The sequence below is a fragment of the Euprymna scolopes genome, chromosome 5, assembly GCF_053919585.1.
Source record: "Euprymna scolopes isolate OS-2025 chromosome 5, ASM5391958v1, whole genome shotgun sequence".
NCBI lineage: Eukaryota > Metazoa > Mollusca > Cephalopoda > Sepiida > Sepiolidae > Euprymna > Euprymna scolopes.
This window is the reverse complement of record NC_136486.1, coordinates 93,556,425-93,700,603: the sequence shown is the minus strand read 5'-3', so window position 1 is coordinate 93,700,603 and position 144,179 is coordinate 93,556,425.

Genomic DNA, 144,179 nt, shown 5'->3' with positions numbered 1-144,179 from the left:
AGATTTCGTATATATTATTATAGAGATAATGTTCTAAGAGTTTTTATATATTATAAAGTTGCGATTTCAAAAATAATATATATATATATATATATATATATATATATATATATATATATAATTTGGGTGCATTAGCTTGAATCAAATCCGAAATAAAAACTTATGAATATATATATATATATAATTTCATATATATTTTCATAGTGTTTTCATATATATATATATATATATATATATATATATATATATATATATATATATATATATATATAACTTGTGTTCCTTCAGCCAAAATCGAAACCGAAACCGATACCAAAACTTATGAAGAATTCTTGATAAAATTATACATAAAAATAGATGACTTAAATGCCATCAGCTATAATCGAAACCGAAACAAAAACTTATGAAGAAATCTTTGTAAAATAATTTATGACAAGAAATGGAAGTGCATTACAATTAAACGACCCGGATGTAAGCGTGACACAGAAAATAACACACACGCTATTGTATTAATATATAGATCAATCCATGCACTGAATTTTGGAGGTTTCGTTTTAGGAGTTCCAATTTGGACAAGATAATTTTAGGACGAAAAAAACATTTACTCATTTTTAGGTTCATAATTAAATGTGAGAAAGCGAAAGAAATGGTAGCTGATAAACATAACGTAATAAATTCGAAAGCATAAATTGCAAAAATAGATATTTTATATGTGTTTAAAATGGAAGTTTACATAAGTATGTAAACGTATAATGTTGGTTGATATTTTAGCGTTTTTCCAGGATAAAAAAGGTGCATATGTTGGGATGTGAGAGAAGGCTGATTAAATCATGTAAGAGCCTTGAGTAGGCACTGGTGAAAAACTCAGATTAATATTTTCCACTTCAATTACACACATCATATTTCTTAAACATTTATTTTAAAAATAATGTTCATTTAACGCGTATGATTTTCTTTGTATACATGTACAATGAGAAATGTTATAAGCGTTAAAATGTATAAGTTTATGTTTTTAATCATCGTAGATCATCTCTGAGGACGTATAATATAGCACTTAATCACTGTCTGACTTTTTATCTTGGCCGTTTTTGGAAACACTTTTTATATGTAGAATCGTTTGTTCCAGGAAAACCATTTCGATTGAACCCAAAACAAACTCTATAATTCGTCCAAAAAATATTTTTTAAAATTAGGTGGATTACTGAGCAAATCTGATTGCGCAGAAACAAGTTTAAGTGTTTTTATCTTAGACGCACAAAAGTATTATTGACACATATGAGCTGGTGCCCCAAACACTAGTTTTTCTTTTTAATGTTCCATACTGTACCAAGCTCCAGCCACGGTCTCATTCGGGTAAAGTTGAATACATGCGCTTGTTTTACATCTATGGAAATTTCTCCGAAAAACTTACTGCATTTGTGACCCCTTACTGTGAATACCCTAACAAAGTTGACTAAAAGCAAATTCACACCCCTTAAGTGCATCATTCTGGAAAACCGTATAATCTAATGGCTTATTCTGTGGTTCCCCTCGTACTCCTTATTTTGCCACCTATACTAGCATGCAAAAATCTAAATATAATATAAATAACAATTACTTCTTGCTCAACTCACTCTCTCTCTCCTAAGGATGTCCCCCCAAAATCGTTTTCTTAGTTTCAGTGGCAATGCTGCCTGTTTGAATTAAATGAAAATAGATGTAAATTAGAAATGTTTATTGGCCTAAATCTAAAGCATATAGATTTTTTTACGTTTTGCGAATGCATTTCTCCAAACAAAACCAAATTGCACGATTTTATTCCAAATGAAATGGTTTTATGTTTTAATGAGTGACAACCTAGGACCAAAATTTCCCTCTAGGATACTTGTCAATTTGATCGCCAGGCGAAGGGTGATAAATTAGGAAGATCGGTAACAATCAATTGTAACAAATGAACAAAATCGTATTATCTAAATAGACGAGTCAATAAGAATTTGTTATAATTGATCTTGAACACTATCATGTTGTAATTAGCTGAAAAGAAGTTACTATGTATCCTGTTCCAAAAATAGATTGTTCTAGAAAGAAATCTTACACACGAATAGAAAAGAAAGAAAGGTAAATTATTTAAAGTGGTTGCAGATAATGACTGCAACATTTTTCTGTGTTCAATAAGCTGCAAGAGAGAGACGTTAGAAAATCGCGTGAGCTCATTTCTGAAGCAGAAGAATGATCTACATTTTTTCAGCGATTATGCCAACGGGTTTGGTGTAAGTTTTTCGAGGTTTTCTGTGGTGAATAACGAAAATATCAATAAAATTGGATATTTAAATAAAACATTCTTTCTTGTAAAATAAATGTGATTCATAGTCGGTAAATAGAGATGTCTTAGAATAGCATAGAAATATCTTTAACTAATACTAGAATATTGTTCAAGACAGAATCGCCGAAAAGTAGTATTTGCACATTTTAGAAACCCCAACAATATGACTTTTTTTCTCTCGTTAAAAGAACAAAATAATTGCTTCTAAAAATTCCGGTACAAGTCATATGATTTTTTTAAAGAAGACATTTTTGTTAAGTTTTTCACTTCTTGCTGGTGGCACTAACCCCGAAAAATCAGTCCCCCGCCAGTGGAAAGAGAAAGTATACATCCGATATTATTCACGGCTGTTGTAAAACCTGATAGCGACATGGTTACCTAGTTGGATCGAATTTTGAATAGAAGGAACTTGGTTGCATTTTTGAAAACATTTCGAGTTCATTTTTTAAAATTTTACTAACACAAATGAGTTCAAGCTTTTTCTATTCAGACTTATAAATATTTTAGTTAAAAATAAACTTTATTTGAAATTATTTGTTTCACTTATTCAAATAAAATCAACTCTAAACATCATCTTAAGAAAATGAATTTTACGATATCACCGAAAACGTAATGGCATAAATCTAATATATAAAAGGCTATATGTCTGTCTGTCTGCCTTCATATTTTCAGTCTCTATTGCCTCCGAAATTAAAAGACGCAGAGCGGCGCTAGGGCCCTCAGATGATTATATATTTTACGTAGCGTTCTTTTATAGGTGGTTAACCGGTTAAAAGAGGTTAAAATTGAAAAGATCGTTATACATTTTGCACATTTATCTTAGTTTATTTTTCATCAATTCATATACGATTCACGTTGGTACAGTGGTAACGTCACCAACTTTCAATGCTACAATTTTGCTTTCGGTTTCGACTCTAGCTGATGATACCCAAATCCTTATTTTTTAAAAAACTTTTGAAATCACGAGTCTATAATAATATATACGAAATCTCGACAAATTAATATATCATATTTAAGCGTATTTTACAACCGGGCAAAGCCAGGCGCTCCACCCTGCTAGTAAAAAATAATTTAAAAAAGCACCTAGTATAATTTTACTTCTAACAAATCATAGGATCAGAGGAATATATTGTGTACAAGTTATATGATCGTAAAAATAACAGTATATTATTTTGCCGATGTCTGGGACGACTTTGAGGTTTCAAATTGAAGTAAAGTTGCTGATCAAAAACAAAATATATATATATATATATATATACAATAAGAACGCTTAAAAAATAAAGAAAAACCTCAAATGTAAATGTTAGCCTGAAAATCGAGTGAACTATTTTGAACTTAAGTTGTAGAAAAATGTTTAGAAAAATCTTCTCTTCGCCAAATGTTTACTTTATTATTTATGAAATAATGGTAATATAAATGAGTTACGAGTTGCTGCATTGATATTCAGTTATACTCTTGGTTAGTATCGCTAGTGTTTGAAAAATGATGTATTAATCATATACAACATATAGGGGCTATACATCAGCGATTAACTTAGTTTAAACAAATTTTGACAAAGATTACATTTAATGCATGTCAAGAATATCTTTATCTGCAAACAAAAGCGTTATAAAAGAACAGGTAGTAAATTTGATGTAGAGATTAGAAGTCAACCCTCGTTAACAAAACGAACCGAACGATGACGAATTATGATTGACATCACGTTTGTTGAACGAGAGAAAATGAGTTTTTATATCAGTTTCTCTCGAAAAGCAATGTTACCCAAATGCGACAATAATATACAATAATCTAAGGCGAACGTTACTTCGATGTCTGTCCGTCTGCTTCACTCATTTCTTAAGTTAGGAATTTATATTAAGCCCTAAGAAATTAGCTAAGATAACATTAGTCTCTCTCTACCAAGTTCATTTTCTCTAAATACAAGCTGGAGAAAAACTCGGCGAACGTCTGTCTTGGGAACTACTTTTTCATGGAAAGATCTGAAAGTCACGGTGTAAAAAATAAGACTAAACAGAAACGAGAAGAAAGAACCCACGTATAAAACACTATATGTACGTAGATATAATATTTTATTAATGAAAACATAATGCTGCTGAACTTGTCCATTTAAAGGACTATGATTCGCTCGGGTAGCACTTGTAGAACGCACTAGACAATTAAATAGGCAGACAATATGTATTATTTTGAGATGTGTATACATGTAACGTCCTTTGAAAATTAATTAAAGGAATAATTATGGATAGTCATCACACAGTGTTTTGAATTAGAGCAGACATTAGAGCGGCGCCTTTAAATTGTGACACTCGGGTTTTGGGATTAAGGGCTGCCCTACCGACTATGTGTTATCAGACACATGATAAGGGAGACGCAGATTGATAAATAAATAATAGATCATGCTCGCTCAAGTATGGACCAAAGCAATCAGTGAACAATAAAACACAGGTACCCTATCTTAGAATAAACTTAGAACTTTAAAATATTCTTAAACTTCATAAAAAACAAGCATATACATATGTGTGTGTACGCCTGTGTTTATATATATATATATATATATATGTATATATGTAAACATATATATATACATATATATACACATATATATACACATATATATATGTCCGTGTGTATACGCCTCTGTAGAGTTATGTATATATATATATATATATATATATATATATATATATATATATACACACATATATATATATAGAGAGAGAGATAGAGAGAGAGATACGTATATATAGATACATACATATATATGTATAGAGAGAGAGAAAGAGGGAGATACGTATATATATACAGCATAATCACATTGGCACACCGACTCTCACCAGATCACCGAAGTTAAGCAACGTTGAGCCTTGCTAGTACCAGATGGGGTGAACATTTTGGAATTCAAGGCGCAGTATGTGTTTCTCATCGCCCTAAACCTCCCCTAGCCACTGGTATTCAACAATGTCGACTTAGGAGAGGTTTGGTTTGATATTGCGCAACTCTTGCCCTTATAATTTCACGCGCAGGCACCCTTACAGTGGATATCCATTTCTCAGTATATATATATATATATATATATATATATATATATATATATGTGTGTGTGTGTGTGTGTGTGTGTGTGTGTGTGTGTGTGTCTATGCTCCTATTAATCCCCTTTTCTTTTGTGGGTATTGATATTCATATTAAAAACCCTCTTTTCTATGTATTTATGTATTTATTTGCTTCCCCACGAAAGCAAATTAGGCACAAGGCCGTTTTTAATGTGGGGTAAAAACCAGCTCCCCTAAAAGTAGGCAAAAAGGGGGCACTCTTGTTGCCAAAAATAATAATTGTCCTAGTATAGACGGTTTCCCCTCCATTGACTGGTACAAATTATCTTAAGTGCAGCATCTGCAGAACAGATGGTATTTATTTGCTTCCCCACCGAGCAAATTAGGCACAAGGCCAATTTTTAATGTGAGGAGTGAAGGGAGGGGGAAGGTAAAAAGGGGGCCAGCTCCCGAGAGGTGGGAAATGGGAGCTGGTTAGAGGTCAAGTATGTGGGGTTGCCCTCACATCTGGTCTTTGCTTGCAGCATCTGCAGAACAGATACTACACTTTGATCCCGGCCCGAAGGCCAAGAACAACAGAAAAAATGCAAGCCTCTTTTCTATGTATTTAAACATTTATTTAAGAAGAAAAATCACAAATTTTACAGAATTTTAGGGTTAAAATTATATAAAACAGGCAACTAATTCTTTTTAAATGTGGCATGAGGCCAGAAAGGGTGTGGGGGGAAGATGGGTGTCGGGGGTCGTCCACTTGTCTATTCCCTATCACTAGTTGCAATCACCACAATACCGCATTCACTCTAGGAGTTGGATCTACTTAAAGTCCCAGATGACAATATGTACAATTTTTTTTTTTTTTTTAAACAATAAAATTATATACAATGGCTTTTCCTTTTTCTTTATAAATAAAATATATAATGACTTTATATTTACAATGAAATAATGACAGAATGGAAATTGTGATTTGTATGATATATGCGGATGAAATTGTGATGTGTATGATATATGCGGATGATGGGCGGGGATAATGAGAGCCTTAAAACACCCCAAAATAAAGAAAAATAACAGTAATAAAAAATAAATGAACCAAATAAAACGTTAAACGGTGAATTTGTTAGTACGGACCTACCCTTACCTATTTAATTTTGAAATGCTTCCTGTTTTCCGGTATCGGCCGAAAACAAGGGAGCACTTCCTAAGAGGGAGTGGGCACAGCTACGGACAAAATAAAGGGGGGGGGGAAGGGATATTCGGTGACCTCCAAGAAAAATAACATCGGGACGGGTTTGGACTAAAATAAATTATCAGGACTGGGCTTCTTTGGAGGTATCCTAACACCTAAAAATAAAAATTGGGGACATGGGACTCATTTATACCAACTAGCTAAGGGACTGATCCACTACGGGATTATCTTGATCTGGTCTGGGGGTTGCTTTTACGGTCGGCGTGTGCCATGCCTAGGCAGGGAACACGTACTCAAGCCTGTTTCGTACAAACGCACATAAACTAGCGGTGTGAATCCACCTCCTACTAAACTGTGAGCGAGATAACCTCCTTCTATCGCATCTGATTTTGATTTTAAGTTGGTGTTTAAAATACAAAATCAGATCCCGATGAGAAGGCGGCTCCCCCCCACGCCCTATCTCTATGCGTGAAACCCACGCTACCAGTCTAGCTACGGCCAAGGTCGCTAGGAACACCATTCGTTCCTCCCTAGGCCACAAGGGGTCTGCGTTGTAGACAACGGATGCTAAATCCAGGATCGTCACCTGATCGGGGACGATGCGAGCCGTGACCTCACTGACATACTCCCAGAATTCACGGAGCTTGGAGCAAGTATAAAAAGCATGTTCTACGGTTTCTAAGCTATCTTCGTCGCACCGTGGACAAAAGGGACTAAATACCATACCAATTCTAAACAATATGTCATTGAGGGGTAGAGCGTTTCTAACCAATCGCCAGGTCAGGGAAAATTCGGAATTGTTAAGGTATCCCCGGCCTGGCGCCCAATTCCACAGAGAGCCAACCTCCCCCTCCGACAGATGCAGCCGCTCCCCAAGCGGGTCCGAAGCGGTCCCCACCACTAATCCCCGATATAATGCCCTTCTAGGCTGTGCAAGGTCCAAGGACTCTGGCATCGCTCTAAGCGCATTTCGGCATTCGTTGAAGAATCTTGATTGCCCTCTCGGCCTTCTTTGGCATTCAATTAAATGATTGGGGATAAGGTCGGGAAAAGCTGCACCGACCGCGGGACCCCAATCAGACTCCTCAATCAGAGTTCTACCCAGGAACGGCAACCATTCGGCATTTTTGTGGCTAGCCAGGTCAGGCATCCCCAGGCCCCCATCTTCAAGACGTTGAGTGCAGACCTGTCTACGGACAAGCAGCCGTCGCTCATTCTACAACAGTAAGAAGAGCGCACGCGTTAATGCCGCCATGCGGACCGCAGGCAGAGGAAGTACAGCCAATCGATAAAGGATCAGCGGAAACACATAAGTGGCGCATGCCTCCGCCCTACCTTTAAGGGACAATCCCCTTCGAAGCCAAATCCTCACAGACGCTTCGACCTTGCTCTGTACTTCCGACCAGTTCTTATCTAGACATAGACCGGGTCCAAACCAAACACCCAGAATACGGACCGGGCCATCCGTCCAGACAAATGCGCCAGGCAAAGCATTCGAGCCCCGCCAAGCGGCCAACCTCAGGCCAACGGATTTGCTGAGATTGACTACGGCCCTGTAACTTGTTCATAACTCTTGAGAGCCTTAATCACCGTAATAATATCAACGACGCTCGAAACAAATACGGTGACATCATCGGCAAACGCGGAAACCCTGGCTCGCGCACCGCCAGGAAGAGCAATTCCGCGCAGGGCCGGTCCAGCCACCCTGGTCCTCACTTTCCTAAGGAATGGTTCCAGCGCGAGGACATACAGCAAGGGCGACAACGGACACCCCTGTCGCACCGACCGAGAAACCGCGAACGGCGCCGACCGCACCCCGTTGACCTGCACAACTGCCGTCAGCCGAGCGTACAAAATGGAAATCCATCTGCAGAAGCCGGATCCAAATCCGGCGGTCTCTAAAACAGCCATCAGGAAACGATGATCCACCCTATCAAACGCCTTGGACTGATCCAAATTAATCAGCGCGGCTTCAGTGTCGTCTTCTAAATTTTCTATGACTGTACGTATCAAATGCAAATTATTTTGAATTGATTTTCCCTTCACAGCGTAATTCTGATCCGGTTCGACCAAGTCAGCGATAACAATCTGCAAACGATTCGCCAGCACTCGGGCCAGGATTTTTAAATCCGTATTCAGCAACGTGATTGGCCTAAAATCATCTATCCCCCCAACATGTGTGTCGTTCTTCTTCAGAAGTGTGACCACTCCTTTGGTAACCTGACTCGGGATAGATCCCGTGTCAAACCAGTGGTTAAACACACCCGTCAGAATCGGAACAAACATGTGCGACATCCTCAAGTAAAGTTCGTAGGGTAGTCCATCCAGTCCTGGTGATCTGTTATAGGCGACCTGCTTCATAGCAGCTATGACCTCACACTCTGTAACCCGACCATCGCAACCAGCCGCTCGGGCCGCCTCCAGGCGGGGCGAGCCAGCCAAATAGTTGCCAAACTCCTGGACGCGGAGCCTGGACAGCTGCGCAAAGAGATCTTCAAAGTGCACTCGAAACCGCTCGCAAATCCCCCGAGCCGACACTAAGGAGTCCCCTTCCGGGCTCTGAATTTTACGAATGTAGTTATCCGATTTGCGCCCGAGCGAATAGACTCGTTCGGCTTTGTCAACATCCACAGCTTCGTTGGGCATCTTTTTAATTCTAGCCCTAACTACCTGGCCCTGATATCGCTCGCTAGCCAAACGACTCGGGTCCGCCTTAGCTAAACCTATTTCTAGGGAATCCCCCCCAGACACCGCCCGGGATAGTCTATCCTCTAGACGCTTCTCTGCCTTGGCCCTATCTAGCGCGAGGCGTTGGCCATATTTGACAGAGAAGTCTCTAATGCTAGATGATGCGTGTACCCACCACTTACTCCCGGTAACCGCCCCCACTAATCCCTTCTGTATGTGTTTAGTTAGCCTTTCCCGAAAGTCACCTATCTCCAGTAGGGAGGTATTTAACTTCCAGTACCCAGCTAACTTGGGGTTGCTATCTAAGTCTAACCTGGCCACAAGTAGTTTGTGGTCAAAGTTGCCTAACCAGTGGAACGTGGGACAAGATATGTATTCTATGTTGCCTCTTCTAACTAACAACCGATCCAAGTAAGTACTTGAAGCGGAAGGCCTGCTAGAGAGCCACGTCCACGTCTCCCGCCCCGGGTGATTCACCCGATACCTGTCTACCAGATCGCATCTAGCCATCAGGTCCGACAGACTGGTTTCACACCCATCCGTCCCGCTAGTCCCGCCCACCTTATCTGCCCTGGGGTCAAGGATGGCATTCCAATCACCCACTAGTATAAACCGTTCCGAACCCCCGAGAAACACCTCCAACCGCCGGAAAAAGGAAACCCGCTCCCGTACGCAATTGGGCGCATACACCACGACGACTCGAAACGCTCTATTTGCCACGGCAACATCGGGCACGATCAGTCTACCATCAGTATCCGCGTGAACAACGCTAACCGTTGCAGAAAGGGTGCGCCTAACTAACAAAGAAACCCCCCTACTTTGACTATCACCGTATGTTGAAAAGACATCATAATGCCCCTCCAGCACCCGATGATCGTCAACGCAATCGTAGTGAGTCTCCTGTAACGCAGCCACATCTATATTCATCGACATGAGGTCCCTCAGTACCCTAGCGGCTTTGCTTCGGCACCTCATGCCCCTAACGTTCAAACTACACAAGCTCAAGGACGTGGTCATTGTGTCTAGATATCCGCAACCACCGACCTAAAGTCTTTGCTAGAAAGGGTGCCGCAGGACTGGGCGAGGTTGCCCGAAAGCAACTCGGACGTTACTCGTCCGTCTCGCGCAATACCTCCGACATCCAGGGGAAACGTTAATTTAAGGGCCCTATACAAACAAGGGTGGACGTAAATAGGAACCCTACCTTCGCATCTCGGCTCCAGCTGATTGAGGGAGTCATGCCTCTCTTCCACCAACTTTAAATCTGGAATCGCCCCCCTGGCGTCGTCGATCATATTCCACATGGCCTTCGTGCATCTAGTTTTTGTATGGCGCACAAAGGTCATGACTAGGGGGGCGTCTGGGAAGTTTTTAGGGTTGGTAATACTTTTCCCGTCGATTATTTTCATTTCTCTAAGCGGCTTAATTAGACCCCTATGGCGCTGCGTTATATACGTGTCAGCGTGAAGGGGGTCTACTTCGCAAATCCGGTCTCCAGGAAGGTAGGGGAGCTTTTTCGTCTTTTCACTCCTTACAGGAGATACAGAGGCGGCTCTTCTACCGCTGTTGGTTTTTGTCGCCGGCTTCTCCCGGGACAACGAGCGGGCACCGGTTGGGGGGGGGGGGGTATCGAAAAGGGATGGGGATTTTGGTTCAGCCGATGGGGTTAGGGTAGGGGTTTTGGGTGGCTGCACCGTAGAGACAGTCTTCTCTACATTCATAGGGGACGGGGAACGGGACCCTGCCTCCTTGTTTTTTCTCGCCTTCTTTTTAGTTTCCTTTTTCGGCACTTGGTACTCTACCACAGTAGCCGTTTCCTTATCGTGCTCCCCTTCTGAGTCAGACGAGGAGACCGGATGCATTCTTTTCTGGCCGCTAACAACTTCTTTAGTGGTAACGTTGGTGGAAGAGACCGTTGACGACACTGTGGGAACCGGCCGACCTTGTACCTCAGGGGGCTGCTCTCTTGTGGAGGGGGTCTTGGTGGTTCTGCCATTCTTCTTTACCACTGTAGTCCAGCCGTCCGACGTTGTTACTTCTTTGCCCCCTCCGGTTAGCTTCTCAGGGGCTGCTGGTACCACTGCCGCCGGTTTTGCTACTACTACTACTGTCTGCGGGTTTCTTTTCGGATATTCCCGTGCCATATGGCCCTGCTGTTGGCAATTCCAACAGTGGGGCCTGCGACCTTCTACTATAATGCTCATCGACCATATGTCGCCCCTGAGCATGGGGGGATGTTTTGTAATCCTTCCTTGTCAACACGCATTTTTAGGTTGTAGTCCCCTACCATAAGGTTACGGGACCACGGACAGGAATGACGGACTCTACGTCCCCATATTGACTCATAAAGGCCCCTAATTGCTCAGGGCTGAGAATACAGGGGACTCCCAAAATAGACGCGTTCGTCCGCGTCTTACTTAAATATTCCGGCTTAAGTCGAATATGTCGCCACATGTGTTCCGATTTTAATATATTGACGGCGTCTTCTTCTTTGGGCAGTAGTAAATCCCACACTGCATAGCTTCTACGGCAGATATAGGTTGCGGGCATATTTAATTCCCCCAGAATTTTCGCCATGTCGTCTTTCGGCACACCGGGTAACGCTCGTTTCTTTGTGTCTATGGAGACTAACGATATTGTGTCTATGGAGACTAACGATATTATTCTCTTCTTCTTCCATAGTTTTCGGTTCTACTCTAATAACATTACCGTCGGTCAAATCCTTGTATTTTGTATCGAATAACCGGCGGTAATCCCCGGGAGTTATTTGCGACTGGGGGCCCCATTCTTTGACCACTGCCGCCGCGGCCGTCTGCGGTGTTGATATTATCGTCAGTGACACTGTTAACGGCGGTGATTTCTGTCCCGGGGGAATAATAGAGCCGGACGAGTCTATTGTTTGTGAACTCCCTGGCAACGTCGGCCACTCTCCTGGTTTCTCCTTTGGGGACGACGGTTTAGGGGTCAGTGCCGGTTCTTTTGTGGCTGTGGTACTAGCTGCCCCATTCTTTTTTTCAGTCTGAGCGGCCCCCTTTCTTTCTCGTTGACGCGACTTTCTCGCTTGTCGTAGCAGCGGTCGCCGCGTGTTGCATTCATCTGCGCTACTGTCGCTGCTACTAAATTCTAAGTCGGCTTGCCTCGCGGCGTTCAACTGTTCATCTAGAAGCGTTAACATATTAATAGCCTCTTCCCTGTCGTCCGGCAACCCGTTCGAAAACGTCTGCTCCGACTCGGTGTTCCTCAATATTGAGATATCTCCAGAGGTTGCTGGTTTAATTCCCGACCCTAGGGGGTCCGTTCTCCTATGGGCGGGAGGGCTGACAGTTAAAGCCCTCTTCCTCTGGTGATTCCACCGAGTCGGAACACCTCTTTCAGCTGGCCTAAATCTACTGCTACTACTATTACTGCCGGGAACAGCAGTACGACTAGTTACGTGAGAGTCGCTGCCTAACGCAAACGATTCCCCTAGATTAGCGGTGCGGGGGACAACACCGAGTTTTGTGCGGGGGTCAACACTAATCCATCCTAGTGGTTTGTCTACTGGGCCTGAACCGGCGGGCGTGTGGGGACACGAACGCCAGAACCCGGGTTAGGCAGGGGGGCGGAACCCGGACCACGTGGCGGTAGAATTTTTCCAAGGCCTAATCCGGTGCTCAGAGGTGGCCGAAGCCCCCTCTGGGAACCGGACCCCGGGCTAGACATGTCTGCACTGGAGCCCGGACCAGCTACCCTCCTCCTCTGCGTCTTCTTCCCGGTTAGCCTGGCTGAAGCTTCCGTTGGATATGACTTCGAACAACCACCTCAGACGCAGACCGGTCGAGTCGGGAAAAGAGACAACCCGCCCAACAGGGACCGGCAGCCGGTCTTTGGACAGCAGCAAACAGAAAAGACAGCCGAACTCAACGCCTTTTTCTATTTATTTAAATATAAAATATAATTTTCTCATATATGAGTTGTGGAATTGCATTCATTAGCAAAATCCAGCTAAGTTGCATATTCTTTTAAACATTCATTTTAATTAATTCCCTATTAGTTTTTTTCGGTTTTCTAATGGGATAATCATCTTTTGTTAACTATTACGTGTAATTATATTCATGCAGATATTCTACATGATTTATACTTGCATACTATTTACGTAAAATGTTTATAGTAACACAAAATTGTTTCCATATATATTTATGTATACGTATATATTTTTGTTTAACATATTTTGCTTACCAAACTCCTCCTAGAGTTTTTGGACTACAGACATGAAACTTCATATATAAGGTATTTGAATCCATGCAAAAATTTATATTTGGGTTTTAGCACGGAAAAATCGATGCAAAAGTGTAAAAATTTAAAAAAAAATGGAATTTGCCAGGTGAAGGTCGAACGCCGGCATTACAAATGCATAACGTAGTAGCGATTGGTTCATGTTTTAATTTTTAGCCTTGCAGTAAGCGTGTTTTCATAGCCAAGTCATTTACGGCAGAGGCAAAATAAATCGTGATCTGAACGTTTGTGTTTCGATTCTCGGTGGTGGTGCATAAGTCTTTTTTTATATACTTTTTAACTCATTACTATATATTACATCCAATCTATCTATCTTTATCGATCTATATCTATATATCTATAGAAGTGAACGTGTCTGTGTGTGTCTGTGTCTGTATCTGTATGTGTGTGTGTACATTTCCTGACGCAATAACTCTGTCAATTTTAAGTCTACAGACTTGAAATTTGATATACAGGGTACTGAGATTTAACAAAATCCTTGTGCTCCGTTGTCGGCCAGAAATTTGGCTGATAAGGGGTCAAAGTTCAACGATTTGACCTTTGAGAACTCTACCAAACTCCTCCGACAATTTTGGGTATAAACACTTGAAATATTAGAGTATAGGTTACTAGGACATGGATCTAACTTAATAACTTGATTTGAGCCCAAAACAATAAAATGTTAAGGGGTCATAATAGGAGTCAAAGTTAAAAAAAATTACCGCTTTCCTGTTTTTTTTTTGTTGTTGTTTTTGTTTTTGTTTGCCTCAACATACACCTCCAAACACTCGGGCAACGCCGGGCTGAAATGCTAATATATATATATATATATATATATATATATATATATATATATATATATATATATATATATATATATATATGTGTGTGTGTGTGTGTGTGTGTGTGTGTGTGTACTTATATGTATATTTATATACACCTTATACCATCGACGCAGCGATTCTCGTTAGACTATCAAGTTAAGCAACATTGAGTTTGATTAGTATAAGATGGTTCTCTGTTTGGGAATACCAATCGCTGTATGTAGTAGTGCCTTCAATTATAGAGAGACTACAACGGATAGTCAAAACGCGACTTTCGGTTCTTGAACTAAAGCACACACAAATACGCACACACACGCACACACTTCGTTTCATCTTAACAAGAGGAAGTTTATACCAATATTTGTGAAATATTTTACCCGAGATAGTTTGACGGTCAAAGATTCTGTAATAAATTACCTGATATTGAAGGGGGAAACTTTATTTATTGGACGTGGACAGTGCTGAGGACATAATCAATGAGAGCGCGTCAAAACAAATGTTAAGAGAATAAATTTAATATATTATTTTTTCTCCAAGTCTCTTTTTTTATCGGTCTGATATATATTGACAGGACACTTGATGGGTTTCCCGTGATTATTCTCGGCAAATTAAACAGAGAAAGATTGATGACAACGACTGGGGCTTGCATGAACAGTAACATAGATTGGTATAGAATAAATAGATCATTCCCTCTGACAGACCAAGCTACTAGCCACAAAGAACATAAGTAGCCACTATAATATTACTTCAGAACAAACTTTCCACTTGAACATATTTCTTAACTTATTATACTTAGCATATTTAACAGCGTTGCCTTTGTATTGAGATGTTAACATACGTAATAAATCTCGGCAAATGAATGAATCCACTTGTGTCGACAATTTATGGTTGAATAGTACAAACTTAAAATTAATTTACAATCTTTTAATGCTCAAATCACACTGAAAATGTATTTGATTATGTTTCCCATAGAATTACTTCCTACTTCCTTGCAGGGTGTATAGTTTAATATATGTTATTTTTTGTGAAATCAACCTCCCGGGAATTACCTCATAATTTGTGGGTGAGGGGTTGCGATGAGTATATACAATTTCTTTCTTATACAAATCTCTGAGGCATTATGGACTTTATTTTTAGGGTATGCTATATATTTTCATTCTATTTCCACCTCAAACAAGGAATATTACTACTTGAAACCTGTTACAGGAAAAAAAGGTGTTCGCTTTCCGTGTAAATAAGAAGAACATTAGATAAGTGAAAATAAGATTAGGATAAGCCGAGACTCGAACCTTGTAAGCAAGGTTAAGAAGTAGAATGTTAGAAATCGGGATGTTAAAAAGGCCTATTGTTGAATTCTATTATAAATAGTTAGATACTAGCATTTCAGCCCGGCGTTGCCCGGGTATTGGGGGGGGTGTATGTTGAGCAAATAAAAAGAAAAAGTGGTCAGTTTTTTTTTAACTTTTACCCCTATTATGACTCCTTAATATTTATTGGTTTGGACTAAAATCAAGTTATTAAGTTAGATCTATGTCCAAGCAACCTATATCTAAAACTTCAAGTGTTTAGACCAAAAATTTTCGGAAGAGTTTGGTAGAGTTCTAAAATCGTTGAACTTTGTCAAATCGTTGAACTTTGACCCCTTAACAGCCAAATTCCTTGCCGAAAACGGATTAGACAGATTTTTCCAAACCTCAATACCCTATATACAAAATTCTATAGACTGAAAATTTTCAGAATTATTGCGTAAGGAAATGTACACAGACAGATACACACAAAGACACTTTCACTTTCATAGATATACTAGCATGTCAGCCCGGCGTTGCCCGGGTGTTTGGAGGTGTATGTTGAGCAAAAAAAGCGGTCATTTTTTTATCTTTGACCCTTATTATAAACCCTTAACATTTATTGTTTTGGGCTTAAATCAAGTTATTAAGTTTAATCCATGTTCACGGAACTCTTAACTAAAATTTAAAGTGTTTATACCCCAAATTGTCGGAGAAATTTGGTAGAGTTCTCAAAGGTCAAATCGTTGAACTTTGCCCCCTTAACAGCTAAAATTTTGTCCGAAAACCGATCACAAAGATTTCCCCAAATCTCAGTACCCTGTATATCAAATTTCGAGTCTGTAAACATAAAATTGCCAGAGTTATTTCGTAGGGAAATGTACACACGCACAGAGACACACATACACAAACACATACGCACAGACATGTTCATTTTATAGATATATATATAGATAGACTAAACAAAGTATATATGTATACATAAATATATATGGAAACAATTGTATGTTTACTGTAAGCTTTTTACGCAAATATTATGCAAGAATAAATCATGTAGAATATTTGCATGAATATAATTACACGTAATAGTAAACTAAAGATGATCATTCCATAAGAAAGCCGAACCAACGTATAGTGAATTAATTAAAATGAATGTTTAAAAGAATATGCAAATTAGCTAGATCTTTTGCTAAGGAATGCAATTCCAGAACCCATATATAAGAGGATTGCATTTTCTTTTTAAATAAATAGAAAACCAGGTTTTTAATATGAATATCAATATACACAAAAGAAAAACGAATTCATAAGAGTATAGATTGTTTATATCGTATAAAGAATTGATTGTTCTTTCTTTTAAAAAAACTCAATATAAAAAGATGCCAGCTAAAAAGAATGAACAATACAATTTAAAAATGTATTGTTAAAAATAGGTTAGTTTGGAATTCTTTGTTGTCAAAAGTGTGTTTGGAAAAAAGTGTGCGTAGTCACGTGAATTGGTCAGGTTTTGGAAACACACTTCTGACGTCATAGAAAAAGGGAGATTCTCAATATAGGAGCTAGAGTTAGTCAGATCAGGGCAGTAGTTGAGGCGGGACAGTTGAGTCTGCTAGTAAGCAGAGATCAGGAGAGTCAGTCAGTTGGCAGAAAGTGGGCAGATGACCATTTGGAATCGAAGGGAAGAGGAATTATCTATGTAGATCCCGAATTTGAATTCCTGATGCCATCAGCATTCGACCAATCCAATGAATAAAGAATCATCTTTGTGTTTTTGAAAACTGTTGTCATGTGTCATCTTTTAACACCCAAATGTAATGTGTTAAACATCTTATTATGAACATTGCGTAACCCTTCCAAGAATATGTATCTTCCCTCCTCTCTATATGTGTTATAAGAAATATAAGAACTGTGCATCTATCACCCTCTCGCATCGCTAATATATGAAAACCCAAGCAGAACAGCACTGTAATATGTATACGTGTCTCTCTCTGTTTCTCCCTCATCATCATCATCATTCGTGTATCATATGGCCCCAATATGAATCCCGCGTCATCCCTTTAATATGCACCCCTATACAACAAACGTAAGGGGCTTACTATTACTGTATAACATGAGAGTGTGGGAAGTTTAGCAGTGAGAAGTCAGTTCACATTTCATTCAAACTCCACCAGGTTATTACAGTCAGGTAAGCAGAAAATAGTGACGAAATTCCGAACTTTATAAGCCTGGGGGGAAGAAGCTGCTATAGTAGAAAAATTTCCGGCATCTTGAGACCTTAACAATAAAGGAGTTGTGGTTTGCAGTTGTTTGGTTAGTCAGATTTATGTACACAGATGAGACATAATTGCTCTAATTCAATGGAGCACATTCTATTACATTACTTGTAAACAGGCAACATAACCGGGATGGGATCGTAGTTAGAGCTTAGCTTATAGTTAGATTTCAAACTCATTTTGGAATGCTACCTAAAAGTTAAAGAGTAGTGATATATGCTTCAGTTCATATGTTGCTACAATACTCTATACATGAGCGAAGTGTGATTTTTAAATGTATCGGATACTCTATGGTGTGAGTAATGTTCTAGAAAGATAACAATTTTATAAAAAGCGTGCGTTATCTAACGGTGTAGTTAACGGTTTATTTAACGGGCTATTGTTCTCAGATCCCTTAATGTCTATTTAACGACTCGTGACTCATCTCATGGTGTTAGTGCGTTTGTGTCAGAACATATAATGCACGTAACATAACGACCTACCTGATCTGCTGCTGTTTTTTTGGGATTCGTCAACCGTCTTTGTGGGAGTGGAACCTGTTTAAAGGAAGTGCTTCAAGAAAGGGACCCGACACGAATGAGTGTTTTTATATATTTTTATTCACTCCTCGTGCATCTCGTCACAGAAGAACTGGAGTGAATAGCTTGGTGGTTCTCTTCCCCTCCCTCATAGCAAAAACATTTTTAGCCCACCTGTTTTTCCCTGCCTTTAAAAAACAACTCACTAAACCTAACACAGCTTATTCAAACCGAAACACTTGACATGCCACGTCCTTTCCCAATTCGGATACTTTCGATGCAAAGTAACCGTTCAACCAAGTTTTATACATGTCACAACATCACACTTTGACCCTTTCTGCAACTACATGCTCGCTCAACCTATTGTTTCCCACGATTCAATCTCGCTTACTTACTCCTCTAGGAAAATAGATAAATAGATAGATAGATAGTTAGATTTCTACCTGGCTTTTCCTAGCGTTTACTTAACAAGGGTGAGGCCATTTTTTTAGCAGATTCACAATTTCCTCAATTGTTTCAAACAGCAAAAATATCCGGATTCCAACTATAATATTTGTGCTACCCGAAGATCAATCATTGACAACAGATACGGATGCAAACTTACATATACACAGTTTTGTTTTATATATATATATATATATATATATATATATATATATATATATATATATATATATAATATAATATAAAGCTGAACGTCTGTGTGTGTCTGGTCACGAATAGACTCCTATATAGTTGGCTATTATAGAAAACTGATCACATAATAATAGAAGATGTATCGAGATACAGGAATGGGTATTTTGATCTAGCATAATTATGATTCATTAAAATTATGGGGTCTCCGTACCCTCCTGATCCACAAAGTATGGAAATAAAAAATTTAAAAATTTAAAAAAAGTTTACAAGTGTTTTTGATACATAAGAATACTTTGATGGGTATGTTTTAACTTAAATAGGGATGTTATAAAAAAATTGTAGAGTCTGCGTTCGCGCCTGGCCTCCATAGAATGAAAATAGGCACACACTTTAATAAAGACTTTTCATGTCTATATAATCTGATAATTATGTTTCAGTTTGAAGAAATAAAGTATAATAAAAGTATGGGGTGTTCGTTCGCGCCTGACCTCCAGAAAATGGAAATATGTCACAAAGTTTAACAAGGTTTTTTAATATAGATCCACAAACTATTGTGATAAGTGTTTCAGTGTAAACAGTTATGGTATGACAAATTATGGGGTTTATTTATTTTATTTTTATTTTCACCGTATTTTGCTTGGGTTTTGATACCTCCAAATTCGAATCTATCTTTACAACCCTTCCTCTTCATAATCTATTATACTTTCATAAATCAGAGTCCATTTTCTGTAGGCTGTTTTTTGAACCCAGTCAACGATGTGTATTTTTGCTAGTATATATATATATATATATATATATATATATATATATATATATATATATATATATATATATATATATATATGAATATCATGATAATTAGGCAATTTTGTTACTTACCAACGGAGCTATGTCGGGTTTCAAATATAAAACATATATATATATATATATATATATATATATATATATATATATATTATTATTATTATTATTATTATTATTATTATAACATAAAAATACTTGTTTATTTACCGGCTAATTTGAATACATATTGGCTGTGTGTCTAGACACGCGTATGTACATTACATAACATCGTTAAAAGAGAGTACCATTTTTTCTAGCTTTTCACAGAAACGGTAAAAAAACTATTAGTTCGTGTCAATCATAATAGAATACATAAATAACTGATTAATAGGGCCAGGACAACAGCATATTCTTTTATTGTTTTGACTCTCGAATGTGTATCCGTTGACATCTTATATGTTTTTATATTGAGTGATATGGTTCTCGGTTGATTAATTCTTTCTAACTGTGTCAAATATATACTCGAGAGTCCAAACAATGAACAGAATATTTTATTATCATAGCCCTACTGATGAAATAGACACCCGAAATTTTCCGTTTATTATAAATTAGAATTAATTATTAAATTTAAACAGATTTGCGTTAACAAATAACGTAACTATATTTTAAAATGTATTTTGTGTTATCAAAATATATAAGATTATATCTTTTAGACAGTAAACGTTGATCAGCTCATAATTAATATAAAATTCGAAAAATAAATATACAACATACGACTAATTATATAAAACCAATTAGTAAAAAAGTATTCTGAGGCCGTACCTTCACTCGTTTTAGAACCAATGTTGTATGTTTGCTTGATCTTACGATATATCTGTTCTGATTATTTAATGTAAAATAATCATATTTTTCTTAACAGATTTTAATATCTATAAATATTTATGGATTTTTTTATTCATACCAGTTTTCACACAGATGATTCACTACTTATAAAGGCAAACATCTACTCAAGGAAAAAGGTTGGTGGCATTGTCAGTTAGACAATGAACGTAGTTATAGGAGAATTCATAACAAGATAAGAAATGTAAAATATGTAACACTAGCATGGGTGCCGGCTATGCCCGGGTATTTGGATGTGTGTGGTGAGAAACAAAATGGTAGTAGGAAGGCAGTCGCGAACCCGTACCGCGAAGAAGGAAAAGAACGGCGAAAAAACCTAACGTTTTTGTAGCTACGACCACCGCTATACCGGAAGTGACGTAGGTTTTAATTAAGCTTAGACAATCGAAAGGAGAGAATGACTTTCAAAACTATCGGCGTAAAAAGCGATCCCCCCTGTAGAAAAGTGGCCAGTAAAGGTGAAGATATTAATGTTTTTAAAAAATGTTCCGATATTTGTCGTCTGAAAGGTCGAACTTCAAAACGATACTGATCTTGTAAAAATCCGTCGCTTCTGTCGAAAGTTTTAGGCAGACATGCAAACATACATACATACATGTATGCATGCATACATACATACATACATTTATATATTTGTACCTAAAGATTTTCGACCAAAACCGATTAAAAATCTGGCCCTATTTCTTAATACTCTTTATGTAAAATTTCAAATGTTTAGACCAGAAATTGTCTGAGTAATTTAGTAGAGACCGCAGAGGTCATTTTTTTTAATTTGATCCATTAAAATTAACCTTTATTGTTTTCGACTCAAATCAAGTTATTAGGTTAGATCCATGTCCAAGGAATCTATATCTAAAATTTCAAGTGTTTAGACACAAATTGTCGCAGGAGTATGGTAGAGTTCTTAAAGGTCAAATCGTTGAAATTTTACCCCTTAACAGCTAAATTTCCGGCCGAAAACGGATTAGAAAGATGTTCCCAAATCTCAGTACTCTGTAAATCAAATTTCGAGTATGTAGACTAAAAATTGACAGAGGTATTGCGTAGGGAAATTTAGACACACAGATACTTTCACTTTTATAGATATACTAGCATTTCAGCCCGGCGTTGCCCAGCTTTTTGGATGTATATGTTGGGCATAAAAAGCGGTCAATTTTTTTAACTTTGACCCCTATTATGAGCTCTTACTATTTATTGTTTTAGGCTCAAATTAAGTTATTAAGTTAGATTCATGCCCAAGTAACATATATCTAATATTTCAAATGTTTATACTCAAAATTGTCGGAGGAATTTGGTAGAGTTCTCAAAGGTAAAATCGTTGAACTTTGATACCTTAACAGCCAAATATTTGGCCGAACACGGATTAGAAAGATTTTACCAAATCTCTGTATCCTTTATATCAAATTTCGAGTCTGTAAACTGAAAATTAACAGATATTTTGCGAAGAAAAATGTACACAGACAGACACATACACACAGACACTTTCACTTTTATAAATTAAACAAAAATATATACATATACATAAATATATATGGAAACAATTGTGTGTTTACTGTAAACTTTTTACGCAAATATTATACAAGTATAAATCATGTAGAATATCTGCATGAATATAATTACACGTTATAGTTAACTAAAGATGATCATCGCATAAGAAAACCGAAAAAAAACTAATAAGGAATTAATTAAAATGAATGTTTAAAAGAATATGCAAATTAGCAAGATCTTTTGATAGTTAATGCAATTCCAGAACCCATATATAAGAAAATTGTATTTTCTTTTCAAATAGATATAAAAGAAGCTTGTCTTCTTTCTCTTGTTCTTGGCCTTCGGTCCGGGATCAAGGTGTAGTATCTGTTCTGCAGATGCTGCACTAAAGGTAATTTCTCCCGGTCAATGGAGGGGGAAGCTTATATACTGGGGCAATTATTCTCTTTGGTCCCAACTAGAGTGTCCCTTTTCCCTTTTTTTCGGGGAGCTGTTTTAACCCCACATTATAAACGACCCAGTGTCACATTTTGCTTTGGTAGGAAAGCAAATAAATACTAATAGAAAAGAGGGGGTTTAATATGAATATCAATACACACAACAGAAAAAGGAATTTATAGGAGTATAGATAGATTAAACTAGAAGGAAACCATGGTTTTCTTCTAGTTTAATATTACATATTAGCGAAGAAATACCGTGGAAAACTGCTATACAAGTGATAAGTTATTGAAAGCTACAAATGCACGTGTATATTTGAGGATGCTTTGTACTGCCATATCTAAGACTGATTCTAGTCAATGCATTGAGCAAACTCTGTCATGCGCTACAACACAGGAGTAGAATGGACGATGATTACTGGTATGGAATGGACATAGGTATTGTACAAAGAAAGCGCGTGTAATTTTGACCGAAAAGCAAGTCAAATGAACTGAGAATATTATTTTATGCATACCGGTTGGATAAATAAAATATGAAATTAGTTAATACAATGAAATGCATCTGCTTGGCTTTAAAAAATTACATTTGCTTTTACTAATTCACGTAAGTGTATGCATCGAGCTATTTGCGCAATATCAATTTTAAGAATGTTCATTTGGGGCAACGAAAGGTTAATTTCGCTGTTCGTAACATTATTTTTTGTTTGTTTTGTGTATTTTGTTCTATTTATGGTATAGGATAAACTTCGTCGCTGCCATAGAACTGAAATATGTCTTTGCAACCAAAGTAAATCATATTGCTCGAACCGTACCGCGTGAACAGGATATATTAAGCAAATTTAATATTTCTTAGTAATTTCATCTGTCAAAGCTATACTAAACCTGTCCATATTGCGCGTCACACAATTATGTGTGGATCACCATGAGCACTTCGTTGTAAGTTAGTAACTAAGGAGGAAAACATTGTCTCACTTCAACCAAGTCAAGAATTTCAGAGCAAACATAACGAAACTTGTTTAAACGAAGAGAGTGATTTGGATATTAAATAAGACAAAATAAAGCAAACATTTCCAGCCACGTTCTACGCATGCGTCTGGCGAAGACTTCGGATAATTAAATGGCGGATAACAAATATCCACCTACACTGTTTGAATTGTTGATTGTTTCTGTTGAAAGAATTAATTAGAAAATGTTAATAAATTTGCTTCTGTGTTGTGTGTGACAACGACAAAAAACGTGCGTTTTATTAATGAAACACCTTTCCACTCGTAGACGTTTTTTCTTCTTCAAATCGGATAGCATAATACAAATTATTAAATCATTGAGCAAAATAGCTGGAGCATTGATTTTGTGTCACCTTAATGTAAAAATATACAAATCATTCCGCAATTTCCATTTTGTGCTTCATTAGATTTATTACATTCTTACAAAGAAGTGATATCATTATTTTAATATGAATAATGTTTTATTATTTTTTTATGAATAGCGCCCCACACAAGGCTTGAAATCTCTAATACGAATAATCAATTCTTACTTCAAAAAATTAAAAAAAGAACAGAATTGTCATTATGTACGCTATTTTTCTTGGTCGTCACCGTTTAAATTTTAATATTGACAACGATTCAACCGGTATGACCTCGAAGTATTTTTCAGAAATATTGTTAACTTACGATATTTAACTATTTAAATAATACGTTTTAATACTAACATTGTTTTCTAGAAACATATCGGGCGCTTACAGAGGGAACCAAAAGAAGGCTGGCAACATCATAAGTGAATTTTTTTTTTTTTTTTTGTGGAACGAACTAGATTCGAACTTGGAACACCCAGGTCATCAGTAAACAACAGGTGTCCAAAACTTCACTGAAATGTTAAACATCTTTGCGATTTAACTGTTAACAGTTATTTTATTCTCTATTTCGGATATTTTACGAATAATATTTTTAAAATTAATTATGGATAAGTATAGCATTGAACAACGTACGCGAGTTGTGAAATTGTTTAACAAAAATCAGGGGGCAATTTTTTTGACTCAAACAACTTATCGACGGCATTTTCATATAAAAGATAGCCCAAGTCACAACACAAGTCGAAAAAAACCGCAACCCCTGCAAGAATGTTTTTTGATGGTCAAAAATCGGAGGCCTGCAATATAAATGCTGGAGTCCCTCAGGGGTCAATCCTGGGCCCAACTCTCTTCCTCATCTACATCAATTACCTCCCTAAACACATACTTAAATCATTCGTTGACATCTATGCTGATGACACGACCATCTATGGCAACACATCAAAGGCTGTAAATGATGAAGTTCTATCTGATTCTCTCTCCTCTGATCTCGAGCGCGTGGTTCAGTGGGGGAAGATGTGGCTAGTTACCTTTAATGCATCCAAAACCAAACTCCTATCCTTACATCATCAACACTCTGATCCCCAGCTGGCATCAATTGTGATGAATGGCTCTCGTCTGGGTGAGGCCCCGTGTTTTGACAAGCTTCTGGGTTTGACCTTTACTCCTGATCTGAAATGGAACACGTACATCAAGTATGTTGCTAAGGTCGCTGGAAAGATGGTGGGATCCTCCTACCGCTCCAGAAGATATCTCACTACTGATGTAATTCTCTATCTATATAAAAGCCAAGTACGGCCAAGGATGGAATACTGCTGCCATATCTGGGCAGGAGCTGCCAAAAACAGCCTATCATGCCTTGACAGAGTACAAAATAGACTTCGTGGTTTAGTGGGGGATGCCCTTTTTCTACCCTGCAACCCCTCTCCCACAGAAGAGACGTTGCAAGCCTATCCTTGTTTTATCGTTATTTCCATGGCAGGTGCTCGTCTGAACTCCAATCCCTGGTCCCCCCTCGCCAATCTTTCACGAAAAACACCCGTCTAGCTGAATCCACTGTGAAAAATTTCCCCCACTCTATATCTGTGCCTAAATGAAAACGCGGATTTCATAAACAAAGCTTCTTTCTTATAACTGCACGCCTGTTGAACTCTGTTCCGTCTGCCTGCTTCCCTCCGGACTACAACTTGGATGTCTTCAAGTCTAATGTTAACAAATTCCTAATGAACCGCCCCCTTAAGTAAACAATTCATCAAATCTCCTCACTAACGTAATGTACTTGCAATAACCCTTATCCCTGAGTGGCTTCCGGGCCTTGATAAGTGGTGATCTCTGTGTAAAAAAAAAAAAAAAAAAAAAAAAAAGAATCGAAGGAAAACATTAGGAATGAAATAAGGGAGTAAACTTCGTGGCTTAGTGGAGGATGACCTTTTCTCTACCCTGCAACCTCTCTCCCACAGAAGAGACGTTGCGAGCCTATCCTTGTTTTATCGTTATTTTCATGGCAGGTGCTCGTCTGAACTCCAATCTCTGGTCCCCCCTCGCCAATCTTTCACGAAAAACACCCGTCTAGCCGAATCCACTGTGAAAAATTTCCCCCACTCTTTATCTGTGCCTAAATCAAAACGTGGATTCCATGAACAAAGCTTCTTTCTTAGAACTGCACGCCTGTGGAACTCTGTTCCGTCTGCCTGCTTCCCACCGGACAACAACTTGGATGTCTTCAAGTCCAACGTTAACAAATTCCTAATGAACCGCCCCTTAAGTAAACACTTCATCAAATCTCCACACTAACGTAATGTACTTGCAATAACCCTTATCCCTGAGTGGCTTCCGGGCCTTGATAAGTGGTGATCACTGTGTAAAAAAAAAAATCTCGCAATACAGAGATTCTGCAATCAGTCATGAATAATGTTTTGGAAATAGCACAAATATGCGAAGCTGAAAATGGGCAACATTTAAAAGACAACCTTTTTCATAAATAAAGATTGTTTGAATTTTGCATGTTTTTTTTTTTTAAGAAAGAATCCAATGTCTTAGTCAGATTGTGTAAAAATTACAAAAGGATATGAAAAAAAAATGAATTAATTTAAGTTCCAAACCCTTCAGTGACGTTTTGGACACCCTGTATCGCCCAAGCGTTAAATGAAGATATGTCGATGCAGATGTAACAATTATTCCCTATTTGCCATAAACATTGCTCGTTGAATGTGAGTACTAAAAAACAACAGAAAGAAGCGAAAGTTATGACGCTGACAAAAGTAAGCTCAAAGTCCATTTTCTACTATGAGTTGTAGAACGTTATATATTGATAAAATCATTGACGAATCAGAATACTGGAAGTAAACAGTAATGAGTAATAGGTCATGAGATATGAACACCTTAAGAGTCATGGGCGTTTCTTGTTTCACAAAATGTTACGTAAGGATGCAGACACACTAAATGAATTCAAGCTACCAATCAACGATATTTATCTCAATCGAACAGCAGGATGATGTGACACAAGGGTCGGAAAGTAGGATTGAAAGGCCTTAGAATAGGAGCATCCTACAAAATCATGACTGAGCATCCGGGTGGGCATTACCTAGTAGGAGCGCCTCAAGCGATTAGCAATAACCTAACCACTTCTCGAATGGAGAAGGCAAGAACCTGGGAAGGTAGACATCCTAAAACTGCACCGGACCAAGACCATACGTCTGTCAACAGAGCACAGATCATCTCTTGACTTTGGTCCCTAGCAGAGACTGTTTACTTGACCCATAATGGAATATGCCAGAATACGAAATTGTAAATCTCTCTATGTATAAACTTATGGGGTTTTTTCTTGCTCTTACATTCATATAAAAAAACTACATTTTCTATTAGTATTTCTTGGCTTCCCCATGAAAGCAAAATATAACAGAAACTTGGTTCATATGTAGTTTATATGTAGACAAAAATGCCTTAGTATAGAAGGGGTTTTCCTCCATTGAACAAGGACAAATTAATTTGAGTGCAGCATCAGAGCCTGAAGGCCAGATCTACTATTTTCAGATCTAATAAAAATATAAAACATGCAACAAAATAACCTATCTGTAGAATACTGTCGTGCGCATAAAGTATTAGCTTGGTACAAAAATAATTTCGACTTTAATGGTGAATGCTCTGACGGACTGCAAACACTTGTACCTCCCCGACGTAACTACCCCCGACAAACCCGACAAACTACTAAGTCTCATCCCTTTATAGTGGAGATCCCTAGGTGCAAGAAAGTATTTTACTCCAATAGTTTCTTCCCCAGAACTGCGGGTCTTTGGAACTCCCTTCCGGGATTCTGCTTTCCCAACTGCAATGATATGCAGAAGTTCAAGTGTAATGTTAACAAACATCTTTCTACTCTTCTCCCTTCATAATAACCCCGCTAATTAATTCCCTAATAGTAGCCCCCTGCTTCAAAGTGGCACTGTGCCTTGTTTGGGGTGAAAATGTAATAACAAAAAAAATTTTTAAAAATCATATATATATATATATATATATATATATATGTGTGTGTGTGTGTGTGTGTGAAAACGACATTATTTTTGCACCAACCTAACTTTCGTTTTAAATTTCATAACAATCAGAACAGTCGTTTACGTGTCCATAGGTACACGCGTAAAAAAAGCCTTCTATATATTATTGAAGATATATTCTGCTTTTTTTCTTCCATAGTGAGTTTGTATCTTACGCTTTGAAAAAAATTTCGGAACCATGTCGTCCGAATCGCAGGCAAAATTCCAATTCCAACGGTGAGTTCATTAGTTTAAGAAAAAGTCAGTCGCGTACATAATAATAATTTTGTTTCTATATTTTTTAGATGACCGATTATTCATATTATTTGAATTCTTTAAACTACTGCTTTAATTTTGACTGTCATTCTGAGAAGTTTTCGTTCGATAAAGGCTTCGACCTTCTTCAGCGGTATTTTCTCCAACTCGGAAATTGTTCAGTAAAATTTGGGAATCAGCACAGAAATTCGAAGGGAGCCCGTTATTTAATTCACAAGGGTAGCAGAATATCTCTTTCTCTCTATCTCTCTCGTATATATATATATATATATATATATATATATATATATATATATATATATATATATATATACTAGCAAAAGTACCCGGCGTTGATTGGGTTCAAAAACAGCCTACAGAAAATGGACTTTAATTTATGAAAGTATGATAGGTTATGAAAAGGAAGGGTTGTAAAGAGATAGCTGCGAATTTGGGGGTATAAAAGCCAAAGCAAAATATGATGAAAGTAACAATAAAATAGATAAACCCCATAATTTATTATACCATACCTGTTCACACTTAAAAATTTATCACAATATTCTGTGGATCTATAGTAAAAAACCTTGTTAAACTTTGTGACATATTTCCATTCTATGGAGGTCAGGCGCGAACGAACACCCCATAATTTTATTATACCATATTTATTCAAACTGAAATATAATTATCAAAGTATACTTACGCGGATAGATATACAAATACTTTATTAAAGTTTGTGCCCTATTTCCATTCTATGGAGGACAGGCGCCAACGCCGACCACACAATTTTATTATACCATCCCTGTTTAAGTTAAAACATATTTATCAAAGTATTCTTATGTATATCTATATCAAAAACACTTGTAAACGTGTTTTTTTTTTAATTTTTAAATTTATTTCCATACTTTGTGGACCAGGCGCGAACGCAGACCCCACAATTCTTATGTACCACCGTTCTGCCAGATCAAACATACCCATTCCTGTGTCTCGATAAATCTTCTATCATTATATGTAATCAGTTTTTTCAAATAGTCAACAATATAGTAGCCTATTCGTGACCACACACACACACACACACACACACACACACACACACACACACACACACACACACACACACACAGGCATTCAGCTTATATTATATATATATACATATATATATATATATACATACGTATATATATACATACATATATATACATATATATATACATATATACATATATACACATACATATATGCATATATATACATACATATATATATATACATACATATGATGATTGCAACGTCTTGTCAGACGAGTGCCACTCCCTCAATTACTGAAAGTCCATGAGCCCGAAAAATACCTTTTTTTTTTATTCCTGCCAGCGAATTCACACGCTCAAGCAGACATGACATTGAAGACGGTCCTTGGCATACATACATATATATACATATACACACATACATACACATACATACCCATAAACATACACACATGCACACATCCATACATACATACATACACAATACATATAACATATACATACAAACATATACATGCACACATGCACACACATATACATATATATGCATACACATATATACTATCATATACAAATACATACACACATATACATACATATTCACATGCATATACGTACACATGTATGCTACCTACATATACGTACACATACATATATATGCACCTATACGCATACATATATATGCATATATACATATACATATACATACACACAAATATATATATACGTATATACATACAAACAACCATAAATATGTATACACAATAAGTAAATAAAAATATATGCACACATACATATATACATACATATACAAATATGTATACATACACATACATACACTAGTACATATATAAACATACATACATACATAAACACACATATGCATATATAGAATGATGCACCTATACGCATACATATATATGCATATATACATATACATATACATACACACAAATATATATATACGTATATACATACAAACAACCATAAATATGTATACACAATAAGTAAATAAAAATATATGCACACATACATATATACATACATATACAAATATGTATACATACACATACATACACTAGTACATATATAAACATACATACATACATACATAAACACACATATGCATATATAGAATGATGGCAGATCAATTATTACATGCTTCCAGAATTTCAGGGCTACACACATTTTCATACATATATATGATGATTGCAACATCTTGTCAGACGAGTGCCATTCCCTAAATGACTTCCATCGCCACAGGACCATTTTAATAGACAAATGCCTGAGGGAGTATCTATACACAGATGATGTTACAGAGTCTTAGCTTTGTACGACAGCTAAGTCTCTCTCTCGGTTCAAAATGTTGAGATCCAGCAACAAGCAAGAGCAAGATAGCCAGCAACAAGTTAAACTGCAGACCAGCTTAATGCGGGCACTGGTCTCCCGCTTTATGTTTTTATCAGATATTTGCTTCTCCTAGAAAAGTTGCCTTCATTACGGCTTACGGGAGCCCTCTCCACACCAACATACACTTACATACACACACGGTGCTAGTTGGCCGTTGACCCCGAAAAAGGGTTCATTCGCCCTTTGGAAGGTCTTTTTTTTTATCCTTCAGGGAGACTAGCCATCCTCCTCACCAAACAAGTCTGGTGGGGAAACCAGTTTAGTCGCCGGTGACCCGACCATGAGGTAGGTAGTACTTGGTTACATGGTACCAGTAGCATATGACATGACCTGACATACATATATATACATACATATATACATACATACATATATACATACATATATACATACATACATGTATACATATATATATATATGTGTGTGTGTGTGTGTGTGTGTGTGTGTTTAATCATTGTAAATAAAATAGCTATCCAGAGACACGTGTTTGTCGAAGATTGGACGAAAAATCAATCTTGGGTATAATCAGTCGCGTTCATGAACCGTATATATGACAGAACACGCGTCGGTGAATGACTAATTCAAATTAATTAAGTAAATAAAAAAAACGAATATATGTGTGTATGTGTTTATATGTTTTATGCGTGTGTATTTATGTAAATATAAACACGTATATGCATGCATTCGTATAAGTCCCAAAACTGTGGGACAACTAGTACGTTGTAAGAGAGACAGAATATAATTATCGCTAGCAAAGTAACTATAAAACTCTACATATGTCTATACATGTTTATATTACATTATTTGCATATAGACAGAGATAACTTAGAGAACCAATATAAACCAAAATATAAACTTACACTATAGAATAGTTGATAAGCATGGCAACAAATTGATTGAAACAAAGTCACAAATGCACCAATAAAGCTGATATAAAAATTACAGTCGATTTATTCTACTTTATTAGAACTATTTAGAGTTCTGCATGATAAAGCTTGGTTTTTACACAACTCAATATAGTCGTTCGACTTGATTGAAATTTCTTGATTCAGTTTTAATTGTTTTTCTATTCTAATTTCTATTAAATTATTGCTACACTTATTCAGTATTCTAATTGTTAATACATACACACACACACACACACACATATATATATATATATATATATATACATATATATATATGTGGGTCTGTGTGTCTGTGTGTGTATTTATATGTATATGTATATACAAAATATGCAAACTTAACATTGCAGATGCAAGTTATATACCATGGTTAGATTGCCACTGGTAGAAATGTACTGTTTTGAAGATAGGTCTTATATAGCACGTGGCCTTACGAAGGTAATCCCACCAGAAATTTAAAAGTAAATATATAAATACATAAAATATCCTAATTAATGATAGGAGTTATTCTATTTAAAAAAATAGTGTAGAATGAACATTTGAATATTTTTCGTTTTTATCATTTCTGAAAGAGAATTTAATTTTATGCTTGTCTCGTATTTTTAATCAGACTTTACAGATACAAAATAGACAGTCAATTATGGTTAATTTATATAATTACTACTTGAATATATGCATGCGTACTTAGTTACGATCCCGGTTTAAGGCTCCTGGTTGCATATATGCATTAGAGAGCTGTGTTACAATGAAACATTCTGTATATATATATATATATATATATATATATATATAGGTAAGTAGATAGATAGATAGATGAGTATGTATTAGACATTAATATGGAATTTATACTCCTTGAAATATGTATAATCTTTATTTTATTAAGATTTTATGTAAAACATTATATCTTTCTCTATTTTTGATTGAAAAATCATCACTGACCATCTGTAATACTCTTCACGTTTGTCGCCATTCACTCTGGTTCTAAGCAATTAATCCATGCTAATGCCCGCGATGTCCTTTCGTTGTCTGGCATTCTTGTTTTTGGTCTTCCACGTCCGCTTTTACCAGGAGTTGTACGAAAAAGCAAATCTTTTGTTAGGCCGTCTGTCTGGCCACATGTTCCAAAAATCGTAATTTCCCGTCATTGATGTTGTTCAGTAATCAGTACTCATTCGTTTGTATGTTTGTCCACGCAGCTTACGCGAAGAGATTTGCAGTAGCACCACAATTCAAAAGCAGCAATTTTCCCCTTGTTGAATTTCTTCAAGACCCAACATTCTTCTCCGTACGTTGCTATTGAGAATGCCAAAACTTCCAGTTGTTTTGTTGTGCTTATTATTCGGTTGAATACGATCTAAATGTATGTATCTTTTTTGTGCAACCGACATTTTTCCAATACATTAGTCCGATACAATCTTGCAGCCACCCTGCAGCGATGCACTCGATTCAATAGACGATATCTCTACGCGCAAATGTTATTGCTTCCGAGTTAAAAACATATCGAAATTCTATCAGAGTCTGATCTGCGGTTTATTTCTCGGTATCTTGGAAGTCGAAATACAAAGAGTACAACAAACGTTACCGCCGATGGTTATCAATTCTCTTGCATTTAATACAATGAAAAAAAATTGTTACTGGAGAAAACCGGTGTCATTCTTAAAATAATTGCTTACAATTAACTAAACGTTTCTGACATAGGTAGCTATAATTTCTTTTGTTGTTTTTATATCAGATGTGGTGTTTACTTGTAATTTTTCATACATAACAGGTGCCTTCAACGTGTTTCCAGACTATTTTTGTACAGGAATTTCAAATTGTCATAGACTTTTGAAAATTCAATATGTTATTGTTATGCAACTTATTTTAAGACCGACCAATTTTTATGATTTCAAGTCCAAATGAGCAGCTACAATAGGAATTGGAATACATCGTACTAAAGCCTGTTTGTACAGTTGGTGAATTTTAGAAAGGTTATCTGGTAGTGAGAGCACAGAGAACAATATGTGAGAAAATTCTGTTTTTAACTTCGCAAAAATGGCACAAAAATTTATTGAAGCTCTAGACTTGTTTTGGACCATCTTTCAATCAAGCATCAGTTCTGTAACATAATAAGATATTTAAAGAAGGCATATAGTCTTTGAGGTATGATGTGAGGTGTGGGAGGAGTAAGGAAGTCAGAACATCAGAGTTGATTGACCAAATAAATACTTTCATGGATAGGAACCGTCGTTTGTTTATAGAGACAATAAGCGCAGAATTTGATGTCAGTGTGGGAATTGTATGCACAATTATTCTCTAATATCGAAGATTAGCGCGAAGTTTGTCCCTAGGGTGCAGTCCACAACTCCATCCTTGTCACATACTATTTGGCCAAGTTAGGCATCAAGACAGTTCCTTACTTTCTCTATAATTCAGACATAGCTAACTATGATTTAAGCTTAAGGAAAACTTTAGAGACTGTCGTTATTTTATATTTTTTATAACATTTTCATCGCAAACAAGACACATCGCCACTTTGATTTAGGGGGCTACTATCAGGGGCATAAACTACAGGGCTACTATGTAGGGAGCTGGATAACAAGATATCGGTTCACGTTACACTTGAACTTCTGCATGTCAGTACAGTTAGGGAAGCAGGGCTCACGAAGGGAGTTCCAAAGTCTAGCGGTTCTAGGGAAGAAACTACTGGAGTAGTTACATCTAGGGATCTCTACTGTGAAAGGGTGGGATTTAGCTGATTGTCAGGTCAGTCGGGGGTATTTATCTCGAGGGAGTACAAGTGCTTGCAGTTCGTCAGAACATTCTCCGTTAAAATACTTGTAGAACAGGCAGAGGGATGCAACATTTCGTCGATGAGACAGAGGCTGAAGCTTAGATGACAGTTCAGGACCTATCAGGTTGGCGACTCTTTTTTTGACCTTTTCCAGGACTGAGAGCCTAGTAGCAGATACACCAGTCCAAATATGACAACAATACTCCATGCATGGGCGAATGGTGGCCTTATAGAGGTACAAGATACTTTCGGGGGTTAGTAGCTTTCTAGCACGGTAGAGAGAACCCACCTTCTTCGCAGCGGTCCTGGTGCTGTGACGAGGGTCCTTGATACGCTCACAGAAGAGGACGTCCATTGGGCCTTTCAGAAGTTATTGGAATGGTACAAGTTCAGTGCAGCCGGAGGAGATAACTTCAAAGGGGACTAGAGTTCCGTGTGTGTACTAAAACTGTCCATACGAAAAAAGTATGGGAACGTATTGTAGGCACCTCGTACGCTGGATACCTTTAACTTTTAAGATTATATTTAGTATACAATTTAATTTAGAGGAAGTAAAACTATTAGTTTAGCATAAATGTTTTTCTTTTGTATTATAAACACTGTTACAAAAATCAATATTTCTTGTTTATACTATTGAATCAGAAACCAATTATCACTGAAAAAGGCATATTTTAACTCTTTGCTTTTTACAAAATTTTGAATTAAATATGTTTTAATATACTCAATTGATATATTGAAACAAAAACATGAAATTCTATTACAATAAACCGGGAAAATTTACTCAAATTAAAATACGGGCGTAGTTCCAAAAATAAAGCCTTTTATTTTTTAAATAAAATATTGACTCGTCACAGCGACAGAAATGACACTATTAAAACACGCGACCTGTTGTGCTCCGGCATTTATTTTACTGCATAGTCACCAACATTCTCAATGCAATTTTGTCAGAGATGAACGATGGTTGTGTATGGGTGTCTGGAGCACGCTTTTTCATACAATATTCGGTATAAATCCGAAGATTCTAGTGCTGTCAGTAGGTTCCCCGATATTTTTCTAGAAAGATTTATTTCTAGAAAGATACCAGGTACTTAGGAGAGGGGTCACTGAAGGTTGCCAACATCTTAAGTGAAAGTGATTTTTGTGGGACGAGCTGGATTCGAACTTGGGAGATTCAGATCGTCAGTCAGCATCGGTAATCACTGAACCACCCTCATTTCATACATGTAAATGTGATTCTGCGATGATGTTTGATTATTACATAGCATATAAATGTAATAGTGATTTGAATATAAAGGATATAGAAGAAACATAATAGTTGTAAATTTCGATTTTAAATACATTAATTTCAATTACACAACTAGTTGGTGACCTTGGTACCAGTCGAAGATATGTCCTTGACAATTAGTCTGAGAGCTGCATTGTTCGCGCCACACAATGATACGTACTAAATAATTCAGTACCTCAACTTTTAAGCCAGGAGTGTTTTAAGGTTAATATCCTCTTCGATGCAGCGCCGGAACACGTTGAATTGTAGCAACATAGTATGTTGTATATGGAAACAATAATTGCGTTTCTGAATTTTTGAAATGAGGATTTGTTATTTGTATCATTTGGGTTCTTCGGACTACTGTTCTTCTCCAGTGTCATTTTCATGATGTTTCAATTGATTTAATCTCAGACCTTATTCAGGTGTACCTTTTCAAACTGTAAAACTCGGGAATTTTGATGGGATTTCAAACGGAACTCTTTATTTACTTCACGAGTTCAACAACATACACCCGAAGAAAGTCGGAGGTTATATCGAATAACGTTGTGAAAATGAAAGGTTGTCAAGATGATAACAGTAGTCGCTAAAACTCAAATAATAGTAATATAAAAATAAGTTCAAAAATCAAATTTACTATACAAACAAGAAAATGGAATTTACGATTACAACTGAAGATCGAATTGGCATTTTTGTTAGTATACGTGTCAGGATAATGCAGAAGTTGCGATGCATAGTAAATAAACTGATAATATAATTTTTTGGCTCTAAACTTCTATAAAAAAAACAATCAGATTACTAACCACTGCTCTATTCAATAATAACAGATTTCCTGTACGTATGTATTTTCTGTTTGCAGCAATTATTTTACTAACTAATCTAGTCCTTGTAAGAGAATCCTGGAAAAGAAAGTATGAAAATAAAATAAAACAGACTGCTGCTATGTGTCGAACGATACTTGAAATTATACTTTTTAACCGAACGATACTCGAATTTATTCTTGACAATATATGAAATCATCATTAATAACTTGTGTTCTTAAGTGTTTCGTAATGAATACCCGTATTCTTACTATCGCTCGCACTGACAGTCGAACCTTCAATTTTCTCAAGCATGTCAAGTATTACTTAATTTTATTTACAAGTCTAAAGGGGTCTTACTTCTACCCGGCCATTGCTTACGAAAGGAGAGCATGCTACCCCTCTGAATAAAATAAAATGTTCCATTAAAAAGTCCGTGCATATTTCAGAGTTCGGCAGAACTGTTCTTGAGTTCGATAAGAAAAACCGAAAGGCGGTCATAACTCACACATATTGAAACTTTCTACGTACAATACTCCAGGTAAGAACGATAGTTTAATTAATTCAAATAATACTATACTCACTATGTGCTTATGATGACTGTTGGTTGGATAATTTGTTAGTATTGAAGAATTTGTCCACAAAATCTTACACGATGAATTGACAATAAATCAATTTGAAAGGATTAAAAAGTCATAAAAAAATTAGAAAATATTTTTTATAATTGAATCAAATTAAAAAAATATAAAATACCAATGTTCAACATGTGAAAAACACACATACATAGAAATATACATACAAACATACACACATATAATGAATTATTGCAAATAAATGTTTTAGAGAAACATTATTTTCCCCTATTAAATGTGGAAGATGGTAGTGGTGCAGTGGGTACCATTACATACAAATCGTTGGTGGTGTAATATTTGAATCCCAGCTGTTCAATAGGATTGCTATTACTATGGATGTTGACAACTTTAATGTAATTACTCTTGTGAGAATTCAGTGTAAAAACAAAATAAAACGGGAAACTTTGCCTCATTCTGGCAAATAGGTGACATGCTTCATTTAATCGCCTGATCGATGATTGCATAATGTTTAAAACATACGTAAAATTGGATTAAACAGACAATCTGTGGCAAGCTTATATTGATATAGTTGCTATCAGTTTGATCGTTTTTTTTATGTTAAGATATTGAGCAACTTTCGTAAAATCAATAAACAAAAATATACAGATAGCAATGATAAGCTTTTCTGTTCTAACAGTTAGAATAAGTCAATAAGTTACTCAGAAAACTACTGTTGTACACTTCACTTATGATGAAGAAATCTATTAGTTATGCCTGCGATAGTGACAAAAAGAAAGATATTGACGGTATACATGTAACATTGCATAACATATCTTTTCTTCTTAAATGAAAGAAAAAAACGAAAATATGATTGAAGACTACATGTTTAATCCTTTTAAAATCTGCACGTGACATGAATGGTTGACAGCGTTGAACGAAACAAAATCTAAATAAGACGACATACCACACAGCAAGAGAATACAAATAATTTGAAAAATCAATAACTTTGGAGACACTCAGTCAACGCTTTAACTATATCGATTCTTTTTATTGTTCAACAGTGTAAAAACATATGAGGAATATTTGCCCAAAGTAGTTCGACAAGAGAAATAAAGAGAAATAGAGGAAACTATAATGGTAAATATTGCAATTATTTGTCAACACGACAAGGCGCATGACTGGTGTAAGGAATATATGTTAATAAATGATTTGCACACGAGGAAGCCCCGAAAACTAAAAAGACAAAGTGTGGTAATTATGTAGATGGTGATGAGAATCAAGCACTGAAGGGCAAGGAAGAGGCATTTTTATTTGGAAATGATTTGATAGAAACGGATGAACAAAAAAAAGATACTAATGGCTGAAAAACAAGAAGCGATTCCGGCTGAAATGGACAACCGGTTCGATAGTTTTTTACTTGGGAAGTCATTACTTATAAAGGCGTTGGGGCCACTCCATGATAAATATCGTGTTAGGTAGATAGTGAATCAACAGAATTAGTCAGAGTAGAGCTTGGGTATGGTTAAATTATCTAAGAGAACAATTCACTAGGAATTCATTCAAATTAGATTTATAGACGACAATGATATAGTCAGGCGGGAAGCAGGTATACGGTATCGCATTTCATAGACAGGGGATTTATAGGAAAAGAACTGCTGATGGAATGTTGGTATATTTTTAGGCACAGAAAATGAAGTCATTTGGGGTTGTTGCAGCTAGGCGAATATTTGCTGCAACCTTTTTACAAGAAGTGACTATATATTGGAGCCCAGTCAATGACTTATTGTAAAAGTAACGATAGAGCATAGACAGACTTGTACTGTCTCTTCTGTGAAAAAGAACAAGTAGGGCCATTAAAATGTCCTCCCCAACTAAATTCTGTGGGCGGTTCTGTACCCGGTTAAGGAAGAATCGGGCACCTTAGGAGCTCCACACCAGATTTCGCAAGAATACCCCATCTTAGGATGTATTTGATTCTTGTCAAGGGTGAAGATTGCATAAAGAGTATAACACTTTCTGGAGCGGTAGAACAATCCCCAATAATTTTTGCCAATGGATCTGATGGTCTTCCATTTCAGGTCAGAGGTAAAGATCAGTCTCAGACATTTGCCAAAGCAAGGTACATCTTTAAGGCGAGAGCACTTCATTTCAATTGGGGCAAGTTCGGATAGCGTTAGTGGTGACAAGGTAAATGTTAGATTTTTGGATGCATTAAAGGTGACTAGCCATTTCTGCCCCCACTGTAAAACACGATCTAAGTCGGGTCGGAGAAGAAATAAATCCGGAAGTCATTGATCTTTTGTAAGCTTTTGGAGACGATTTATCTAAGAATGTGATTTTGGAAGTCGTTGAAGATCAGAAACAGCGTAAAGCTCAGAATGGATCCCTAAGGCATGCAAGTGTACATACTATGAGCTTCAGATTTCTGCCCATCTACGACGACTTTATAGACCTTTCAGATAGAAATGAATGTATGGTTCATAGAACATTTTCGGCTATTCCCTATTTGGAAATCTTATAGGCCCTTATGTCAGATCTTATCAATTGTTTTAGATATGTCAATAGCCAATGCTCTAGAAGCGAAGCCATCATCAATAAATTTACTGATCCTGTGTAATATTACCGGGACCACATCGGCTGGTACAGGAATATTATCTTATGTCACTAAATAGGTTGTTTTTTTGCTGAAATGATTGACAACTACTCTATTCATGACGGACTCCAACAACTTACTCATGACTAGGGCTATGACAAGAGAATATTCTTTTCATCATTTAGACTCTCGAGTATATATCAGTTAATATCTTATATGTTTTTATATAGAGTGATGTGTTTCTCAATTAATTAACTGTGTCTAACTGCGTCGGATATATACTCGAGAGCCAAAACAATAAAATATTCTCTTTCCATAGCCATACGCATGACGGACTGGAGGCTGATTGGTTTGTACTCAAATGCAGAAGAGCGATTCATCGTATGTTTAAATACTGAGCAGACTGTCAAGGTTTTCCTAAATGTTTGGAAGCAATTTTTCTAAAAGCAACCTTTGAACAACTTTGTTAGTATTGGAACTAGTTTCTGTGCAGTTTTTTTAGTGAAATTATTGCAACCTTGTCAAGGCCAATTGCTTTGATAGAATGAAAGTTTTTTATAACGTTGAAAATACTTCGGATATATATATATATATATATATATATATAGATAGATAGATAGATATATAGATAGATAGATAGATAGATAGATAGATAGATAGATATGTTGTTTTGAGTATTACTAATCCTGGGGGGAATCCAATGAGTAGATGGCGATTACTAGACACGCAGGGTTTAATGCGAAGATTATAGCGAAGAGGATGATTTTATCGGGAATTAAAATAACCATCTAAGGTTCGTTGACGATGGTTGGCGTAAAAGTTACGCATCTGCTCACAACCCTGTTTGTTATGCGCTAAAACTCCTAGAATTCTAGCATCTTCTCGTCTACTTTAGACAACAGTTAGGGCAAAAGATTTTTTCGTGTTTTCTTTAATTATTAGGACTGGTTGATAGCAGTCTTATATGCGGATGTAGTTTCTGGACACCTGTTTCATTTTAAGCAAAAATTGTAACACTATTTCTAATAAAAGGCAACAACGCCCCGTCCCTCTCTGCTGGGCAGTCGGTTCGGTCGGGTACTGGTGAGGTTATTAACACTGTCAAAAGATTCAAGACGTTCGGAATTCTTGTATCTCAGAAACATAACATTTCTAAATATTAAATGGATATTAGAGATAGAAAATATTCAAAATGTTGCCACGATGTTTGCATCCTATTATATATTGATCGAAATAGGAATTTAAAACAAACTCTAGTTTCAGCGATGTTTTAAGAATGCAAACGAAAAGGACACTTGCCATTTCTGTTTTAGATCGGAGCAAGAGAAAGGGCAGATCACGTAAGTAGCTGATAAGAGGCATTTTGTAAAAGAAAATAAAGAAAACAAAAAGAGATTTCAGAAGAAAGAAAGAGAGAGAGAGATTCTTGGAGAGGGAAAGAAGAGAAAAAAACAGTTAAAGAGATAAAAAAGCAACCTCGGATAGCTGGCGGGGGAGGGGGTAGAACGCAGTTTTTTTTCAGAAGCCAAGAGGTGAAAATAATCCTTTGCTACTTGTTTACAGGAAGCATAAATCCGCATCTTCTTCTCCGACCAACTCAAGATATAGATCCCCGTCTTATGAATTCGAAGAATCAGAAAATTAGTTTTACAGTCCCCAACTATAAGAAAGCTATTTGCATTTTGTTTTAAGTTGAAAATCCTGCATCCAAAACATTAGCTTTTTTTCTTAAATCTGAGAGAAAACTTGAATTGTTTAATATTTTCTTTTTGTACGAACTGTATCTGAAATTATTTTATGCGAATAAGTATGTTTGTTAAGGAAAACGATCTACGGTGTTTTCATAAATAATTGACTACCTATTAATTTGGGTGTATCCCAGTTAGTTCCAGATTAACCATAAAACCTAATACTCCAGAGGCAGTCGAGAGAAGCACATATTAGCCGTCACGAGTGCACCTGTAGAAGATGAGTTCAACTACAACGTCTTTAGCTGTATCTTGTTGAACTCAGCAAAGAGTGTCTGGTTATAATTTAAGGAGCCTATCACAAGACGAAGTAAAAATATAGCAGCTGGACTTGGGATTAGTGCACATTGTATTGTCTTTGTGCACGACCTGCCCAAAAAAGGGATTATAATTACAGTACCTTGGTGTAGGAATGTGTGTAACCCCTCCCAGTTGTATTACAAATTAGTGATGTTTATTTACAATTACAGCAGCACGTTCATGTATCTACCAAAATTCGCTATTTGGCTTAAAATAAAAGATGTTGGAGGGTATATAAGTAATGCAAGTGTTTGTATAAAAATGGGTAATATAATAAAGCTAAAGTTTGAGCTCCCAACAAATACGTGTCGTTTTTATTGTATTTTTGCATTCTATTATTTTTTTTAATTTTGACAAAAAACATTTACGGAAAAATGATTACGGAATGATTTTGTAAGCAATTTAGTACGTTTTAGTTAATTTAAGTAAATTTCTGTTTATGTTCAAATAATCAGAAATAGAATGCCAAGTAAAGAATAAGACTGGCCAACGGCAAATTACTTGTCTGCGTTTTTACATCGGATTAAATATGAATCTGATGCGCTATATGCAAACACCACAAAGGTTTTGTTTAAACAGATAAAGTTTTTGAGCTATGCTACCTGTAGGTTTTACGTTTTTGTTTGCATCTATGCATGTGTGGGGCATTTTAAAAGAAGTTGGTGAAGTAAAATCCTATGTGGAATTATTGCATTGATTGGAAATTATTACTTATGACAAGAAATATACAGACCTGATAGTTCCGAGTAATTATGTCGAAAAGTGATCAGTTTGGAGTAATAAAATCGCAAAATCTTTCAAACATTGGTGCTCAGCATACAGGAAATAAGACTGGCCTGTGCAGCAGGAATTGGAGCCTCACAAAAAATATTATACGTCATCAATGACCCTCTGGAGGTCAGAATTAGAATACTCCTCTCACCGCCCATCAAGTCGCTTTAATCAAGCAGTTCACCAAGCCTTTTAGCAAGACTTATAACTGCTGCACGTACTTCTGCTAGACTTTTTTATATTAGCCATGGAGAAGGAGGAATTATGGTACCTTTGACGATCATCAGATCCAGGAGCTCATCAAATATCCAGAGTTGAAAATGTAATAAACGAAGTGGAACTGGAAGCGTTGAAGGTATTTGTTGTGGCAGTGAATAATTTTCTCGGCTACAATAGATCCAGAAACTATAGATGATTTTTCAGCAACAGAGGGACTGCTTTCAAAAACCTCAGTTGCAACATCAACGCCAAAATGCTCTACATATTTTCACATGGAAACCAGTTTCCTGATAACTTGAGTTCAATGAGTGATGAGTAGGGGAAAGAGATTCTACGGAAACTGAAAAAGACGGAGTCCAGGTATAAGGGTCACTGGGACGCAGTTATGCCGGTTGACTACTCCTTGGATCTTAAGAGAAAGTTCCATGTCTCTAGGCATTCCGGGTGCTCGAAGAAATGTAAGTTCAAGTCCTGAAATTTGAACAATAGTGAAGCAACATGAAATTTACGTGTACTTATCTTTATCATTCAGTTCATAGTAATTGATGTTTTCATAAGGCAATTAATATAATAAGGCTAGCTAATAATACAAGGTACTTTTTTATTTTCGCCCCGTTTCTCCTTTTGTTGACTTCTCCAAATAAATGATTGTTTTCTTTATTTTCTATCTGATGCATGTATATGATTTAGCATCGTTTATTTAAAGATATTAACTATTCAATATCCATAAGCATATTGCAATCTCTGGTTTAGTATTATAAGATAGAGTTAATGTACTAAGGTTAAGGAAAATTAAAGGTTATTTGGTTAATTCGTAACTATATATACCTATGAATTATTAGGATTACTCGAACTGCTGTTATAATCATGAGTGTTATTTTTACAACGTTTGTGACCTCCGCTCATTTTCAGGTATATTTTGTAGCACTCAAAAATCTTTCTGTTGACCTCGGAATCTTTATTAAATCCAGTCTCGTTCCGTCAGCCACGCCTTTGTAGACGTCTTACATTATTTTAACTGTATTTTTAGTATCGCTTGCAGTAAGAATTAAACTTTCAGCCAGAAATGTGTCACTTAGACCGGAATTTTAATTAGTACTTTGTTGGTTAAATCACGGGTTCAATTCGAAATTCTGCACAGATTCTTGAGTGCGACAAGATACACCCAAAGAATCTGGAGGGTTACATCGAAATGTTGTGAAGATTAGAATTATAGTCTGAATAATCCAAATAATCCAACTAACTAACATCACCTTAAAAACTCAGAAATATAACATACAGTTCTGATTTATATATATATATATCAATTTCGATATTATTATTATTATTATTATTATAATAATAATAATAATAATAATAATAATTATTATTATTATTATTATTATTATTATTATTATTATTATTATTATTGTAACAAATAAGGTTTCAGTAGAAACAAAGATGTGTGCGTTGATCAGTATTGGAGTTATCCGTAATTATAAAACATAGATGTCTTAAATCTGAAATGCATTTTAATTGCCGTTTGAAAATCGGCCCTCCTAATGGAACGTCATGAAGATCGAATTTTACATACACCGCATGGTATTTCCAATTGTCTATTTACGTATTGGCAAGACCGATCATCACATGAACACAGAGATGTACGCCTATTATTTTATTGATATATCACTTCTCACTAGGGACTATGGTCGAGGCTTTTATTAGAAAACATATGTATATGCGTTATTATTACTTGTCTGTAGTAGTTATCAAGAGAGGCGACAAACTTATTTAGTTTATTAGCTTCGCACTATGAAAAAAGGAAATATCATAAATAAAATATAGCTAAATGAAAAATATGACAAAACTATAATAGCTAAATTTTAGAATAGATGTTGACTTTATTATATAATTGGTATATAAAATGTCGTTTGGTGATGACAACTCTCATCCACCAGGTACCCCGGTTGTGGATAGGAAAAGCGGCCTCTAAATGTAGAGGTTAGCTGCAAATATATTAAATAACAGTCTATAAACAAATCAGTAGTCCCCCTTTGGCAAGGTGTAGCACTCGGCAGCCATCTCTGTCAGGGGCTTGATATAAACTCATCAGGCAGGTAGGCGACAAGGAGGTCCTTCACACAAGTAATGCTGGCCAGCACCCTGCATATCAGGCACATGTTTGCCTCAGTGAATAGTGACATATGAAGTGCGTGGGGCGCGAAGTTGCGCCTCGCGGATCACCTAACCACTTCTTAGCTGGCATTGGCTCAAACATACAACCTAAAATTACAAGTATACTTTAAAGATCAGCTTATATCAATTCTTAAAGCAACCAAATTTGACACAAACAATTGGGAAGTCAATGCAGCAAACAGGGAGAGCTGGAATGAAATCTACGAAAACAACAGAAGACAAAAAGGCGAAACAAAAAGAGCCCAAAGAAACCTGGAGGTCAACCACCTGTTGTGAACTCCCCCTATAATACTTTGTGGCGACTACGGCAACTTCTTCCGCGCACAGCTAGGACTTGTTTCGCACCGTAAGACGTGTCAATGAGCAAAATGTATACTCGTATCCTAGTGCTTACAATGAAGACGACATAAAATTGATAGATTGATAGAGAAAGATGGAGAACGGGAGATACAATTGTTGCATGAAATGAATTCTTAACAGCTACTTTGTACGCTTTAATAATTCAGTATAAGCAGTAACTTCAATTTCTGCTAGACTTAACTAGGAAAATACCTAGCTATGTTTTACTTAGAAGGTGACAGTGGGGCAGTAGTTACTGACGCGATATACTAACCTCCGTGTGCCAGGTTCAAATCCAGTTCGTTTCACAGAAAAATTTTCATTTTGAATGTTAGCAACCTTTACGTGATCCCTCCTATAAATACGCAATATTTTTCTAGAAAGAATTCTGAACAAAACGCTATCGGGAAACGAATGTAAACAATAAAAGCATCTGATTCATAAGAAATAAACAAAAGTAATGTATGCTTTTCTTTACATACATCCATCAATATTACACCGTAAAATCTCATACAAAAAATATTAAATCTGTTACGTAACACATTCATGAACAACAAACATGAATCTATTTGAAAACAAGATTTTATAAATGCAATTATAATAAATCTTTAAAAAATAACGATTACAATAAAAAACGAATTAATTAAAAAATATTTTTCTCTTTTAGTGCATATAAATATTGAATCCACCAGAATGAACTTCAGCTTAGGATGCTACATAGTCGTGCATCTGTATCAGTGAGTAGCGATTAAGTTAGCTAGTATGAATTTAATGCTGTTAACTTATAGGGCATGTCGGGATAACCCGGATCTGCTTAACAGAACGTTTTCAAGGTTCACCGAAAGAGCGATGGCAAGGCAGTGCAAAGGTAAAACACTGTAGACAAAACAGTCAAACGATATGAAAACATGATAACGCCACGTTTTTTTTCCAGCGAGGGAAGTGAATATTGTCAGCCTATATGTTAGAAGCATACAACAAAACGCGCTAAGAATGTAGAAATAATCCAAGCTGAATGTTACCGATGTCTGTCGGTCTGAGCATCACTAATTTCGCAGGATAGAAACACGTTTAAGAAGTAAATGATCTCTCTCTTTCTCTCTCTCTCTCTCTCTCTCTCTCTCTCTCTCTCTCTCTCTACTAATCACATGGTTTCCAATAAATTCTTTAGGAAATCAGCGAACGTCTTTCCTGTCTCTTTTCTTCATAATAAATTTTATTCAACTTTCGACTAGTTAAAGAAGCGAGACAGTCGACCACCACTAGACGACACAGCCATTTATGAAATTCTACGAGAAGAAGCGACTATAAAAAGATATCCCATATGAACAACCGCGCACTTACGTATAAAAAAGACTTTATTTCTTCTTGTGTAGTTAAAACGTAACAATAAAAAATTGTTTCAAAATTAAATTACGAAACGCCACATGACAAATAAGATAGTATTCTTTGAAAATAAAACGCGGAACAAAAATTGAAAATTAAAAAACCCGGGTAATGTTAGGCAATTGATTAATAAAATAATTTGAAGATTATAAATGTAAAGTAGCTTGGATTATTGACTTTCATCGTGCAACTCGCTCTGCAGCAGTTGAGAATGATTTATGCAATAGCCATAACTGAGCATTGCGACGATTTCTTCTGGGCTTATAATGTTTATTATCATAACTCATTATTTTTACAAAGTCATGGAATATCATCTGATTGCAATTGGCATCGTTGCTTTTAATCCGATACACTATCAATGCTATCATGCCCAGTTTCATTTCTCTTGTTTATTAGATTTGTTTAATCTTCGTTTCATAATTTACAACGAGAAACTGCCAGCACGAAATTAATGTTTACTCTATTGCAGCAAAATATTACCCTCTAATAATCTAGAGACAACATTAGAACGTGTCGCAAATAAAGTATCGTTATCATTGTTTGTATTTAATGTTAATACTACCGGGATCCGTGTAACTTCTACAGTCTGAGCTTTCACCTTCTCTACATTGTTTTAGAGACTTTTTTTCCCAAAATATTTGTAAGAGTTTTGGAAATATCTCCCTTATATGGACATCCAGTGGGAATGCAAACCTCGTAAAATAATTGCACCACCCTTGTTCAAGCTTAAATTTCTTCTCTTAATAGTCTAGTTAATGTATTTTTTCTATATATGTGATTACTAGCAAGGCTATTCGACGTTGCTTGAAGCAAAAGTAATCTATTCCTATTAAAAGCTCTATTTTCTTCCACCAGTCTATATTTTTACTCACAATCCGATTTTTCTCTTCCGCCTAGCCCACTTATCTGTAGATATGACCCCTAAATATAATAAATAGAATTGGCATTTTCCTTTCTAATTCGTACATGATAACACTGACCCCCTCCCCCGAGGAAATCCGGCTTAGTTGATCCTTAGAGAATGATTGTAATTTTCTATATTTTAGATCTTCTAATCACAGGCAAGGTTTATGAAGAATATACCAACTTTGTGCGTCCTTGATGTGTAGGTGTCGGAAATACAGACACACATACCCACAGACAACTGCCCTTCATATAATAGAAAAATATGCCTATCCCCAGAACTATTACAGGAATCTGTAACATATGTCTATGCTGAGAACACAAACTAGATGTAATTATTATAACATTTACTGCACAGAATCGATGCTACACTTTGAATGATTTATTCGCAGAAAATGTTTACAAATGCATTAAAACAAAGTAAGCAAAAGGTCACTTTAACCCTTGTCCAAAAGTCAAGAAAGTGTATATTGGTCCAAGTCTCCAGGTCGCGCAACAACGACAATAGATGTGCTCTTTAAAAAATGCATAGCATCATTTTAAAATGTCGTAGACGTTGATGACGTACTATGAACATGAAATAACTTACTGTATTATTACGTCAATATGCTAATGTAGTATATTTATTATGTTAACAAAAATCTTATAATGTGCGCAATCTGAGTTAATTAACGTCTGTTTCATAAGGTGTTATTTATTCATCTATCTATGTAAAACATTAACCACATGAAATATATGCTAAAATATTTCTCGTGCTTACCATTACATCGAAAAGGTTACCTTATTTTTTAATTAGTCGTAACTTGTAACTAAATCACGGTTCCTACGTTTTCCAGTACCGATCTTATTTATACACGCTCTCCCCCCCTCTCTCTCTCTCTCTCTATATATATATATATATATATATATATATATATATACTATCAGTTCAGCCCGGCTTTGCTCGTGCCCTATGTACTGTTCATAACTTTATATGCATATGTATATATTACAAATATTTACTGTGATGCCTTTCTATATAATAGGCTTCCTAAACTACCATAGAGAAAAGTTGGTAGAGACTGTAAATGTCATTTTTTAAACATTATCGCCAATTTTGAACCCTTAACTTTTATAATTTGGGGCACTTATCAAATTAAAATGTTTGATCCATGTCCAAGTAACCTACATCTAAAATTTCAAATGTTTAGATTCAAAATTGGTGGAGGAATTTGGTAGAATCTGCAAAGGAAAACTCTGTCAAGTTTGATCTCTTGGCAGCCAAATTTTCACCCCAAAAGTGATTAAAAAGTTTGCTGCGTGTCTGAATACTCTTTATGTAATATTTCAAATGTTTAGACCCCAAATTGGCCTAATAGTTTGCTAGAGACGGAAAAGGTAAACTCTTTTGAACTTGGAACCCTTGGAAGCCAAATTTTTCAGCAAAAAATGATTTAACAGCTTGCTCTGTCTTAATACACTTTATGTAAAATTTCAAATGTTTAGACCAGACACTGGTTGTGTAATTTGATAGAGAGCGCAGAGGTCATTTTTTTTTTAATTTGGACCCCAATTATAACCCGTTAGCATTTATTGTTTCGGGCCCAAATGAAATTATTAAGTTTGATCCATGTCCAAAGAACCTCTATCTAAAAAGTGTTTAGACCCAAAATGTGTGGTAAAGTCCTCAATCGGTTGTAAAGTCCTCAAGGGTAAAATCGTTGAACTTTGACCCCTTAACAGCCACATTTCTGGCCGAAAACCGATTAAAACGATTTTCCCAAATCTCAATACCCCTTATTTCAAATCTCAAGTTTGTTAATCAAAAATTGATAGAGTTATTGTGTAGTGAAATGCACACAGCCAGACACACAGAAATTTTCACTTTTATAGATATATAGATAGATAGATATGTAGATATATATATATCTATCTTTCCCTACATATTTATTTACTAGGTACATTTAATAAAACATATTTGTCCCTCTTTTCTTTTCGAGACAAATCATAGCATGATGAAAATATACTAAAATTATATTACCACTGTTTAAGGTGATGTGATAATCTTTAGAGTCAATAGAATATATCCTATACCTATATTGATGAAGGGAAACACCGAAAAGACGAGAAGACTGCACAAATATATAGCTTTAGTGGTAATTAATTAACATTTTCCTAGTACAAAATAAAAAAATAAAATATACAAAAGAATTAAAAATAAAATAATTATTTATTAGCAGGGAGACCCGACGTTGCCCGGGATTAAATGATGATCAACGAATATTTCACACTTCTTTATTTTTATTATTATCAAAATCCGTGAAACTGACTGGGACGAAGCTTCACATGGCTCCATGCAGTAACTTAGTCAAAGATATAGGTTATTCTGCATTGCATTCTAGAGAACCTACTGTTTCTTTTATAAAATTATTTTATATAAACTTCTTTCCAGTTAACGAAAAAAACATTCAGAAATGTACAAAAATAAAAAAACAACAACAACAAACAAAAACACCACAAAACAAAAAAAAAACGTAAATATTCAAGTCTTAAAAATTATTTGCAGTTAATGAAAAGAGAATAACAAATTTGCGAGCGGAGTTTGAACCTACAGACCACGTTATGCAAGAAAACAAAAAAAAACAACACGCTATCAATTTACCCACAGTAGAAAGGAATAGTATTACAGTCGGTGTTGATGAAGAAAGACGAAAACAAGTGACAATTTGCAAATCAATAAGTAAATACAGATATGTCTATCTATACATATATTTAATCAATTGTGTGAAGTATAAATGTCTTACTTTTTGGGTATGTTGTATGTGACAGTATTCATTATATTTCGGGAAAAATCGCATTTTCAAATAGTGAATATAACTGATCTATTCAAATCATGTTGGATGGAAGAGGGAAAAAGAATTTGGTATGGCATAAGGGTCTACTTCACAAGATTTCCAGCTACGGTATAACTGGAAATGTTTTCTCAATCATTAAATCATTTCTCTCCGATAGGCTCATAAGAGTAGTGGTAGATGGACAAAAATCGGAAGCCTGCAATATAAATGCTGGGGTCCCTCAGGGGTCAATCCTGGGCCCAACTCTCTTCCTGAACTACATCAATGACCTCCCTAAACACATACTTAAATCATTCGTTGACATCTATGCTGATGACACGACCATCTATAGCAACACATCAAAAGCTGTAAATGACAAAGTTCTCTCTGATTCTCTCTCCTCTGATCTCGAGCGCGCGGTTCAGTGGGGGAAGATGTGGCTAGTTACCTTTAATGCATCCAAAACCAAACTCCTATCCTTACATCATCAACGTTCTGATCCCCATCTGGCATCAATTGTGATGGATGGCTCTCGTCTGGGTGAGGCCCCGTGTTTTGACAAGCTTCTGGGTTTGACCTTTACTCCTGATCTGAAATGGAACACGTACATCAAGTCCGTTGCCAAGGTCGCTGGAAAGATGGTGGGATCCTTCTACCGCTCCAGAAGATATCTCACTACTGATGCAATTCTCTATCTATATAAAAGCCAAGTACGTCCAAGGATGGAATACTGTTGCCATATCTGGGCAGGAGCTGCCAAAAACAGCCTATCATGCATTGACAGAGTACAAAATAGACTTCGTGGCTTAGTGGGGGATGCCCTTTTCTCTACCCTGCAACCCCTCTCTCACAGAAGAGACGTTGCGAGCCTATCCTTGTTTTATCGTTATTTTCATGGCAGGTGCTCGTCTGAACTCCAATCTCTGGTTCCCCCCTCGCCAATCTTTCACGAAAAACACCCGTCTAGCTGAATCCACTGTGAAAAATTTCCCCCACTCTATATCTGTGCCTAAATCAAAACGCGGATTCCATGAACAAAGCTTCTTTCTTAGAAGTGCACGCCTGTGGAACTCTGTTCCGTCTGCCTGCTTCCCTCCGGACTACAACTTTTATGTCTTCAAGTCTAATGTTAACAAATTCCTAATGAACCGCCCCCTTAAGTAAACACTTCATCAAATCTCCACACTTACGTAATGTACTTGCAATAACCCTTATCCCTGAGTGGCTTCCGGGCCTTGATAAGTGGTGATCACTGTGTAGAAAAAAATATATATACTCCTATACATTTGGGGGTTTTGCGTATTGATATTCATATTAAAAACACTTTTATCTATTTATTTTAAAAGGAAATACAATATTGTTATATATATATATATATATATATATATATATATATATATATATATATATATATATAATTAAAATGCAGTTGCTGGCCCTGTCGGTGGAGCATTAGAATACGCTGACTGCCCCCCTGCAGAGGGCAAAAGTCCCTCAATGGGGGTCCTGAATATGACCTTAAACTATATCCAGTGGTGAGACCCCAGCTTGTTGGCTTTGGGGAGTGTGAAGCCACCCTTTAATTACCATTGCTCCCAGGACCACTCTGACCCGAAGTGGTAGTATCTGTTAGGGTCCCAACTATGGGTTGAATAGAAACCGACGTAAAAACAACAAATATATTCTATTAAAAAAAAATTTTCTTCAAAATCTTTGGATTCGGCATTAAATAACCCGAAAAGGGTTGATATGCCGTAAAACAAAAACAACCAACCAACCAAAATACAGTTGCGACTTACTTTAGACTTGGATATTCAGTGCATATTCCAGTGTTCGCCAGAAAGGTACATCTGAAGAAAGTCGGAGGTTACATCGGTCGAAATGTTGTAGAAATAACAGTAGTACAAGTAGTTCTAATGATACGATATATGAATATAATATAATATTAGCGGAGGGCAGGCGTTTGTTTTTGCCCGTCATAAAATACGCCTAAATATGATATTTTAATTTGTCCACATTACGTACATATTATTATAAAGTCGTGATTTCAAAAGAAAAAAAAAGTATTTTGATGCCATCAGCGAGAATTGAAACCGATAAAAAATTGTAGCATGCAAAGCTGGTGACGTTTCCGCTGTACCAATGTGACACACATATGAACTGATTCCAAATTAACTAAGATGAATGTACAAAATGCATTACGATATTTTTTTTAAATTTTGACCCATTCTGGAGTTTTTAAATACTATTTTACTGGTTAAAGACCCATAAAAGACGGTCTATAGAAAATCCCCTTATCTCTCCCTTCTTAACTCCCTTATCGCCATTCTGCGACTTTTAGTGTCGGAAGAGATAAATTTAAAAACATGGAGACAGATAGACAGACAGACAGACAGACAGACAGAAACACTTACACTGCGTATAAAAGAATTAACGAGTTTACATTTTTTAAATGTTTAAAGAAAGTGCTTACAATACTATTCAACTACTCCAGTCTGAAAATAAAAGTATTTAAAGCAGCATTAGCGAAACTTTGGCAGAAGATAGGAATATCTGTTGATTTCAGTGTGTCAAGTTATTAACGAGGTTAATAAAAATCACAGTATACCCATAACTCGTTTATTGAAATAATTTTCAAACATTAAATTAACTAGGAAAATCCTTAGAGCACAATAATTACATAGCAATTTTCTACGCTGACATAATTAGTAGGGGATATGCGATTCTTTTTTTATGAATGACTTGTAAAAGACGTTGGTCTACAGAATTAGTCAAATTTGTGATTTCGTCAACAGTATTTCCTCGCGATCTCTCTTGAAGAGCAGCCTGCAACTCATATTTGCTCGTAAATTGGGGTCCACTTGCATAGAGACGTCGCTTCATGATATTCTAAAGTTTCTCAGTTGGGTTCAAATCTGGTAAATTCGCAGGCTGCGCCAACTTCTGTAGGCCAGAGAACCCCAGTTGCTGCAATTAATCTTTGCTTTTGTTTGCTGCATGCGAGGGAGCATTATCCTGCATGAAAATAAGGGTTCTTCTGAACGTCAACTTTTGCTTCTTCAGCCATGGTTCAAAGTGCTCCTTTAGAAAAGCTCTGTAAGCATTTGACGTCATTTTTACGCCTTCTAGGACTCTCCATGTGCCAACTAAAGTACCTCCGATAATCTCAAATCAAATCATTCTCTCACCAAGACCTTGTTGGCGCCTTAAACGCTGATGACGATGTCGTCCATCTAGGGCCTATCCCTTGCTATAGCCATCTGAGCTATCAAGAGTGACACGTACTTAATCCATGGGCAAAACTTTGGAAAAATCCGTTTTCATGTTGTCATCTGTCCATTTCAATCGGTTTTGTATGTGATGTTGCTTTAAGGGAGGTTTTGTCACAAGCTTAACAGACTTTGCCACTTTTTTTCAGAAGGCGATATCGAGTACTATTTGAGACATTCTTCAATCCGCCTTGGTCAAAGACTTCTCGACTTGTCTGCCAAGGGTTCTTAACAACTTCACGTTTAATTTGGAGTAGAGAACGACGTGAAACAACTCTAGATTTTCCTTTATCAGCTCTCTTACGTATCTCTGTAGAGTTCTTGACAAAGTTCATCACAGTTTGATGGTACGTTCCTATCATTTTCGATATTTCGAGGGTAGTTTTACCTTTTGTTAGCTGTTCTGTAATAGTACTCTTTTCAGAACTACTCAAACCATTTTTACGACTTATTTTATTGACGAAACAAACTGCCTTGTAAATAATCAGCAATTACGATGGCAAGGAGTTTACATTGCGCGGAACAGTACGCGAAGCTCAGCATTGCCAACGTTTCCGAAGCTTTTGATACAAAACTACCGGTAAGTTTCTGAAACTGGTAAAAAATGTTATCTCGTTAATAATTTGACACGCAGTGTAGTCTTTGATTTAGATTTTAATAGTATCTCCTTTTATAAAACTATTTTATGCCGATCGATTGGTGCTTGATATACATGAAAGGTAGGCATTAATGGTTATCATTATCATAGTTTACTATATAGCCAACTGGCGATGCTACTACTGGACAACACAACCCTTTGAATGGAATTCCTGACCGTCAGTATTTTGATATCAGCTCCAGGAACTACCAACAAGATGTAAATAAACTAGATATCAAAGCGCAAAGTTACAGAAAAATATACAGTGAGAGAAAAATATACTTTATTATCAGCTATTCGCAAGAGTAATATGTAGTATCTGTTTTGATACCACACTTCGTTATTTGGATTTTGTGTAGTAAAGAAATAATCTTTCTAGACTAAACAAAATTTTATTTTTATCCAAATTCGGTATGCTCCTTTTTGAGACGCTGAACATTCTTCACATTAAAAAACCTATCTTGTGTTTAATTGCTTTACAGAAGGAACTGCTAGTGTAGAAGACTTTCCGGCAGCTATGAACATCAACAGTGATCGTAGTCGGTAAGTCAGATGTGTTTATGTCAAAGGGGGCACAAGTACTACTAGTTCATCAAAGCACATTTTATTAATTCAAATTATTAATATAAGAGGCACAATAATGCAACATTGCAGTGATACAACGGAGATTGGTTCATGGCCGATAGTTCGGGACCTATTAGATTTCAGACTCTTTTAAAACCCTGTCTAAGAGGAAGGGGCTGGTAGTAGACGCATCAGCACAGATTTTGGAATAGTACTCCATGTATGTGAGAATGGTGACTTTATAAATGTATAGCATACTTCCTATTGAGAGTAATGTTTTAGCACGGTTAAGAGAGCAGCCGCCTTTGCAATATCCTCAATGTATTTGTTCCAACACATGTTACCTGCGAATTTTAGACAGTTTGAACACTGAACTCTCATGCAATATGCTATTTGTCATTACAATCGCTGGTTGAGAATGATTTTTGTAATTGTTCAAGGAAAGAAGATTAGTTTTAGCAGCAATAAATGTAAACATACATGGCCGTTTGATTCCGCTAGATACGTTAAGTCGTTTTCTACGGTTTTTGTTCGTGTGATGATTATTCTCTCGTGTGACGTTATTATTATCGTTTTTCAATTCACATGAATATTATTATAGCACTTTTTTTATTTCTGGATTTGTAGCAATGCAGCAACTTACTGTGATGAATTAATTTAGTCTGCATTTATTTTTTTCAATTCGACGATATAAGTGTCAAGTCGTACACCACTAACGATTCTTTCACTAAAGATTTCATAATGATTGGTTTGCGAAAAATATTTCTAAAATTGCCCATAAGTGATCAAAGAGAACAACCGCCGCCGTTTAATAATAGGTGGCCGAATCATTTTAAGCCCAATTCGATCGCACACAAAGAAGAGATAGGCGGCATTGATCTTCAAAGTGGTGCTAGGTACAAGTGCCCTTTCTGTGTCATTTTTTATTAGTTCTAGATTTATGTAACTTCATTTACGCATCAAAATTCTTTTAAAAATACAAATTCTCATTTATTATTGGTAGTAGTTTTCATAAATTTGCGTTATTTTTTTTCTGGCTTACTAATTTATTTTCTAAGGGTAATATTTATTTAATCGTTTATGCTATAGTTTTAATTTGGAGAATATGTATTTTTATATATTTCCAAGTGTTGGGTAGTAAGTAAGGTAAGTCCATACACTCTTTCTCTCTCGCTCTCTCTCATATATATATATATATATATATATATATATATATATATATATATATATATATATATGACAAATAAAAGATGAGAAAAAACTGGATAGGAACATCAAAACCTCAAATAAAATCTGAGGGAAAATGGAAAAGGAAGATTTAAAAGTAAAGTGTTCATTTCAATGTTTCGCCTGCCATAGTTACTTAAGAAAGGTGAAGTAAAGGAAATAGCAAATATATTTTGTCGCTTTCTAAAGTTCACGCTTGATGAATTTCTTGTAACATCTTGAGTAAAACGCTAAAATGAACTTCTGTGTTTTACGTCCGCTCTTTTATCATACACACACACACACACACACACATATATATATATATATATATATATATATATATATATATGTATGCATAATGACTTCATTTAATCAAATAAATTAATATAAGACAATATAATTTCATGTGTAAATTTGCAGCATTTACTTCAACAGTGCTCAATACATAGGAAAAGCTAGATAATAAGTTATGAAAATATATATCGCAATTAAGCTACACAGAATACTCCGCGTTTCATTTATGTGAGAATTGGTCAGGCTTATATCTGAAGTATTCTCACGGCATAAGTCTGACGAATTCTTACGAGAATGAAACACGGAATATTCTGTGTAGCTTAATTGCCATATATTTTTCATAACTTACTACCACTATATATATATATATATATATATATATATATATATATATATATATATATATATATATGGGAGAGAAAAAAGAAAAACTTATAGTATTAGAAAAATATCAACGCACAATTTTCAGGGGAATTCTTTAGGGTGGAAAAATGATGGAGGTAAATTATGTTAAAACCATGATGAGCCGAAAGATTTTCGTGGTATCTTTCCTTTAAAGGTGAATATTTATAATGTGTCGAAAAATACGTTCATATATTATATATATATATATATATATATATATATATATATATATATATATATATATAAAGAGAGAGAGAGAGAGAAAGAGAGACATAGGCCGACATTTTTTAATGTATAAGAGAGAAAGTCATTAAAAAGATGTGGATTAGCTAATCATGTTCTAAATTCAAATTTTGTTCGTTGCTTATTAATTTGCTGATGATGTCAGATAAATTATAGAAATCGTTTCTCTTTTATGGAGTGGGAATCTAAATAAAATAAGCGCCGATACGAGAAGTTTCCGATGGGCTTTACTATAAATAAATCTGATTATTTTAACTTTTGTAAAAATAAAAGTGATTCTGCTGTAATACTGCATTTAAGAGGTTCCCGCAAAAAAATCAATGACAAACGGCTATTGCGGTAACGCAAATGTATTTGTAAAGATTATTGAGAGATATGGAAAGTAAACGAAATATGGGAAGACTTGTTATCACTCAGATTCCAGGAACACCAAGTATTATGTTCAGTAAGGAATCTCTAATGATTATTTGTGAGAACACTATGTGAATAAATAATAATAATATAGACAATAATAATAATAATAATAATAATAATAATAATAATAATAATAATAGTAATAGTAATAATAATTCTGATTTCGTTATGAACGTCTCTCTAGGAAGGGATGGGATTCATTTCCAGAGGATTTCCCTTAATCCCGGCTTCAAACCAGGAGCTTCAAAGATCAAGGGTTTTCCTGAGGATGTTGGCGGTACCTATAATCGCAAAAGTTTGAAGGCCACCTAAAACATCGAGTATTTGTAGTTTTTTTAATTGTCCTTCCAGACGACTTGATACTACTACTAGTGTACTAACTACGACCGGGATTATTTGTGTTTTAACCCCGTGTATACGCCTTATCTCCAAGGCCAATGGAGCATAATTGCTCTACTTCTCATTCTCCTTCTCTCTCACATTCCTACTCCAGCGTACTGTGAAGTCTACAATCTGCCAGTTTTTTTAAACCTTGTAAATGACGACCAAATCCGGACGATTATGTTCCAAATGCTTTGTCGTTATGACACTTTTGTCCCACTATACCTTTACCTTGCCATCCTCACTTGTTCTCACTTCATCAGGCACCTCCTCAAACCATTTTCCAGCACACTTAACCCCAAACCCCTTACACACCTCCCAATATATCCGGAGTCCCATGCGATCGTGACTTTTGCGGTACTCTCTCTGGGTCAGTCCACTACACCCTGCTGCAAGGTGCGCAATTGACTCTGAGGTCTTACCACAAATCCGGCATTCTGCAGCAATTGCCTCTCCTAGAACCACTTTTTTTAACAATCGTGTTACTAATGCCTGCTCTTGTGCTGCACAAACAAAATCTTCAGTACTCTTAGCCAGATACCCAGCTCTAAGCCATTGCCATGATCTTTCATCAGCCACTTCTGCTATATCCTGAAAGAATCTTCTATGCATTTTTTCCTAGCCAGTTCCTCTGCCCTTTCTCTATCCATACGATTTACATAATCAGCTTGGTCTCACATACCTCCACTTCATTGGCTACAAACTTAAGCATCCACTCTCCACTTCTAATCACATGCTCCTTCAACGATATCTCCTCGGTTCTAACACAATCTTTTACACTTTTCAATCCTCTCCCACCATCTTTCATCTTTTGATACAGCCTTGCTACGCTACTTTGAATGTGAAATATACCAAACATTGCTAAAACTTTTTCTTGTTTTGATATCCATACCATGCAAATCCTTGTCAGACCATTCTAAAATTCCCGCACTGTATCTCAAAACACTGACTGCCCATGCATTTACTGCTTTCATTAGAGATCCTCCATACAGTTTCGACTTTGCAATTAGTTTCACTCTTCTAAGATACTCCTTCCTGACTTTTTCTTTCATTTCTCTGTTCATGATGCATACACCCTCTAGCACTCCTAAATACTTATATCCTGTATCTTCTATTTCTTTCAGGATTTCTCCATTTGGCAGCACTATTCCATTCGAATGAATCTTTACTCCTCTTTTCCTCACCACAACCGCACATTTACTAATCCCAAACTCCATCCGAATGTCTCCTGAGTATGTCCCCACAAGTTCTACCAATCTCTTCATTTCCTTTTCATTTCTACCAAATATTTTCAAATCATCCATAAACACCAGATGGTTGAGGCGTCTGTCACCAGATCTAAAGTTATACCCCAATTTTTCTCTCTTCAAGACGAGGCTCAATGCCATCATTATCATTACAAAAAGAAGTGGCGATAACGAATCTCCTTGAAATATCCCACGTTTAATGTCAACCTGCCCATCTCCTCTCTGTTTGCTGTCAGCACCGTTTTCCATTGAGCCATACTTGTCTCCAAAAGCCCTACCACATTCTCAGCAACCTTCATCATCAATAGTATTTCACATATCCATGAATGAGGACCCATGTCATAAGCCTTTCTGTAATCGATCCATACTACGCTCAGATTTATCTTCTTTGCATCCTGCATTATTGCTTTATGAATTAGTAGTTGCTCTTTGGTACCTCTCGAGCCTTTCCGGCACGCCTTTTGTTCGTCAGGAAAAACACCATTACTCTCTAGATGTTCATAATTTTTCTCCGCAAATATTACAGTCAACAGTTTCCAGATCAATGGCAGCATGTAATTGGTCTATAATTATTGACATCTGTTCCTTTTGCAGGATCTTTCCTAATCAGTGTTGTTCTTCTCTTCACAAGCCAATCAAGGACATCTCCCGACTCTACAACCCTTTGCAGAGCAGCAGCTATAGGTGGATAAATAATAAATAATAGTAATAGTAATAATAATAGTAATAATAATAGTGATAATAATAATAATAATAATAATAATAATAATAATAATAATAATAATAATAATAATAATAATAGAAGATACACGGACGATTCATAAGAAAGTCAAAAGACGAGACTCACAAAGAATTAGGCTTGAGTAGGAAAATGACACATAAACAGAGAAACTGAATAACTAATGACCGCTGCACGAGATAACCTGGTTAGAAGCAACTATATCAAAAGAGACATTGACAAAACACAAGAGAACAGCAAATGCAGACTGTGAATAATGCGGCGAAGAGATACACGGTGTAAAATGTGATTACATAAAACTTGCAAAAAAAAAACATAAGAATAGATATGACAAGGCAGGGAAAGCAGTATATTTCTAACTATGCAAACACTGCCGCTGAAAACCTAGGAAATTGGTAATGTTAAATGTTTTTCTCGATGGTTGAAATATACATATATCCCCCAAATAAAAATTTAAAAATGCGGGTGGCAATATTTACATTTAGGATTGGAATTTTTTTTCGACCCTTACTGGATGATATATTACTTTTGCTTATCTTTATTTTTTCTTCGCTGGCATTTCCTATTCCTGTGGACCATTTCATTTTCTTTTATATTATTCACCGATTAACTTGGCTTCAGTTTTAACGTAAATTACCTTGGCTACAGAGAGTTTTGTTTTTAACATATTTACTAGACTGCACACACGTTGACTTTGTATTTTATTCTTTTAATTTGTTTGTACGTTTTGGGGGGAAGAAAAGTGAATTTTTACATTAACTATGTAACAGTTTCGCATTTCCTTTACGTGCACTTTTTATATTTTGACCACGGCCGCCACAGTTGCCACTGTCCGCAATTGGTCAGGGACAGCAGCTTCAAAGCTACAGATCAACGAAGTTTCCGGCCACGGTTATGATTTTTGGTGTGGTTTCAAGTGAGGACCACATCATGCCACCTCACATTTTCAAAGTTTGCTTGAAAGTCAACACCAAAGTGTACCTGGATGTGTGGTGATGCCCTGGTGCAATTAGGTAACCGTTGGTAGACCCTGGGTTTGGCAGCAGGACTTGGTGCTGGACTATAAGTTCAAATAGACCCAGGCTTGACTTCAGAAGGTTTGCTACGATTTTTTACCCCTGTCTCAGTGCTCTCTCTTCTCCCGACCTGAACCCGCTGGACTACTTCGTTCGGTCAAACCTCGTGAACATCACCAACCTGACCTCCCACAAGCCTAAAGCAAGCCTGATCCCCGATGTCCGCTGAGTATTCGCCGAGTTTCTACCGGCGCTTATAAAAAAGGGATGCTCATAGTTCCAGACTCGTATCGAGGCGGTGATTGAGGCTGAACGCGGTTACATTGAATAGATATCAGCTCTAGTACATAATCAAGTTACATGAATTGACTTTTTCAATAAATTACAAAAATGATTTTTATTGCATTTTCAACCAAACAAGCTACAACGCCACTTTAATGCACTATTTGTGGTATAATTCATAAGGGTATTATGTAGGGAGTTGATGAGCAAAATGCCCGTTTACATTAAACTTGAAATTCTCTGTCAGTACAGTCAGAGAAACAGGAACCTGAAAGGGAATTCTAAAATCTAGCAGACTTAGGACATAAACTATTAGAATAGAAGGCTTTCTTAAATCTAGGGATTTCTACGTTGTGGGGTGAGATTTTTCTGCTTGTCTGGTTTGTCTGAAGTATTTACGTAGAAAGGATACAAGGGTGTGCAGTTCTTCAGGGCACCTACCATTAAATTACTTGTAAAACAGGCAGAGGTATGCAACATTTCGTCGATGGGACAGCAGTGGAAACCTAGCTGATAGTGCGGGATATATTAGGTTGGCGACTCTCTTTTGAACCCTGTCTAAGATGAAGATACTAGTGGCAGATGTGATATATAATCTGTCTTGGGTCACGCAGGCATGATAAAAATTGTGATTTTGCTGTAAAAGTTGGTTAGTACAGAAAGAGTTACATGTCTATTTTGGTGCTGCGATGACCATTTTTGTGACCTCCTGCCATGAAAGAACGCTAGCAAACTGAAAGAAAGAACACAGAAAATAGAGAAAAAATAACGTGAACGGGTCCACAGAACTAAAAGGAAAAGAAAAAAAAAGCGCACACAACGTCGATAAGAAAAAGGGCGCGATATCGTATACATAAAAATAATATAAATATACAAAAATGTAGCTCTAATGCTTGTTGTGTGAAGAAAAAGACAAGTTTGCATTGAGAAACTAGTTTAAGGTGATTTTTTTTCTTTAAAGTCACGTTGAAAAGAAAAACGTGTTTAATGTAATTTGTTGAAAAAAGTGTCCGCTTTCTGTTGGATGATAGAAAGAAAAAAGATAATTTAGAGTTAAACACACAAGCGAATGTATTTATTTTGTGATAAGTAAGAAAGACAAAAGAAAAAGGGGATCCAATGAAAATAAAGAAACAAAAGAAAAAAATACAGGTGAGAAAAAATTGAGAGAAAATACGCGCACGCACACACAAATACGTAATGAAAAAAGAATAGATAAACATACACAAATAAATAGCTTTTATGAGATTTGAGAATAAGCGTCACGCTTATTCGTATTGATTATTATGAAAAAAAGGCGTGAGATATACGGAATGAAATCGTTGTAAAGAAAAAGAGACACAAAGAACTGTGCAAAGGAAAAATAGGACAAAATGTTGACAAAAAGATAGATTTATATATTAAAATATTATGAATTAAATGTCAAACGGATATGCATATTTTACTTAGCAGAAATCGTATTCATGAAATGACAACTGTTTTTGTGTTTTGTCCGCTGTGACTAGTTTTAATATGGCTATATAGAACTCTTAGGTTTTGTGAAAAAGAACAGAAGAGGCAATTGAATTTTGTTCTTTAAAAACTATGGACACGTTCTGACATGTAAATGATCCTACGCATCTTTCTTACCACGTTTTCTTTCACGGGAGCTCGAATGATCTATTTCAAGTACTATCGTCAGACCCTAGCTATAGTTTGACAAACGTAAGCCTAACCCTTGCAATCTATTTTTACTTACAAACCTTCACAGTAAAATCACAATTTTCAGCATGCTGGTATACCCATGATAGATTACATATCATATCTGCTACTGGTCTCTACAACTTAAGAGAGTCGGCATCCTAATATATCCCACACTATCAGCTGAAACCTCGTGTAGAAATATTGTTTTATTTCAGGACAAATGTTTGGATATCTCTGGAGTTGTCCCTGTTCGCACAGGTTTTCTGTTTTTTTTTGTCTTTTTTTTACACAGTGATCACCACTTATCAAGGCCCGGAAGCCACTCAGGGATAAGGGTTATTGCAAGTACAGTACGTTAGTGTGGAGATTTGATGCAGTATTTACTTAAGGGGGCGGTTCATTAGGAATTTGTTAACGTTGGACTTGAAGACTTCCAAGTTGTAGTCCGGTGGGAAGCAGGCAGACGGAGCAGAGTTCCACGGGCGTGCAGTTCTAAGAAAGAAGCTTTGTTCATGGAATCCGCGTTTTGATTTAGGCACAGATATAGAGTGGGGGGAATTTTTCACAGTGGATTCAGCTAGACGGGTGTTTTTCGTGAAAGATTGGCGAGGGGGACCAGAGATTGGAGTTCAGACGAGCACCTGCCATGGAAATAACGATAAAACAAGGATAGGCTCGCAACGTCTCTTCTGTGGGAGAGAGGTTGTAGGATAGAGAAAAGGGCATCCCCCACTAAGCCACGAAGTCTATGTTGTACTCTGTCAAGGTAGGATAGGCTGTTTTTAGCAGCTCCTGCCCAGATATGGCAACAGTATTCCATCCTTGGACGTACTTGGCTTTTATATAGATAGAGAATTGCATCAGTAGTGAGATATCTTCTGGAGCGGTAGAAGGATCCCACCATCTTTCCAATTACCTTGGCAACAGACTTGATGTACGTGTTCCATTTCAAATCGGGAGTAAAGGTCAAACCCAGCAGCTTGTCAAAATACGGGGCCTCACCCAGACGAGAGCCATCCATCACAATTGATGCCAGATGGGGATCAGAGCGTTGATGATGTAAGGATAGGAGTTTGGTTTTGGATGCATTAAAGGTAACCAGCCACATCTTCCCCCACTGAACTGTTTTAATTATGTTTTTTGAAAGGAAAAGGAAAAACACTATGGCGATATAATAAATTAACGTGTGATGTATTTGTAAAGAGAAATTTTTGAATGTAAAACGTATATCTTGTAAAGAGAAATCATTTTCTTGTCTTTATTTTTATTTTAAGAAGAGAACGAGTTGTGAAAAGCATTTTATATTGTTTACAACTTTGAGAAGAGAAGAATTGTAAGAATAAACTGGCTGCACAATCTGTGAATTTCGACATTTTTTTAAACGAAAGAAATTATTATTGGAACATAACAGATTTCTTGAATTTTTAATGAGTTTGTAAAGAGAATATTATCTGCGCATCACATTAAAGAGTTTTTGAGTTTTAGTAATTCTTAAGGAAAAATTTTTTATTCGAATCAAGTACGTAAGTTGTATTTTAAATTTATAACAGCTTTTTAACGAAAAATATTTTTAAACACAGCGAGTCGGATATTTCTTGAATTTTTAATGTTTTTTTTTTTTTTAGAGAAGATTATTCGGGCATAAAACTGAACATAATGCTTGAATGGGTCTTCTGATTTTTTTGGATAATTGTAAGAGAAAATGTTTCTTGTTTTTTAATGAACTTTTTAGGACAGTATTGTTGTTAGCATAACAGCTGAAATGATTGAATTAGATTTTAGAATTTTTTACTGATTTTATTTGTAAAGAGATACTGTGGTTCACGTTGCCTTTAAGAGTAATCCCTGTTATTTTCGGTGGGTTTTAACGAAAAGAAGCAAAATGTTTATGAAATTGTACATTTTGAATCCAGTCCATAAAAATGGAAGTATTTCGCCATTATTGGCAGGGTTAGTCCGTGCTGCTCTGATTAGAGAACTGTGTAAGAACGTTGGACATTTTTGCCATAAAATGTTGTTGATTGTTCGATGTTCACAGTTTAATGTGTCCGCTTTAACAAACGTATATAACTGTCGATGTTAAATGTAAAAGGTGCATGTAACGCCGTTCTTACTTTTGTTGACTTGCTCCCTTAATTTTATGAAATTTTCTCAATGAAAACTCTTAAGAAAAAAGACACAAGAGCAAAGTGTAGCTGCGAGATGTAAGCGAGAGATACGTAAAATGCAGATGTCAGCGACAAGGGTAGATTTAAATAAAAGGGTCGTTTTATTTTATAGTTTCGGAAGTGATTCACATGGTGTTTGTATGTTTTGTTTCGTGATTTTCGTCGGCCACAGATGGTCTTCGCATTCGCTATGGGCCAGAAAAGGCAAGTTTTAGCTGAAACTTGAAGAAATGGATTCACCACATGGTGAAAAAAATGCTAACAAGAACCGCTCTCTGCGTTACTCGGCTGATAATAATTGCTTAACTTTGTAAGAATATTTCTCTGGTATGGAGTGAACGGTTATAAGTGCAAATGATTGCTATTAGGTTTAGAATCAGTTGGGCGACGAGAAGTGAAGTGGGGTATAAAATAAGAGAAAAAAGGGCCGGCGTAGGTAACACGTTAATCAGTAGATTGAATCCCAAACAGGAGTGATAGTATATCAAAAAAACTTATTAAGTTTTTTGATGAGTATATATGCGGCTTGACCATAGTTTTTTACTCTACGCTTTGACGGAGATGTAAGGGAAGTCACACATGGTCCTTCAGAACGATAGTCAGTAAATTAGTAAGCACGTTTCACTGGCGCAAGTCAAGTAAGGTTACCTAGGGTTGTTACATTTTTCCGGATCTGTGGTTTTCGAAACTTTGGAGATTTCAGTGATTCCATAAATAGAAAATGTCGTATGTTTCGATAGCTGAAATCGTAGATTTCTAATTTTTCGGTTTTGTTCCCCAGAATTATGGTATAATTTGGATGATAGAACGTATAAGTTGTTGGCAAAAATAATAGGATGGTCTAGTAAGACCCGGGGGAAGGGAGAGGGGCGTATCAGAAAATCCGGTGGACAGGTGAATCGTAAAGTGGTCTAGAGGTTGAGGGCCTCGGTGGTCAGTGTCATAGATTTTCTTCGACTCTAAGTCAAGAGTCGACGAGAAGGAAGTTCATTGTATTGAAAATCTCTAAGTTGATGAAACTATGAGCTGCTTAAGCCAGCTTCAGTTACCGGCACGGTGCGATGGATCACTCCACATAGTAGTAAAAAAGAAACGTATTTCCCACTAAGGTAAAATGCCGACGGTGTTTATTATTATTATTATTATTTTTTTACAAGGGTGTCACCTCTTATCAAGGCCCAGGGGCCACTCGAGGATAAGGGTTAATAGGTATACATTAGTCATTGTGATTTTAGCATAGTAAACAGTGGGAATTTTGAAACTTGGATTACTTAGGGGGACGATTCAATTAGAACTTGTTCACATTGGACTTTTTCTTCTTTTTTTTCATAGGTATCAACTCATTATCAAGGCCAAGAGGCCACTCAAGGATAAGGGTTAAAGAGTGTACAGTAGAAATTGGACAATATAATAATCATTAGTAATGAAAATTTGTTAAATTTGATAACTTATATGGAACGGCTCATCAAGAACTTATTTACGTTAGACTTGAAGACAACCATATTGTAGTCAGCCGGAAAGCAGGAAAACGGAAGACAATTCCACAGGCGTGCAGTTCTAATAAAAAAGCTTTGTTCATGGAATCTACGTTTAGGTTTAGGCACAGATAAAGAGTGGGGGGAATTATTGATAGTGTTTACAGCTAGACGAGTGTTTCTTGTGAAAGTTTTGCGAGGGGGGCCATAGATTGAAGCTCAGTCGAACACTTTCCATGAAAATAGCGATACATCAGAGACAAACTCGCAACATCTCTTCTGTGAGATAGAGGTTGCAAGGAAGAGAAAAGGACATCTCCTACGAGGCTACGAAGTCTATTTTGAACTCTATCAAGGCAGGCCAAGTTCTTTCTAGCAGCTCCTGCCCAGATGTGGCAACAGTATTCCATCCTTGGACGTACCTGGCTCTTATATAAATAGAGAATTGCATCAGCAGTGAGATATCTACTGGATCGATAGAAAGATCCCACCATTTTTCCAGCGGCCTTGGCAACATATTTGATGTACGTGTTCCATTTAAGATCAGGAGTAATGGTCAAGCCCAGAAGCTTGTCAAAACTTGAGGCCTCCTGAAGACGCGAGCCATTCATTTCAATTGATGCCAGATGTGGATCAGAATGTTGATGATGTAAAGAGAGAAGCTTGGTTTTAGATGCATTAAAAGTAACCAGCCACTCCTTTCCCCATTGTACTACATGCTCAAGATCAGAGGAGAGAGAATTGGAGAGAACTTGGTCGTTTACTGTCTTAGATGTGCTACCATAAATGGTAGTGTCGTCAGCATAAATGTCTACAAATGATGTAAGGATGTGATTTGGAAGATCATTAATGTAGATCAGGAAAAGAGTTGGGCCCAGGATGGACCCCTGAGGGACACCGGCATTAATACTGTGGGCTTCTGATTTTTGCCCCTCAACTACTACTCTTATGAACCTATCAGAAAGAAATGATTTAATAATAATAATATTATATGATTTAATAATATATAATATTATAGTTGTATCGGAGGGGTCAGAAACGTGGCTGACCAAGAGTAATTAAATGGAACCATTTTACAATACAATGGTAATTTCTTACCTTTTCTTGACCGAAGGTGTGTGAAGAAATTATAGAGTGACCATGTAAAAATGTATGCAGACGTTTTTATAAAATGAGAGAGGAAGGAGTGACATGTAATCAATTCCGGGTTACGCCGACATGTTGAAAATTGTGATTTTGCTGTGAAGGTTGTTAGTAAAAAAATAGTCCAAGGGTTAAGGCTGACTTATGTAAAACTCTGTAGTATCGTCTGACGATAGCAGCTGAAATATGTCATTCGAGTTCCTGTGAAATAGAATGTGAAAAAAGAAAGAAAGAAAGAGGGAGAGCATTAAAGAAAGAAAGGAAAATATATGTACTCTCGCAAGCAAGTCAGTCTGGTTTCCGATTTTGTACGACGCAGATACGGTTTAGATTTCGCTACGATGCGTATAAGGAAAAGACGTAAAGACAAGGCTAACAAAGGAAAGATGCGTAACGGCCAAGACCTAGAAGAAGTATTAATTACTTTAAGGAAGTCCTGTACCTGTTACTTTGTGGATGCTGTTTAATTTGCAGTATCGTCGACAAACGTAAGGGACAGAAGTATGTCAAAATTTGGTCATACACACATATAACATTATGAAACGGCTATGTATAGACACTAGACGTATCATGATTACATACATAGATACAGAAAAGCGACACACGTAATGAGATATATACGAAACACAAAATGTACCCCTCGCTAGATTACAGATCCACTAGCCCAAATGTGTCAACAATACTGCATACAATGGCGAGCGGTGGCCTTATAGAAGGACAGGATACTTTCAGGCGTAAGTTTCTTTCTAGCCCGAGAGAGAGAGAGAGAGAAAGAGAAAGAGAGAGAGAGAGGCCACGTTCTTAGCAGTAGTTTAAAAATACAACTGCAGTGTTGTTTCCTTTACTGCAAAAATCTTATCGTTCCACCCTCTATATGTACACATTTAATAGGTACATCTGATTTTATTTCATGACAATCAACCATATTTGAGGCTTCATTTGTCGGTAGTTGTCAGAATGAAGGAAATTTAATCCCAGTTATTCAGTTGTTTCAATTTTTTTTTTTTTTTGTCGTAAAAAGGATTTTCAAAAATTAATTAAATACTAGCTGGACACCCAGCGTTGTCCGATTTTACAGTACGCTTGAACATGATATTTTAATTTATGCAGATTGGGTATGTATTATTATAGAATTAATCCTCTATTAAATATATATTACAAGGAATAATTTGCCCGGGGGACTAATTCACACAAAAAAAAAAAAAAATTAAAAAATTAAAACAAATAATAATGATAATGATTTATTTCATCCAATTTGTTTACAATATCACATCAGCTGATATTTGGGCGATGAATGTCTTGCTACAGTCACTCCTGATTAATTTTTTTTTTTTAATATGCAAACAAAGAAATAGTACTTTATTGTACATTAAACGCATTAATAAGAATAAATAAAAATAAAATGGTGAGATACACTCGGGATTAGACTGGGGGGGCACTTGGTTTCCATTCTTATTCTCTACCACTGAGCTAAATCTCAAGATGACAATACCTCTGATTTTTAAAAAAGAAATGATTTTCTGACAATCGAATCTCCTTTGATTTGCTTAAAATTATTTCCCTTCGCCGGTGTAACATAAATTATTACCCTTTAAAATTTCTTTCTTTTTCTATATGAAAAAACTACGATTATTAGGATCGGATATTTTCGATGGTTATCGGATGATTTGCTGTACAAAATATATCTAAGAACACTGCCAGACATATAAATTATATTTTTTGTGAAATATACACAGCTGTTACAGAGCCTATGAGGAAGAAACTCACACACGCACGCACGCACGCACACACACACACACAAAGTGACTTTTGCATAATAATAGAGACAATTAAGGTACCTCACTTCAGACGCAACCCTCTACGTGTATGACAGCTAAATAGTTTGAAAATTGACTACTGTTTTCACATTTAGTGAGGATCTGTTCCAAGCATATTTCAGTATGTTGACAGGATAGAAAAACAGCTTCCAACCCTGTAAGTGATTCCTTTACTCCTCCTTGCAACTTCCTTCCTCACTTTATTGTTATTTTCATGGCAAGTTATCGACTAGGATTTATGTTATGGCGCCGGTTGGAAAACTGTCACAATAAACACTCGTATAATTAAAACTACTGTCAACCCTCTATCTGTGTCTTAATCAAATTTCCTGAAGAAAGTTTCTTTCCTAGAACTGCCTGCCAGTGGAACTGTGTTCCGTTGGCTCTCTTTCCTGCTTACTACAACATGATTTTTATCAAGTTATTGTTGTGCCGCCCCCTTAAATAACTAAATTTTAATCACAACGCTGTTATGTCATGGCCCAATTTGCTCTCATTAACCCTTATATATAAGTGGCTTTCAGGTATTCATAAGTTCAAAACAATACTCGAAAAATATAATAATTAAAAAAGAGGTACATCTTATTTTCTTATCTTAAAGTTTTATTTTTACAGTTTTAACTTCATCATTAGACTGTGGTCGAGTTAGCATCTTCCGATAGCTTTTCGTAAACTACCAAACGTCTTCAAATGTAATGTAAACTAGCTCGTGTTGAGCCGTACTCATAAACGATCAAATTCCACCTAATTTACACCATGAGTGATTGCTACACCATCACCTTACATTCATTAATTCTTATCCTCGAGTAGCATTCAGGCATTGATACGTAGTGACTCTAAAGTAAAAAAAATACGATAATTTGAAAGCGTGTGCTCATCGAAAAGCTCGCAGATTTAATGGACGTATCCCAACATGGCTTCTTTACGTAGGTGCTCGATTGGATAGACATTTTGTTTCGAGTAAAATATAGCGGCGATAAACTATTCTGTGTTTATCAACGGTGACTCCGTAATAAGGATATGCAAGCCACGATATTTCCAATTCGAAGCATCCATTTTAGTTGACTGCCCAATAAAGATTTGCTCAATAAGAGACTGAATATTCATGACCACGACTGGAAATAACACTGGTAATCATAGGAAAGGTTCTTCCTTGTTTTACCGATTGCAACATCGGATGCCATTAAACGTTGATACATTTTATCTTGTCTTTCATTCAGAAATATATATTTGCTTTCTCTAAATCCTCTAGAGAAATATTAATCAGCCTGCTCAAGGTATATATATATATTTTTTTTTACTTTTATATCAAACCAAACAAGATATAATGTCACTAAGACATAAGGGACTACTCTGATTAGAGGCTAGGTTAATACTCGACATCCTAAGTTGCAGCAAGACGTTTATAAACGTTACATTAAAATATTTCAAATGTTTTTTTTTTTTCAAATAAAAAAAAAAACAAGTAGCAAGAAGGAATTCCAAATTCTAGCGGTTAGTCTAAAGATTCTGCTTTAATAAAAACTTGTTCGGCATTGGAAATTCTATAGTAACCAAGTGAAGCATGCATGATCCCCCCCCGTGAGTGCACAGTGAACGAGGTATAAAAAAATCACGAAGTTCAGCGTTTGCCCCCTCCCATTCAACGCCAAAAGTCTTAAGGGGACGTCAAATCCTGGTGAAAATAAACAAACGGTGCAGTTTTAGGCCTTAACATATGTAAATTTGAGTTCTGCACCATGCATAAAAAGAAATGACTAAGTCAATTATTTCCCCTCCCATACAGCCCTTAAAGTTCCCAAGGCCTTAACATATTTTACACTGAGTTCAGCACGATGCAAAACTGCTAATAAATAGACATACAGAGAAAATTTCGGACAAATATGGTAAAATAGTCTGAAAAATGGAGTGTTTTAACTATCCCTAAAAGAGCCCCTAGTGTACACCCAAGAGTTATCGCGAAGTATGGAAAATAAAATTATATAGAAATTAGGTAGTTACAACTTTTCAGAAAGTTTTATAAAAAACCAAGGCACCAAATTTTTTTAATAAGCACAAAATGTCAATTTTAGCCATTTTAACCCGAAAAGCACCCCTAGGGGGGGGGCAGCCGGAGTCTTCCCGGAAAATCCGTTCTGTTCTTTTTTACTTATATCATGTTTAATGTTTGTGCAATATTTCAAAAAAATTCCAAGGCGCTGTTTTTGAGAAAAGTGTGGACAAACAAACGGGCGAACAGACAAATGGACGAATGGGAAGGGTGAATTTACAGGTCTACCCCCCTATTACCCGGAGACCATAAAGTGATATTTTGCTATTAGTCTGATTGGATGGGAATACTAATGGGGGTGGTTAAAAGTTCAGTAAGTTTCTCGGAGCAGATTCTGTAGAAGTACTTGTAAAATAAGAATACATGTCCAGCGTTGGACGATGGGACAGCAGGTACAGACTAGTGATTCGTGTATTAATTGAGGCTTAGTTGCAATACTCTATACATCTGTGAATACTGGCTTTATAGCGGTAAATGATAGTAACAGGTGTGAGAAAAGTTCTAGCCGGGAGAGGAAAGCCCACACCGTTTGGTGCTGATTTGGTAGTTTTTTCCTATTTGTATTGTGTGTAAATGTTAAACCGATAAATCTTAACGGCTTACTTGAAAAGTTATTTTTATATCATTGTTAAATGAAATATGTTTTCTGTCTGTGCAGCATTTAATATAACTATCTATTGTAATAGAAATATAGACTAGAAGACCATCGATTTGTTGCATGAAGTAATGTTGTTTTGCACTTATAAATAAAAATATTTCCGTTTTCATGTCACTGAATTGTTTTATATGAGGATTCATTACTCGTATTATTTAGATTATTTCTCAATTTGAATGTTATTTTTACAATACATTTTACAATTAATATCACCTTTGACCGTCATGGAGTGTTTTTATGGCGAACTTGGAAAACTTTCTGTGAAACTCAGGAAATCTGCACGAATTTTTTTTCCACAGAGTTAACGTGTTGTCCTTTCGTCTTTTGTATATTGAAGGTTCTATCCTCAGTGGGGGAGACACTCAATATATAATTGAGAATTAAACGTTCTATATATTCATGGCTAACGGAACGAGACCAAAGTGGATCAAATAAAAGGTCCCGTTCAACATTTCGGTAAAATTCTTGAATTCGACAGGAAGATTCCCGAGTTCGACAAAGTACACCTGTAGAAGGTCGGGGCTTACATCGACCTAAACGTTGTGAAAATAACACTTAAGATGAGAATAGAAGTCTGAAGCATCTGAATAATATGAATTTTCTTTTTCATTTTACTAGTTTATATCTGCTTCTTTGATACGCTATCTTTCAACGTCAATTTCTACCTTTACCTAGATTCTGTCACTTTATGTATAGCACGAAGAAATTGTGAAATTACATGGAAAAACATGCTACTTGTATTTTCATCAGAGAATATGTAACTAAAACGTTTTTCATGTTGATTGAAATATATCTACGTATTTTAGTTGTGAAAAAATTAGAAATGTTTTTAAACAAAAATAATCAACATGTATAATTTAATTGGAATTCATTTTGAGATGAGTATTATTTATTAGTTTATTTTAAATGCGGACTATTATTCTCATCTTTTTTAGTTGTTTCACGACGTTTTTGCCAACTATTCGTCTGGCCCTCGCCAGGTGGTAATCGAATCGGGCTAGGAACTCCGAATCTCACAACTGCATACTGAGCAATTACTGCCATCCATAGTTGTTGTCGTCTCACCAAGACTTTTGGACAAATAAACCTCTGGCCGGCTTTTGGGAAGGGTTGAAACCGCTATCTTCAGACAATTCTTACCTGAAATTGTAGAGATTCAACGTCTCTGTCCACTGCGTCACGAGCCCTGGAAACAATCAAGTTTTTACAAATGCCGAACGCTTTTTGCGCCTACTAATTTATGGATTCTCAAAGAAAAACATATGATTTAATAGTTATATATTTTTTATATTGTGTTAACTTCTTGAAATGCATAAAGCAAAAGTATCTGACCTTCCGGCTTGTATGCAAGAGTACCATCTGTTCTGATGCTATACTTTAATTTGTGTTCAGTCTATCCAAAGGAATCTCTTGTGCACCAAAGCAAGTTATATTTTTGCAACTGCCAGGGTGAATCTTTTCGATAGGTTGGTTTTTCCCCTCATATTAAAAACGACATTGTATGAAATTTTTCCTTCGTGAGTACGAAAATAAATATCACAGAACACTTATACAATTATTAAAAATGCTTCAGGCCTATGTGAGATTTGAACCAGAGCAGGCAGGTGTAAAAAATCTACTGCGTTAACAATGAGTATCCTATCTATTCCTGTTTTGTTAACCAATCACGTCTTCATTTGCGTGTGAACAAATTCCAAAAATACCATAACGTGTAATAATAAATAGATTCTAGATTCCATTTGATGTAACTGACATTAAGAATATATCATTTCCACCTGCACATTCAGAAATGGTAATAGTGTGCGTTTTACCTAGTCTTATAGTCGAGCTACATACATCGTGTATATATATATATATATATATATATATATATATATATATATATATATATATATATATATATATCTGTAAACATATATAACAAGCGAGATAAGACACTGATAAACTTCAGATAAAACATCCTGGTAACACTTTCAAGGAAATCCTAGCCAAAAAGGAAAAGCTCAATATTTAAGAATAGAGCAATATATAAGTTTCGTGGTTCAATTTTAAATTCTGAAAAAACAACATATAGAGACATATATTCGATTTAAGAATTTATTGTTTGACAACGGAATATATAGAAGGGGTTATTTTAATTTCCTGTAAATATATATATATACATATATATATACATATATATATATATATATATATATATATATATATATATATATCTGTGAATGCCCTATACAAATGCTGATTCATTTTGAATCATTCCCAATCTATAGTATTGGAGAAAATTGCACTTAAAGGGATGGTCAAAGTCTTAAAAAGATCTCTCGGTTTGAATATCTGAGTTAGTGGGTGAATGTTTGACATTTGGTAGGCTGCCCCATTACCATCTTGAACAATCTGTTAAGAAAAAAGAATATATTTATGGCATACTAATTTATTATTTGTCTCCTTTTTTACATTTAGGAGCGCATGGGTGGCCAACATATAACCCAAACTCATCTGCCTTAATATGATTTTCTCATTCCAACCCCAACTGGACGACAGTTAATCGTTTAGTGAAAAACGTCATCGATGTAAATCACTGAGAGCCAATTCATTCGGTCTCTCCTTTTCACCATTTCGAACCAAGCCTTACATAATTTCGCCGGAGCTCTTAGACAAGCTTTCAGATTTAGCCATTCCTCTTGCATAGTTCTCAAACTTTACTGTTATTGTGGCCTTATTGAATTGCAAGAGAAGCCTACGAAGACATGCTCATTGACACTTAGGCAGAACTGAGGGATCACAACTTGCCAGCAATTACCCAAAGAATCTTAATCAGAAATCTTTCCGATAAGTATTTATTCACAAACATAACTTATATCCTTTCTGTACACTCGCCATATTGAATAATACATATATATATATATATATATATATATATATATATATATATATATATATATATATATATATATTATTTTATATATATATATATATACATAATGAATAAATAACGAAAGACTGTATTCATAAGGTCACGGCACCAAATTGAATATGTTATATATTGGTATCATCGATGTCTTCTCACTAGAGTTATCATAGAGGGGCACCAAATTGAACATTTGTTACATATAGTTATCTTCGAGGGCACCATTTACGTTTTGGTGTATAACATAAAAAGGATTCCGTGTGCGTATGATTGTCTCTAATATAAATGGTCGTGTGTTTGATTATCATAAAGGGAATCGTGTGTGTGACATGTATTTTCAGAACCTACCTCTGCTTCTTCGATGTTGAACCATCTATAAATTTCTCATCCTGGAGGGAGACTTGATACCTGTTTGACGAACATTTATCACTCCAAGACGATGAAATGGTTTTATAGTTTTTATTTCACTTTCCCCAGAGGTCCTGCAGAAGTGGAGGTGAAATCGGCTTGTGTGGGTTCTTCTTCTACACACGTCAGCGTTCGTCCCCCCCTCCTCAGTTAAGAGGGGGAGACAACAGAAAAGCCGTCCGTCTTCTTCAAAGCCCAAATCAAATCTCACCGATCGAGCCAACCACGTCACTCATACGTAATCTGGTCAGCTGACCTTCGGTTCTTGTAAACGTGTCTACACTCCACGTTCACTCACCTCTCTCTCTCTCTCTCTCTCTCTCTCTCTCTGTCTCTCTCACCTTCTCTCTCTGTAACATCTCTCTCTCTGTAACAATAATGTTGACCATCTTATTATTTATTCCTTTAATTCAGATGACATTTACATGTAACATATACACTATATTTCTCTGTACTTACATTGAGCTTCTTAAATAAGGATTGGTATATATTATAAGAAAATATATGTCAACAGAAATATATATATATATATATATATATATATATATATATATATATATATATATATATATATGAGAGAGAGAGAGAGAGTGGGACAGAGAGAAAAAGAGAAATTTAGATTTTTGTGTATTTATATCCATATAAAACACCCTTTTTTCTATTTATTTAAAAAGAAAAGAAAACTATGTTATATATGTTATGGAACTGCATTCATCTGCAAAAGAGCTAGCTAATTTGCATATTCTTTTAAACATTTATATTTATTAATTCTCTATTAGATTTTTCTTATGAGACCATCATCTTTAGTTAACCATTACGTGTAATTATATTCATGCAGATATTCTACATGATTTATACTTGCGTAATATTTGCGTAAAAAGTATATGGTAAACACAAACCAATTTCTATATATATATATATATTCATGTATATGTGTATATATATTCATTTTAAAATATTGCCTACCAAACTCCTCTGTCAGTTTTTGTCTACATACATGAAGCTTAATATACAGAGTATTCACACTCATGCGAAACTTTATATTTGGGCATAAGCTTGAGAAAATCTGTTCAAAACTGTGAAAATTAAAAAATTGAATTTTTTGGGCAAAGCTCGAACGACAGAATTACAAATATGCACGCGTAATCTACTAGTCTTCGGTTCATGTTTTAAATTTTAGCCTTGCGGCAAACATGTCTTCATAACTCAGTCATTTACGCCAAAGAAAAACGTAAATCGTAAACTGAACGTTTTGGTTTCGATTCTCGGTGGTGGCTCACGAGACATTTTCTTTTTACGTTTTAAATTGTTATTATATATTGGGTCCAATATAATGTAATAATAAATATGAAATATGCATGAATCAATTGGGCGCAATATGATATAATAATAATTACGAACTCTGCCTTTATCAAAATATCATATTTAAGCGTATCTTACGACCGGTTAATGCCGTGCGGCCTGTAAGTTTATATATATATATATATATATATATATATATATATATATATATATATATATATATGTGTGTGTGTGTGTGTGTGTGTATGTGTGCGTGTGAGTGTGTATATATATATATATATATATATATAAATATATATATATATATATATATAATGTGTGTGTGTGAGAGAGAGAGAGAGAGAGAGAAAGAGTTCCTTATCCACTCAAAAACGGCGGGTCTGATTTTTTTTAAATTTTACACGTGTACCTTATATATAGGAGTGTTTTAATGTTTTGTATCGGAATGCCTCAAACACGTATCGAAAATCGATAATTTAAGAAATCCATATTAAAGAAGAAAGTCTAATTTTGACCAAATCTAACAATTTATAAAGCTTAACATCACATGCATTTGACGAATTTTATCACCACACAAGTAAATGGAACCGGCCTATAAAATCAACAGTTGATTCCAAGATAAGACAAAGGTTAGTTACAAAATCAATGTTTCTGTTTAGAGCACAAATAAACGATTCTACTTGAATTTTGCATTTTAAATTTTAATTCAACTTATTCTCTAAAAATAATTTCATAAATTCTCTAAATTACAATGTAGAATTCAATGAATTATTGACTAACTGCGGGAGCCAAGTTAATCTTTGTCTGAGTGTACTGCAAGGAGTGTAACTAGAGCAGGCAATCGATTTATTTGATAATCGAATCGGCGATTTCACCGATTTCGATGATAATATATCTATTGGACGCCATATTCTATTCCGAGTAACGTCGAGTTTCCTTGCTAGTGTACATATATATAAATATATATATGCATATATATATGTATATATATATATAGTCATCCACATGCAGTACTGTTTCGCTCATCAATGCGGCGAGACAGGCAACTACCCCAAGCCATAATCGAAACCCGACTACCTAAACAGCCAAGGCTTCTCACCATTATGCTATACTGCTGCTGTGCCTGTAGTGAATTAACGATGTTTTGACATCAACCAAAATACATAAGCTCGATTTATACAAAGAGATATGCTTAATAATACGCCAGTTTGTATATGACTTCCCAACATACTTAACCCAAGATAGGGAACATCATATATATATATATATATATATATATATATATATATATATATATATATATATATATATATATATATATGATGTTCCCTATCTTGGGTTAAATATGTTGGGAAGTCATATACAAACTGGCATTGGCGTATTATTAAGCAAGTCTCTTTGTATATATATTCCTGGAAATATGTAATATACCGATTCAGACCTGCGTTTTTCGTATAAACGTGATCAGGGTATATTGTGATATCTACTGTGTACATGCTCACAATCGCCTCGCGACATAGCAATTATGGAGTTGTTGAGATAGACAAACCTGCAACCTTTTATAGCCAAGTGTCCTGTAATTCAGTTTCACAAAGGTGAATGCCCTATGAGTAAGCAAGACATTTCTCATGTGACACTGTTGAACAGAGCATTACTGTAGAATTTCCGTGCATTTCATGACATCTCTACAATGTTCAGTTCACATCATCTGAACAGAAACCTGGGTATGCATTGTAGCATGCTCCGATTCAAAAATGCGTGTTCTCCCTACAGAATTGTCCGTAGCCTGGAAGTAAAACTAAAAGGATACAAACCGATATAAAATACTGTACGCCAAATGTTATATAAAGACTTGGATATGCCACTGTTTTACTATTGAGGTTAGTTATCGTGGCTTTCTTGGGTACTCAGTCATTTGATTTCTTTCAAAAGTGGAAATCACGGCCTGCAATTTTAAAGTTGTTTCGAATCGTCCAGTTCAATATGCATCAAGCTGGAGTTGGTCGGTAGCGAAAAGTCTTCAGAATCAACAGATATTATAATTTCTCATTGTTAGTCTGTACTTATTTTCTTTTTTTCTTAATGCGCTTTCCAGTGGTGAAAGAAGCTTGGTAGTACCGCCGTGAGCTACTGAAAATACATAATCACACAGGTTGGCGAATATTGATATCGTCGCATGTATTTTCACATGAGGTATAAGAAAATATATGTACGATATATATATATATATATATATATATATATATATATATATATATATCGTACATATATGTGTGTGTATGTGTGTGTGTACAAGGGACGTTCCAAAAGTAAGTATTTCCAACGCAAATTTTCTGTCAATGAACGATGGTTATGCATAGGTCGTTAGGAGTGCGCTTTGTCATGCAAGAATCATTTCAAAAGTAAAGATTTTTTAACTCAAAAAGTTAATCAGCTATGATGATGGGAGTGATACCATTAACCCGAGCGACCCCCTGGTGTATTATGATTTATTTTCCGGCATAGTGACCACCATTTTTAATATGTTTTTACCAGGAATTTAATAACACATGTCCATTATAGGAGTTGCTTTCTTAGAGTCTCACACTGTCGATATCAACAACGGCGAGATGAAACTTTCAGGTAGTGAAGTTCAGTGATCATATAATGCAATTTTCAATCCACTCTGATTCCTTCGTCTGGAATAAAAAAAAAACCGGAGGTATTAATTTTGAAACTATTCTCGTATATAGCATTATTGCTCGCCAAGTAAAACTGTTTGAAAATTATATATGATTATGTCGACTAAAAGTTGTTGTCATTTATTTTTGTTTCATTGTTTTCAGGATCGTTCCAAACATTCTCAGACGCAAGCACAGAATCAGGAGTTATCCGAATTTTACAAGCAAATCATTTTTAATCTACGACCGAAGGCCACTCGAGGATAAATGTTGGTAAGTGTGAAAATGAGTGGTGTATTTTGGGTAGAATATGATCCTTTACGATAGTGGCTCAACAATGACATCTTTACATTGGACTGTAAAACGATCATGCTGTAGTCAAATGGAAAGCAACCCAGTGGCATATAGTTGCACATGGGTGCTGTTACTGAAGAGAAAATTTGCTCATGAAATTATGTTTTATTTTAGAGATAATAAAAGACGGACTAAATCTTAGAAGTAGCAAGTTTATAATGTGGTCATAATAAAACGGTTACACATTATTATATGCGTATTAGACATTAGAATATCATATACATAAACTGCAACTTGAAATATTGAGGAAAACGATTGGATAAACGTTATCGTCTTCTGCATTATAACGTCGTATAGATCATAAGTGTGTGTGTGTGTGTGTGTGTTTGTGTGTGTGTGTGTGTGTGTGTGTGTGTGTGTGTGTGTGTGTGTGTGTGTGTGTGTGTGTGTGTGTGTGTGTGTGTGTGTGTGTGTGTGTGGATTCAGAATGGAGCAAACCAAACGTTTCTCATACAACAACGGAGTTTGACTGGTTGAGTGTAAATGATGTCGTCAAGGCGATGGAAAGAGAAAAAAAAATACTAAGTTGCCAAGGTACCGATTAGGACCAACGAAAACACAAGTTAATGGTAAGAGAAAAGGCTGGCAGGTGGAACAAAGAATTTAGTTAAATGATGTCGGGAGGGATTGGATGAAATAAGAATATAAAGAAGGATATACCGAAGTAATGACAAAGAAAAGAGCTTCTAAAAACAAAGGAAATCAAAACAAAGTCAAATCAAAAGAGAAATATGTAGAGTTACAAAAGAAAATAAGAAAACAAGTCAATTACTAATAAGAGATGTCTTCAGTTGCAAGTTCACTGGACTGCTTACAAGGGGAGAAGGCCGGGCAATCTCACACTAGAAAAAAAAATCAGAGGTTTATACACTTTCTGAAAATATAAATTAAACTTTGGCCTCACGCCTACTCCTGTAGTTTTCATATTCATCGTAATTCTGACATTTTTATACACTCCTCATATACCATACAAACAATAAACATTGAATATTTTCAGAAACAAGCTTCCGTGTGAAGATTAATATATATATATATATATATATATATATATATATATATATATATATATATATATATATAAATGTAACTCTTGGTTCGTTCGTAATTAATAGTCTAAATAACTAAATAAATGATTGCTTCGACATTTTGGTATAATATGTTTACTGTACCTATGCGTGTTTTTATATATCTCTTTTTAATTATAACATTATACTTATTTTTTTATAATAAATAGGTGGTTTTCTTTGTACTGATAGACCATTTTTTATTTATGGAAATTATTTATCACCGCTGAACGTCACGTGACCAATGTTTCCAATTTAGCGGTTTTCCCGCTAGATCCGGAGATTTCGTTTGCAATCTAGCGGGGAATTCTAGAAAATCTGGAGATATTTCGCCCCCACAAACCCGCAATTTTAGATTAAAAAATAAAGAAAAGCACTTGAAAATACTTTAAAAACATAAAATAAATTCATTCATGTAAGTAAAAAAAGTAGCATTTATTGCCTTTGGTAACAAATATTTATTGATTATTTGTTTTGTTTTTCACCTTTTTTTCGGCTAACCATTCTTAAATCTCGCTATAAAATCGATTTTTCCAAGTACATTTTAGGAGGGGGGCTTTCCAACCTCCGTAGTTGTGTTTAAAATACGATCTAAGCAACCTCCCTTAGTCAAAAATTCTAAAAAGCAAGAAACAACAGCAAAAAAAACTTATGCCAAACACAGTAGAATTTAATTATCTACCAACCTAAATACTTTTGACATGCTAAAACTATTTTTTTTGTTTTTTTTTTATTTTTCTAATTTCCAAATATGTTGTTTAAAGTGGATTTTACACACTGAATAAAAAAATAATAAACAAATGTCCGCTTATCGCTTAAGGAGTAAGGAGGCTTAGTTTCTCAAAAGTTGTAAACAAATGACTAGGTGTATCAGAATTTTGTATGAATTTTTTACACTCCTAACACGAAACTGTGAATAAAGTATAAAAAAACTCGTAATTTCTCTTTTTAAAGTGGGTTGTTTATTTTCTTTATGGATTATACTTCCAAAATAAACTAATTAAAGTTGTATAAAATGTAACAGAAATATTATTTTTATTTAAAAAAAAACAGTAATGAAATTAATTGAATGTTACGAGCTCAGTATTTTCAATTTTTAAACTTTAAAAATCTATCAAGATTTTTCTATTGATTCAATTTTTACGATATTTTCAGGGTCAATGTGAAATTTTATGCTCTTTCCAATAAACCGAATATAATATTTTAGACAAACGTTTTTTATTCAATCCCCACCCATTTTCAAATGTCTATTTAAAAGTAAATAATTAATTTACTCACCAAAGTTTTATATATCACAAATTGAAGATAAAAGATCAATAAATAATATATTCAGATTTAAAACAAAAAAGTAGCGTTTTTTTTTTAGAAATTTACCAGTAAAGTCCGCAGTTTAAAATCTTTTTTTTAAACACGTTGTTTTTTTTTGTTTTTATTTAAATGAATCATTGGTCCTTGCTCCTTTAATTGAAAAAAATTAGGGTTTGAATTATATTTTCGAGTAGTTATAATTCACGCCTCCCATTTTGAAAAAAAATAGGGTTTGAATTATATTTTTCGAGTAGTTATTAATTCACGTCTCCCATTTTGAAATGTCTATTAAAAATAAATAATTAATTTACTTATCAAAGTGTTATATATCACAAATTGAAGATAAAAGATCAATAAATAATATATTCGAATTTAAAATAAAAGGTAGTGTTTTTTAGTAATTTACCTGTGAAGTCCAAAGTTTAAAACCTTTTTTTTTTAAACACACGTTGTTTTTTTTTGTTTTGGTTTGGTTTAGTTTAACGAAAACCTTGGTTCTTGCTCCTTTAATTGAAAAAAATTAGGGATTGAATTACATTTGTCGAGGAGATATAACCTTGGAAAACGGGGTGGAATTATTCAAAATGTTTCACGAAATTTCTGACACACCTAACAAATGACTTATCTACCACTAACCCTAAGTTCGAGTTGCACTCCCAAATTTAGAGTTAGTGTCAGTCATAGATTTTTTATACAATTTCCCAAGATTGAAGTGCCCAATGGTTAAACGACATGCAACGAGTTAGTTGTTGGAAAGACAACTTTTAATAAAAGAAATGAAATAAAAATAACTTAAACACAGTTTCAGCATGTATAAAAGATACTTGAATTTTACTGCATTTGGTATCAGGTATTTTTGTTATTGTTTACAATATCTCGAATATTAATTATTTTACACAAATGATTGTGTTGTTACTACTTACTTTCCCCCAAGGGGCGTCATTCGTGATTTTACTTATTTTTACTAATTTTTAGACGTTTATTTTATTTAATTGTCAGCATGAATCAACTTTTAAAAATGCAGCATATGCTTACACTTCAGCGAAGTTTACTGTATTCATTTTTAGCAAACATTAATAACAGAAATTTTTCCACTTTATTTATTTTTTGCATAATTAATGATGGAAGTATGTTTTCTGGTTTTCTTAACATCTGTTGAAAATACATATTTTGTACAGTCTCTTGAAAAAAGATCAAACGTTTCTCTACTTTCACCTAACTATTTACAATGTTCATATAAAGCATTCATCTGTTCTTTTTATAATAAAAATTCCGTTTTCAAAAAGAAACGTTTACTGCCAAATGTCTTTTAAAAATAAGTGCAAGTTTTCCTGAAAAAAACCCAAAAACTTTCACCTTACAATTTATGATAAAAAAATAATTTTCTGGGGGAAAAAACAACAACTTTTATTGATAAAAAAATGCAAAATATAATAAAAGTAAATAAACGAACAAAATGCAATTTTTCTTAAGGAATGTGTTCTATTTTAACAAACTGAGCCACAGCAACGCGTGGCCGGGTACAGCTAGTATATATATATATATATATATATATATATATATATATATATATATATATATAAGACAATACAATGCAAATGTCTAACGGATGAACATAAATTTAATCAGTTAAAACATATGATGGTGGTATGAGTTTTGAAGTTTCCCCTTGTTATCAGTGTTTATTTTATGTTCCAATATTAACTGCCGTAGGTTCGACTTAATGAGTATTCAATGAGTATTCGGCGTGATATAATATTTCGGGAGAAATACCCTTCGTCATATGTGTGTTCAACCTTAACTGAGTGTTCATTTATAAACCGGTACTGGTTAGAATATTTCAGTAGTAATTGAGAGACATAAAAATTAAAACATACTTATTTCTTATCAAATGTCTTTGTCTTTACAGTTAGTATCAATGTCAGTATTAAATGCATGTTTATACTTCCAATGTCTTCTTCTTCCAAGCAATCACAGTCATATTCTAAACGTGATCACAGCCCAAACAAATTTCCTGTCCTATATCTTATTATCATGTAGATTATAATTCCTATTATCTATCCTGCTTCTTCAATTAATCCAGATAATATTGTTAAAGAATGAGCTTTACAGTATATTCTATAAAAGACTAGCAGGTGCACCGGGCGTTGCCCGGGTGTGGAGTAATCGACTCTGTGAATAAAAGAGAAGGCTTAGAGGACTGATAACTATAGAAAACATGATAAGATAAAGATCTAGAAAATAAATTGGCAGAAAGGCTAATTACTGCCGAATAAATCGTAGCTACCATGAACGATAAAATGTAGTAACACTAAGAACAAAATAGACGAGAAAAGAAAAATAGGAAAAGAAGCACACACACACGCGCGCGCACATACACACACACGCGCGCGCGCACATACACACACACACACACACACACACACACACATATATATATATATATATATATATATAAATATATATATAAAGAGAGAGAGAGAGAGAGCGGGGAAAGGCAATTTATAATACTGGCCAAAGAAAAGACAAAGGTAAGCGCAGGGACATGGCTGTGAAAAGGGAACGTGAATTGAGAAAAGGGAACAGAGGTAACATTAGTAACAGCCGCAAAAACAACGAGTTAATAATGAAATATATAAAAGACAGGTAAACTCCACCAGAGCAATGGATGTAGATTAACTTTTGAATCATAAAATAAATGTAGCAAAAGAAATGGACAAAAACAGATACGACTGTGTGGGGAAAACGATCCACTGGGAGCAATAAAAACCCCTGCATATTTAACATTAAAACAAATGGAAATAATCGAAACTATTTGGAGAATAAAGATCATACAATATTCTTAGGTACGCACAAAACAATCGGTACTATTAGTCGCATGATAAAATGAATTACATAAATCTCCAAATAGCAAAAACCGTAAAAAACAGTAAAAGTTAGTTTTATACACAAAGAGACAAAACAATAAACTATATTACGATTAAATTCGGCATAGTAACGTTTCGCACTAGTTTGCTGAATGTTCTGAATAAAAAAAAACATATGATATGACTGAGTTAGATAGAGCTTTCAGGGCGCTGGCAGAATATGAAATATGGGGAATACTGCTTTGATACCAATAACAGGAAAGGCACTAGGGTCAGTTTCGAAAAAAATAAAAATAGGACTAAAGAAGAAGGAGCGTGATATCGCCGGAATTTTCCGATTAGTTTACATAAAAAGTCAGATGGCGCCAAAACGTTGAACTAAGGAAATCACAGAAGTCAACACCATTTAAGACAATGTTATTCGTTATCATTGATTTATTATAAAAAAAATTAAAATACAATATTTATTTTGATTTGAACAAAAAAAAACTCAATAAAAACGGAAAGTAAATAAAAAAAGAAAAGAAATGTGGTTGTTTGTTATTCAAAATAGTTAACTATAGAATGTGCTTTAAAATGATTATTTTTGTTTTCTTCATTTTAAATTTTCATTTTCTTAAAGTTCTGTAAATATTATGTAACAACTATTTATTGCATTTTCTTAAAGTTTTGTAAATATTATGTAACAACTATTTATTGCATTTTCTAAAAGTTTTGTAAATATTATGTAACAACTATTTATTGCATTTTCTTAAAGTTTTGTAAATATTATGTAACAACTATTTATTGCATTTTCTTAAAGTTTTGTAAATATTATGTAACAACTATTTATTGCATTTTCTTAAAGTTTTGTAAATATTATGTAACAACTATTTATTGCATTTTCTTAAAGTTTTGTAAATATTATGTAACAACTATTTATTGCATTTTCTTAAAGTTTTGTAAATATTATGTAACAACTATTTATTGCATTTTCTTAAAGTTTTGTAAATATTATGTAACAACTATTTATTGCATTTTCTTAAGGTTTTGTAAATATTATGTAACAACTATTTATTGCATTTTCTTAAAGTTTTGTAAATATCATGTAACAACTATTTATTGCATTTTCTTAGAGTTTTGTAAATATTATGTAACAACTATTTATTGCATTTTCTTAAAGTTTTGTAAATATTATGTAACAACTATTTATTGCATTTTCTTAAGGTTTTGTAAATATTGTGGCATAACAATGTATTGCATTTTCTTTGAAACAACAAAAAAGAATATTGTTTCAGTTTTCAATTACGTTTTAAGGATTACAGTTCTGATGCTACACTTCACTTATGTCCTCGGTCAGTGGAGGATAAATTCTTCATGACTGTCACAAATTTTTGTTTTTGTTTCTATCCAAAATGCCCCGTTTGGGGGAGGTGGATTTTTCGCACATTAAAAACCGATATTCTGTCTTTCTCTGTCCTCGTGGGGAGGCAATTAAATAGGAACCAATATACTAGTTTCTCATTGAAAACATTGGCCAACGTTTGCGCATCGTCCGGCGTTTTACGTAATCTGCTGGGACAATTCTGACGATAGCAAGCTTTTATTTTGCACAGTTACCGAAACCAAAATCAACGGGAGATTCGACATCATACACATGACGACATAGATAATAACGCAAAAATATTCATCGACAACAAATATATATAGATACATATCGTCGACCCACAGTAGATAAACTAATAACTTGAACTAGAATAAGATAGTGCAAACCTAACTACAAATACTGAAGGAATTTTACCCGAAACAAAGGAAACTGTAACGGTCTCACTACATAAAATCTCACATTATCTAAAGCACCCTTAAAAGAGGCACCAAAGGTAGCGGCACCGACATTTGCCAATGTGACAAAAATCGGTCGTAAAATGTCCATATAGAATGAGAAGAGTGAATAAATTAAAGTGCCATCCAACTCTCCATTAGAACAGCATAGAGAGTATTGCAAGCACGTAAACCTTTATTATAACTTAAATTCTCGTGAAGTCCAACGGCCGTTGAAAAAGGAAGACCTAATGGTAAACATGTTGGGAGGACGCTAAATGAGCTATAATGATTACCGGAAGAAGCATATAGCACTCGAACATAGAAATTCTCATTCAAATTCCAGGGAACACACGTATGTTATTCATATCATTGGTAATTATGTGTAATAATTCCGAGTGTATATAATATTACTACTTAGTTTTGTTAAACAATATAAACACATGTGTAAAGTGTATCTTTTTATATTATGATCATTCCGTTGGAACTTGGTCTCAACTAGTATCAGTTTTTAAGTAGGAGAAATTTAACAAAGACCAATATGTATTTATCTCCATACATAATATTTTGATTGCAAAAATTCCCCTCTCGACCAAATTACTGTAGGTTTCCAATAGCAGTTTTCTCATACAAATTTATTATGTCTAAAATATTATCCATCATCTTTTGTAACTTAAGAACGCCGTTTTATACACGTGTATTTGTTATAATAAAATCCTACATTACATCCTAGAGAAACATCATCACAATCACCAACATCTTAGGAAGTAGTTAATATTTTTCTTGTAAATGTTAAGGCATATCACCAACCCCAGTCACGACCGGGAAGATATATACACATAAATATATAACACTGACACATTTAATAACTGGATTTTATACTCATAGACATACAGTTACTTTTCAGCTTTCGGATTACAAAAAAAATCTTCCTACAAACATTCCAGCCATTCTTTTTGGCTTTCAGCATAAAAAATCTCCTCTTCCAGAATAAATACCTTCTTACTAAAACGAAAACCTCAGACCTTTACAAATATGGTAGCTCCATCTACTCGAAGCAATAATTTTATTAATATTAAACCAAATACGAAATTATTAAACATTCATAATCATAAAGTTACGTACTTATACCTTCACATGTATGCGCAACAACCCTTTAAAAAAAAAACGTGGAAAAATACATACTATTTACGCATAGCAGTGTTTTTTTTTTCGCTTATGCTTTTTCCGCTGTATAATATACAGAGGAAACCGACAACGGTACTACTTTTTCTTTTTTGGGGGGTCGCTTTGTTTTATAACGGATCATTCTTTATACGTTTGTTTTATTTACATTTTTTCGATATCTATGCACGTATGAACATCGCGCATGTACCCTCCCCCAAAAATAACCACACAACTTTGAAACATACTATTTTTCTTAAAGGTTACCATTGTTTACTTTGCGTTTCCTGCATTAGCCGATTAGAATTCAGTTAACGCCCCAATATCGTATACATTTCTTTGATTATAGACAAATTAGAAACACGGTTATCTATATCATGACGGCTTTTTGCTTTTGTCACTTAGTATTGGCGCCTCGGGATCCTTACAGCGATTACCAAGGTTAAATATGGAGCAAATATTCTGACAATCACACCCCTTTCCCACTTACAGGAAAGGATGTCTATTCTGAGAGTCGTTCCTAATATGGAAATGTTGCGGGTGACAGAGGAGATTGAGGGTGCCCTTTCCGAAAACTGTTCTTAACGTGAGGAGGTTGGAGTGTCCGCTCCAGAAGCTAATCTCATAATGAGGAGATTGGGGTTAAGCAACAACAACAACAACCCTACTTTATTGTTTTTACAAATTTTGATTATAGACCAATATTTTACAATTTCCTTTAAAGTTTTTTTTTAGGTTTTCCACTATACTGATTAAGGAAATATCATTTATATTTGGCGGATATAAGTAGTTTTGAACAAATCTAATTATATCTGACCGACACTGCAACCCCCAAATGTATTTGTTGGTTCATAGTATTTGCGCGTGGTGATCCTGACAGGATTATCAAGGTTTAATTTGAGGCAAATATTTGGACAGTCCCACCACTACCAAAATTAGGTGTCTATTCTGAAAACTGTTCTTAAGATGAGAATGTTACCGGTGACTATTCTAAAAGCCGTCCTTAACATGCTGAGATTGGAGGTGTCTATTCCCAAAGCAGTTCTTAACATAAGGGGGTTGAGTGTTGGGCAACAACAACAACCGTACTTTAATTTTTCTAGGAGAGGATACGGGCATGATTCCAGCGGACAACGAAATAAAAAATTTCATTGGTGACGTAATTTTATGGTTTTTCTATGAGTACTATTGTGAATCATAAACAGTCATATGTTTCTGAGTCATTTTTAGCGAAGTGTTTACAACAAACGACCGTGTAAGATAATAAATGGTGGATTTATTTGCTTTGCGACTTGTCTGCTATTTTGGCCAGGGTTATAACCATTAAGCTAGATTTGTTTCATAATAAAGAAAGGAGGAAATAAGAAAATATCTACGTGGGTGTAACATAATGGCGCATAATATATAAGTCATGGATGAGGCGACAGGTTGATAGGGTTAATAAAAAAAGATATGAAAGGAAACGAAGAATATGTTGACAAGAAATATGCATCATTGTGTGTCAATGCGTGAAAGTCAGAACAAAAGGCGCTAATAAAGAAATGTGAGGAGACGAAAATTTGTAAAATATTTTGTAGGAATTGATAAATATAATAAAAGGATTGCAAATATTTAGAAAGTTTTTAGACAGAAGCAAAACTTAAGAATTAAAATAAAATTGTGAGGGGGACAGAAAGAATAATGTATGGAAGCAAAACAATTGAAAAGAAAGAGGAAAGAATGAAACTACGTAAAGCTATAGGAAAGGGAATAATTAATAGCACGGAGACAGAACAGAAAAAAAAAAAAAAAAAATGAGGCCATGGTCATCTTTACTTGATATTTAATACAGGTCGCCATTTTGTATTGCTGGCCGTTGCTTAGAAACATAGCTAAAGTCTGTATTGGACTCGGTGATGTAACGAACGACAGAATAAAGAAAGAAATGAAAGAACCTGTTGGTAGTTGATGATGGCGAAAATAACAAAACTAAACATATTGCTTTTGGTTGGTGGATAAACAGGATAGAGACACAGGAAAAATACAACAAAAACAATAAGAAGAAGAAGAAGAAAAAGAAGAAGAAGAAGAAGAAGAAGAAAAACAACAACAACAACATGAACAAGAAAAAGAGTGATTCGATAAGAATGGGAGGTATAACCGGAAACAAAATACAGCGAGTTGTTGCAATAATATACCAACTAAAAGAATAAAAGAAACGGGAAAATACCTTGATGTACGGAATCCTATCCATTGTTACAGCCAACGTTGATAAACGTGACGATGTGAGCTAAAAATTGTCATCTATTATACCAAAGCTGCATTAATCAACATTTTCTATTCCTGCATTATTTTCTCGTATATCCACATCACGCAAAATACATAGGTTGTTTTGAGATTCAGTTATTTGAAAAAAAAACTTCAGTATATTCCAATTAGATGAAATTAAAAATAAACTAATCCATTGAATAAACCCTTAGAAAATGTTTATCCATAATTTCTCATTATATATTCTTTAACCTGCGACTTATGTTCCATATTATATCTATCAGTCTCATATCTATGGTTGTGAATCCTTATCTCTCTATACCATATAAGAGCCGAGATAAACATTATTATTATTTATTATTTTGATTATTCTGACCACTGTTCTGATCATGGACGTAATTCTCACAAAATTACGACCAATGTCATTGTATCACATATTGTTATGCAACACGTCAGTGTGAAATTGTGACGTAAAGGATATAAGCGCCAATCATACTCAACCTCAAGCGACCATCTATGAGTACAAAGTAACTATCAATTCTAAGTGACAGGCTAGAAGTACTTACTAATATTACATTTTAAAAGTGAGAGTGCATAAGTACTAAGTAATATTCAATTCTAAGTGACAGTGTATAATTACTAATATTCAATTCTAAGTGGCAGTCAACAAGTACTAATTAATAACCAATTCTAACTGTCGGTCTATAATTACAAACTAATATTCTATTCTAAGTGGCAGTATATAAGTACCAAGTAATAATCAATTCTATATGACAGTCTATAAATACTAAGTAATAATCAATTCAAATTGACATTCTATAAGCATAGGGTAATAATAAATCCAAATGCGAGGCTATTAGTAATAAGTAATAATCAATTCCAACCGACAGTTTATACGTATTAATTAACAATCAATTCTAAGTGACAGTCTATAATTACTAACTAATATTTAATTCTAAGTGAACGTCCATAAGTACTAAGTAATATTCAATTTTAGATGAAATTATTATAAGTACAAGGTAATAATCAATTTTTTAATGCAGGCTATAAATAATAAGTAATAATCACTTCCAATCAACAGTTTATTAGTATTAATTACCAATCAATCTTACGTGACAGTTTATAACTAATAGGTAATGAACAGTTAAAAGTGATCGTCTATAAGTACTAACTAATATTCAATTCTGAGTGACAGTCTATTCTGGTTCTGCTAACTGTAACCGCACAGAAGCCTTAATTAATTAGTAATTATACCTGTAGTATTGCTCTCCTACAGGAGCATGTCACTTATAATTTGCTATTACTTGGTACGTATAGACTGCTAATTATAATTGCTTATTATATAATATTACTAGACTGTCAATTAAAATTGATTTTGAATTCGTACTTATAAATTTTAAATCGTGACTTAAGACTTTGACTTAGAATTGATTACTACTTATTGCAGTTAAACTGTTACTTGGAAATTATTTTTACTTAGTCCTTAGAGATTGTCATTTAAATTGATTATTACGAAGTTCTTATTGACTGTTGCTTAGAATTAGTTAGTATAAAGGCTGTGACAAGAGAATATTCTTTTCATTGTTTTGACTCTCGAGTATATATCCGACACAGTTAGACACAGTTAATCATTTGATAACCACAGCACTCTATATAAAAGCATATATCAAAACAATGAGCAGGATATGCTGTTGTCATAGCCCTAGTTATTATGCAGAACTTAATAATCCTCACTTAGAACTGAATATGACTTAGTAGTTATATACAGTCACTTAGAATTAATTATTACTTCAATCTCTAGACTAACTTAAAACTGATTATTACTTAGCAGGTCCTGGATATGACCTTAAACTATATCCGATGGTGAGGCCCCAGCTTGCGGGCTTTGGGGAGTGTGAAGCTACCCTTTAATTGCCATTGCTCCCAGGTCCACTCTGACCCGGAGTGGTTGTACCTGTTAAATAGAGACTGACTTGAAAAAAATATATATTCTATTACATTTTTCTTCAAAATAACTGGATTCGGCATTAAATAACATGAAAAGGATTGATATGCCGTAAAACAAAAAACAACCAACCAACAATTACTTAGTAATTATAGACTGTCAATTAACACTGATTATGATTTACTGATTGTAGACTCTTCTGCAGGTGAGTAATACATGAATACAATTACGAATTATTTAAGACTTCTATCTGATCACGGTTAACAGAACCGGAGGAAACTGTTCCGGTGGATTAGTTATTTTTCCGTTCCAATTCCTGTATAGATTCCCGAGTTCGACATAGAAATGACCAAGTTGGACAAGAGAAACCTAAAAAATATAAAGCGTTATATCGACTGAAATACTGCGGGAATATATGAGTCAAGATGAGAACAGTAATCCAAATCATCAAAATAATACATAATGTAATTCCCCATCTCAAAACTTGAGAATAAATGAGTAATCCATAGACAAATGATACTAATTTTAATCTTCTTTGTAAGAGCCAATTCATACTTAGATAAACGCTGGATATTATAGCCATAAGAAATAACATTTAAATGGAAGATCAAATTAGTTTCTTGTTACCCCAAGGTAAGCACATCACAAACGTCCTTCCTCTAATTTAGATGAAACTAGTTGTTTTGGCAGTAAGATAGTTTAGAGCTAACGGCGCCAATGAGCACATCAACATTTAAGAATCGATGTGTGATGCGTCGGTGGATAAGTGGTAAAGGCACGGCTTAAAATCAACACTTGACTTGTTTTGGGGAGGGTGAGCCATGCACACGTGCTATGTTGAGGCTTAACGTATTATTTGGAGCTGAAACATAACCTTGAAGTAAAGGGATGATGAATTACCGCGGCCAGTGTAAAAGAGTGCTGTCAATTTCTATTTAAATCACAAGTATTACTACGCACACCTTAATACTAATGTTAGAAACTAACAATATAATTCCTGAATACATTATGTACATTACTTACAATCCTTTAAAACTAACCCTGACAAACCCTATAAGCAGCTAAATGTAACACTTTTATTATTAAAATCCTCAAATTCCAGAAAGCCATTCTCCCTTCGCTATTTCCTTGAATTTACCAACATGTAGAAATTTAAACGTAATGTGAGCAAATATTTTGTTGCAAACATCTCCACTCAGAAGATTGTTTACAAAATTTCCCTCTAATCGCAGTAGCCCTTTTATGTCTCTAGTAATATGCCTTTATTTGGGTTTATTAAAAATTAACGACATAAATTAAGTCTGCGCAGCTTGGATTTTTTGCATCTTGATTTACGCAGTACTAAATGAGGAGGTATAGTCACACTATTAACTTATCTGCACGCCGACACATATTTAGTTGCTATCCATTGTGTGCGTCAAGGCAAATCGAAGGAAATCGATAGATCGTCTTTCGCCTCACTTTCTTGACAGACTTTACACTTGCAATTTTCTAGCGTTTGCTCTATTTTAACATTAACATTTCTCTTTGTTGTTTATTTGTTGATATTTTCCGGCTGTTTATTCTGGGCATGCATACACAAGCATATGTTTTCCTTTTTTGTTCATATGTGTGATAACTTCCTGGTTTTTCGGGGTCAAACTCGCTTCTCAAAGTTCATCACTTAAAATACTTGCAACATAATATAAAATACTACATTTCATACCGTTCATAAACATTCATAATATTGTTGTAAATCCTGAATGAAAATCTTTCTGATTTCTTATTTTGGATAAAAAAAAATATTAGCATTTTGGTATTTTTATGTACTATCGGTCACTGCTTTTACGAAGCCTATAATCACCCAAAGATAAGAGTTAATGAATTTTTCAGTTGGACAATGAAACAACATAAGGATTTGTCACAATGGTTGAGACTATTTTTCTGAGTATGCATACACATTTTTTTCTATGTTCATCTTTTCAAGTACTTGTTTGGTTAATACCACACACACAAACACTAGTTTTCTGTTCAAGTAAGCACTGAAGAGTTTATGAAATTTTGACATGACGATGGGTTATTCATATTATTTGGAATGATCCGAATACTCTTTTAACCATGCGCGTAATTTTCACTATGTTTCAGTCAATGTAACCCTCGACCTTCTTCAGTTGTATCTTGTCGAACTAGGGAATGTTTCTGTCGAAATCTGGAATATAAATACATGATACTATATACAATAATAAGGAAACACTAATATGTATATAGATGATAAATATACTGTAATATGTATTGTAATATATAGTAACAATAATTAGTAATAAATACTGATATTTACAACAAGAAACAACATAGGTTGAAGGCTTCCAAAATTCGTACTCGTCTGCCCTGTAACGCAGTGGTTAGAGTACTTGCAATTATAAAAGTGATATTCTCATGAAGGTTGAAGGTTCAATTCTCGGCGTGGGCGAAACTACAATTGCGAATTACTTAAGACCTCTATCCAGTCATGGCTATTCCCGAGAAATAAATAAATGGTTTCCGTTCGAAATTCTATCCAAATTCCCGTGTTCAACAGGAACATTCCCGGGTTCGACAAGATACATCTGAAGAAGGTCATTCAAGTTGGAAACAGCAGTTGGATGAATCCAAATAATATGAATAAGCACACAAGAGATCACTTCAATTATATTTTGCTATTTTATTGCAGTTATTCGACGGGCTTGATTTTCAAGGTATCCTGCCTCTAATTTTAATATTGTTGTAAGTTATATATATTGGCCTATGTTCAGCCTCGTTACCCTCTGGAAAAGAAGGGCTGCACCTCTAATTGTAAAGCAAGAGTTGCGTAATCACTTACCACGCATATTCTGGCTCAGCACTTTGTGCTTCCAGCGGCAAGAAATCAAGGATAACTGAAACCAATGCTGAGATTAGCGGACAGCACCACAGCACGAGGTATTCACAAATTCTCACCCATTTCAGTAATAACATGTTTCAATATCTTCATTATATTATTTCGTATTTTATATACGATGTTGTTGTCCATGTAGGGGCGCCCCGTTATCTTATGTATGTGTTTGATATAGTTTATTCACAAAATATCGAATTATTCCACACCCAATTAGCGGCCTATATACACATCATAATCAATGATATAATACGCGAAATATCGATGTACATCTTTTTAGTGCATTACGCATAAAAAGTACATAACATAAAATACCAATTACTGCTCCGGCAAGAAATAGATAGAGTTGGGAGAGGACGGTAACATTTGCCACTTGACGTTCACCTTATGAACCTGTCCAAAGGATAAATATAACAAGGCCGATAGCTATTAGCCGCGTGCTCTAGTGTAATGAATAAATGCGTGAATGTATGATTGACATGAAATTCTTAAAGATAAACTAAGATGACCGAAAAATGGGCTGAAATCACTTAAATAAATGAAAAGTAAATGACTTAGAATGACTTTAATGAACTTAAGGATGAATTGAATGGCCTATAGAATGACTTGAATGCTTAAAAAATAACTGGAATCCGTCAAAAACAACTTGAATAATCTGGAGAATGACTTAAATGGCTTTGAGACTGAATGGTTGTAAAGTGGGTGATCATTTTACATTAAATTAAAACAGAAAAGTGATCCTCCATTTTATATCAAAAAGTAACAACCATAAGTACAGCATGTAGTAAGAACAGATACTACACTTTGATTTTGGCCAAGAAAATAGTATTTATTTTCTCCCCCACAGAGCAAATTAGGCACGAGACCGATTTTTAATGTGAGGAGTGATGGGGAAATGGGGACCAACTCCCTGGGGAGTAGGGGAGCTGGATAGTGACAATTGGTATGAAGGGTTGCCCCTACATTGACCAAAGTCTTATATGTGGCGTTGGTATTTATTTGCTCCCCCACCGAGCAAATTAGGCATAAGGCCGATTTTTAATGTGAGGAGTGAAGGGAAAATGGGGGCCAACTTCCCGGGGAGTACGGGAGCTGGATAGTGACAATTGGTATGAAGAGTTGCCCCTACATTGACCAAGGTCTTATATGTGGGGTTGCCCCCACATATGGTCTTTGCTTGCAGTATCTGTTCCGACAGATACTACACTTTGATCTTGGGCAAAATGCCAAGAAAAGGGTATTTATTTGCTCCCCCACCGAGCAAATTAGGCACAAAGCCGATTTTTAATGTGAGGAATGAAGGAGAAATGGAGACTAACCCCCCCAGGAAGTAGAGGAACTGGATAGTGACAATTGGTATGGAGAGTTGTCCATACATTGACCAAGGTCTTATATGCGGGGTTACCCCCACATATGGTCTTTGCTTGCAGTATCTGCCGGAACAGATGGTATTTATTTGCTCCCCCACCGAGCAAATTAGGCACAAGGCCAATTTTTAATGTGAGGAGTGAAGGGGAAATGGGGACCAACTCCCCGGGGAGTAGGGGAGCTGGATAGTGACAATTGGTATGAAGGGTTTCCCCTACATTGACCAAGGTCTGATATGTGGGGTTACCCCCACATATGGTCTTTGCTTGCAGTATCTGCCGGAACAGATGGTGTTTATTTGCTCCCCCACTGAGCAAATTAGGCACAAGGCCGTTTTTAATGTGAGGTAAAAACCAGCTCCCCTAAAAGGGGTCACTCTGGTTACCAAAAATAATAATTGTCCCAGTATAGAGGGTTTCCCCTCCATTGACTGGTACAAATTATCTTAAGTGCAGTATCTGCCGGAACAGATACTACACTTTGATCTTCATATTTAATTTATTCCGTTTAAAGAAAAAATCTCCAAAAGAAAAAACAAATTTAGGCACTAGGCCCTATAAGATCTGGGGAGGGGAGTGTTGCAGGGTCTTTGTAACTAAAGTAAAAATTGGAGTCTTTGGCGACTATACTCTTGACTGGCAACATTTACCCCAATACCTCATTCACTCTGTGGACTCTAAACTAACTAATGAAAGCCCCAGCGTTTTTGCAAGAAAGGATATATATATATATATATATATATATATATATATATATATATATATATATATATATATATATACAATTTCTGTACATGTGTGTGTGCGATTTATTTTTATTTTATTAAAATGTGTACTACACTTTGATCTTGGCCAAAAGGCCAAGAAAAGCTTAAAAAGCTAAGAAGAGCATCTATTAACAACAGACCTTTCATCTTAACCAAAATGTCCAAGCACAAAAGTGTTATGGACAGACCGACAGACCGACCGACGGTGTGACTTATAGAGACGCTTGCATGCGACTAAAATGTTCAATAATCTATGCTAGTAAAAACCTGTGTTAAGTAATTCAAGTTTCCCAAACACTTTAAAGGAGTAGTCTTCAGCATAAACTAGAAGAATAAATTTTTTGATGATAAAATACCCGGCTAAACATTTCAAACATTATCTGTACTTTTACGCTGTGGTTTTATTGTTATATGAAATAATAATTAAGATGTTGATTTAAAACAACGTGCTTCTTTATATGAATAATTCAAAAATTGTAAGAGTCCTACTCAAAATAATACAAAGAAAAAATTGTATCTAACCCAAAGAAATAATTAAAAGCCGGTGTTGGCTTCTTCCCACTCATACTTATAAGCTTATTCTGACAATGTTGCTATATTGTAGTGTTGGGGCAATGAATCGTATCGGAATCGGGAATCGAAACAATCGGAAATTTTGGAGCTATCGGAAAAAAATTGTGCCTGTTTTCCAATGCCAAAAACGACTCTTTTAATTGTCTTTTTTATTTGATAATAAACTCGGTATCGTCATTGAAACAGTCGTAAACCATCCCTTATTTCTGCCTTAATTTCTTTGAACATGAACTTATATCAATTTTTAAATTTCATTTTATCTACTTTGGTTCTAGGGAAAATAACACCTCTCAATTTAGCCTATTATATATCTACATTATTCAAGACAAATGGTTTTAATTTATATGTCCGTTGTACCTCATAAGGCTTGGCTATATACTTAGATTGCCAGCGTTGTTATTTTCTGGCTTCAAATATTATTTTTTGTATATATTTTCCGTTTCTTTGTAATCCGTCTCTGGTTATGTGTTAATAATTTTGAACATAAAGTATTTAAATAAGAATTTAAGCCGAACGCGATATTTAATTTATAGCACTTAAACACGACAGTAGAGTTAAATATATTATTGTATAGTATTGAAAACATAGATGGAATCATTTATATCCATTCATCGAAGTGCTGAACTCTTTTCTTTCATCAGAAGGCTAATGGCACTGAGTTCATGCTCCAGGAAAATGTGCCGGATCGTAAAGCTAAATAAACTGCCAGAACTTCCACTTGAATTATGAACGGGTTTAAACAAACGTCATTTATTCAGAGGACTGGTTTTGATAAATATCTGACAAGGAAAACTTTGAGGTTTTCAGTTATTATAAAGATTCTTATCGGATCCAACGAAAGGCGGATTATAAGAATATAATAAATGGCAGCACTTCATGATAAATGCTATCGTATTAGAAAATAATGCCTTTGAAAGTATTGAAGTATTATTTCTTTCTGAAAATCTCACTTTTATCCACTTCCTTTCTACCTCTCTCTCTCTCTCTCTCTCTCTCTCTCTCTCTCGAAGTATATATATATATATATATATATATATATATATATATATATATATGTTTATGTACATAATGAGACGCTGGTATAGGGCAGTGATTGTATAACCAACATAACTATCTGCTTCAAGATCGCTATTGAAGTTATACCTTTGTAATGGGCAGTTAGTCTTATGGATAATATTAATTCTTTTATTCCTAAATTAGTATACATTGCTAAAATATTTTAATAAACATATAAATATAAAACTATTTTTACATACTTTACTCACATAAATTACAGTGTAAACATTAATGCAAAATACAACGAATGTTGCAATACGACATATTCATTTATTGTAATTATTTATAAAACTCACTCTGTCTGCCTTTCTCTTTTTTTTTTTGCCTTCAACTTTTGCATTAATGTTCGATTTTCGCAGATAACATCCAAGTCAAATAATATTTAATTTTGAAATCATGAATATATATTGGATACAATATCATATTTATATGTTTATTTAAATATTTTAGCCTCTTAGAAATGATTTGACCCCTCTACCCTAGAAAATATACAGCTTTCGAATCGTAAACTGCTTCGACCATTTCTGAAGTAGAAAAGTAAATATATGTAGAAGGTTGTACGACCAACTTTAATAGAACTATATTTAAGGGGTTTTCAAAGAACTATATCGAAGAGGTTTTGACAGAACTATATCTAAGAGGTTTTCAAACGAACTATATCTAAGAGGTTTTCAAACGAACTATATCTAAGAGGTTTTCAAACGAACTATATCTAAGAGGTTTTCAAACGAACTGTATCTAAGAGGTTTTCAAAAGAACTATAATTAAGAGGTTTTCAAAAGAACTATAATTAAGAGTTTTCCAAAAGAAGTATAATTATGATGTTTTCAAAAGAACTGACTGATTGCAGAATCTCTGTATTGCGAGATTTTTTTTTATACAGTGATCACCACTTATCAAGGCCCGGAAGCCACTCAGGGATAAGGGTTATTGCAAGTACATTACGTTAGTGTGGAGATTTGATGAAGTGTTTACTTAAGGGGGCGGTTTATTAGGAATTTGTTAACATTGGACTTGAACACATCCAAGTTGTAGGCCGGTGGGAAGCAGGCAGACGGAACAGAGTTCCACAGGCGTGCACTTCTAAGAAAGAAGCTTTATTCATGGAATCCGCGTTTGGATTTAGGCACCGATATAGAGTGGGGGAAATTTTTCACAGTGGATTCAGCTAGACGGGTGTTTTTCATGAAAGATTGGCGAGGGGGGGACCAGAGATTGGAGTTCAGATGAGCACCTGCCATGGAAATAACGATAAAACAAGGATAGGCTCGCAACGTCTCTTCTGTGGGAGAGAGGTTGCAGGGTAGAGAAAAGGGCATCCCCCACTAAGCCACGAAGTCTATTGTGTACTCTGTCAAGGCAGGATAGGCTGTTTTTAGCCGCTCCTGCCCAGATATGGCAACAGTATTCCATCCTTGGGCGTACTTGGCTTTTATATAGATAGAGAATTGCATCCGTAGTGAGATATCTTCTGGAGCGGTAGAAGGATCCCACCATCTTTCCAGCGACCATGGCAACAGACTTGATGTACGTGTTCCATTTCAGATCAGGAGTAAAGGTCAAACCCAGAAGCTTGTCAAAAATAATTAAGATGTTTTCAAAAGAACTATAATTAAGATGTTTTCAAAAGAACTATAATTGAGGTTTTCCAAACGAAATTAGAAAATTTACTGGTTGTGAAAATAACGAATAATAAGTTTTGCATGTATTTATTCCTATTTGAGTCATGTAAATTAACAAACGGCGTCGAAGTTCTGTTTCTGTTTCTCCAACGAGGGAACAAATAAGTTTTCGTGATCGAACGATATTTTTCAGGAATTAATTTCTATTTCAGTCATGTAATTTTTTCCTGTAGAGATTGTACCGAATTTATAGTAGTCATTTAAAAATATAAAAATAAATAAATGCTGCTTTCATTCCGAAACTCGATCTAGCGTTTTCTGGTCGTAAAATATGCGTCATTCATTCATTCATTCAGATTTTGTATATATAATTATAGAGTCTATTCTCTATCGATTATTTCATATCATATTGTACCCAATTCTAGAGGCGATTTCAAAAGAAAAAAAATATTAATTTAGCTATAATCGAAACCAAAACTGATTGCAAAACTGTACCATGAAAATCTAATGAGGTTATCACTGGGTCATCGTATCTCGTATATTCAAAATAAACTAACATACATATGCAAAATTTATAACGATTTGTGCATGTGTATAAGAGTAGTTTTGGTTGATTTAAGCTTGCAAGTTATGATTTTATTTTTCAATTTTTCTATTTGAATCGGCTAACGACCTATAAAAGGACGGTCGACAAAAATACAATCATTTGAGCCCTCTTGCATCGTTCTGCGACCTACAGTTCCGGAGGAGATACAATTTGAAAATAATTAAAAACAGACAGACAGACATGGTGAGATTTATAAATGAGACTTATTCAAATGGAATTGTATAATTCAGAAGTAATTTAAGTTAACATTAATTTAAGTAATTTAACTTAACATTGATTTAACTAATTTAACTTAACATTAACAAAAATCTGTTTTAATAATTAGTTCTTTGTTATTAATGTTTTTAGTAATATAATTGTCTCAATTGTTATGTTGAGGAATATTAGTTGAAGTTTATTTCATCCATTTATTTTAATTTTATTTTGTTTTAATCATTTGCTAAAACCGACGTCAGTTCCGTTTAAGAACCGAAGTAAGTTGTATTCATTTGAAAAGTAAACAAAATGTTTATGAGTGTATTAAAAACTTAATTCAACTCAAACTGTTCACACAGAGCACCAATTAAAGAGAAACAGGAACACAGAAAGAAAGAAAAAAAAACAGAATAATATAGCTGTTAGAGGACATATTTTAATGCATAATAAAACTAAGATATCAGACCAAAGTCTATATAATCGAGGTGCGTACGCTATGCGTGTGTTTTTCTATTGTCGCTAATGAGTGTATAAGTAAAGAAATGATAAGTATCGTTGTGTTTTAAACACATTTGACGATTCGGCCATCGGAGAGAAATATAAAATTTTAATCAACCTCTCTCTCTCTCTCTCCATCTCTCTCTCTCTCTCTCTCTATATATATATATATATATATATATGTGTGTGTGTGTGTGTGTGTGTGTGTGTGTGTGTGTATGCGTGTGTATACATATAATATACATATATATGTATATATATAGAGAGAGAGAAAATAAAAAGGAACAAACCGTATTATGTGTTCATCAATGTTTCGTCTTTATTTCGAGACTTCCTCTGGATGAATCGAAATAAAGACGAAACGTTGATGAACACATAATACGGGTTGTTCCTTTTTATTTTCTCTATTTTGTCGGAATATTATTTCCATTATTTTCATCATATATATATATATACATATATATATATACATAAAACTTTGAAAAAGAGTTAAAAACATATTTAATTTGAAAAGGAAACACTAAATAAGTGGATAGTCCTTAATCCGCGAGTTTCGAAGAAATACTTTCCTTCTCATCAGAGGGTAGGATTTAGCAAAATGCGGGATCGGATTTTGCTTGCAAAAGTATATGATAAAACTGCAAGTAAGTCAAAGATTTTACTGGATTACAAAAAGTGAAGCAGAGAGAATAGGGTGAAGCAAAAATGTGATTTCACGTGAATGGATAGTCTGGTGAATGGTAAACTTATATAGTAAATGGTAAACTTATATAGTAAATGGTAAACTTCATATATATATATATATATATATATATATATATATATATATATATATATATATATATATATGAAGTTGTGATATACATCCATCATTAGCTCAGATTGTAACGAAGAACAATGGCGCGCTAAATGTCTAGCTGATGTTATCCGGGTAATATTTTTATAACTTTGGGACTCATTAGTATATATTGGGTACAATATAATAATCAATAAAAATTGGCTTCAATCTAATAAATACGAAATCTGCATGAATTAAAATATATTTCCACGTATTTTACGACCGAGAAACGCCGGGAGACCACAAATGTATATTAAGTACCATATAATAATCGATAGAATAGACTCTGTAACAATAAATACGAGATTTGTTTGCATTAAAATATCATATTTAAGTTTATTTTACGACAGAGCAATGCTTGGCAGCCTGCTAGTATCTAATAAAAATATATCTGACCAAAAGCTATATAGGCGAGGTGCATACACTGTTTGAGGACATATAGTTTCTAATAAAACAAATAAATTTGACTAAAGTCGATATATGCGAGGTGCCGAGTAAAAAGTATACGATACAAAAATAGTACTCAATTCTATAGATGTAACAGATGCGGCAATAATGCATTATGATACTGGGAACGTAATAGATGCTGAATTCAAATGTACCCAATGCCTTAAATACGGCAGGTCAGAGTGATAATATAATTTTCCTCTTATTGATCGGACAGTGCTCATTACGCTTGATAGAATATGTATATGTAATCAGTAAGGGATGTATACTGAATTTAAAACTGTCCAATATGTTAGATTGTCCAGTGTACACTTGATATATGTTAATTCTGTCAATGCTTATTACCTTAGAAAAAGCAGGTGTGCACAAACTCGGTGTTGCTTAAGAGCAATAACTTTCAATTAAAAACTGAAGTAGATTTTTCTAATTACTATTATTACTTTTTCAATATATTAAAACAAGAACAGGGGAAGCAAAGCAAAATATCAATATATTAATGCGAGTTCTGGTATAAAGATACAGTGTAAACCAAATATAAGATTTCTTCTCCGGTCTCCACGTCTCTCTTATATCAGGGTTGCACTTAAATCCAGGGTTACACTGTACATTAACACAGGCTCTAATTTAGGACCAGAGAAAATCTCTCTTATATCCGTTTTTTCTAATACCCAGGTATCTTATATGCGGGTTACACTGTATAACATAACATAAATTAACATCAATTTTTCGTTTAATCAACCCGAGCAACGCCAAGCACCTTCTAGTATGATGTAATCCTATAAATCTACTATGTTAAGGAAGTGTATTTAATGACTAGTTGACCAACGTATCTGTTTATAATTCATTTAAAAATATCTTGGCTACATATATGCAGATTTTTTCGGCTGAAGCTTTCTTGAAGGCAGACTGTCAATTTCACCACATTATTATAAAGAAAATCTCCTTCTATGATAGCATTAGCGATAATAAACAAGTAAGCGGTTTTATAATTTTACTGTCAAATTTGCAAGCGTGTTGGAAGTTGTGTAGAGAAGAAAATTTAACTCTTTTTCTAAATACCAACAATGGCATCAAGAAACAGTCGGGAGTGTTTGAATACCGACAACAAGGAAGGGCGCAAGGCAAAATATAATAAGCTAAGTTGGAGGTGGGTGACTTCTTTAAAAGTAATATAATTTATTGCTAATTAGAAAAATTCAAATTAATTTCTTTTAGAAATTTAACTCAACCTGAGAACATTTTAGTATACATTTTGCATTATTAAAATAGGCACAAATACCGCCATAGGCACCCAAACTCTGATGAACTCGGTCATAGTAAAATGTTAGCTGGCCGCTTGGTGTTGGCTAGTTGTAAAATAAGCTTAAATATTATATTTTTATTCATGAAGATTCTGTATAATTACAATACCAATTCTGTATCGATTATTATATTGTACTTAATATATAGTAGTAATTTTAAAAGTAAAAATTGATTTTGTGCCATCAGCTAGAATCAAAACCAAAACATATAGCTCTCCAGCCTTATTCGTTGGCGTCTGAACTAAATCCATAGTATACAAAACTGCACAACAATAACGTTGTTTAACCTATAACTTTTACTTAATTAGCGCAATCACGTAAAAAATAAAAAATAAAATAACGGGTATAAGTGACTTACGCCACCCCAAGACCAATGCTGTTTTATTTCTAATTTCTACCAGTAAGCAACTATTTTACCGGTTGAAAAAACAAATCTAAATTATGTATTACAGGTTCAAATACCGTATATATAAAATTTCAACACTGTATATACAATATTCAAAGAGGAGTGTCGTAGAGACTTTTCACACACAGACAAACACACCGACAAGATCACACACACACACACACACACACGCACATATATATATATATATATATATATATATATATATATAGAGAGAGAGAGAGAGAGAGAGAGTGAGAGTGGGATATATATATATATATAGAGAGAGAGAGAGATATTTAAGAGTGGTAGTATGTTTTCACCATAAATTTGACTAATTATATCGAATGTAGAAACATGGATAAATACAATGCTGCGAAACAGTAAAACGATACGAATCACCTCATGAGATACCGTAAAAATATAGAACTAATCAATTAATGCTACTTTTCAAAAATAATATGAACATTCGTTTACTTTTATGAAGTCGCTTTCATATTTATGACTGAGTATATCAAGGAGTTCTGGTTTAACAATTTTAAAACAAGTAGGGTATAATATAAATGTCAAAGCAAGAAAACAAGTTTACTTTATAGATAAGAAAGCATACATATACGCAAATATATTTAAATATACTTACTTCTTTTATTTAAACGATGAAGCAATCTAATTAGTTTACCTCTCTCTTTCTCTCTCTCTCTCTCTCTCTCTATATATATATATATATATATAAATATAAATATATATATATATATATATATGCATACATATATGTGTGTGTGTAAACATATACTATGAAAAAAAGGAAAATCAATAAAATTAGTAAGGATCAAACAAGAGAATTACAAGTCTCGCTCAGATCAAAGAACGTCTACCGACAAAATATAATACCTTTATTTTTATACATTCTTGCTTACGGCATTTCATCTTATGATATATCGTGTGTTATATATATGTATAACTTTTTAATCGTAGGAAAATAGTATAAACCTTTGCAAATAATATAAGAACAGCCCCTAGGGACCCACTTTCACAAACAAACTCATCAGGGGTTAATCGTTGGTTTTGAAAGAGACGAATCAAATTAACACGTAAGAATACTCGGAGATATACGAGTATAAAAAGGCGAATGAGATTTAATATGCTCTACACACGCACGCACACACACACACACACACACACACACATATATATATATATATATATATATATATATATAACTACTTCATTTACTCACATAAAATTAATATCCGAAAGTATAAATTTATGAGTAAACTTTAAGTATTTACTTCAAAAGTGCTCAATACGCATGTAGAGCTAGTTAGTAATTTATAAAATATATATGGCGATTAAGCTACACTGAAAATTCGGCGTTTCATCCACTATAGGATTCGCCAGGCTTATGCGCGAATTCTGTGGTTCTTTCTCGTTTTTATATATGTTGAGGATTTTAGTTAGCCAATCAGAGTTCTAATATCCAGCGCGTCCCTTCCTATCAGCAAATGGGCATGCATTTTATCGAACAAAGGATCTGTTTTAGAACTAGGTTAGTGGTTTAAGGTAGACGATTTTTCTCATCTCTGTTTATATATATATCTATATTTTTATAAAGTAATAGGGTTCGTGTGTTTCTGTCTGTGTGTACAGCTCTCCATCATCAACGAAATATAAAGGAGGTAAGAGGGTAGATCTCTCCTGGTAGAGAAACATTAGAACCCATTTTAGGATGTTTCTGTTGTAGGAGACATAAGAATCTTTGCCTAATTTCTTTATATACTAGTCTACAAACCACCCCCATATCGAATGACTTATGCTCATTTGCATATCACATTATATTAAATCTCTTTAACTAATTACCTCGACCTTATTACATATTGGAAATATTCTAATCATTTCAACTGTACTATTTACAAAATCTATTTAACATTTAATTATTTAATATATTTTCATTTAATTTTATATTCGATTTATTTCACTTTACGTATATTATCAAAACAATTCATTGGCGAGCAAAGCTTTATGTTTTGGGATTGTATTGAAAATGTAATGGAAATTTCAATTTCGTTCCGTTTTAATCTTTTATATTTTACTTGCCAATATAATTGAAAGAATACAATTCAACTATCGTAATTTTATATAAATAAACAAAAACAAATATTTTAAAATAAAACTTTATTAAAAAAGAAATAATTTTATTTTTAAATGAAAAAAATCAATTTAGTAAAATAATTGTATTAAACACCCCCAGCCTTGTCAGCAAACCTGTAAACCTATAAAAGTTAACATTTCGAATGTAAACAGTGATTTTTCGATTTTGTTAGCGCTTGCCGCAATTAAAGACAATTAAAACGGAACTAACTTTATTTCCATTCTATTTTTTAAACAACCCCCAAAACATAACGCTCTCTTCTAGTTATAGCCAATTTTTTTTTAATTAAATAAAACAGGTCAAAATAAACAGATAAGCGCATTTTCTTTTACATTTTTCTTACAACCATTGTCATTTAACCAACTGCAGGATACCGTTACTTTTGTGGGGTTGTTTTGAAAATGGCACGGAGATTATAATTTCGTTCCAATTTAATCTTTCTGGTCGAGCCTATTTCGAAAGCCGGTCTTATCATAGATTTGAACTACAAATAATTTATTACATTTTGATTATTACTATCTTAAGACTTAAAGCTTATATTTATTTCATTTTTCTATTTATATATTGAATTAGTTATTTCCAGTCTTATTTAAACTTAGTGCTTTCTTTAAACCGGATGAACCTTTTATAAAAATATGAGTTTAACGTAAAGAACACGAACAAGGTTTTATTCAACTGAATTTCTTCCAGTTTACTAACAAAATATATAAATTTAAAAGAGATATAAATAATAAAATAAAAAGGTTATGTAATTTAAAAGAAATACACGTACTCACAAAAGCAGAACTTTTTTTACACATTTTTTTCTTTAAAACCATAACAATGAGACTGACAATTACCTAGATCTTAGTAATTATTTGTTTTAATAGAACTGTTTTAATTGTACTGTTTACTTAGTTAACCTAAGTTGGTATTACATTTATTTTACATTTACTTTTTTTTTTAATTATTACTTTTAGACTGTGACGTTTACACCCGGAAGTAATGAGTCACACGTAGGTCGCTTTTATTCATTCCTTTTGGTCAAGATCAAAGTGTAGTATCTGTTCTTCAGATGCTGCACTTCATTTTCTTGTTCTCTTTCGGTGGAGGAGAAATCCTTCACGACTGAGACAATTTTTATTTTTGTACCTTTTCTCCACGTTAAAAAACGACCCTGGTGTCTAACTCTGTCCCGTGGGGAGGCATAGTAAATAGGTACAATATAATTGTTTATAATTGTACTATTCAGAAATATTATTTATAGTTCGTCCATTTCAGTTAGTATACATTTCCTTTACGCTTAATTAATTTACAATCATTAATATCGTTAAACAATTCCGTTTAAAACCGAAATTATGCCACCCAAACGAAGTAGAAACGAAAGTGAGGAAGAAAGAATGGAAAGATTGGAAGCTAATAGACTAAGAGTTGCTGCAATTCGCTCCAATGAAAACAATTCAGATAGAGAAAGACGTCTAGAACTTAACAGGATACGTCAAAGAGAAAGGAGAGCAAGACTGTCAGATTTGGAAAGAGAAACCCAACGTGAAGCTGACAGAACTAGACATGCTGTAAGGCGGTTAAATTCATCACAAGATGAAATTCAAGAAAGGCAAAGATATGCACTGGAAAGAGAAGCAATATTACGATCGAATGAATTATATGAGGTAAGTAGACGTACACAAGGTCAGTTGAGAGTGGCTCAACGACATCAGAATGAATCGGAAACCCAACGAAGCTTTCGCCTATACCAAGGGCAACAACGAGAGGCTGCATGGAGAGAGAGTATGACTTTGCCCCAGCAATTGACAGAAAACGAGGCAGCTAGACAACGAATGACTGCTTTGAGACACCATGAAATAGAACACTGCAATAGAAAAGGATTGCTCTACAACAAAAATGATTCTCTCACTACAGCTGATATAGGAAAAATGGACAAAGTATGTCAACATTGCTCAGCTGTAAAATTTAAAGGAGAAACCCCTGGTTGTTGTTGTTCTTCTGGCAAAGTTGTGCTTGATAGCTTTCCACCACTGCCTCAGTTGCTTCAAGATTTGCTCTCCGGCAATGGTCCCATCTCTAAAGATTTTCTGCAAAATCTACGCAGTTATAACAATTGTTTTGCAATGACATCATTTGGTCACAAAATTGCGGCAGTACATGGGTGGAATCCTTCTTTTAGAATTCGAGGCCAGGTTTTCCACCAGATTGGGAGTCTTTTACCACCTGAAGATGAAACAGCAAAGTTTATTCAAGTCTACTTCTTGGATAGTCTGGAAGAGGAACTACATAATCGGGGACGTGACAGTAGACTCAATAGAGACATTCTCCAAAGTCTGACTGAATTTTTACATGAGAACAACAGCTTCATTTGTCAGCTGAAAACAACAAAGGAGAGGATTGAAGAAGAACACTTGGTAGAACATAAAGTTGTCATAAGGGAAGACCGAAGGCCGCAAGAAGAGCATCCACGGCGATTCAATGCTCCAACAACAACGTATGAGATTGGAATATTAATGGAGAATGAACCAACAGCTAACCGGGATATTGTCTTGCGTTTTAGAAATGATACATTAAAATGGATCTCCGAACTACATCCCCTCTACGATACTTTAATGTACCCGTTAACGTACCCCTATGGTTCTCCATCTTACAACATCTACATGAAGGCATCCAATGGGCGAAAAGTTACCCAACAGCAATTTTATTCGTACCATTTAATGACTCGGCCTGGAAACTATTTTCTCTGGTACCGAAGGCTATTTCAACAATGGCTGGTGGATGTGTACTGCAAGATTGAAACAGAACGTTTACAGTTCCTGAGGCGTGAGCAACAGACCCTGAGAGCTGACAATTATAGCAACTTGAGAGATTCAATTCTTAGGGAGGATGGGAATCCAGAACAGTTTGGTCAACGAGTTGTACTTCCGGCAACTTATACAGGAGGCCCTCGATACATGTTTGAGCGTCAAAGTGATGCCATGGCATATGTTCGGCGAATGGGCCGAGCCGACCTCTTCATCACGTTCACAACAAATCCAAAGTGGACAGAAATTACAGAAAATTGTCTTCAAGGGCAAGACCCTCAGGATCGTCCAGATATTGTTGCCAGGGTTTTCAGGCAGAAGCTAAAAAAGTTACTTGAATTTATTAAAAAGGGAGGATTTGGCAGGTTGAGGGCTTTCCTGTACAGTATTGAATATCAAAAAAGAGGACTGCCGCATGCACACATCCTCACCTGGCAGGCCCCAGAGGACAAACTTCTACCAGAAAAAATGGATCTCTGCATATCTGCAGAGATCCCTGACAAAGAGGAAGATCCTGATCTTCATGCTAAAGTGATGACACATATGGTGCATGGACCTTGTGGACCATTTAATCCAAATTGTCCATGTATGATTGACAACAAATGTTCCAAAAAATACCCAAAAGAATTTCTTCAGTGTACCGAGCAAGGCCAAGACTCTTACCCCAAGTACAGGCGAAGCAAAACCAGAAGATGGAGGCCAGACTGGTACAATAAGGATGAAGAGAAATGGTCGGTATGTTAATCAAGAAATAACAAACCAGTGGATTGTTCCGTACAAAAAGGTCCTCCTTCAGCAGTTCAACGCTCACATTAACGTAGAAATTTGCAGCTCGATCCAAAGCATCAAATATGTCCTCAAATACGTGAATAAAGGATGTGATCAAGCAGTGTTTGAACTACAAAGAACTGATGGAGCAGCTAACCAACAAGGCCAAGTACAAAGTCACATTGTGGATGAGATCCAGCAGTTCCAGAATGCAAGGTATGTCGGCAGTTCAGAGGCGGCCTGGAGGATATTGGAACATCCCATCCATGAACATTTCCCCCCAATTGTACAACTTTCTGTTCATCTTGAAAATGGGCAGCATGTCATGTTCTCAGCTGATACTGCTCTGGAACGAGCCCAAGGTCCACCGCCTGCCACAACTTTGACAGCATTTTTTCAACTCTGCCATGAGGATGACTTTGCAAGGGGTCTCAAATACGTAGAAGTCCCTGAGTTTTACACTTGGAACAAATCGACACAGAAATGGATGAGAAGAATGCGTGGGGTACAAGTTGAAGGTACTGAAAATGATGATGTATGGAAGGCACCATGCATTGGGAGAATCTACACGATTAGTCCAAAAGCAGGGGAGTGTTATTTCTTACGCCTGTTGCTCAATGAGGTTGCTGGTCCAACTTCATTTCAAAATTTGCGAGCATACAATGGTCAGGTGTTTGAAACATACAGAGCAGCGTGCCTTGCTCAAGGCCTTCTAGAAAATGACCATCACTTGCATCAAGCAGTAGGAGAGGCAAGTGCCACTCAATCACCTTCAAATTTGCGAAGCCTATTTGTGATAATTTTTACAGCCTGTGAGCCAAGAAATCCTCTTGAGATCTGGATGGCTTTTCGTGATGTAATATCTGAAGACATTCTTCACAGATACAGGCAAGAAGTTAACAATCCAGAAGCAGATTTTAATGAGGACATCTACAATAAAACTCTTTGTCTAATTGAAGAAAAAGTTCTCCTTATGTGCGGTCAACCATTGGCAAGCTATGGATTACCTGCACCAACGCAAGGGAGAGATGAAAGACTCGCGAGAGAGTATCAACGTGAAGTTACTTATAATCTTGAAGAACTTTCCCTACAAGCAGAAAATATGCAAGAAAAACTGACCGATTCTCAAAGAGAAGTTTACAATTCATTCATGGCAATGTTGGAAGCACAAGGTGAAATGAACAAAAACATGATGTTTCTTGATGCTCCAGGTGGTACGGGCAAGACTTTTGTAATCAATTTGATCCTTGCAAAGATTAGATCCATGAGAAAGATTGTGCTTGCAACAGCATCCAGTGGCATTGCTGCTACTCTACTACAAGGTGGCCGCACTCTTCACAGCACTTTTAAAGTACCCTTGGATACTCATCGAATGGATCAGCCAGTTTGCAAAATTACTGGTAACTCAGCCTTGGCAAATGTAATTAGAGACACCTCTGCAATCATTGTAGACGAAGCCCCAATGACGCACAAGAGTGCTTATGAAGCAATTGACCGAACACAGCAAGACATCACAGGAAACAAGAATCCCATGGGTGGCATTCCAACCTTATTTTGCGGTGATTTCCGTCAAATCCTCCCAGTGGTTAAAAATGGCACAAGGGCTAACATTGTCAATGCAAGTTTGAAACAATCCTATCTCTGGAGGCACGTTATAGTGAAGAGACTGACTACTAATATGAGAGCCTATATCTCTGATAACACAGCTGCAGCAGACTTCTCAAAATTGCTTCTCCAAATCGGTAATGGTCAGTTTCCTATCACTTCTTCACCTGACACAATTAAGATTCCAACTGCGCTTGGTAAATTTGTCGGTAATCAGAAGCAACTGAAAGACAAAGTGTACCCAGACCTGCAAAACAATGGAAAATCACCGGATTGGCTTGCTGAGAGGGCTATTATTTCGCCATTAAACAGCAATGTGAATCATTTGAACAATTCAATAATGGATGAATTTCCAGGAGAAACAAAGCAATACAAGTCAGTTGATTCGGCTACTAATGAATATGAAGCTGTTCACTACCCTGTGGAGTTTTTAAACTCTTTGGAGATATCTGGAATGCCTCCACACATTTTAAATCTCAAAATTGGATCGCCAATCATGATTCTTCGATCCTTGGAACCACCAAAAACAACAAACGGAACCAGATGTGTTATCACCAGATTGCACACCAATGTACTTGAGGCCACCATTTCCTGTGGTCCCTACAAAGGCGAAACCGTTCTACTGCCAAGGATCCCCTTAGTTCCATCGGACTCAGAACTTCCATTTAAATTCCGGAGACTCCAATTTCCTGTGAAGGTGTGTTTTGCAATGAGCATAAACAAAAGTCAAGGTCAGACATTTAACACCATTGGCGTAGACTTGACATCAGACTGCTTCAGTCACGGTATGTTCTACGTCTCCATCAGCCGGACAGGAAGTTCAGAAAAACTCTACATTCTGGCTCCAAATCAAAGCAGCAGAAATGTAGTTTACCCTGAGGCTCTTCAGTGAAAAGTTCGAGAAATGGATATGAGGAAAAACTGACATGATCTGATTGTGGTAAGTTTTTAGTATTGAATGTGCAAGATAAAATTTAAGCAAGAGTTGAAAATTACTTCAATGAAAAATTTACTATGTAACATCAAGTAACCTTCCTTTTTGATGAAAATGTTTTGTGAAGTTCCTGATTGAATTTCAGTCACTACAAGAGGTAGTTAAAATGTTAATCACCTTATGCAATCGTTGCTCTTACAACATCAACTTACTGGAAAGGTGCCCACAGATTTTGGTACCCGAGTGCGCAACAAAGCTCCGTGCGAAGCACGGGTATCTTTGCTAGTATATATATATAATTATACATATGTGTACACACATACATGCACACATGCACATATATATGTATATATATATATATATGTGTGCGTGTGTGTGTGTGTGCGTGTGTGTCTGACCTGGCGATTGACCCGAAATGCACTTTCACTCAGCAACATACAATGCAGTTCCGGGTTTTTGGAGTCGCCTGATTGTCCCCGCTGTGCGACAACGGCCGTAGAAACGTCTGATCATGTTTTCTTCGATTGCCGCGAACTCCGCCGGTACTGGTCGTATCTCAGCGAGGTGACGGCTCGCATCGATCCTGAGCATCCTCGCCCAATCACCATATCCAATGTCGTTGACAACGTGAGGCCACTGTGGGACCGAGAAAGACAAATGGTCTACGTTACGATCCTGGCCGTGGCGAGAATGGTGATTTGGAAGTCGCGTCTGCAAGGTTGCCGGGGGGGTATTTTTCTGATCAGGATCTGATTGCTTTCTTTAAACACCAACTACGGGTGAAGATCAGATGTGATAAAAGAAGGCTGCATCGCGCTGCATTTGACAGAAGATGGATACATGTAGCAAGTATGTGTGTACGAAGAGGAGCTAGATCTGAATACGTGTTCCCCGCCTAGGTGTGCAATGCGCAGTTCCATAAAGTAAAATTAAACAAGTAGCCTCTCAGCTAGTTGAGTGTGTGTTCCATCCATCCCCGATTAGGAAGCCTCCAAGATCCCCACCGCCTCATACTTGCAATTTTTGTTTTCACCTCTTCCTCTAAATTTCACCCATCTTGGAGAGAAAGAAATACAAAATAATCACGATTTCTTACCCACAAAATTTTCTTTTCTCCATTCACGCCCATGTAGAAAGCATCCCCACTTAGAGACTGTCCCGCAGAAGCGAGGTTCCTTTTACAAACCTAGTGGAACGGGCAGTCTATCAACTAGACGGGGTTGGGAGGGTCTTACTAATCACCTTTTGTTTAAAATATAAAACCTTGGTCAATGTAGGGGCAACCCTTCATACCAATTGTTATTATCCAGCTCCCCTACTCCTCGGGGAGTTGGTCCTTATTTCCCCTTCACCCCTCACATTACAACCATCCAGTCTCAAAGCCATTCAAGTCATTCTCCAGATCATTCAAGTTGTTTTTGAAGGATTCCAGTTACTTTTTAAGCATGCATCATTCTTAAGGTCATTCAATTCATCCTTAAGTTCATTAAAGTCATTCTAAGTCATTTAGTTTTTATTTATTTAAGTCATTTCAGCCCACATTTCGGCCATTTTAGTTTATCTTTAAGACTTCCAGGTCAATCCTACATTCACGCATTCATTCATTAGACGAGAACACGTGACTAATGGCTATCGGCCTTGTTAAAACAAAAACTAACAATAAATATTGGTTAAATGAAAATGAAAGATAAAGTAGCTTAAATAAAGAACCCAACAAAAATAAAAGCAAATTAAATTTCAAAAATAAAAGCAAATCAAATTTCAAAAGTAATGTTAAACAAAGTTACTAGTACAGAAATATTTCAAACATTAAATATTGAATCATTACAAAAATCTGTTGTAGAACTTAACTAAAAGTTTGAATTTTTCTTTTTCTAATTATTTTTTTAATATTGTGACTCTCTTTGCGAAATAAAAAAAGTTAATTGTTTTCATGATGCTTTTTTCGACACTAACATACATTCAGTTAGAGTAAAAACATAATAAACTCTAAAATTAATTACAACCTAATTTAACGATTTATGTGATAAATTTTTAATATATTTTTTTTTTTATTACATTTTCACCCCAAACAAGGCAAATTGCCACTTTGGTGTAGGGGGCTACTATCAGGGGCAACAACTACTGGGGTACTATGTAGGGATTTGGGCAGCAAGGTGTCGGTTCACGTTACACTTGAACTTCTGCACGTCAGTACTGTTGGGGAAGCAGGGACCTGGAATGGAATTCCAGAGTCTAGCGGTTCTGGGGAAGAAACTATTGGAGTAAAAAGATCTTTTACATCTAGGGATCTGTGGGGGTGGGATTTAGCAGCCTGTCGGGTTTGTCGAGGGTGCACACGTCGTGGGGGCACAAGTGATTGCAGTTCGTCAGAGCATTCACCACTAAAATACTTGTAGAAAAAGCAGAGGGATGCAACATTTCGTCGATGGGACAGAGGCTGAAGCTTAGATGCCAGTTCAGGGCCTATCAGGTTTGCGACTCTCTTTTGAACCTTGTCAAGGAGCGAGAGACTAGTAGCAGATGCACCAGCCCAGATGTGACAGCAATACTCCATACATGGGCGAATGGTGGCCTTATAGAGGTACAGGATACTTTCGGGTGTTAGTAGTTTTCTAGCACGGTAGAGAGAGCCCACCTTTCTTGCAGCGGCCCTGGCAATGCCTTCAATGTAATTGTTCCAACTCATGTTTCCTGTGAACGTTAGGCCAAGACGTTTGAAAGATGGACTCTCAGATAAAGAGTTGTTCGCCATTGCTATGGGTGGTAGAGAGGGTTTCTTGTAATTATTGAATGAAACTTTAGGGTAGTCTTGGCAGCATTGAACGCGACCAACCACTTTTGTCCCGATTCCACTACAGATTGGAGGTCTTCCTCTAGTGTTTCTGCCATTTCTTTAGAAATGTGTTCATTCGTCTTCCTGTCGTGCCTGCCATAGAGTGTAGTGTCATCAGCATATATACCCATCTCAGAGGCAATGTTGTCGGGGAGGTCATTTATGAATATCAGGAACAATAGAGGTCCAAGGATAGAACCCTGGGGCACCCCCGCATTTATATCATATTGTTTAGATGTACGACCGTCGAGGACAACCTGTATTTTTCTCTTATCTAAGAAGGATTTAATTATGTTAAGTATTCTACCAGTGATGCCGTATGATCTGATTTTACTGAGGAGACCCTCATGCCATACCCTGTCAAAAGCCTTAGATATATCTAGAGTTACCGCTATGCCCTCCCCCGCGTTGTCCAGTGAATGGTATATACGTTCAGAGATCACAGTTAGGATGTCTGCTGTGGAACGGGCTTGTCTAAATCCATATTGTTTGTCAATCAGTAGTTTAGCATCTGTAAAATGATGGACTAGAGCATGGTTAATTATGGTCTCAAATATTTTGGCAACAAGTGGGAGGAGACTAATGGGGCGATAATTTGATGGGTCTGTCCTTTCGCCAGAATTCTTGAATACTGGTACAACAGAAACAGTTTTCCAACAGACCGGAAAGCAAGCTTCATTAAGGCATTTGTTGTAGAGTTTGGAGAGAACTGAAGCTACTTCGGCTGAGCACTTTTTTAATAGCACAGCTGGGATAAGATCGGGTCCACATGCTTTTGAGGTATCAAGGTTTTTTTTATGATAGCATGCACCTGAGCAGGGGTGGTTTTCAGATCGTCTAGCGTGGCGTCTGTCCGCATAGGAAAGTCAGGTAGGGGGTGGTTGGAAGGGTCCAGTGTTGAGTTTGAGGCAAACCGACTGGCAAGCATGTTAGCCTTGTCGGTTGCTGAGGAGACAACCTCGTGATTGTTGGTTAGTGGGGGAATTGTTGATTACCCATATATACGATGGTACTCATTTTAAATCTGAAATTTCAGATTTTACTAATAATTAAACTTTAAAAAAAAGTTTACTTTGCTATATTTACTTGCCAAGAAATAATCGTATGTGTCCAAATTTAACGGTTTACGAAAACACACTTTTTTCGGGCGTCACAATCGTTCAAAATTCGAAAGAATAAACAAAATACTGATAAATATCAACCATATATGTGTAACTGTTATACTTCATGACATTTATTTAGTGCATTGTTGTCAGTAGTTTGTTTATTGATTTTAATTTTTAACAATTATTGAGGTTCCGAAGGCTGCGTCTTTTCGCCACTTTAATTGCATGTCTTATACTAAATCCATTAGAGTTTAATTATCTATTGACCTATATACTTTAAATGCGAAAGAGTGTTTTTCTTTGTATGCATTATATATATATATATATATATATATATATATATATATATATATATATATATATATATATATATACACGGTAGAGTAAAAGCAAAAGTTGTTTTTTCGTTTAACCAAGAATCGGGCTTAATTCTTGAAATGATGTAAAAGAAATGACTAAGTCCGAGTTGAAAAAACTCCAACTAAAGTTTAGGGTAGTGATTTTACCAACAATAAAATTTATTTATTTTCTACATATAACCAGTTTCTGTTTGTAATCAATTTTTCTGTCTGTTTAGCAATACTTTCAAAAATATTTACTTAATTTTTAAACAGTTGAATAGTTTTTAATAAATTGCTATTAGATAACTTAATTGAAATACCCACCGTATAGAATGACAATTTTAAAAGCATGTATAAAATCTGAAATGTTTTGTTCTTATTGGTAATTTATTTTTAGCGAATACTTATTGTTTATACGTAATCTCCTCCAAGAATTATTTATTACTAGTAGCACATCGAAGCTTTGCTCGGGCCCTATGTACTGTTCATAACTTTATGTGCATATGTATATATTAAAAAGTGTGAATATGTACACTAATTCTTTTCTATACAATAGTCTTCCTTAACTACCATAGAGAAAAGTTGGTAGAGACCGCAGACGTCAATTTTTGTTTAAGTTTAACCTCAATCTGACACCTTAGCATTTATTGTTTGGGGCTCAAACAGAATTATAAAGTTAGATCCCGGTTCAAGTAATCTATATCTAAAATTTCAAGTGTTTAGAGCCAAATTGGCGGAGGAGTTTGATAGAATTCTCAAAGGTCAAATCGTTGAACTTTAACCCCTTAACAGCAGAATTTCTGGCCGAAAACCGATTAAAAAGATTTCCCCAAATCTCAATACCTCTTATATCAAATTTCGAGTCTGTACACCGAAAATTGACAGAGTTATTTGGTAAGAAAATGTACACAGACACACAGACACACAGACAGACACTTTAACTTTTACAGATATATAGATTTAGTGGCAAACTATGCCGTACTTAAGAAATACTATTTTGTAATGAAACTTTTTTGTTAAATTGAGAGTATTATTGTAAATTGATCGCATCGTGTGAAATAAAGAAAAACCTATCCTTTCTTATTCTCTTTCTTTTTATCTCTATTTATCTGCCCCTTTGTCTCTTTGTTTTTCTTTACCTCTCCGCTTATCTCTATTTATCTATATATTTGTCTGTCTATCTATTTATATATGTGTGTCTCTCTTTCTACATGTAAATATATAGATGTGTGTGCGTGTGTGTGTGTGTCCATTTCTTTAACCTACATTTATCTTGATTTTTCTCGCTAATGCTCGCAAATTGGATCCATTTCAAATTCACGCTCATAACACCACTACTTGTATGCGCACACATTATACCTTATTATTTTATAAATGCCTTATATGATCCCGTTCGTGTGGATGATCGCGTGGACTTTTTCCTGTGTGTTTGCGTGCGTTTGATCGCACGTGTGCGTAGTTTCCCTGTCCATTTCTCCGGACAGAAATCACATTGCACGAAACTATGACAGCGGAGATTAATCTAACGTCTTTGGAGGAATTTTCTTTTTACTGCTCCTCCTGTTGATTAAAGAGCTTGTGTTCGCTTGCAATGAGAAGGGCGCCAAAAATATCGACAAGGGGACGCCTATCCTTCAGAGATGCATCCCCCCTTCGTCATTCACGCAATATCAAAGGTGTTACGCAGTAATGCATCTCTGTTCTAATCGGTTTTTTCCTTTTCCTCCAAGATAAATGTCTTCAGTTTTCTTCCCATTTTATCACACGTTTAACGTTGTAACCTCTTTAGATTTTAAGCAATAGACTTGCTGTTTAAATATTTCAGAGATCGCTGACGTCGCAGAAGACAACGATGACACCACGCTTTTGAGAAGTTTTTTTCTTAATTTGCTTAAGTAATTAGTGAAACTAGTTTTGGGGATTTAAAATTCACATACAACAACAATATTTAACATTTTGATCATATATGTTTAAAGAATATATATATATATATATATATATACATATATATATATATATATATATATAGCCATGTCTGATTGAACAAGACAGAGTAAATCTTTTTTTCTAATATTTCTGGATATCTTTTCTATTTGCCGAACGATTTTTTTAATTTCAGCAGGCATATATATAGAATGACACCCAAAAATAATTGTTTGGCCATATTCTTCTCAAGCGCTATCTATCGGTGCAAAAAAGAAATTATAAATTCGCCAAGCCTCAAAAGGAAAGAAAAGGAAAAGAAAACAACAATTACTATTGGATGCACCGATAGAAAGCGCTTGAGAAAAATATGGCCGACCAATAACTTTTGGGCCACGTACTATATAATATGCCTGCCGAAATTAAAAAGACCGCTCAGCAAATAGAAAAGATACCCAGAAAGCTCGGAAAAAGGAATAAGTAGATAGGGATAAAGATTTTTTTCTCTCTGATAAAAGTTGGGCTTAAATTGGAAATGTTAGTTTTAAATCAACTTCAACGGAGGTACTTTTAAAAAAATAAACAGACGTTTATTCGTTTACGTATCATAGTTTTCGGCGCCATAACGCCCTGGTCAAGATAGAAACAGTTCGTGTTTATTTTCTTCTTTTTCTTTCTCTTCCCTTGTGGTATGGTGTCACTAAGAAAAATAAGACCCGTGCGATCTTCTTTGACTGTGATGTTGTAAATGTTCAAGCAGGGGATACGCGCGATCGCACCTGGTGAATTATGAACATTTTTCCCCGAGATAAAGCGTTATTAAATTGACAATGTAAGTTTAAGAAGACAATTCGATGCAGATATATTTTTTTTAGATAAACGAACCTTTGTTTGTTTACAAATCAAACGTTTCGGCGTCATAGCGCTTTTATCAGGATAGAAACCGTTTGTGTGTGTTTTTTTCTTTTTCTCTTGAAGTGGTATGGTGCCACTAAGAAAAAGTAAGATCAGCGCGGTGCGCGGTGGTGTTAGGAATATTCTTTATTATAATCATTTAATATAATCGTACGTGGGGCTTTCAAGTATCTGGCTAGCTTCTAATATAAATATACTTATTCTTGTAAATAGATGGAGAGTGGTCACATCCTCGAATACACTATTTTGTTAGGTTAATTTGCAAATTTTAGAAAACCAAATGCTGTTATAAAATCATTATTTAATGATTAAAATCATTTTTTTCTTAGACTTTCGGTGTAAGACACGTGTTTTTGTTCATCAAAAATATGTTTTTGTCTTGGGGGTTGGGGTTCTTCACTCTATTATTGTGATTATATTAATCTCGAGCGGCCAGCCTATCGTAGAGAGTGAGAGAAAATAGTATATCTGGTGTTAAAGAAGTTTGTCAACAAATTTGCAGTTATGAGAAGCTAGCCACTTTGCTTTATCGTAATGTAATGATAAACTACGGGCAATGGCTCTAAAAAACTCCTCTCTTTGCATCACTCGGGTTGCGCTTTTATTAACCTTTTTTGTACCAATGTTCCTTAAATGGAACATAGTTTTCAACATACTATAGAAATTGTAATTTTGCTTTAAATTCAATTTTTATAAGTTATTTCTATTAAAGTAGCTTCATTTTACTCCAGATTTATGAAAACTTTTATAAATTATTCTTATAGTTATATTTAAAGCAAAATTACAATTTCTATAGTATGTTGAAAACTATGTTCCATTTAAGGAACATTGGTACAAAAAAGGTTAAGCCAACCGACAACCACTGAGAAGTCCTCAAAAATAAATAACTGCATTATCCAAATTTAAACATATCAGTCATGCTCAAACGTGTGTGATGATTGTTTTTTTGTTTTGTTTTTTTCGGGCTTGACTTCTAACAACCAAAATTATAACATATTTTAGACACATATGTAAACTATATATATATATTTATATATATATATAGTTATATATATATTGGAAATATGTTTGTTATTAACCTGTAATCTAAAAACTCCTGAACCAATTGCCTCTGTATTCTGTGTTTTTATCTAGTTCACGCGTGCTTTTATCTTAAGATGAAAAAATATTACAATATTAAAACCTTCTTTTTTTTCAGAAATCGTTTCTTTTCGGCATGTCGATCATTTTGGACGTAACAAAAATGTTTCAGGTCTGCTATCTCGCGGAACAAAATAAGAGAGTTAAATCCCAATCCAGTGATTCTGCAATTTTTCATGAATAATGTTTTTGAAAGAGCACAAATATCCAAAGCTGAAAATGGGTAACATTTAATAGACATTGTATTTTCATAAATAAAGATTGTTTGAATTTTGCATTAAAAAAAATTCCAATGTCTAAGTCAGCTCGTGTTAAAATTACAGAAAGATATCATCAAGAATTAAGAATCCCTTTAAGTTCAAAACGTTTCCGTAAGTTTTTGGACATAAAAAAGTAGCGGTTATTTAAAACTGAACATGCCAATGTATTGTTTTTTTACCAATCGCCTTTTTCTTGGTTTAGTGAGCAGTGTATATATATTTTTAAAATTTAAATTAATAAATATATTTGTTTATACTTTATGTATAATTATGTTACAACATAAAAATAAATTATGTTTGCCATATAATTGTATAAGAAGTATAAACGAATAGGGGTTATTGAAAACTGAACATGCCCATGTATTTTTTAGTTCTAAGTTTACGTTCTTTCATACAGACTTTGTTCCTATTTACTTGCCGCCCCACGAGGAGAGAGTTTGATACAAGTCTGATTGTAATGTGGGAACATTCAGCACGCCCCTCCCAAATTGGTACTTTGGATATGAACAAAAAATAAAAATTGCCTCAGTCTCGAAAGATTTCTCTTCCACTGATAAAAAAAAAAATCGGGTAAGTGTCATTTACTCCTCGTTTCTCTCCCTCTGCTTTTCTTCCTCTCTCTTTTTCTTTCTCCATCTCTCTATCCATCTCTCCCTCACTCTCTCTCCTTATCCATCTCTATCGCAGCTCTACTTCTTTTCCCCTTTCTATCTATCTTTCTCTATATATACTTTTATCTCTCCTTCTCCCCTTTTGTATGTTCATATCCCTCCCTATTTCTCTTGCTCTCCTTTAGTATGTTTTTCTGTCTATCTCTCTCTATCTCCCTCCCGTAATGAAATAAAGGAATAGTTCGCGACAGGACACAATAGTGTTAAACGAATAAATACAACCAATCGCTCAAAAACAGACATTTAAGCACTGGTAACCTTAACATTATCCTATTGTTCCTAAAGGAAAGAGAGGAAAAATAAACTGTACATTTTACACTTTAATGAACTAATGTAAAGTCTCTGATTTGTTTTGCTTATGCGATTCAATGAAACAGGTGTAAGACATCGTAATTTAAACAATATATTCTGTGATTTTTTAATATATATATATATGTGTGTGTGTGTGTGTGTGTGTGTGCATTTGAAGAGAGATTTAAAACAACTTTATTGAACTACTTCCGTAAGGTATTAATAAATGAGGAGTAGATAATAGAAGAGTGTTATTAGTAGAATAAGTCCCCAAGTAATGACGAAGACATAAAGCTTAGGAACTCAGATTTGAGGAGAAAGTAGTTCATGTATGTAAGGATTTCGCTGCGCACTGGGAGGAACAATTGTTTCAATCCACGTTTGTTTGTTTTTGACACAGTGTTCTGACTAAGAAAAGCGTAAGTAACCCGTGTGTTAGCCCTTTTCATGAACTTCTATCAAGTGTGAGATGGTCTCTAATTGAGAAAGGTAGAAGGAGAATTTCAATGTTTGTATGAATCAGCGCTCATTTTATAAACCGAACTGATGCTGCTGCTACTGCAATCGTCTAAAACTGGCATTATTGATACAGTTTCAAACTTTTGCGTTTACCGATTTAATTATGATTAATATTGACTACTTTCGTGTACATTTATGTTTCTAACGTTAGCATTATAGATTATAGATAAAAATATTTCGTGTTTATATCTAAATTCATAAACATTGCGTAGGTCAGTCTATAAATACCCATGAATCGAAAACTAAACCTCACGTAGAAATATTATCAACAACAGGACTTAATAATTACACAGTGAGTTTCGAGGGAGAATGTACACTATGTTGATTCTGTTGTGGTTCTCAAGTTAAAATTCTGCTGGATTTCCATTTTATTATCATTTAATAAGTATAGCTAGCAAAAAGTTGATTGGAAGTATCGAGAAACACATAGAGTACATGGGATCTGTCTCGTTTTAAAACTTTTTCTTAATCTCTTTCTTATATGCCTATCTTTCTCCCATTAACTACTCTCTTCCCATCCTTCCCCGTTGTCCACCTTTCATACCAAGTGTAATTATTAATTATCGTTCTAGGCAATCCTGACGCTTTCCTGCCAAAGAATAATAACATCAGTAAATGATGCTATGTACAAACGGAAATTGAGTGAAAGAAATACGAAATACGAAACCAGCACATTATTCAAAAAAGATTGTTTTTAAATATATATTCATTTGTTTACACTTTTATTTATATTAAGAAAAATGCAGATCATTCAGTAAGGTAATAAATTGCTAATGTTTTATTTTAATATAAATAAAAATAAATTTAAATATCTAAATATTATTAAAAACCGCATTATTAAGATCAGTTTATAACAGTGGAGGAACCAAACCTAGCGTTCATAACTAACAAAATAAAAACAACGGGGGCTCTTTGACTTGGTGCAAGAGTAAGGTTGCTGGAGAGAATGCTGGACAGAATACCATGACGTGCGCTCTTCAGGATATATATTTTCTATTTCTTTTAAATTTCTATTAATTATTACACAAGATTTCCAAAAAAAAAAAAGAAAGTTACGTTAAAATACTTTTAAAGCAATTCAAACTGCCAGTGTTTTAAACATAAATAAAAGTGCAAATAAACTTCATTTTATTTAGTAGTTCGGAATTCGTCTTATTTTTTTACTTGCACTCAGTTTCTGTTTTTACATAAAACTCTGTTATGACGGCACCTGTTTTGGGAGAGGGAAAATGATAAACATTGCCCCATTCTATACTGTCGGTCCCTCATGTATGTAGACATTAGTTCAACAAGTTCAATGCTTCATTATTAATAAAAAGAAATAATTGTTTATTATATCTAGATTTTGATATCTGCTTTATTCCCCTATGAGGACGATACAGACTAAAGATATAAGATTTCCCTTCCAGTAATTCAATTTAAAAACGATCAATTTCGAAGTGATCTAACGTATTTTGATCATAATCTTTCCGTTCCGATGGGGGTTATTTTATATTTTCTCTTATCACACACTATGTCTACGTATCAATAACTCGATTGTCTAAACACCTTTATATTATAAATGCTCCTAATGATACTCTCGGAACAATCTAATATTCATTTTTTTCTTTCAGTTCAATTGAAAATTGTGTTTGTGGATATATATATATATATATATATATATATATATATATATATATATATATATATATATATATATATATTAGTGATGGGACGCTTCCAATATTTTTCCCGATTTCGATACGATTACCAATTCCGTACTAAATTCCGGATTCCGATACAATTTCCGATTTTGTTTTTTATCCCTAAATATTTGCCTATAGAATTATTTTCCCCGATTTCTTTTCTTTAAAAATACACATGTTAAAAATGCAGATATTTTCCTATACGTAAAATTAAGCTTGGGGAGGCTTATCTATAGATTTTAGCTTTTTTTTTTAATTACATTTTCACCACAAACAAGGCAAATTTCACTTTGGTGTAGGGGGCTACTATCAGGGGCAACATCTACTGGGGTACTATGTAGGGATTTGGGCAGCAAGTGTCGGTTCACGTTACACTTGAACTTTTGAATGTAAGTACTGTTGGGGAAGCAGGGACCTGGAATGGAATTCCAGAGTCTAGCGGTCGGGGGAAGAAACTATTGGAGTAAAAAGATCTTTTACATCTAGGGATCTCTACGGTGTGGGGGTGGGATTTAGTAGCCTGTCGGGTTTATCGAGGGTGCTCACGTCGTGGCGGCACAAGTGATTCCAGTTCGTCAGAGCATTCACCACTAAAATACTTGTAGAAAAGGCAGAGGGATGCAACATTTCGTCGATGGGACAGAGGCTGAAGCTTAGATGCCAGTTCAGGGCCTATCAGGTTTGCGACTCTCTTTTGAACCTTGTCAAGGAGCGAGAGACTAGTAGCAGATGCACCAGCCCATATGTGACAGCAATACTCCATACATAGGCGAATGGTGGCCTTATAGAGGTACAGGATACTTTCGGGTGTTAGCAGTTGTCTAGCACGGTAGAGAGAGCCCACCTTTCTTGCAGCGGCCCTGGCAATGCCTTCAATGTAATTGTTCCAACTCATGTTTCCTGTGAACGTTAGGCCAAGGAGTTTGAAAGATGGACTCTCAGATAAAGAGTCGTTGGCCATTGCTATGGGTGGTAGAGAGGGTTTCTTGTAATTATTGAATGAAACTAGTTTAGTCTTGGCAGCATTGAACGCGACCAACCACTTTTGTCCCCATTCCACCACAGATTGGAGGTCTTCCTCTAGTGTTTCTGCCATTTCTTTAGATATGTGTTCATTCGTCTTCCTGTCGGGCCTGCCATAGAGTGTAGTGTCATCAGCATATATACCCATCTCAGAGGCAATTTTGTCGGGAGGGCATTTATGAATATCAGGAACAATAGAGGTCCAAGGATAGAATCCTGGGGCACCCCCGCATTGATATCATATTGTTTAGACGTACGACCGTCGAGGACAACCTGTATTTTTCTCTTATCTAAGAAGGATTTAATTATGTTAAGTATTCTACCAGTGATACCGTATGATCTAATTTTCCTGAGGAGACCCTCATGCCATACCCTGTCAAAAGCCTTAGATATATCTAGAGCTACCGCTCTGCCCTCCCCCGCTTTGTCCAGTGAATGGTATATACGTTCAGAGATCACAGTTAGAATGTCTGCTGTGGAACGGGCTTGTCTAAATCCATATTGTTTGTCAGTCAGAAGTTTAGCATCTGTAAGGTGATGGACTAGAACATGGTTAATTAAGGTCTCAAATCTTTTGGCAAAAAGTGGGAGGAGGCTAATGGGGCGATAATTTGATGGGTCAGTCTTTTCGCCATAATTCTTGAATACTGGTACAACAGATGCAGTTTTCCAACAGCCCGGAAAGCAAGCTTCATTAAGGCATTTGTTGTAGAATTTAGAGAGAACTGGACCTACTTCGGCTGAGCACTTTTTTAATAGCACAGCTGGGATAAGATCGGGTCCACATGCTTTTGAAGTGTCAAGGTTTTTTATGATAGCATGCACCTGAGCAGGGGTGGTTTTCAGATCGTCTAGCGTGGCGTCTGTCCGCATAGGAAAGTCAGGTAGGGGGTGGTTGGAAGGGTCCAGTGTGGAGTTTGAGGCAAACCGACTGGCAAGCATATTAGCCTTGTCGGTTGCTGAGGAGACAACCTCGCGATTGTTGGGCAGTGGGGGAATTGTTGATTGCCCATTATTTACAAGACTGTTGTAGATTTTCCAGAAGTCTCGAGTTCCTAGTTTTTGTGCTTCGATGTGCTTTTTAGTGGTTTCCGTAAATTCTCTCTTAGCTGTCGCTATTTCTTTCTTAACGTTATTTCTAGCTTCTATATACTTCAGTCGGGTTGAATGTTATTTTAAAATCAATAAATATTTATTATTTTATCATTATTACCAGCAATCGAAGATTTTGATTTAAACAAATCCAAATGAAAAGGCAATTAAAAGAATCGTTTTTGGCATTGTCAATAGGCACCATTTTTTTAAATTCAAATACCTATTCGATACCCCCAAATTTGTCGATTATTCCAATCCCCTAGTCCGATTCCGAGTAATTGTCACAAAACTTCATATATATATATATATATATATATATATATATATATATATATATATATATATATATATATATATACTACCTGACTCTATCACTGTGGCTGTGATTGTGATCTTATCGCCCTTACTTCGAACCCCATTTCAATATATTGAGAAACTCCTTTGTTTATGACGTCAGGCTGTGGCTCTTAACCAACGTGACTAAATTTTACGTGGATTTTACCTATGTCTGTCCAAGCGTACTTTTGGCAAACAAAGAATTCCCAATTTTAACTGTTCAATATTGAAACAATTTTTAATCATTATCTAAAAACTCGCATGGCCCATCTTTTTACTGACATATTTAATATCCAATTATTTCTAGAAGAATTAACAATCGACTGTATTTCTAGGATTTCAGTTTATCCATTATTTTTTCACACTTGCCTACAGGGCTCGAATCTTGCTTTTTCTAATATCATTTTTACTTATCTAGTCTGTCTTCTTACTTACATGGGAAGGGGCAGCCCTTTTTATGTAACAATACCCTGTCTATAAAAAAACGTGCATATCTGACGTCATGTTTGAACAGGCTTCCCCCATAAGAGGAAATTTCATGGGAATATCAATTTAATAAGGGATATCCAAACTCATGTATATCTCAGCTAGGTAGATGACGACGTTAGAATTTTGCTATTTCTGCAAAGGGGTGGCGTAGCCCTACAACATACCAAAATTGGTATTCCTAATAGTCCAGTCAATCTAGCTGATTTTTTGGCTGAACCTCAAACAAATTGCTAACAAAGGGTTTTAACTTGGATATTGGGCATGAATAACTCCTATTATAGATAAAAATAAAAGGTTACCAAAATTATCCTTGGTGTTGGAGGTCAACGGCCGCTACCTTTAAGGGGTCCTGCCAATTATGCCCTCCCTACTCTCAACTAAATTACTGTAAGTTTAATTTAAAAAATAACAAATGCAGCAATGTGAAATTGGATAAAACCAACAGTTTGCATGAAGTTAAATATAATTATCACTTTTTAGGTTCGATTTGCTTTGGTTTGGTTTTACGGTATATCAACCTTTTAAGATCAGTTAATGCCGAAAAAAAAACATTTTTTGAAAAACGTTCTTTTTTCCCTATGTAGTTTTTTTTAACACAATGTGTACACCCGTTATAATTTCTTATCCATTATTTTTGTCTCTTGATATATTACTACAGTAGTTTAATAAATAATCTGTGATATTCGAATTTCAGGAACGCCAGCGTGAAGTGCCGATGATTATTGATGCAAAAATTAACCGTCCAGTAATAAAGAAACATTCATTGTCAGCTTAAAGGGAATCGATTTCGTTTACACAGCTTCTGTAAAAACGTGAAAGGAATATCCTCATTCAGATTGGTCAACGTCTTCACAAGAAAGGCATATAACTCCAAATTCATATAAATTGACCGTAAAAGCAGGTCTATCCATGATTAAATGCCATCCCGTGAAATCCGCTCTTTGTGTGGGTTTAACTTTATGGAACAGTGTTTTTTTTGTGGATCTGGAGCAAAATCTGATAGAAATAAGAGATATTGATGTATCTCCATGTAGAAACTATTGCGTTTAATGATATTATTAACAGTTTGTGAGAAAGTCCGAAAACATGATGGCTATGCATCCACTATTCAAGGTAGAATAGATTATGTAGCTGAGCTTGTTTCAGAAGAAGCACGTTATCACAGAACATGCTTTGCAAAATTTGATTCCAATAAAAACATTTATAAGGCATTCTCTTCCGCTTATTTTTCTAAGAAGCAAAATCTGGATAGACCAGAAGATTCAGGGAGAAAGTAGGCATTTCTGGAAGTTGCTTATTATTTGCAGCAAAATGAACAGAGAAAACCCACGATTGTCGTTCTTGATAATAAAAAATGGAGGAAATTCTCGGGGACACAAGCCTTGAACCATACAGTCTCACATACATGAAATCTCGATTGCTAGAACGTTTAAACGACAAATCATTGTAACTGAAATTAATGGGAAATGTAAAGTTGTTACATTCTTACGTACAGCTAAATGTATTTTCAATGAATACTAGGCAAACAGTCGCTCAACAGACAATTCAGAATCAAGGGCCATTAGAATCATAGAGACGGCAACCAAGATTATCAAGAATGACATTAAAAGTATCCAGACAAGTTCAGAATGTTACCCGTTGAAGAATGATCTTGAACAGGATGCGATTCTTGAATATGTTCTTAAAATATTATCTTTTTCGGAAAAATATTTGTAGGCAAAGACAATGATTAAAAACTTGCATCAATAGGTCAGAGCAAGAGTCCTCCTTGTACATTTTCAGATTGGTTAAGCAGTGGAAATGCATGAATAATGTAGGTCAGGATTCTTGATCGACACTCTGAATAAGCATGGCTTCTATTCATCCTTCTCGGGAGTCCAGAAATTTTAAAGAAGTGCTGCTCTTGTTCATGGCGCTGAAATTGTCTTCCCTGTTGAACTTGAATTTGTGCAATTCGTAGCTTATAATATGGGGCGTATTGCAAGGAGTATTGATGGATTAAACACATTCCATGGTATAGTCATCATAGCATCGTTTACGTCCAGGAAAGTTAAAGCAAAACCAGTTCAAATGATTCAAGTCCCTTCAGAAGATATAAGGGTTGGAATGGTCAACATAAAGTACCCAGATTCACAGCGCAACAACAAACCACCAGTGACATTAAAAGAACTCCGGACAAAGAAATTGTCGATTCCACTGCTAATGATGACATCCATTGAGAGTTTCACTAATTTTACATCCGTTCAGACCGCATGGTCACGCCTTATGCTGTCAGAGCACAAAGGAACATATCCTGTGAAATCAGCTACAGTCTTTCGCTGAGGCTAACGTTTTATCTGGAAGAGAGGGTATTCATGCTTACAATGCAAGTTAAAAAATTTTGTTAGCAATTTGTTTGAGGTTCAGCCGCAATTTGACTGGACTATAAATAGTCATCCGTCTATTACTGGCCAACCTCTACGTTACATAATTCTGGTGCTCGAACAAAAACCGATTTGCCCATGTGAATATGCCATATACTTGTAATGTGATAGCGCCAGTCTGAAACTAGATTGGAGTAAACACCCCCCTCCATCCACATTTAGCCTGAACAAATGTAGAATTTGATATTTAAAATTCCTCGGACTGCTAGTCGCCATGTTTATAAGATATTGGCTTACGTGATTGGCATAACTGACAACTTCGAAGTATGGAATCGGTCATATTGAAGTCCATTCCATTGTGTACAATAACTCCCAAATACATTTTTTAAAAGTATGAATCTACTACTATTTCACTAAAAAATGTCTCTCGTCTTGAGGAAGTAACTGCTTCAACAAACTTCTGGAACTGACTTTCACTCCTAACTTGGAATGGAGCATTTAATTAAAATATTTTACCCAGATCGCTGGAAAAAAACGTTGGATCATTCTACCTCCCCAGAAAATATCTTATGTCGGACGCAATTGTTTATATGTATAAGAGCCAAATACGTTTTAACATTGAGTACTGTTTCCATGTCTAGAGAGGAGATACTCAGAGTACCCTTTTCAGCTTTGACAAGGTTCAAATCCGGCTAAGAATCTTAAAGGTTTATGTCTTTTTCTTATTATTTTATTATTGGAAACTTTTGAGATGAGTAACTTGTATACTTATTTATTTGTAGACTGTTATCTTCATCTTTACAGTTGTTGTTTTACAATTATTCCTCTGACTTTCGTCAGGTCGTAAAGCGCGACGAGATAAAAATGATGAGTCTCTCAACTGTATCCTCAGTAATTACTGTCTTCCAGAGTTGTTGTCTCACCAAGTCTGGGCTAACTAATCCCCTGGCCGGCTTCAGATAATGTTCATCTGGAACCGTGGAAATTCATCGCTTCTACTCACTGCGCCACGGGCCCTATCCCCTCGCGGGTAACCACCTGACAGAGGGTCAGAGGAATAGTTGGCTTAAAAGTCCTGAAACAACAACTATGAAGATGCGGATAATAGTCCGCAAATAAATAAATAAATAAATAAATATTCTTTTCTTTTTACAACTTTTGTTCACAGAAGTGACGTATTGAGTTTTCTCTGCTATATCGTTGATACCATGCAAGTGCTCAACATGCGTCTATCTACAATCACTTCTCAATATTTCTTCCGACTCTTTACCGCTGCCTAAATGTTAACACAAATTCTATGAACAAAGATTCTATCCTACATCTGTCCACCTGTGGAACTTTGTACCGCGTTTCAGTTTTCCAGTATACTACAAATAGTCGTTTTCAATCCTATGCAAATAAACGGTTTGCCAATAGAAATAATCAAATTCCGCTCTCTTTACACCACTTCTGATCATTATGTTGTTGTTTCACAAGCTTATATTCATTTACAATTATCCTCTAGTTGCCTTAAGGTAAGTTGTGAATCCTATGCAAAAAACAAATATGAACTATCGGTAAAATAAACATTTGTTCAACATTTGTATACTATGAATTGTTGGGAATAAATGTGTGTTATCATTAAATTAACAAAACTCCGTTTATTATGCTATAACACATGAATGTAACCGCATTTACATTTTGATAAATGCTTCTAGAATAATTTATTTCTATGGAATATGCACCTTTCTGTAGCAACATATATGCAACGTGTATGTGTATGAACACAAGATTACAATCTGAGTTGGAACATTTATTAGAAGTTAAGTTAGATCAGCGTGTACATAAATTTGGGTCACAGATAAAATGTGTCGAATCATAGCTGGTTTATATTCTGATTAGATATTTCTCTTCTTGATTGATACGTCCCGCAAAAAGAGATATACTTGTTTGGAAGTATTATATTAGCTACAGCATTCGAGCAATGATGATTAGTAAGTCGCTTTACTAAACGAGTGTTCGAAGTCGAAGCTGGTATAACCTTAATATAAGGATTTCGCCTCACGTTTCGACATTTCTCACCGGCGTCTATACCCCGATCTATAGACAACACGCAGCAGTAGTTCGTTTCTTCAACCTTTTTCTTTATTGGGGTTGTCTTCTGTCTGATAACGTAGTCGTAAATGTTATTAGTAAAGAATAGCACAATCTTTTCGAGGTATTTTCCTTTACAATATACATATCTACTATAGATTATTTTCCTTTCAGAAATTCCCCTCTGAACCAAAATACCGTGGTGTTGCAACAACAGATGCCGCATACAAATTTATTATGTCTAGATTATTAGTCACTATCTTATGTAACTTTAAAACCACATTATAGACATACTTATTCGTTATAATAAAATCCTGCATTTCATCCTAGGAGCAACACCATCACAAAGTGAGCAATGGAGACTATTCAAAGCACGAGCGCTTTCTCTCTCCTTTTCCCCTCCTCTCTATCTCTTTCTTTTGCTCTTACTCTTTCTGTCTCTTCCTCTATCTATTTATCTATTTATCTATTTATCTACCTCTATATATTTATCCATCAATTTCCCTTGATTTATCAAGAAAAGATGAGACGCAATCTTTGTGATAATCTGCTAAAATTGACGAATCGGATCAGATCCTTGTACATTTCATCTATATTATCTGTTTATAAAATATATAGAGTATTGGAGTTAAAAATCTTAAAATTGACTTTCATGTACTGTTGACTACGTTTAATTTAACATGTGCGAATATTGCAGTATTTTGAATCATGGTATACTGAATTGCCTACAATCGTGTTCATATATTCAGTAATTCGCTATTCGAAGCGGAACATTATGAACGACACAATCCAAGAACGCGTCACCGTATTTACGACCGGAAATCATATTTTGGCTCCGGTAGCTTCGACTATAGATTTCCTATTAATGAGTGAGCCAGCGATCAAACATTCAAATTTGAAACATTCACAACAGTAAGCTACTAATACATTGTATTATGAGAAACATCGCGCTAACCGCTTTCTCATCAGAGGAATATATTGCACAAGGCCAGAAGGTGTGGGGGGAAATGTAAGTAATCCAGAGTTAGTGCATTCTGATTCTAACAAAGATGCCGGTACTGTGCTATCGTCAAAATTGTCCGGGTGGTGTACGGAAAACGCTGGAAGGTACTGAACGAATGTTTCGGAATTCTTTTTATCGCGCAATGTTGCCCAATTTTTTTAATGAAAACATATTATTTCTATCAATAGGGATCTGACTCAATGAAACATGAATAGCAAAACGAAAGCAATATTCTTGAATAAATATTGCACAATTTTTCGTAACCCTTTAGAAAGCTCAAATCCAAATAAGAAAGGTAAGTGTAATGAATAAATGTATGCTTTTAATAACCAAAAAACCGATAGCAAACGCTTAAAAAGAATGTTAATATGCCATTTTTCTTTTTTTGATTATTTAAAATAATTTTTTTGTTCAAATCAAGATAAATATTTTTTAATATAATTAAAATATGATAACAAACGATTTTTTATTCTTTACGATTTTTTAAATTAAGGTTAAGTCGCTTAGCGTTTTGGAACCTTCCGGCGTTTTCCGTTAAGCGCTGGAACGATTTGGACAAGAGCCTAGTACTTATACTATATATACACCAAGATGCCTGAGAAACTCCGTCAGCTTTTTCTAGCTGGCGATAAATCAACTTTTATAAAAAGAGACGGTAAAGCATAAGAAGATATACATAATAAAACCGATTACTTCTAACAGGGAAGACAATGCTATGAATTAAATTCCTTTAATCTGTCCCGCTTCCTATAGCTGATTGTCGACGGGCATGAAGTTGTAAAATGAATTTTAACATAAATTTATTTTAAGTAACATGAGTGAGTTATTATCACGATTTTTTTACCACTGATATATTTGATTATGGTAACATTTTTGGCACTCATGCACTTATTGATCCGTGCTGAAATAATGAAGTTATTATTTAGAAAGCCATTCTTAACAGGGGGCGGGGCTGTTGTGTACCTAATCTGTACTTTCACTTAACAATTTAATAAAACCAGATATGCTTAAACTTTAATAAAACTTGAAAATATTATTTAAAAATAGCGAGGATCAGTAAGTGCACAAACACCATAGTTTTACACAATAAATAGAAAATGTTTCTGATTTTTTTTTTAGATGTGGATTGGTTATTCTTCGGACTACAGTTCTCATCTTGACTGTTTATTTAACCTTTCAGTCGACGTAACCGATTTAATTCAGGTATATCTTATCGAAGTCGAGAATCTTTCTGTCCAAGTGAGGAATCTGCAGGAAATTTTGAACGAGGTTTTGAACAGAATTATTTATTTAATTCACGGGGTCAGAATGATCACGTTACTCAGGACTTCTAGCCAGTATTGGCTGATGGAACGAGAGCATGTTTCTCTCGTGGATTAAATAAAAGGTTCCGTTCGAAATTGCACGCAGATTCCCGAGTTTGACAGAAAGATTCCCGAGTCCGATAAGATACACCTGAAGAAGGTCGGAGGTTTCAGCGGCCTAAATGTTGTGAAGATAACAATCAAGATGAAAACATTAGCCTGAAAAATCTGAATAATACGAATAGAAAACGAAATGACTATAAATGTGAGAAAAAATATATAGGGTATATATTTGGGTATGTGGACAATACAGTAGAAACCCGGTGCACGGTGGCCATAGGATATGATGTTTTTTTCCGGTCCATCTATCTCTCTCTCTCTCTCTCTCTCTCTCTCTCTCTCTCTATATATATATATATATATATATATATATATATATATATATATATATATATATATATATATAATGTGTGTGACCCCCCCCCAACATATATAGACTGGACTAAAACTAAGTACACACTTTATTCTATCTGATTTTTATTGCGATACTTATCAGATTTACATCGTTCAGCGCTTCGTAAGACAGCGGGTCAAGAATCATCTCACAAGTGCAACTATCCGGCGCCAGAATTGTTGATTTCCTAGACACCTGTGTTCCAGTTAACGACGGCGATAAGGCTTCAATTTCAATTAACAAATTCACGGTTATAAAAACATACTCAGTGATGGTAAGCGCAGCAAATCATGCGTCGACAAGTACGCTCTTTCCGACTTTTTTTACAAATTCCGGAATAATTGTAATTTCGTTTTCTAGACTGATAGACGCGTCCTAAGGCGTCTGAATGATGAGGTGCTGGCTAATAAACTTAAGCTTTAAATATAGTTTTATTACAATAAATTATGTTCACACAACCTTTACACATTTTCAGTATTTCAATAATAAGATATATACGCGACAAAAAGAAAGTCCGCACTTGTATTTTTTTAAACTGCAGATTTAAGCTAAATTTAATGTACCTGTTTAAACAAACTATACCTAATTTGATTCGGCTTTTATTCTTCTATAATTTTACCTGTTCACATTTGACTTTTAATTGAAATATTCTGGTGTTCACGTCAATTAAAAAAAACATCAAATATAGGAGGCAAAAAGAAATTCCGCATAATAGAAAATTATTATTTAAATGTAGCTTTAGGAGATTAATGCAACACAAACACAACAGCAACACAAAATCACTAGTTAATATTCAGTAGCATAGCCGTTCTGCAAATTGACAGCCTGCAATCTTTTGGGAATTCCTTCAATTAGATTGCAGCAATACTCCGGGGAAAGGACATCCCACTTTTCTGTAATTTTTGTCCAAATTCTTCCAAATTTGGAAGTTTTTCATTACGTATTTATTGTTTGATGTAATGACATAGGTTTTCGATAGGATTGAGGTCTGGAGATTGTGCAGGACAATCCAAACACGGAATATCATGCTCTTCCAGGATATTTTTGACATTGCCAGCTGTGTGAATGGGAGCATTATCCTGCATGAAGATGGGGTTATCATCCAAATTCCGACCAAAGTAGGGTAGAAAATGCTCAGTCAACATATTAAAATACTTGGTCGAATTAATTCTAATGGCCCACGCGCAAATTATTTTATACATATATGTATATATGAGATAGAGAAAAGCTTCTTTACTATAACCTTTTTAAGCAACTATTTTGCAAGTATAAATCATATAGAATATCTGCATATATATATATATATATATATATATATATATATATATATATATATATATATATATATAACTACTTCATTTACTCACATAAAATCCATATACGAAAGTATAGATTTATGCGTAAACTTTAAGTATTTACTTCGAATGTGCTCAATACGTAGGTAGAGCTAGTTAGTAATTTATAAAATATATATGGCGATTAAGCTACACTGAATATTCGGCGTTTCATCCACTCTAGGATTCGTCAGGCTTATGCGCGAATTCTGTGGTTGTTTATCGTTTTTATATGGTCCTCTTCTGTTGAGGATTTTAGTTAGCCAATCAGCTTTCTAGTATCCACCGCGCCCTTTCCTATCAGCCAATGGGCATGCATTTTATCGAACAAAGGATCTGTTATAAAACTTGAAGCATAATGACTCATTTCATAACCCGAAAAGGTTTGATATGCTGAAAAACAAAATAACCGAAGCAAACATTTTCTCATATCCTTCTATTTATGCACAGTTTCGACTCGATCCTCCAAATAACAGCAACTTGTTAAAGTCCGTTGCCTTTTTATCATTTTTTTTTATTCCTCATCTAGTATCATAATTGTTTGCTTTTGGCCCAATACCTACCTTAAAGAAACAATGACAATCGTTTCAAATAAACCTATAATTTACAATATTGTCCCAGTATGTTCAAATTGCATTAACGCATTCTTAACTAAATGGTAAAGTTTACTTAATATACCTGGAGTGTTTTTTTTTTTAGTTTAATCATTTTAATTATGAGAACATTAGAATCATCACATCTAGTTTACCACTCATATTACAATATCGTTATGTATATATGGCATTTTAATATATTAATAACGCAAAGGCATGCGTATTATACCGGAAAGTTTGGAGTTGGGCTATTGTTTTCGCTCAAACCAAACATGTGATCCTGACAGCTGAAAAGAAAAAATCTACTATTGAAAATCATATCGTTGTTTGGGAGAAATGCGATAAGAAAAATATACATCCCTTGAAATGTTATTGTAAAGATCCATTATATTAAAATAAGAACAACTTCGATGTTTTCGACTACTTTCTTCTAATCGATTAATAGTTTATCAGTAACCTATTTGACTTGGTTAGATTGTCGTCAATGAAACCTTAGAAAACGATCTCAAATTCATACTAGAATGGGTACATAACTGGATGGTAACATTTAATTCTACTAATATTAATTTCCTTTCTTTTAACAATTAATAAAGCCATATCTACCAACGATATCCATAACTAATAACACCCTACTTGTAAACTCAAACTTTAAACTCATCAGCTTAATATTTACAGCTAACATGAGCTGGAATAAATACATTGTGGACATTGCAAAGTCTGCTGCAATTATGGTATATTCCTACTGTGGTACAAATTTATTACGTCTGAGAGTGTCCTGTATCTCTACAAAGTTTTAATTCGCCCATGCATGCAGTATTGTTGAAATATCTAAACTAGTGCACCTGTCACTTATCTCACACTCTTAGACTAGATCCCGCACTGTCAGCCAAGCTCCAAAAAATTTCCCGTCTTTTCTCTCCTACTTTCCCTCTCTGTACTGCTCTAACCAAGTATGCTAACCTGCTCCACAAATCCCAAAATCCTCAACATGAAATATCTAAAAAAAAAAAACACGAATAAACCTAGAACCCCATCCTCCAACGTAGACCCCTACTACCATGTCTCCTTCTCCAATGTCAGGGATCTACGTTCTAACCTTCCAGAGGTTGAAACCCAATTACAGGAAACAAAACCAGACATTTTTTCTAAGCGAAACTGGAATAGGGCCGACCACCTCCCTAGATGAGTTCTTAATTAATGGATACTCTAACTTAACATCTAAATATGACCCCCAAGATCGCCATGGGCATGGAATATGTGCCTACATTAAAGATGGCTTCCCGTGTGACAGGGATATATCCAGAGAAGACCCTAACTTACCTTATATGTGCTTCCGGGTTGTACTAGCTTACACCACCGCATTTATATGTGCCCTCTATCGCCCGCACAACAGCGGAGTTACTATCTTTAAGAGTATATCGGAGAAAATTGACCACATCCTGTCTAGTGCACCTGCCACTTATCTCACACTCTTAGACTAGATCCCGCACTGTCAGCCAAGCTCCAACTCCTGTCCCAACGTCGCAAATTTGCATCTATATGTTTGTTTTACATGTCATCTAATGGAATGTGCACTGGTGAACTCATTGCACTCGTACTCATTCGACATACATATTCTCGACAAACCCATCTAACAGGAAAATTACACCTCTTTTCTGTAGAAGTTCCTATATGTCAGAAAGCCTTCTATTCTAATAGCTTCTTCCGGCCTTCTAGTCTTGAGAATTCCCTCCCTGTTTTCTGTTTCCCTAACTGTAGTAATATGCAGGAGTTTAAATATAGCATGAACAGCTTTCCTGCTAGGCCAGGTAGATGTTTGAACCCAGGTGAGGCAATGGTGATGATAGTTGAGATTTGACATATAAAAGACCTACCCGAAATATTTTTCTCAAAATCGTTATCTTTGCTTGAGGAAATGACTTTAAAAGTTGAAAACTTGAAGTGACTAAAAGTTTTTCAGTGGATTGTCAAGAACGTCCCGTCATCAAAACAATCCATACTGTAAAGAAAATAGAATCATTATTTAGAATAACTTTTAAACTATATTTAAATAAAATGAGTGAGGATAATGAATTAATAAAATAAATATTAAGTGTAAAGGCAAAATTATGTTCTTTAAATAATAACGACCAAAGTTCGCTTTTTCATTTCAGGAACTTTTTTGGGGGTGGAAACGTTTTAGATTTCACCGTTGCAAAACACGCTCGTTATTAATATTGAAAATTAACGTTTGTTTATTATTAATGTGAAAACATTACGATTTAGGCTTCATTATGCCCAAAGGAAAAACGAAAAAGACTTGTTTAAAATTTATATTATTATATTTCAATTGTCTGCAGTGAATTTAAACATATTTGTTTTATCTTTTTTAATTTGCTTTTCTATTAGGTTGACACAAAAACAATGTCATTTTTTGACATTCAAATGAACGTTAAAAGCATTATTTTTGCACCAACCTAATATTTCACATCAAATTCTATTTGAATTTTTTAGTAAAATATGGTAATACTCCAGTTTTATATAAAAACAACAACAAAAATATAGTCCATACAATTTTATTCTACACATTCTTTACGAAACAACTACGTAAATTTTCAAGTTTTTCTACTTAATAAAAAATACTTTTCAGAAAATTAGTGTCAGATTTTAATTTCTTTTATTTTTATTTTTAGGGAGTAATTGTTTTTAAGCAGTGTTTTTCTTCTAAAATTATAGTTTTAAAATCAGTAACCCACAAAGATTAATACAAGTAAATAAGGAAACTCTTTTAAAGGGTTTTCGTTATGTGTGCATTGTGCTAAAATAACTTAATATGGGAAGGAGATTGTATTGTAACTATTCCGTACTTTCACCTAAAAATTTGATAAACAAAAATTTCATAAAAATTAAATTTAACTTGAAAATACTATTAAAAATAGCGTAGTAACATAGATGCACAAACACTGGTTTTTCAAACTCTAAACACTAAACACTATTTTAAAATGACACAGCTACAGCAAGAATGAATCTCTTTATGGATAAATTCATGTTATCAAAGGTGGAGCTAAAATCTGCTAAAATGCCTAAACTAAACACTATTATGCCTCTGATTTGGTTTAGTCCTCTCTCTTCAATACATCTAATTCAACTCTAAAATGTTTTTCATTATTTCTTGTAACTACACTTATTTCTTTACGTATGGAACTGGAACATAGCCTAATACAGTTTCCTTCAGTTATAATCCATTTATTTATTTTACTTTTCAGATTAGAATGTCAGTAAAAGCATGACGTTCAGTTTTAACCCGTGGTTCACAAAATTTGCTGGTCCAGCTTGTCATTTGGATGAAACAGCACCCCCAACTTCACGACAAGTCATTCAGTTTAGTTATTTCCTCGAAAACAGTTATCCCCACTTAAAAAAATATTGAGATTTCTAAGTTTATTTCCAAGGAAATAATTAGTATTCCGCAAGCAGTCAATCTTTGGGGAAATTTTGTATTAATAATTATCAAGATTTGCCTCAAGTAGAATTCTAAAAAATTAGTGTCCCTCCTGATCATCATTATCTGACAGCAGAAAAAACAAATGATTTAAGTGTGAAGACCAGAGGCTACTTTTTTAGTATACTGTTGGCATTTCTTGTGGAGAAGTTAACTTAGAAAATCGGGCCCTTGAATCAAGGAAGATGGCTAGCATAAGCCACAAAATTAATGTGTTTATGGACCAGAGTTGTCTAGCCTCAAACACTATGATAAATTAAACATTTTGGTCAAATTTATCATCGAAGTGATGCAGTTAGTTGGTTTGAGATCAAAACTGACAATATTTCTTTTAAACCAACAACATTATATTTTAATATGATTCAGAGAACAAAACAGTTAACTGAAATCTAAATTACTGTTTTAGAAAAGTTCAAAATATAGTGCTTTTGCACTACTTCCGGAAAATAATATCCATGATAAACTCAGATGAATTGAATGTGAGAGAAGACGGCATTCAAACGATTTTGTCCATTAGGTAAATAAATATTTATCCATTAAATGTTATTAGTTTTCTTAATTTACCCAAACAATAGTCTTATTCATATTACATCGAAAAAATATAAAAAATAAGTGTTTTCAAATATTTTTTTTGTGTGTTGTTTTCTTCCAGAAATAGTGAACAACTCAAAAAAAAAAAAAAATGAAAATATTACTGCTATCACTTTTTCAGCCCTCACTGGTAAAATTTGATTGATTTTTCTCAAAAAGTTGTATATAGACAGGAAGAAAGGCATAGACATTATTACAAAGTCATCGTGTCAGCAAATTAAACCTTCATTTTCCTCGAAAGCAAAGTATACAGAACAATTTAGTTCTATTATAACAGTTTATATTATTGCATTTAATAAAAAATTAAAATACGTTGTTCTGTAACTTGTATCAAGTTGTTATATAGTGTAATACACCTCCACATATCTTTTTGAATTGTGAAGTTTAAAAGACTTAGTTGTTATAATTTTTGGTGAATCAGTGCAGTAAAAGTTGAGATATTTTGCTAGGTGTGATTCATAATTAAAATTATAATTCATGTATATACTTTTCTTTCAATGTATTTCATACAAATATATCAATTTTAATTGAATATTTTATAACAATAGTAACATTTCAAAGTCAGTGTTGTGAAAAATGCTATGAAAATGAAGGATTTTTCATCATTTTTCTACACGATTTTTAAAATTAAATGCTCAATTTTTTGTTCAAGATGGGAATCTAATTTTTGGTATATGTTCTTATCACATCAAAGTTGCAAATCGACCTGCCCTACTATCCCGCTCATCTCCTTATATATAGGTAATCTCAAACATATTATAGGATAAAGAACAAGGGTAAGATTGACAAATAAGTGTACATTTTCGACTATGATCGACCTACTTATGTATAAAATATTTCCTTTCGGTAAAGTTTTTTAATTTTTTTTTTTTTAGTAAAACCTATGATTAATTACAAAACAGGTAATTGTCATTTAAAAATTCTCAATTCTGTAATTACGAAAGTCGCATTTAATTCGATATAAATAAATAGATATCCGCCCCGTCACACAAAAGTCAACGAGTAAAAATCGTGAATTTTACTAGCTTCTCGACAAAATTATTTAAAATTAAGAGACGTAAGGAAGCAATTTGCATGGCAAAAAAAAAGAAACTTGCACCGACTAGAATGAATTCGGAAAAAAACAGCTGGGCTGTGAATGTTTTTTTTTTCTTATTTATCGGGTTATCAGGAATTCTAATAACAATTGTCTAAGAAATGAAATTACTGACATAACTATGTTTTTTATATAAATATTAGTGAAAATTTTGGAAGCATATTTTCTCTGTAATTTATGTTATTTCTGAAGGAGGGTGCAGACTAGATTAACAATAATAAATATTTTTAATAAAAGAACGCACGATGAGTGGTTGTACGTCATATTGACTTTCTTGGGCCATTTCCGGTTTTGAACGTCATAGAAAGTAGACGGTGTAAGTTAATTTGTCGACCCCGCTGAAGTACTTTCCACGCTTTCTAGTTTGTTTAAGTTCATTTTCGCACTATTTTTTTTTAATAAAAAGATGACTTCATTTCCTGGTACACTTCAGATTATGTAGAGCAAAAAGATAATACTGTTTTTAAATATAATTAATACGGATATTTGTAAGTTACATTTTTTGTAAGTAAATGTGTTTATTTACATATTTTTAAATATTTTCTTGTATAAATTATTGAATCTAACATGAATTTCTCAAATGTAACAAATTAAAGAAAATATTTAAAGAAAAAAAACAATGGATAGTTCCACGTGACTTTATACATGCGTTAATATATGAACACACAGGGCGCAATACGTTGTAGCAGGTACGTTGCAAGGAACATAAGACAAGTAATAACTAATTTTTTTTTGTAACACCGGCATTTATTTCCGGGTACTTTTCCCGAATAAAACGTGACCTCTTCTACTCTCTGATCTCTGTTCTCTCGAAGGTCATCGTCCGTCTGTGCGCACGTTCCTTTTATAGTCATTTTCATTTTTTCCTTACGGTGACGTCACTTCGCACACGGCTCTGCATTTGCATACAGCTGCCATACTCTGTTACAAACATAGTTTTAAACGATTTTTTTCTCATTTAATTGAAATAAAATAAAATCACACTAAATAATAAATACGAAATACAGTAAGTAATATTGCCGAAAAAATATTAAAATCAGCATTTTTTTTTTCAAATAAATATTTTATTTGCATGTGTTTAAAAATAAAGAGGTCAGAGATTAACTAAACGCTACGTAATATTAGCGCGGTTTTCCGATTAATTAAAGAAACCTACTTGGCCGCGATCGTTAATTAAACTAACATGTCTACTTCCTTTAACGTTCAGAACAGTAAATTACTCAGAAATTTAATATGCAGTAAAATTCGATCAGTTAGGTAATAACGATATCATATATTTTCCAGTCGAATAACGCGTATCTTTCTTTTTATCTCATGTAAAATAAAGGTGATATCGTAAATAATGCTTTACGATCATGCTCGTAAAACTTACCGAATATTTCAAGAAATCAAAAAGTAGAAAGAGAGGAGAGGAGGAAACAAAACTGCATGGTTACTGTAATAAAAGAGGAAAGCATCGAAGCGTTAACAAACTACGACGTTTTATTGCCATAGTTTGCAGATGTTAGTGTCTTTGATTGCTCATCCTTATGCCTTCTGGGAAATTTTTGACTTTTATTACAGAAATGAAAGTAAATCCGTCCCTTACTGGCTCCATCTTTTATCACTGCCATGAATCGGTTCAATATCAATAAGTTGGTAATCTAAGTAATGATAAACAAACGAATAAAACCAACACAATTCACAGTTTTCTATAATTTTATACGGAACATTTTTACTTATCAATTAGATCCTAACTCTTTCTTTTGTATAAAGAAAAAAAATAAAGTTAACGTTGTTATTAATATTAGTGGGATCTGCGGAAATTCCACGGTGTGTTATGCACTAGGAATCCTACGTTAGTAGCGATTAAGTAAGCTAGTGTGAATTCTCACAAGGGCCACATCGAGTGCATAATCTTTAAAACAGAACCGTACCCAAAGCTGAGTGAAACATGTTTCACGGATTTACGGCGGGAACTGCGAGATAGGTGGGCGGTGATAGTTAGTACTTTTTTGCGCAAAACCTTTAGGAAAGTCGAGCTATATGTCTATAAAGTTTGTTTTTCGCTCTGATATTGTCATTTGCTTTCGCACTAAAGCAAATTTTGACACAAGGTCTTTTTAATGTGGGGGAAATCAGCTCCTCAAAAATAGAAACTCTGGAAGTAGGCAAAAAATAAAAATTGTCTTAGTATAGAAGGGTGTCACCTACATTGACTAAGGATAAATTAAGTGTATTATCAGAACCGATACTATACTGTGGTCTTAAGCAAAATAAGCTGTTTTAATACACTCCGTCATAGATATGAAATCTACCGTATAAAATTAAACTAATTCGCATATTTCTTAAAAAAAAAATGAGCGTTAATTAATAACTTATTGATTTTATTGTTTTCGATTAGATAATTAGTTCTATCTCACTATTAGCCGAAATACGTGGTTTAAAAATGCTGCATAATTATGTAGAATTAAAGATAAAAATATTCTTGCATAGAATGAAAAAATAAAAGAAATGTTTCATCCA